This window comes from Polypterus senegalus, chromosome 17, assembly GCF_016835505.1.
Source record: "Polypterus senegalus isolate Bchr_013 chromosome 17, ASM1683550v1, whole genome shotgun sequence".
Taxonomy (NCBI): domain Eukaryota; kingdom Metazoa; phylum Chordata; class Cladistia; order Polypteriformes; family Polypteridae; genus Polypterus; species Polypterus senegalus.
In genome coordinates, this window is record NC_053170.1 from 62135083 (window position 1) to 62279261 (window position 144179).

Sequence of the window (144179 nt, forward strand, 5' to 3'; positions counted from 1 at the left end):
GACTGTGGCCTGCTGTCCATGTCTGGTTCCTGTTTTGCTCCTGATGCTGTCATGAAATGCTTCAAACCCGGGCCCCCTCCTCATCCCCCATTTCTGAATGTACTAAAGCAAGTTCAATAATGGAAAAATTAGGTCAGGAGACCAATAAATAATTTAAAGTGTGTCTCCAGTGAGCCATAAAACAAATTTTCTTTGTTTTTCTCCATTTACAGTACCTGACCAGAACTCCACATGGCCCTGTATTGCACCTGGGCGTTTGTGTCAGTTTCATCCCTGGATTGCTACCAATATCGGCTGGGCAACGTGACTCCATTCAGTCCATTTCTGTTTGATTTTCATCTACTAAATTTATAGTAAAAGAAAAATATTGTAATTGGAGGCACACTGAACCCAAGTCTCTTCTGTCCCATCAAAACAGCAATTTTCAATCAATCCTAAATGTATATAAATGCCTTTAAAGAAATGCCCCATTTTACAACACAAACAAGATTACACCTTTATAATGCACAACACACAAGGAGAATAATTTGAATCTTGTTCTGCTGTCTTTACATCCATTGTTTAGATGAGCTCAAATCACATTTTAGCATGCCCTTCATTTCTGCTCAGCAGACCACTTAGATATGTGTTATGTAATTTGGGAGCTGGAGCCTAGGTTTCTGATACAGACTGATGTTTATTCACTGCTAGACATGACGGCTGCACTATACTGTGACTTTGTTGCACTTGAAGCCTTGAAGACTCCTTGCATCCAAAGCTTTATGTCAGAAAAATATAAGCATTGTGCTGAATTATAGTTCAGTAGCACTGAAGGCTTTCATTAGTATCACCAAATGCCAGCTGAAATCATACAGAAAATGTAAACTGCATCTCACACATTGTCATACCATTGGAGTGTAATTATATTATCCTATGTGGTTTAATAACCCCAATCAAGCAGGTATTGTGCCTCATCCTTTTGTTAGCAGACAATAACAGCAGCCAGAAATGACCTCTCATCTATCCTTTTTCTGAATTTACCTCCAGAAGTTAAAGTCCATCATGAAAGTATTAGAGGGAACAAGAATGAGACCTGGAGCCCCATGCATAACGCCGTGCGTAGAATTCACACTAAAACATGGCGTAAGGACAAAAGCGGAAATGTTCACACGCACAAAAAAATCCAGATGCATAAATCTGTGTGTTCGCCAACTTCCATGTTCTGCTCCATAAATCCATCGGCGAAAAAAGTAACACACGTTCACGCGCCTGCTGCCGCTCCCAACTCCTCCCAGAATTATGCCTCTTTGAATATGCAAATCAATATAAATAGCCCTTAAGCTCAGCGTTCTGTAAAAAGGCAATAGCAAAAGCACTGGGGAAAACAGAAGAATTTCAGCAAATACCAAGTGGAGGCAAGGAAAAACGTACTATTTGTTGGTTTAAACACTGGTATAAACAACAAAAGGAAAATTGATCAAGTGACATAGAGTGTCGGAGAAACTCGAAAGCTCAAGTTCACAAAGTCGCACAGTGCCTGAAATAAAAAAGAAGTTGTCAGATATCAAAGTCGCCGTGAAGAGGCGAGTTGTAGCCCACTGTCTGAGTGTCATATGAAAGCTTATTAGGGTACAGAGAAAAAAAAAGAAAAATAGGGAAACAGTGGGGAAAAAAGCACGAAATGTCAACTTTAATCTCGAAATTTCCACTTTAATCACGTAGTTTACTTTGTCATTAATGTAGAACATCATAAACTTCATCTTAAAATCGTTAACTAGTTTCTCAAATCCCATCACAACTAATGTAGCACGTTAAATGCTTTGTTTTGTATTTGATCTTCTATGTGCTCTGTGTGTGTGAATCACTACGTGCTTCTTAAACGGGTTTTCTCTTCCTCCGACAGGACACAGAATCCATTACATTTGTGATATTACAGCTCTCTAAATAATTTAAATACTGTATGTATTGTGATGTATACTTGATATCATCTCAGTATTCATATCATATTATTTAAAGCATGTATTAAACATGGCAACATGGTGGTGCAGTGATAGTGATGAACTGGCACCCCGTCCAGAGATTGTTCCTGCCTCCTGCAAGATGCTTGCTGCGCCATGCGCGACCTTTGATTAAAAAATTTATTGCAGCAGTACTTTCTGTTTCAAACATACTAACCCCCAATTCCTGTCCTTCCTTTTCTTTCTCCAAATACCCAATCACCACACAATCAGCTCTGTAATAAACGTTAAGCCATCTGTAAGCTCAGAACACGATTCTTCAAAACTTTTAAGGAACATTGAAATATCTTCGTAGTACATGTTTAATTATTCTATCCTTCTATGAATCCAGTGTCGCACCAGCCCCAGCAAGAATATAGCGCGAGACAGGAACAATCTCTGAACAGTGCGTCAGCTCCTTGCTAGCGCTGCGACACCGTGTCCTCACATGTTTAATTATTAACGATATAGATTATTTAAATGATGTTAACATTTTATCTGTATAATGTAATAAACATATTTTGCTGCATTTCATCTTAAAATTATATCGTCATCATATGTAAATACGTGCTAAAGTGGCTCAGGTTGTGCAATATTATAACTGTAGTGGAATATTTACAGTGGGGTGATTATACTATTAAATACAAACAGTTCTACAAGGAGCACTTGATGTACTGATTGAGTGCGTTTAGAGTTCTTGGGATAAAACTGTTTCTGAACAGCGAGGTCAGTACTGGAAAGGCTCTGAAGCGTTTGCCATATGAGAGCAGTTCAATAGGTAGCATGGCTGAGGCAACGTGTGCTTGATTCTGTATACTGATAATTCTCTTTCTGATCAGCTGCTGTAGAGCTGTGATTCCACACTCAGATACAGTGATATAAATACTCCGAGTGGTGCAGTGAGAGTAATATGGAAAAAGATGATCCGCTGTGGCAACTCCTAACGGGAGCAGCTGAAAGAAGAAGAAGGTACAGTGAGAGTAACAACGCTAAAGCAGCAATAGTATTTGGTATAGTTTGGCCATTCTGTGCACCATTATATTGTTACAGGTTAGTTACAATCAGATGCCTTAAACTAATAAACAATATGCGGTTAATTTCAGTCTATATAATAAGGCCGTGTCAGGGATGTGGATCTAAAAAAGAAAAGGAAACCACACTGGAACAAAAGCACTGCTTTGACGCTGGGTGCTGCCAGTTTGCAAAAACGAGTGGAGACTTTGCATACACCAGGGTTTGAGCTACCGTGAAACTGTGTGTGGCTTTACACCATTTAGTTTTTATACATCGTGATGTGAGCGTGGAAACGGGTGTACGCAACATTTTTCTGCATATGCACTGCTTATACATGAGGCCACTGGATAGGAGGACGGGTCACAGCAGGCGATGCTCACTCATGCTAGCCAGTTTTCAAGTAGTCAGTCAACCCAATGTTTCTTGGACATGGTGGAGGGGAAACCCCACACAGACACAAACAAAAGCCAAAATCCTACACAGGTTTCAAAACCTGAGACATACGGTAACAGTGAGCATTGAGTCAACAGCATAACCACAAACTCTCACACAGCATTTGTTTTAGGTTCAATAAAGTTCAATAAAGCCTTGACTCCAGATGGGTACAACACCGGGAAACAGATAGATATGAAAGGTACTATATAGATAGATGAATATATTTTGAATAATCTTTATTTATTCAAATAAACATAGAAAACTTCAATATATTCACTTAAATATAACCAATTTATAAAGAAAAATGCATATATATTATATTTTCTTTCTCTTGTTTTTAAATAAATGTCATAAGCCACACCTCTTACACACATCAAAAAATCTTGGGAAGAGAGACAAGATGTGACTTTTTCAGAGTGACACTTTCATGTCCCGCGAGATGAGTCTTTGTGCCAAGAGATATAACCACACCCAGGGCCAGAAATAAAAGACAGAAAGTAGAAGACAAAGTAGAACGTTGTAAAGAATTAAAAAATGTTGGCGTGATATACATGCAGAACAGGTTAGAGATAATGGAAGTACGAAAATTCAAAAGTCTCAACAAAATGATAGTAAAGATCGCATTAGCGCAAACAAACAGAAATTATTACTTGGTGAAATAACAGAACATCGAAAAGAGATCGAATATACTGTTCAGATTTAAACTTTAAGTCAGAGACTTGTAGATCATCTAATTCGTGTTTCCATCAGGGAAAAATAGTGTTTCTTCCCAATGAAGAGGTAAATCCACGAGAATTAAAAGATTTGTTGTTTGGTGAAAGTGAAATCCCGCAAGAGAAAATTTCAAGCCCCGTGAGACAAGACTTTATGCAAAGAGATTTGGAAAAGTTCTGTCCACATTTAAAATATTTATAACCACACACAGGGTTCAATCATTTCTCATTTGTGTGAATGCTATTGTCAGACACAGTTCATGTTGACAGAAAGAAACGATATTCACTCACGGGCAGTTATACATTGTGTTGTCACGATGCAATTCCAAACACGGAATCAAAATTCAATGCAATATTGATGAAAAGGTAAAAGCCAAAAGAAATCAAATATATGGACATAGGTGATATGACAGAAGTATGTAGATATTGTTTGGCTTTAAACTTTAAGTCGTCTATTTATGTTGCCATCAAGTAGTGTTTCTTTCCAATGAAGAGGCCTATCTGGTAGAATTAAAAATTTTGTTTTTTGGTGAAAGTGAAATCCACATACGCGAGCGGCAGAAACACGAAGTTGCTGGCGCTTAGTGCAGGGGGGTTGGCGAGCAAAGCGAGCAGGGGGCAAAGCCCCCTAGTACTATCAAATTAACAATAGATAAATAGATGAATATGAAATGCACTACATTAGATAGATAGAAAATGCACTGTATTTGGTAAGACTGATGCAGAAGTAGAAAGGACACTAAATGATGGATAGATTTGAAAGGCATTATATCAGATATGTACATACACAGAAATGGCACTAAATAATAGGTAGATAAGAAAGGAATTATATTTGCTTGATAAGAGCAATCAGTCTCAGAGATACAGCAGCCAGAACACAAATACCACACAAAATGTTCCACAACTATGACCCTTGCATGATGAAAGGGCTCGTATGGTACATGCACCTCTGGAGCTTTTGTTATCTGAAGATAATAAATCCAAAAATAGAATTCTCATGAATGCTGTAAATAAATCCAGGTAAGCATCTTCCAGAACAGAGACTCTGGGACCCACAACTTGGTCCAGGCCTGGAGATGATGGTCACTAATGGACATCTGGCTTAGTGCCACACCACCTACAACTCTAATTAAACATTATAAGCACAAAATCAATCTGAAGGTGAAAAGAAACTTGAGTACACTGCTAGATGGTTGGCAGGGAGGAGTTAGGCGCTTCTGGGCATGCTGAACTTTACCAATGAAAAGCATGTCTTGGTCTTAGGATGTGGAATGTCACCTCTTGTTGTGAACTGCAGTGCACAAACAGGCACAAAGAGTGATAAGGCCTCAAACCCACACAGGCCAGACCAGGGCTACACTAATATGTCTCAGAAATAGGCCCCAACCAAGGAAGCCTGACCCCAAACCTGCAGGCTTCAAGGTACAGGTGTGCACATCTCTTGCCATAGTGTCATTACACTCCCAACAAAACTGTGTCCTGTTTCTGTCTGATCCCACTCACTTCTTCTGTCTCCCACAACAGGTTCAATTTTGCTCCCGGTGACATTCCTGCTTTCACCTATAAAACCACTTAAATCAGATACACAGCCTAAGTGGAGTCTTAATACAGGAGAATCTGTAAGAAAAAGAAAAAACTTCACACAGATAAATCTGTGTATGATTTTTTTATTTTTTTGTCATAGTATGATCAGCGTTGATATATTGATACCCTCTTCAAAACATAAAAAATAGACAGTTGAACAGATAAAGGGTGACGTGACATGCTGGTATCAATAAAATGTCTAAATTATCACAACTTATTTCTTGATTATTGCTTAGGCTGTGTAAACAAACAGCATAATTACACACTTTTACTGATCCATGAAAACAGATTATGTTTTGAAAGCACACATCATGTAATTCACGTGTGGCATAGTGTCAGTTTAAAAAAAGCACATGTGGCAGTTTCTCAGGTGACACGAAGGGAGGACGGATTGATCAGAGCCACGTTAATGTTCAGCACTAACTTATATGTGCAAAATGTGACCCCCAAAAAAGTAAGTGCACACCTATAGACAAGTAAAGTAATGATAATTATAGTAAAAATAATAAATTAACATCCATGACTAGGATGTAATTAGTAGGAAGCCGAATGTGTGATCAGTAGAGCTGGCATGTGCTGTCCCATTGAAAAGTACAAAGCTGCTTTTAGCTGTCATGGTCTCCTCTAGCTGGGGTTCAAAGTTGTGTGTTTTGCCTCATTTATTTGTGTCTGTTTATTTGTTTGTTTTGTTTATTATATCTATTACTCTTTGTGTTTATTTAATTACATCCCATGTGTTTTGTGGGTGGCTCCCCAAGGGGTGTCCACCTGCTACTTACTCCCAGGAGCTGCCATCACATTATATATTGCAAGGCCTACCATAGTTTTCTGACAATCAGCACTATTAGGGGAGGCTAGTTGCATTATCTATAAAAAAGGAACAATAAAAATGATCATTTTTAAAACCAATGAGGACTTCTCCTAAATTATAATGCACATAATGTTCGATATATGGTGGCAGTGCACTAAAAACAAATTGTGTTTTTTCTTTTTATTATGAAAGAACAGAAACTCTTTAAGTCCTTAAAAATTAACTAAGCTGTTGAATGTAAACTTAGATGTTTAAAATGATTAAAATGTTTGACTTTAAAAACTGGGAAAGGCCCAGAGTATATGAAGAAGTGTTTAGTTTTAATTATATTCCTGTCCCTAGTCCTCTTCTTTACAAGTCAAACTCTGCTCAACCTAATAGACAGATAGACAGTGTAACAAAGGTGCTATATAGGCGCCTGACCCGACACAGAAAGACATGGAGGCATGTATAAAAAGTACAAATACTTTTATTTTTCTTCAGCTGTGGGACACGTCTTCCCCGTGCCACACAGCCCAAACACAGTCCCAAAGCACCAACACTAAATCACAACACACTCTTCTTCCTCTACCACCACTCCTCCACAAGCGTAGTCGCCGCCGCCGCCGCCGCCGCCGTCGCCGCCGCCGCCGCCGCCGCCGCCGCCGCCGCCGCCGCCGCCGCCGCCGTCGTCGTCGCCGCCGCCGCCGCCGCCGCCGCCGCCGCCGTCGCCCCTCCTCCTCCTCCTCCTCCTCCTCCTCCCTCCTCCCGACCCTGGCTCCTCGAGTGGTGGTGGCTGGCCCTTTTTATAACCCACCCGGAAGTGTTCCAGGTGCTTGACCACCTGGTCCTAATTGCACCTCCGGGTGGGGCTGAAGATTCATCCAGCCAGGCTGCTGAGTGCATGCAGCTCCCCCTAGCGGCCATCCGAGCCCCCAACCAGGCTTTGGAGGACTCCATGTCCCATGGAGCCCTGCGGGTGGTTGGGGAATCACCATCAGCCATGGAGGCTGCCACCAAGCGTCCCGGGAGAGGTACTGGGCTGCCCATGGTGGCTCCCCTGGAACATAAGCAGCAGGGGTGTCGCTGCTGGGCCTGGGACCCGGCTGTACTTCACAACGCATAGATGAGAAAGGCACTGTATGACAGATAGCAGGCAAAAAATGGAGTCCTGTTGGATTTCCATCAGAATGCAGACCACTACTTCAAGGCCAAAATGGGGTTTGTGCTTTTAAAAGTTCAAAATATTTCATATACACAAAAAAATACACATAAAAACCCATCAAAGGAAAGGACAACTGTAAGACCAAAATATTTAAACAACAACAACATTTATTTATATAGCACATTTTCATACAAATAATGTAGCTCAAAGTGCTTCACATGATGAAGAAAAGAGAAAAAAAGACAATGTAAGAATTAAAATAAGACAACACTAATTAACATAGAATAAGAGTAAGGTCCGATGGCCAGGGAGGACAGAAAAAACAAAAAAAACTCCAGACAGCTGGAGAGAAAAAAAAAATAAATAAGAGTCCAAGACCTTATAAAGGTTTGGGGCAGCCACCCGTATATTGTTCTTCCTAGCTGTAAAAGGGTTTTCTTTATCAAACAAACAATGTGCATATCACAGAGTCCAAAACAGAACTGGCTATAGTAACCTAAGATGGAGACTTTAAAGGTCTTGAGAGGAACTGATGTCATCAAAGGGGCCGGAACCAGAAGTAACGTCAAAGGGGACAGCTTTGGAAGTGACATCTTCAGAGTCACTGGTGGGATGTTTTATTACAATTACTCGAGCCCTTTAGCTGCCTCCTACTCGCACGTATGTGACAAGGCCTCCCCCTCAGCCCAGACCCATTGGGTCGGGCGTCCTGCACCGAGAGGTCATGGGCACAAGAGAGTGCATCAGTGTTGGCATGGAGAGAACCCTTACAATGAATAAGCGAAAACTTGTAAGGTTGAAGGTCAAGAAACCACCTAGTGACCTGTGGATTCGACTCCTTGTGAAGGGTCATCCACTGTGAAGGAGCATGATCCGTCACTAGAGTGAACTCCCGGCCCAAGAGGTAGTACCTCAACTGCGTAATCGCCCATTTGATCGCAAGGGCTTCCTTTTCCACCGCTGCATACCTGGGGCTTCATGTATAACGCCGTGCGTAGAACTCGCACTATAACATGGCGTAAGCACAAAAGCTGAAATGTGCTTACGCACAGAAAAATCCAGATGCAGGAATCTGTGCGTACTCCAACTTCGACGTTCTTCCACTACATAAATCCCGATCAGGGTGAAAACTAACGCTCGTGCACGCGCATTATGTAACGCCCCAAATCCTCCCAGAATTACGCCTCTTTGAATATGCAAATCACTATAAATCGCCCTTAAGCACAGCCTTCTGTGAAAAGACAATGGGAAAAGCACGGGGAAAATATACGAATTTCAGCGAATACCAAGTGGAGGCAAAGGAAAAACATACTATTTGTTCAAATAAACCGTGGTATAATCAACAAAATGAAGTTGATCGAGTGACATAGCGTGTTGGAGAAACTTGAAAGCTCACATTCACAAAATCGCACAGTGCCGGAAATAAAAAAGAAGTCACATATCAACGTCGCCGTGAAAAGGCGAGTTGTAGCCCACTGTCTGAGTGTCATATGAAAGTTTATTAGGGTACAGAGAAAAAAGGCACACGGTGGGGAAAAAGCACGAAATGTCAACTTCAATCTCGACATTTCCACTTTAATCACGTAGTTTATTTTGCCATTTAGTAGAACATTATAAACTTCATCTTAAAATCGTTTAATTAACCAGTTTCTCAAATCACATCGTAATTAAAGTAGCACGTTAAATGCTTTGTTTTGTATTTGATCTTCTATGTGCCTGTGTGTGAATCACTACTTGCTTCTTAAACCGGCTCTCTTCCTCCAACTGGACACAGAATTCATTACATTCGTGATATTACAGCTCTCTGAATAACTAAAATACTGAGATGTATACGTGATGTCATTTTCATGATGATAGGAGTTAAAGCACGTTATTAAACATGTGTTTCACTTCGATGAAATAATTTATTGCAGCAGTACTCAGGGGCGGCTCTAGGCTTGTGGTGGCACTGGGCAGAGGAAGAATCGGTGGCTCCTTCGTCGGCCAATGTCAGTAAGGTAGCTTATCACGGTGGATGGCAACGTCCGTTGCGGACACTGCATAGCAGCTTCGTGCTCATGACACAAGCATTTATCTTTTGCCGAAATTTGTCGCTGCATTTTTAGCTGTGTTGTTATTTTCTCTTTCTGTTTTATATTCAATATATATTGGTGTAGCCGTCACTGCAGTCCTTGCTTTTCTTTCCCCAAGTAACCGATCGCCACACAATCAGCTCTGTAATAGACGTTAAGCCATCTGTAAGCTTAGCGCCGATTCTTCAAAACGCTTTAAAGAACATTGAAATATCTTCGTAGTACATGTTTAATTATTCTATCCTTCACGACACTCCCAGTGAAGAATATAGATTATTTAAATGAAGTTAGAGTTTTATGTGTATAATTTAACAAACATATTTTGCTGCATTTCACCTTAAAAATGATATCGTCATCATATGTAAATACACGCTTTATAAAGTGGCTCAGGTTGTGAGATAACTGTAGTGCAAGTTTACAGTGGGGTGATTTTACTTATAAGTACAAACCGTTCTACAAGGAGCAATTGATTGAGTGCATTTAAAGTTCTTGGGATTAAACTGTTTCTGAACTGCGAGGTCTGTACAGGAAAGGCTTTAAAACGTTTTGCAGTGGCTGAGACAGCGTGTCCTTAAAGCTGTATACCGATAATTCTCTTTCCGATCAGCTGCTGCTGTGATTCACACTCAGATACAGTGATATAAATACTCTGAGTCGTGCAGTGAGAGTAATATGGAAAAAGATGATCCGCTGTGGCAACTCCTAACGGGAGGAGCTGAAAGAAGAAGAAGAAGAAGGAGCAGAAGGAGAAGTGAGAAGTAACAACGCTAAAGCAGTTATGGTATTTGGAATACTATGGCTGTTCCCTGGACTTTATTGTTACGAATTATTTACAATCAGATGCATTACACTAATAAACAATATGCGGTTAGTTTCTGTGTATTTATAAAGCCGCGTCATGAAAATAATGAGTAATCACACAAGAACAGTACCATTGCTTTGACGCTGGGTGCCGCCAGTTTGCAAAACCGAGCGGAGAACTTGCGTACGACAAGGCATGAGGTACCGTGGAAAAGTGCGTGGCTTTACGCCAAGTGTAGGTTTTATACATCGCGATTTGAACGTGGAAAAGTTCTTACGCAACATTTCTGTGCGTACGCACCGTTTATACATGAGGCCCCTGGTCTCCTGATCCAACAGTTTCCGGCTCAGGTACATGATGGGGTGTTCAACACCATCGATGCTTTGGCTCAGCACGGCACCCAAGCCTGTGTCCGAAGCATTCATCTGGAAAATAAAAGGAAGAGAAAAATTAGGAGATTTTAATATTGGTGCTGACGTAAGAGTCTGTTTTAAGTCACCAAATGCAGCGTCTGCCTTGTCAGTCCATACCACATGATTAGGAGCCCTCTTCTTTGTAAGATCAGTCAAGGGCACCGCTCTCTCTGAAAACCAAGGTATAAACTGGTAGTAGTACCCGGCTAACCTGAGAAAGGCTTGAACCTGCCTCTTGGTTTTCGGACGGGAGCATTTAACAATGGCATCTATTTTTGAACACTGGTTTCACAGTACCCTGACCCACCAGGTAGCCCAAATATTTAACTTCTTTCAATCCAAAGAAACATTTTTTGGGATTAATATGAAGCCCGGCTTCTCCTAGCGTCCACAATACCGCAGTGACCTGCTGTACGTGTTACTTCCATGTGCTGGAATAGATGACTACGTCATCCAGATAGGCAGCACTATATGCATTATGGGATTGGAGTACTTTGTCCACCAGACGCTGGAAAGTCGCAGGCACCCCGTGTAACCTGAATGGAAGAACACGATACTGCCAGTGTCCGCTAGAAGTGTTGAATGCGGTCTTGACCTTCGCGGAGACCGTTAAAGGAATCTGCCAGTACCCTTTTGTCATGTCAAGTGTGGTCAAAAATTCAGCTTGTCCAAGGCTCTCGAGGAGGTCATCCTCGTGAGGCATGGGATAAGCATCAAAAAGGGAGACCTGGTTAAGCCGACGGAAGTTATTGCAAAACCTCCAACTGCCGTCAGGCTTACTAACCAAGACAATTGGGCTGGACCAGGGATTATAACTTTCCTCAGTCACTCCTAGTTCCAGCATCCGCTTGATTTCCAGCTCCACTTATGCTTTCTTTGCCTCAGGAAGTTTATAGTGGCGCTCTCGGACTATAACCCCTGGTTCAGAGAGGTCCTTTTGGGTTTTTCACTTACCACCTCTGAGATGGACAGGATAGCCGATTCTAGCTCCTGTCTTTGTCTATAGGTTAATTCCTCAACGAAATTAAGGGTGTCTATGTGAGCAAAGAATAAGCGGGGCTGAGCGGAGGAGGGATCTGGTTCCCTCTCCTTCCACGGCTTCAGCAAGTTCACATGGTAAACCCGCTCAGTTGGTCTGCGATTGGGTTGTTTCACCAAATAGTCAACCAATCCTTTTCTCTCCTTAATTTCATAAGGGCCTTGCCAATGGGCGAGTAATTTAGAATGAGAGGTGGGAATTAATACCATGACATGATTCCCTGGCTGGAATTCTCAGAGTGTCGTGCCACGATTGTAATAACGGGCCTGTGCTGCTTGTGCCTCTTCCGTATGACTTGTTAAAATAGGTCTATTTTTCTCAAATCTATCGCGTAACTGTGCGATATATTCCAAAATATTTGTAGAGGGAAGAGCCTCTCCTTCCCAACCTTCTTTCAAAATATCCAATATACCTCGGGGTTGTTGTCCATATAATAATTCAAAAGGAGAGAACCCCATAGAGGCTTGTGGGACTTCCCGATAGGCAAAGAGAACGAGGGGGAGGAGTTGATCCTAATTCCTCCCGTCCCCGCTGACCACCCTGCCAAGCATCTGCTTGATAGTCTGATTAAACCTCTCCACTAGACCGTCGGTTTGAGGATGATACACCGTGGTCTTTAAGTGCTTTATTTTCAGTAACTTGGCCGTTTCCCTGAACGTCTCCGAGGTAAAAGGTGTTCCTTGGTCCGTTAGGACTTCTTTAGGAATACCAACACGCGCAAATACTCCTACTAGTTCCCGTGCGATTGCTTTAGATGTAGCTGAGCGCAAGGGAACAGCTTCTGGATATCGGGTCACATAATCCACGAGTACTGATATATATTTATGTCCTCGGGCTGAGGGTTCCAAGGGTCCTACAATATCGACCCCGATTCGTTCAAAGGCGACATCAATTAAGGGAAGGGGAACGAGAGGAGCACGGCCCTTTCTAGGAATTTGCCGCAATTGACATTCTGGACAAGAAATACAAAAATGGCGAACCTCCTCGTTAATTCCCAGCCAATAAAATCTCAGCTTAATCCACTCTAAAGTTTTTTCGGAGCCTAAATGGCCTCCAAGGAGGTGGGCGTGAGCTAATTCACAAACATGCCGCTCGTAAATTCGTGGAATTAACAACAGTTTCCAAACCTCCGCCCCATGTTTTGCGACCCGATATAATAGATGATTTTCTATTACAAAGTGAGGTCCTTGTGGCATGGGCTGGTGTGTGCGTTGGCCGTTGACAAGGACTGCTGCATTTTTTTCAAATTTTAGGGAGTCATCGTTCCACTGCTCCCTTTTAAAAGAAGCTGGTGTTTGTTTGAACTGAAAGTAAATGTTGGAGAGAGGGTCCGGTCTGACCTCAAGGGGAGGGGATTCCTCCCGGATTGTCGAGGCGCGGGTGGATGACGTATTCGCCTGCGACGGACCAGGAATCTCCCCGTCCTCCTCGTGGGCTTCCGTATCTCTCTCCGCCGGCTGTGTACACGGCGTGGAGACAGCTGGAGACGAGTTATCCCCATCTACAACGAGGCCTAAGTTTTTATCAGGAGTAGTCAATAGTTTACCGCATTTATTTTCTGACCAGTCCCGTCCTAGAATCACTGAGAAGGGAGGATTAGGGTGGATCGCCATGGGATGTTTTTTTAGCGATCCTCCCAGACTCACGAAACACTAGGCGGTGTTGTACATCGGGATGTCTCCGTGAATACATTTAATACTGGTCTTTATTTTAATCCTCTGTCGCAGTAAAACATATCGGCAATCAACAATGGAAACGTTGCTGCTGGAATCAAACAGGGCAAGGAGTTTATAGCCATTAATGACTACAAATCCTGTATTTGAACACAGAGGGGGTTGGCAAGAGTACACAAACTATCTCCCCCCTTCCACCTACATCCCGCCTCTCTCCCAGGTAGGTTGCACGCCCGGGGGCCCGGGAACTCAGAAACAGGCTCCGATGTATGTGTAAGAGACTTATTCAGTAGGACGTGATCTCTAGGAAATCCACTAGAGGGCCGTTCTGCTCTCCCAGATTTTGAGACTGGCTCAGGTGTTTTCAAGAGCTTTATAAGATCTTCCATAGAATGGAATTCACCCCAGTCCGACTGGGCAAAGTTTTTAGGGAGGCCTTTTAAAAAGAGGAGACAGGCTACCTGTTGAACTGTTTGGCACGTAGTTAATTCAAATGGCCTTAGCCACACAGCCACCTGCTCCCAGAGGGCCATAGCCTGCTCCAGGACTGATCTCTCTGGATCAAGAGTCCAGTTTTTTATTATTTTTACCTGCTGGACTGGGGATAGCCCATATTTATCTGGGACCTCAATCCCAATTGGCGGCTCAGTTCTCTCTTCCGAGAGAACATAAGTGCTTTTTTGTTTCATTCCCAGAAACCAGCCTACGCCTGTATGTCCCCTTCATATTCTCCATTTGGTAAGTTATAAACCCGGGATTGTATTTGAGGAGCGAAGCCTGTACTGAGTCCTTCCTGACCCCAAAACGCACTCCCCTTCCCAGAAACTCGGCCCCGGTACTTTCCTACCTGGTTAATTACATATCCAAGTCCCGGTTTCTTCGGGGACTTCATCCTGCTGAATACACCACTGTCATAAAAACGAGTCCAAGACATTATAAAGGTTTGGGGCAGCCACCCGTATATTGTTCTTCCCAGCTGCAAAAAGGTTTTCTTTATCAAACAAACAATGTGCATATCACAGAGTCCAAAACAGAACTGGCTATAGTAGCCTAAGATGGAGACTTTAAAGGTCTTGAGAGGAACTGATGTCATCAAAGGGGCCAGAACCAGAAGTGACGTCATCAAAGGGGCCGGCTTAGGAAGTGACGCCATCAAAGGGGCCGGCTTTGGAAGTGCCATCATCAAAGGGGCCAGCTTCGGAAGTAACGTCTTCAGAGGCGCTGGAACCTTGTAGGATTTCCCGGGAAAGGTCTGTAGGGAACTGAGAAAGACAGTCAGCGCACTCCGCCGCCCCCTGGTGGGATGTTTTATTACAATTACTCGAGCCCTTTAGCTGCCTCCTACTCGCACATGTGTGACAAGGGGTTCCAGACCATGAGACCGCCCAGCCCCCTCTGGGCATTCTACCTAACATAAATGAAAACAGTCCTCTTTGTATTATTGTTTTCATGGAAGGACTTGATGATGATGGTCATGTGGACTTCCGGCTTTTAATCCATCAATGTAGGACATCACAGTGCTTTGATTAGGTGATGGTGGCACAGGTCACCACCACAGAAAACCATGAAAAGAAAAAGAAGAGAGAGTAGGGGTTAGTATGGATTTTAGAACCGCTATAAATAGTTATGATAATAAATTGAATATAAAGAGTTTCAGGATTAAATTAAAATGAAGTTATGAGAAGGCCATGTTAAAGTAATGTATTTTTTAGCAGTTTTTTTAGAGTGCTCCACTGTATTAGCCTGGCGAATTCCTATTGGCAGGCTATTCCAGATTTTAGATGCATAACAACAGAAGGCCGCCTCACCACTTCTTTTAAGTTTAGCTCTTGGAATTCTGAGCAGACAGTCATTTGAGGATCTAAGGTTACGATTTGGAATATGAGGTGTCAGACATTCTGATATATAAGATGGAGCGAGATTATTTAAGGCTTTGTAAACCTTAAGCAGTATTTTAAAGTCAATTCTGAATGACACAGGTAACCAGTGTAAAATGGTAAATGGCCTGTATTTGATATAGCGCCTAACTAGAGTTCAAGAACCCCCCTAGGCGCTTTACAACACAACAGTCATTCACCCATTCACACACACATTCATATATTTTTCATATATTTGATGATAAGCTACTATGTAGCCACAGCTGCCCTGGGGCACACTGACAGAAGTGAGGGTGCCGAACACTGGCGCCACCAATCCTTCCGACCACCACCAGCAGGCAAGGTAGGTTAAGTGTCTTGCCCAAGGACACAACAGCTGCATTCTCATGCCGGGAGCCAGGATCGAACCTGCGACCCTCCGATTGCTGGACCACCCGCTCTACCGACTGAGCTACTGCTGCCCTATGTAGGGACATCAAATCAGTGTAGGGACATCAAAACTGGAGAGATGTGCTTGGATTTTCTTTTCCTAGTTAGGATTCTAGCAGCTGCATTCTGCACTCGTTGCAAACGATTTATGTCTCTTTTGGATAGTCCTGAGAGGAGTGCGTTACAGTAATCTAGTCGACTGAAAAGCACAAATTCATTTCTCAGCATCTTTCAATGATATAAGAGGTCTAACTTTTGCTATGTTTCTTAAGTGAAAAAATTCTGTCCTAGTGGTCTGATGAATATGCGATTTAAAATTCAGGTCAGAGTCAACAGTTACCCCTAAATTCTTTACCTCCGTCTTGACTTTTAATCCTAATGCATCAAGTTTATTTCTAATAACCTCATTATATCTGTTATTGCCAATCACTAAAATTTCTGTTTTCTCTTTATTTAGCTTGAGAAAGTTACTATTCATCCATTTAGAAACACAAGTAAGACATTGTGTTAGTCAAACAGCAGAGTCGGGGTCATCAGCATAGCTGTGGTAGCTCACGTTATGCCCCGAGATAATCTGACCTAATGGAAGCATGTAGATCAAAAAGAAGGGCGGATGCAGGATAGAGCCTTGTGGAACACCATATCAGATATAATGTGGCTTTGAGTTGTAATTACCACAACTAACAAAGAATTTTCTACCTGCCAGGTAGGATTCAATCAATTTAAGACACTGCCAAAGAGGCCCACCCATTGACTAAGGCGATTTCTAAGAATGTTGTGATCAATGGTGTGAAATGCAGCACTCAGATAAAAGAGGATGAGAACAGATAAATGGCCACTGTCTGCATTAACCCGCAAGTCATTTAGTACTCTAATGAGTGCAGTTTCTGTACTGTGATTTTTTCTGAAACCCAACTGAAATTTATCAAGAATAGCATGTTTATTGAGGTGGTCATTTTACTGCATAATGACTGCTTTATCTAGAATAAAGTAATGTATGAAATAATCAAAAATCTAAGATAAATAAACAAGCAAAGCAGAAAAAAGGCAAAAAGAGAAAAAAAATGAGGATAAGCTACATGTCCTGTTAAAGCCAGGTGGGCTACTACTTACTGTCCCATAAGAAAAATCAACAGTCTATTATAATTAGCTCTATTAACTCTACAACAATATATGATAAATATTGGTGTGCTGGCCGTGTTGCTTTGTATGATGCCATGTTGTGAAAAGTTCAGTAGTTGTAATCTTTCCGGACAAGCCGTGCATATTCACATTGAATATAACACCAGCTTTTAATTTTGTTTGTTACGGTTTTCAGCCAATCCTCACTATGGGAGATTTATCAATAGCAGATTTTCACGTACACCATTTTCTGACTGTCTGCTCAATCTCGGTGCAATCAAGTTTTCCATGAGTGTGGGAAGAAGTACTGCCTTCCACCCACAGTCATAAAGGGTTTAATGTTCTGCAGGTACAGGTGAAGAAGATTGGAGAATCAAAAATACCATAATGGTGGAAAGTGTAATTTTTATGCATTCTTTTTAAAGAAGATGTCGTACAAAGGACCTTTGACAACTACTTCTCATGTTTAAAATGTAGGCAAACAAGTTTTTGTGAGATTGTGTGAGGTCCTCTTTTCAGGTTGTTCTTGCGGCTTACACTGAAAGGCAGAAGATGATGATGTGCAGGAGCTGATAAATAAGAAGAGCACCTGCCTATCATTTGACTGAAACCTGCAGACCAAAATGTCAACTGTTTTGTTGGTGTTATGTTGGACAATGCCTTGACTGACCTTGTTAAGTGTTCTCTGGATTAACATAATGATTGTATGGGGTCACCTGCAGATGGACAATTAGAATTACATTTTTTGTTAGGCACTAGAAACCAAATACTGAACCGTAAAGTATGAATTAGAAGGCTAAGTCTAAAAAAGGTGTGCCAGAAACTCAAGGCAATGTGATATGTATAAATTTTAATTAAAGTAAAATATATCTCTGCATGTTGTTTTACAGCTTCCTTTGTTATCTTTATTGTTGTGCTGCAGCAACAACCATGCACCTTCAACCAGGGCATGGAAACAGGTCCTGAAAATCGCTACATCCTCCTTATGGAAAGACCATTTGAACTAAAAGAAAATGGCCTCATTGTAGAGTGAGTGATAAGAAATTTATGACAAGAAAACAATAACAATTTAATTCTTGTATGGTCCAAAATCACACAAAGAACGCCTTAATGGGCTTTAACAGGCCCTGTATTTGACAGACCCTCTGCCATGATTTTCAAAGACAATAAAAAAAACTCCCAGAAAAAACCTTATATGGAAAAAAAATAAGGAAGAAATCGTCAGAAAGGCAATTCACAGAAAGAGAGAGAGACTCCTTTACAGGTAAGTTGTTCACGCAGTAGGTGTCAATAAATGGGGTAAATACAATACATAAAACAGAAAACAAATAATCCTCTTCACACAGCTAGATGTCCAATCTATCATTTTGACATCATAAATACAATATAATCTCTCTATTATACAAGAAAACCCTGCGACGAGACTAGACTTTTTTGAAAAGATTTTTTCAAGTCCCGCGAGACGAGACTTTGGCCATGAGATTTTTCAAGTCACGCCCTCCTCTCAACCATATTCAACCATGCACACAGTACTCTCACCTTTCATTCATGTGAATGCTTTTGACAGACACAGTTCCTGCTCTCGCAGCATATAAATTTTAATGTTTTCCTCACTTTAAGTTCCCAATTAAAGAAGACCTATTATGTCCAAATCTTTTTGAAGAATTTCATCACGAACGGTTATCAACAAAAAAAATAAGTACACGGGCAATTCTAGCACCGAGAAACGATGAAGTCAAATGAATAAACGCCAAAAATGTTGATCGGTTACACAGCAAATTGGTTAAATGCGTATCAATAGACTATCCTGAAACAGTTAATGGTGATCGTGTGGAGCATGAAAACATCAACTTACAATATTCCAAAGAATATCTACAACCGCTAACACCGTCTGGTCTTCCACCGTACGAATTACTGTAGAAAGAAGGATGTATCCAAGAAAGGTAATGTAGTACATCTTCAGCAGATAACATTAGACACCAAAGGAGATCTTGATATGGCATTTGTATTAAAACGTTTACAGTTTCCTGTTAGAATAGCTTTTGCAAAGACAATTAATAAATTACAGAGCCAAACACTTGAAAAAGTCATTTTATTTAATAGAGAGAAAAAAATGAAATTCAATCACTGGCAGTTATACACTGCATTGCATACACAGAATCAAAACTCAATATGATATTGATGAAAATGTAATTCAAAAAATAGTTTTTACTGAAGTTTTACACTAAAAGTGTAAGATTAAAAAGTATTTGCATGTTAACTGCAAAGCCAAACAGAATGAAATTGTATTACTCAACGAATAACTCGTAACGCAACATGAAACTTAATTTACATTCAAATTATTATATTTTAATATTTTTTAATATGGTTAATTACTCGCTGTAATGTAAAATAGTTAGTTCTATTATGCATATGTAACAATTCCCATGAAAATAAAAATCAATTTAAATTGTACATCCACATCCCCATCTGTGAGCGGCAGAACCACAAAGAGCATAGCGCAGGCCCGGGAGTTGGCAAGCGAAGCGAGCAGGGGGCAAAGCCCCCTAGTAGTACAAACTACAAAGCAAAATGCAAGAACAGATTATACCACTCACTAAATACACAACTATCACATATTAGGATAAAGATTTGTTCAAATACATTTAAAAAATCTGCTAATGGTAGAATCACTGCCAGATTGTGCTCATTACATAACACACTTTACATACAGTATGTGACACTTTGGTATTGTGCGCGTCATTCTTTGAGGAGAACAGCTCACCAGAGACAAGTAAGCAGTGGTCTGTTCAGTCAAGGTCATGGCACTAGTGAAATGATTTATTCTTGACACGACTGTAGAATCTTTAAAGACATGACTTCCGAGAGTAGTGATTGTCGTGCCCTCCCATGTCACCTAGCAAAAATCTTTCCGTCATGGTAAACTGAATATGTTTAACAGTCTTATTGAATAAACAGTAAACACAATAACAATGTAATACAACAAAGCTATGTCACACAGTATAATAAGCAAATAATGTGTATATATTAAAAAAACTACCAAATAACACTGAACTCTAGCTGATGTACATGGTGGTATTAGACAATGAATTGGGGGCTTTTTATTTGTTTTGTATAAGCTGCTGCTGGAGTATGTGAATTTCCCCTTGGGATTAATAAAGTATCTATCTATCCTCTAACCGCACACATAACATCCGTTGCTGGGGACACTCTGCTGATTGCCCACTGTTGTGACAGAAAATTAAAGTCATATTACGGACATCAAAGCCAGTATTACTGTCAGAGAAAATGACAGGCATTTTACGGAAATACAAACCAGTATTACTGCAAGAGAAAATTAAAGACACACAATACAGTGATGCATATTACAGCCACATACAAGCCAGTATTACTGTAGGAGAAAATATTACGGACGTATCTACTAACAACATGCCACCCAAAAAAAAAGGACATGTCAAGTAGGACAAAAGACACAGACAATCAAATCCTATATAAGCAACATCTCCTGGAAGAACGGTCAGCTCAGCAAGTAAACATCAACAAAAGAAAGGCTGAAAGACAAACAAAAATACGAGCAAACAGATCAATTGAAGAAAAAGAAAATGAGCGTCAGAAAAATGCTAAAAGAGAAAGACACAGAAGAGCAAACCTCACAAAAAGTTGGCATTTACTTGCCAGAACCAGCATTCAGCCACGGTCAGTTATATGTTGCATTATCAAGAGTTAGAAGTTTTACAGCTGTTGTTGTCAAGGTTGTAGATGGTCCTGAACAAGGCAAACTGTTGCCAAACTCAGACAGAATATTTACAAGAAATGTTGTCTATAATGAAATTTTATAGAAACATTTCATGAGGTAAAAAAATAGAAATTTTTTCCTAAATATCTTCTTCAGATATTGTGTATTACAGATTGTTACAAAGTTTTACACTAAGGCAATATTAATTATACTTACTGGATTGTCATATACATTTCTATTTTATTTTGATTATTATTTTACTTTTGGCTTCTTGCAAAAATATTTTTGACAAAAACAAATTAAGACAACAAACAGAATGAGGTCAAGGTCCCTTGCCATTTAATATAGACTGTTCTTACCAATGTTTATGCACTACTGTTATAGCGCCCGTTATCGTAATGGGCTTAAGGTCTAGTCTGTCTATATTAAGGGTCTTCTTTGAATGAGAGAATATGTCATTATTTTATATTTGGTCCTGCCTTCTTTGTGTTCACCCATTCTTCCAGGTAGGTAGGAGTCGGAACTAAAATGATTTTGCTATAAAAACCAAAAGCTGACAACACTTAAACCAATTATTATTTTCAGTTGCTTTTGTTACTTAGAGATCTTAACACATATAAAAATCCATCCATCCATCCATTATCTAACCCACTATATCCTAACTACAGGGTCACGGGGGTCTGCTGGAGCCAATCCCAGCCAACACAGGGCGCAAGGCAGGAAACAAACCCTGGGCAGGGTGCACACACACAAGGGACAATTTAGAATCGCCAACGCACCTAACCTGCATGTCTTTGGACTGTGGGAGGAAACCGGAGTATCCAGAGCAAACCCATTCAGACACGTGATGAACATGCAAACTCCACACAGAAGGACCCGGGAAGCAAACATGGGTCTCCTAACTGAGAGGCAGCAGCGCTACCCACTGCGCCACCATGCCGCCCCATATAAAAATCAGTTTACATTATACTTCAGAATCATTTTGTAATAATTCCATGCCAAGAGTCTAATACACAATAAATATGATGCCAGATGATCAGTTCTAGTGGCTTCCTAAATATCAGGCACACTTTATGAAGGGAAAAGAAATCTTTGGTTTGATGTGCTACGATCTGAATTCTTGATGGAAAGTATATGTGCGGAATATCTGTTCTGATAATCTGACATAATTGTCCAAATTTGTGGGTATTATATATATATATATATATATATATATATATATATATATATATATATATATATATATATTATATTATTGCCCTGATGTTACACACAAATTTCTAAATTAAAATTAAAAACACTGAAGTACAAGTAGGCACTAACTGGTGTCCAAGATTAAAGTGTAACACAAACCTGTCCTGTAAAGTTCCCCTTCTGCCCTCCTGAGCCCCTGCCAACCAAAACGTCTGTGCACGTCATTTTCTGTGACTTCTAATTCCAAATCAGGGTTAATGGAGAGATGCTGCATCTCCTAGCAGCATTCAGGGGTGAGATGCAGCACTTCCTTATACTTCCACACTCAATCAATTTGGGACTTAACAATATCACACTCACTCACTCACTCACTCACTCACACACACACAGACACACACACACACATAAATAAGTAGCATACGGGGGGATTTCCATGTGGAGAGAATGAGAGGAGGTAAGCTCTGCAGCGACTGCATAAACAATGATCAACATAAACATTCCATAATAATCATAAAAGTTACCTTTTGTTTACTGTCCTTTCTATTGTTACTTTTAAGTCACCTTCAGCTTTTGAGAATATGACATACAATTTACTGAGGATGGAAAAGGTGTGGCAATAGAACAATTGTCTTGGAAATTTGTACTTGGACCCAGTACTTTGCTCTAAGAAGTCACAAGCTAAGTGACATTATATGACTCAAGTGCCCTGTTTTTTGATGTTTCAGGTCTGAGAGTATATCACATAGTAAGAAATGGTACTTAGCTTATCCAATTCAAAATCGATTACTTAAAAACATTATTGCTTATTGATTTACACTAGATGAGTCATTCATGACAACACACCCACTCCATGTGATACCACTGATGAGGAGAAGAGGAAGAACATAAGAAAGACGCATTAAAGGCCAAAGAAACAGTTACTAGAATTAATTAAAAAGCAATATGGACAGCCACAAGAGCTGCTCTACCACTCATATGTGATAAATTAATACTGTATGTCTTCATACTTGCTGAGACTGTTAACATTGGTAGGTAGAACATCCTAGAGTTGTGGGTGCCCTATAGCTAAAGCCTCTGCCTCATACCCGAGTTGTATTAATCTTTGGAATTTTCTTGACGTCTGCATCTGAAGATTGTGATGTATGCCGCGGGGTATAGGCAGTGACATATATGGTAAGGTACGAGGAGGTCACTTCAGATAGGAGAAGGAGAATCTTAAAATTGTGTCTTCAGCCTAATGAAGTGATGTAAGTACTCGAGGTGTATGGCCACACTTCTTACTTCCAATTTTGATCCTCCCTGCATTTTTTTTTTGGATTAGCTGTAGTATAATAATGAATGGTTTGAAAAGCCCAACAACGAAGCATTACAGAGCTTGAGATGAAAAAAATGACCAGTTTTTCAGGATCCTTCGCCTTTTTCAATTGCCTTAATTTTTCTGGAAAAGCAGGTTTTACAAAGTACATAATGTAATAACTGAAGGTTAAATCCTTGTCAAAGACAACTCATATTTCAGGCGGATTTGTCAAAAGTGAAATTTAAGCCTTTTGAGCGAGCAGGATTCACTTTACTCTTTATAGGGATTCCACCCACTAAAAGAACTTTTGTTTTTCAGAATTTCTGAATAATTATTCCACTTGTTAGTTTGGCATGGCTAAAACAATTGGCTACTGATAAAAAGTAATTATTTGTAAAGGATTACTGGTTATACTGTATATACTTCTAACCAGCACCAGTTCTTCTGCAGCACTGTGCCCATGGCTGGAGCCAAGCCTAGGCAGAGCACCAGCCCACCCATCGCAGGCCACACTCACACACTTGCTTGCCCCTGGCTAATTTAGGATAAGCAATTAACCTAACCTGCACATTTTTGGGATATGCGGAGAAAATCAGAGTATCCAAAGGAAAACATAAGCCGACACAGCGAGAACATGAAATCTCTGGGACAACATCCAGACCCAGGTCTCCAAAGCTGTGAGGCAGCAACAATGACCACTGAGGCAACCTGCTGCCGTCTTCATATTACTAATAAAATGCTTTATTATTATAATATATCGTATTAGTAATAAGAACAGAAAAGAGTTGTGTAGTGTCTAACATTGACCACCGGCTTAATGAAAATCTTCTCTTGTACTACTGTATGTAAAATTCCTAGAGCATTTGGCTCCTTCCTTTCCCTTTATTTCCCACTTGCCCCATGCTATACTTATAATCACATTTTCAGTGTTCACTTTAGATCCAGAGGCTTCATTGAATGCCTTTTTATGCCATACCGTTTACTTGATCCCCATTCTACTTAATATTTGGACTGTCAAATTATCCACATAAATAAGGAACTTAGTTTGTGGTCTTTGCTGCCCGGTTATCATCTTCTTATCCCTTCTTATTTTGGTAGCTAGAAGGTCTGAGCAGCATACAAAAAAGGTGATGATGAGCACCTTTGTCTTATACTACATTCTGTTACAATCATCAGGCTTTATTCAATACTTTATTAAATGTTATTTCATATCCTTATCCAGTCTAAAATATCAAATTGCCATTTTGTGATTTCCACAGGTGGAGTATCTTACATCTCTCCTATATTCTGTTAAGGAAATGGATCCCAGCCCACTTACTTTATTTCACATTTCTCACTTACGGTATTGTACCAGCCTGCAGTCATGTGTGTAAAAATAAGCAATCATAGTCAGCAACAACCTCCTGATCTATGTGGCGATGAGCTGCACTCCTTGTGAGATTTGTAAAAAGTACTGATGTGGCATTTCAAAAAGAGAATGGAGTTTGATTTCTCTCAGATTCTCCATATTCAAGATATCAAGGAAATATTACAGGCCTTGCTATAGCCCTATTAGTCTGAAGCATTTTATAATAAATAGTATTTATTGACATTAGCTTGCATTTTTAGGCTTGGAATGAAAGCAAGAATTGTAAAGATGAGTGCCTCATAAACATTAGACTTCTTTAATCAATTATGGCATACTTTTAAACATTGCATTTTTCGTTACAAGTCACTGCGCCAGTTGAAAGCAGGCCACATTGTTTCGAACAAGTAATACTGTGCAATATCTGTCAAAACATATGGACACTCGGACCATATATAAATCATGAACGCGGGGGTTGATTTTTTGTTACTATTTTGTTACTCTCCACTGATAAAGCACCCGATTGAACCTAACACCACCACGTTTGATTACAAATACATCTCTTCTGTGATTGTTACCACAATAAAATGGTATGTAGAATCTTAATTCTTGGAATGGATGGCCGTCTGATTACGTTCACACTCGTGTACTTATACCAGGAATTGTGAAAGACAAGAATTTAATTGAAAAAAAATCCTATATTAAGTTTCCCTCACTCAGCACGCCACTTAAGCGGTAACTTCCTCTGTCTGTGAACTGACAGACAAACCTTGGTTCCCTATCTGTGTTTTTCCTTTTGTCTTGCCAAGGTACGTACCCTTCCCATACATTCTTACTTGCCGTCACCCTCCCTTCCTGATTGTGAGCGCGTTATCTGTCAATTTGCACGCGGCACCACCTTATTTGAATGTGCGCGTCACATCTTCGGGGCCACCTTAATTTCTCTTTAAAGTACTCCAGCTTGAAGAACAGTCAGCATCTCCCCGCTACTACATATGCTTGGTGATGCTCTGCTAAGTCAGGTACTCTATTAAAATAATGAATTGGGATGGAAATATGTAATCTTTCTTAGGCAAAGCAGAAATAGCATTGCTCCAGCAAAATAATCAGTTTGAATACAGAGTCACCAATTTTGATGCACACACACAAATAAAACCAATGTGTAAGTTATATGTACACTGCGTGTTTGCAGTGTAACAGTAAATAGTAAAACTCTACACCAATAATACTTCACATTATGACGCAACGATGACGTACACAGCACGGATTCAGTTCTGTTGTGTTCTCTCAGAAAACTGTTGCAGAGCTGGTGTTTTGCAAAGACACTCTTCACATCTATAAAAGAACACATTTACCTGTAATATGATCAGCCAAAAGTTGTATGTATATAACATGGCCCTTGAGCATTTGATTTCATTGATTAAAACAAAGTGACAACCGGGCAGTTATCTTTTCCGAAATTAACTTTTCGATTACGAAAAGAAGGTGACGAAACATTTCCAAATTAGTAAATACATGAAAAATAGTTAGTGTAGCTTAAATAGTGAAGTTCATTTTTTAGAATTTTAAGAAAGTCATCTTAGACTTTACAGTTTAGCTTCCCCATTTAAAATAGAGGATCGATGATGGGCCCCTCAGTCCATTAAGGGATTAGCCAATTTATGCCCCCTACCTCCTCCTAGCAGTGAGGCTGACGCCTGCCTCATTAAACGAAGATGAGCACATGAGGAGTGTGCATTGCTTCCGTTTCCAAGATTCTTTACAAGAGATGACACACACTACCGTAAATGACTACTCTGAAACACATTACTAGAGTACACATAAAAAGAGGCCATAAATACAATTTGTTCTACACTAAATGGTGCTGAACAGTTCTGTAACACATACTGTAACTACACTCAAATACTTCACACAGTATGGAAATATAATGCCTGCACATATTCCAGGCATTTCCTTTTGAAAGGAACATGATAGGCCTGTTTCATCGTCAACCTGCTCATTCGAAGAATGCCGTCAATTGTGGAAATGCTGGCTGCATCAGTCCCTCTGTTATACAATTAATATAATATAATATATAATATTATATTATATATAATATAATTATACAATTATACAACCCTCTGTTGTATAATTCTCTCGAAAGCAAATCATATTGTTGGCTATAACCATATTGATCATAGCCCCTCTCTTGCTCTTCAGAAAATTAGCATCTTCTGCCTCCATAACGTGGTCATCTCTCAGTTCTGGAAAACATAATACTGCAGGTACTAACTGTAAAAGCATACATTTTACAATAGGAACATACAGTAACTATATGAAGTCAATGCATTTTAGACAGCATACAGTCCAACAGAGCAAACAGCTACAGTACATGTAGGCGTTGTACATAACAGTGTACAGTACAGTACTCCAAGGTTACAGCAGAGAGCAGTTTGTAAATGACCTACCAATTTTCCTCTCTGCAGGTTTGTATTACAGAAGCTACTGTGAAATGGCTCGGGTTTGGTTGCACTACTTCACCAGCTTTTGCCATCGACATCCCATGCATAAAGACAAGGTCAACAAGAATGGCACAAATCTAATTTGAAACCATTTGTCTCCTTGTTCTTGGTCTAATTCTTCCTCACCCTCTTCCACCTCTCCTCCTGTGTCTATGTTCTCTTCCTCTTGCTGTGGTGGATAATCCATTGTTCCAAAACAGGCGAACTGACCCATGGCCTTTTTATCTACAGTATCTACGTAAGGCTATGACTGGTGTATGATCAACTTTGATTTGTAGTGTTTGCACTTGAGGAATTGTGTGCTAAATGTGTTCCAGCTTTGTTGACTTGAGTTAATGATATTGAAGCCTGCTGTAAATAGACCCGGGTTCGCTTCCTGGGTCCGCCCCACGTGGAGTTTGCATGTTCTCCCCATGTCAGAGTGCGTTGGTTAGGTGCATTGGCGATCCTAAATTGTCCCTAGTGTGTGTGTGTTTGCCCTGCGGTGGGCTGGCCCCATGCCCGGGGTTTGTTCCTGCCTTGCGCCCTGTGTTGGCTAGGATCGGCTCCAGCAGACCCCTGTGACCCTGTGTTAGGATATAGCGGGTTGGATAATGGATGGAAGAAGCCAGTGCTTTCTAAACGAGAACACCAGTGGCTTAGCTAGGGGCAGGCGGAGGGGGCACTCGGCCTCGGACGGCACATTTTTGGGGGTGGCATTATTGGCAAAAAGGCTCAGTACAATTCGTGTGTAAGCAGAAGGGTTCAGAAAAATATCACTCATGAATGAAAAAAGTTAAATTCTCTGATTTTTATCCACAAATGCTTCAAAAATCATTATTAGACTGTCCTTCTGTGACGGCATCAGACACAGCAGTTGAAATTTATAAGGCAATAACAAAAATAAACAAACATTACACCGATAATAATTTCTAGGAAGATAAACAACTAATTTACAATTTATAATTTGGTTTCATTATCAATCCGAATACATTCTTGCTCTGCACAGAAAACATCCCCACCTGTCACTTGTACACTACACTGGTTTTGGTTTTCGCAGCATAATTACATTAAACTAATAATCAGAACACAGCTTATCAGTACATCTATACTATGTTCTTGTCTGGTTGATGCTTATAAATAATTACATGTGAAAAATGATTGCTGTTTCTCTATATACAGTATGAATAAATCTATGCAAAATGTATCTTAATTTTTCTCTCTACGTCATTTTAATATTTTATTTGAATAGGGTTAACATATTCAGTTATGTTGGAGGGCAGCGAATTGAAGCACCACCCCGCCCCGAGCAGCACAAACTCGAGCTACACCACTGGAGCACACAGTGAAGCCAATGATACATATAGGGATTTCTGTGTAGAGTTTTGCACAAAAAGTGAAACAAATCTGAATCCTGTGTCAAAATAGGAGAAAAGTGTTTATAATTTCATGTAATAAGTTTGTATTTTGGTAGATGGCGGTATGGTTTGGGATTTTTAGCTAATAAGTTTGGTAAGAGTATGTAAGTAATCAAGAAAAACTGTATAGCAACTTGACCAGAGGGAGTCAGCACATCCAGAGCAGCCATGTTGCGTTGCAGTTTCCACCGGGCTGCACTGGTTCATGACTAGTTCACCAACAACCCCAGATTCTGCAACAACTTTCTGCGTGCATATTCTCCTTTTCTAAAGTTTTTGGAGGTGGAAGGTGTATGACCAAGAACCCAATATTCATGTTTACCTCCTCCACACCATGGAGGAAGCTTGTTTGGACATCACAATTGAGGCTTGCCAGGGATGGACAAGGCCTGCAAGGGTTTTTTTTCCCCCGCTGCTTGGCCGGGGTTCATATTGCACACATATTGGCCTGAACCTGAACAGAGAAAGGATGCTGCGGTTACAGAGAATTTTCTTTACATATTGTGTTGTACATTAAACGTTTTTCGGAAAAAAATCTGCATTTGTTGTTTATATAGTGCCCATTGTGTACAGTTTGAGAGGGCATAAGTAGCATTACTCATTGCAGAAACCAGTTTTTACAGTGGTGTTTTGGATTGATCTCAGCATGGCGCAAGGCTCTGTTGTAGTGTATCTGTTTTTGAGAGTATTTTTTTGATGTCAGAAGTCAAAGTTTGATTTTGATGTGAGATTACATGGATTTGAGTAGACAGTTTGGTTTTTACCTGGAAGTTTGAGTTTGGGGAGTTCAGTGTGCACTTATGGAATTGTGTTCAGAGTTTTGGGGAATGGAGCTTAATTTCAAGAAATGTGTCTAACTAATCGAGAAATATTGTAATCATTACCAATAGTTGCAGAAATAAAAAATATTCAAACGTTCCAAGTTATAAATAGAAGTTGGAATCTCTGTAATCTATCTTTCTTTCTATAGAAAATGCTAAGGATTGTGTGTCTGTCATTCAAAAACGCTTCTACCCCTTGGCTTTGAGCCTTGATCTTGGTCTCAATGCACAGCTTATGCCATGATATGCGTAACTCGACCAATGAATTGAACATGCAAGCCACCTTAGCCATACAAAATGGCTTAAGGTCCTTCTCACGGCAACATGACCCATGAATTAGATGTGTAGTCCAAACTTGAAACTGCATTTTGGGTCCTATTCTTGCTGCATGTGCCTCACAGCAAGCAATGACACAGAAGAATGCAGAGGCTGACAGGACAAGAACAGCCATGCACCCCAATGACAGGAATAGCACAGTTTGGGCCTCAGGTCCTTTACATAGCAGGCAGTAGCATACATGACCGAAGACTTGGAGGTGTGGGCTTGCTACACCAGATTAATGGGCATCAGGTCTATCGTGCGTGTAGCATGTCTGTCAGGAAAAGAAGTGCGGTGACATCAGATGGCAGTGAAGGACATTGCAGCATTGTCAAAATGGTGACCTGGGTGTTTTGGGAGAGGTGCATGCACCACCATTCTTCCAGGAACAGAGGTCCAAGTGTTACTAGTCATCTATAAAAGTGTAATTCTCTCACTCTCTGAAATCTGACGTCATCTGACACTGATGCAGTAACAACAACGTTTCACACATACTAGCGGCAAATTTATTTTTTGCATCCCATTTTTATAGGTGCCAAAATTGGTGTGTACCTGGTAGTAGTTCATTGTTCATCTGTATATCCACATTCTGAGCATGCTTAATCAACCATTTGGGCTACTGGGAGTCAGATCCATTCCTGGTAGCATCAGGGCGCAAGGCTGGAAGGAGTCCTAAATACATAGTCACCTTCGTTTGCGATGCAATTTTCCCAATGTTGCACCAACTTTTTAATGCCCAATTACTACTCCTCCAGCCTTCACCGTTTCCAAAGAAAATATAAAAGTGAGGAAACTTTTTGAACGTCCTTCATACAATTAAGTAATTCCATGTCAAATCTTAACACTTTTGGACCTCATCGTCACAGATTTTAATGAAACCGGCATGCTGATTTGGTCATATGAGTAACCCGCAGCCCTGCATTTGCACATGTCTTGGATCAATATTAATGGAGATTTAAGCCAACAAGGCTTGTTATTATTGTTCAGTTATGATTTTGATTGGCTATATAAGTTGCACAGATTGGTTCTCATATCATTTTAAAGCGCTTTCCCAGATCTATATTTTGCCTAAATACAGTATATAGTTGCATATAAGTCGGATCTTGAAACCTGAAAAATCATTCATACAATCAGACCTGACTTGTACTGTACACCCGTTCAAAAATACAACACTTACATTTTTTTTTTACATCTTCTTGCTTCCTCCAATCTCACACCAGTTTCTCAGACACATAGAATTTTGTTGCAGCGGCACAGTTACCAATTAATTTTCGCTACTTCAATGACTTTTAATTTAAAACCAGCTTCATATTTTCTTCTGATCAAATGCTCCATCGCAGATAAGGGATGGTTACTCTCTCATGTGAGCGTTAGCATATCATAATGTCTTGGACCAATAGCATGTGTTTTCCACATTTGACTTATATGACCAACATTATAAGATACCGGAAATTATACAGTAAAATCAAGCCCTGACTTATCCATGGGAGAACTTAAAACACTAGTATATACGGTACTATGCTATCCTCAAAATGAAAAATTACCATGTTATTAGTGATTATAATATTAAAGACTGGATAGCAAAAAACCTATATTTAAAATTGGTCAATGTTTGATTAAAGCTAGCTTAAAATGTCATGAACTTCTCCACAAAATTTTTTTGTTCTTTGGTTTTTGAATTGTTGCTGAGCTATCATTACTTATGTAATTACACTGCATTTGTTCATCAAAACCACAATTCCTTACAATGCTATTGAACAGCAGTAAGTGATCAGTGAATGGTACAGGGTTATTAGGGTTCATGAATACTAGCAGTGAAAATTTCATTTTAATTGAAATAAAAATAAAAATTACAATTAAAAATGAATAAAGAGGACAATAATGCCAAAGTAACTAAAACAAAATAGAATAACAGAATTAATGGTAAAATCAGAATAGTTTTAGATTTTCTCCTCAGTTTATACTTTGACTTCTTCAGAGACACTGGTCTACTAAAAAGCACCTTGAATTAAGTGAATTATATCTGAGATCACGCACTCTTTCATTGTATGTTTTCAGGAAATATAGATCAAGCCTTTCCTCATAAACCTAAAAAAATAACACAAAAACTAAGCTGAAACTACATAGGCTCTTACACCACTAGAGTGAGGCAAAAAATTCAATTTTGGTGGAACCATGAATAAATTATGTTCAGGCTGTACTGTTTGAACGATAAGATGGGAATGTAAGAACATAAGCAATGACTACACTCTCAATTTATACTCCATCAGAACCTTTAACACAGCATGTGTGTCTTTGCTTAAAACTGCATATGTCTGTCCTGTTGCCGTCACAGGTTAAACTACTAGGAGCACATCCTGATGATCCATGACAAATGTATCAAGACAGTATGGGAATGAGCAGGATAGAGATGGTCCATGAGGATATAAAAAGTTCAAGTCTCATCTCTCCAGTGCTGGAATGGAATGGGCCCTTTTCACAGCAGCCATTTTAACATAAATAGTATGGCAAGTACAGGTGTCGAATAATGACATCAATGAAGCTTCTGTTCAATTTCGGTGTAGCTTAATTGGAACCTTAATTCATGTCATTACTTACAACATTGCTTGCAATAATATTTAATGTCAATATGACTGCTATGAAAAAGGCCCATTAGTGATATGAAACCATTGTATGGATTACTCAGCAACAACTCAAAAATCAAAGATCAAATTTTCTGGAGATCTTCATGACAGCTAGCTTTGGTTGAAATATTGACCAATTTTAAAATACAGGTTTTTTCGCTATTCAATTTTTAATATTACAATCCCTAATAACATGGCAAGTTTTCATTTTGGGGATAGCATAGTATGCAAAAAAAATATAGACCTTGAAAAGAGCTTTAAAATGATATAAGAACCTTTTTTGTGCAACTTATATTTAGGGCAATATAGCCAGTCAAAGTCATAACCCATAACCAATAAATTCAAACCTTCTTAGCTTAAATCTCCCTTAATATTGATTCAAGACGAGTGCAATTTCAGTTCAATGGGTTATTCAGATGACCAAATCATGCCAAGTTTTGCTAAAATATGTGACGATAAGGTCCAAAAGTGTGATGATCTGAAATGGAATTACCCAATTTGGATATAATAGTGGAAATAAAACATAAAATGGCTCCTCCAAGAAAAGTGGCATAAATAAGTTGAAAAATAAGTGTGGCAGTGTGCTAAACAGAGCATGGAAAGTACTTATTTGACAAAATTTGTCACGCAAGAAAAGCAAAACAAACAAAAAAAATGAAGTCATCAAACCCACCTAATCCACGTCAGAGTTACATTTCCTAAGTGTTACCTCACCAACAGCAAGCACAAAGCAGGAAGTAATTCCGGATGAGGCATCAGGTTACGGCAGGGCACACATCCTCACAGGTCAGTTAACCTCACCATTCAGAAGAAACACAGCATTGAGCACTCCGATAAAGAACAACATGGACCCGAGCTCATTCCAGCCAGGCAGAGCTCATCCTGGCATTCAGCCTTAGGACATTATGGCTGTGATGCAGCAGCTCTGACCACTGTGAGAAGGGTTTTCAACTAAGTCAACATTTCACACACAAAGCCTTTACAGTATCTCATGAAACTACAAGATCTAGTAACTATTAGAGAGCTACTCCGTAACATCTTTATATACAATCCAACGTCTGTCTGTCCGCTTTTCACAAGAGAACTACTTAACGGATTTAAATCGGGTTTTTGTCTATAGTTTGCTTGAATATTCCGCTTGATTTTGCGACTTCTTTCATCGCACTAAGCATCATACCGTAGTTCGCTTGCAGGAGCGATTTATTAGCGCTAATCCGAGAAAGCGGTTGAGGGGAGACAAGCGGGGCCCTTTTCACTCATGGGCCAGCCTCCGTTTGATTCGGTTCACCTGCCGCCACGTTTTGGAGTATTCCTTGCCTCCGCTTAGTTACCGATATTTGTTTGTCCTGTTTAACTAGTACGTGGGTGGAGCCGCGGGGAACAGCTAGTCTTTTATAAAATATGTCCCATTATGCTGACTTCGTGTCATAATATGTGCATAAATGCTAATATATTTGTTGCGATTAAAAAAAACGCATACTGTCAGAAAGGCTAAGTCATGCATATTTTTATTCCTCACAAAACTTCCCACAATATCTATCGGCGGCAACTAGGTGGGGAAAAAAAGACCCTCACCACGTGACAATGGCCTGCACGTCGGCCCGCAAGTTAACTTCTGTCGTCAACATATTAGTGACGCACATCCTGTTTGAGGAGGCGTTGTCCCCGGTAGGACTCAGCAGTCGCTGTGCTTCACAGAGTAAGCCGGTTGTCACGTTCTACGGTGACATTGAATCGGAAAGAAGCCGGCTTCGTGGAGCGAGGCTTTAGTTATCCTGTGACGCATTATCTGCCAACCACTTTATGATACATTTTAAACATTAGGCTTGCTCTAATATATTTTGATACATTTACTTTTTTTTCAAATTTACCTGGGCTTTCAAGCACAATGATCAAGAACGGTCACCACACTATCAGTGCTGAGAAAGAAGGGAGAAAGATGGGTCATGGGCTTTGTAGCCCCGAGAAAAGGAAACGTGTTGTCCGTGTTTGGTGTGACGGTTGGTAAGTACACTTCGCCTAGCTTTATACTTTCAGATAGATTGGAAGGAAGGTTTATTGATAACGTACGTTTTTGGGTTTAGCAAAGTAAAGTATAATTATATACTCGATGTGAAGATTCACTATTGATTTTTTTTTTTTACCACAGCCACTGATGCAAAATTAGTTCATTCTAGTCTGCTAATGACGTATGTAAGCCGAGTTAATTGTGTACGAAACCGAAAAGGCAATTGATTTTCTTCTAAGTGGTCGGCACAACGTAATATTCTGCAAAATAAATAAATGGGGTTTTTAATATGTATAAAAAGTGCATACAAAAAGAAGTTGAATAATGCGTCATAAGCAATTTCTTAAAAGTTAAGTTGGTTTTGACAGGAATAATCAGATCTGTGCTATTTGCAAGAGTCGATTTGATCAGCCTGTGTATACTGATTCCTTTCCTGTTGATGAGGGTAAAATTGAGATGAAACGTGATCAGGCTGGAGAGGATTCTCTGTCAGTCTAAGAGCCTCACAGTATGGATAAATGATAAGTGTGGTCAAGGAGTTAAAAACATGAAAGAGCACACTATGACAAAAGGTAGTTATAATACAGTGGACATGACACCACTGCAGATGTCAATATGCATAACTGGAGACAGATAGAACCTTTGTGGAGAACCCTTTGAATGATTTAAAGAAATCAGAAGAAGAATTTAAGTCATTAATCATAGCGTTTCATCTACAGAAAATAAGACAGATTCAAAGATATAAATGGTTAAATGGTAAGGCTGAAAACTTTGGTCATTATGGAACCGACGTCACGTAAGTGATCTGGAAGTGTCTAACAGCTAGAATTTAAAACTGGAAAATCTTGAAATATAGATTCAAGATGAACTTTAAATTTACAATTCCTTAAATAGTAAACCCTTTTGGCCTGAAAACAAAGTTAAAAAGTTTGTCAAAGACAAACAAGAAATGCCACATTCATTAACATTTTTTTTTGCTGTAACATTTAACGTAAAAAGGGAATAATAAGTATAACTGAAATTTAAAACCAGGTTGCAAGAAAAAATAGTTGGCCACTGAACTGATTTATTGCTGAAATGGTTTGCTGGTTAACCATCGTAGCCACTTCACCATTTTTGAGAGAGGAATTCTTTATTTAGTGCAGCAGACTAGGAATGATTTCATTTGAAATATAGTTTTATTATTGCTTTTATTATAAATTTGTTTGTTTTTCTATGTAGTGAATTGCATTGGGATATAACATAGACGATGGTTAAAGAAACAGTTCATGACCGAATATCATTTTAATCATATTTTCCTTTTTTTTCAGTATTTTGGATATCACACGATCAACCTAAGATTTAAGTCTTAGACACACTTTAAAAATAAAGCACAACATGCTTTAATTCCTGCTTCCCCTCTTCCTCTGCATTTCTGTGCGAAATTAAATGCTCTAATGTCAATTCTGTACAAGTTTTGTGATGTTTAATTAATAAACATTTTTAAAAGTTTGAGGAATGAAACAGATGTTAGTTATATCTTTGCACCTTAGAATGTATTTATTAATTCATGCTGTAGCAATTATAACCACTTAAAATAATTATGCTAATTATAAAAGAGACACTGCGGTGGACTGGCACCCTGCCCGGGGTTTGTTTCAGTTTAAGTATATGTACAACTCCTCACAGAGGACTGGTTCAGAATGCTGTGTAGACCACCAAATTTGAAATTGTCCACAGAGAAAACAATTTGGTCAGGATTCAAACCCAGCCTTATGAAGCTTCAGTGAAGCTATACATCGTGACTGTCATTTACCTTGTGCATCCTCTACCATACCTTTTTTAGTTTATTGTGTTGCAATTTATACAATATTACATTTTTTCTACATTTTATTGAATTTATTAAAATCACGAAACATTCCATAAAGTAAGTCAAGTTTTACAAAACTAGGTTCAAAAAACAAATCAACCCCCAATTTTACATTTTATTCTGGGCTAAAATGTCTAGTAAATACAGACTAACATAATCGGTACACTTTTGTACATTATGTCTTTATTCCTCCAATGTCTTTTTTTTTTTTTTTAACAAAAGACATGAGGTGTGACAGAATATACCCACTGAATGTCTTGTGACATTACAAAACACTGCATTCAGCCAGGATTTAAGGCTTGAAGGCGGTGTCTGTAAATAGTAAGGTGTCGTGCATAGTCATTGACATTTATTCTGTATCCAATTTTACTAATAGGAAAGCATACATTCTAACCTAATCATGCAATTAACACGTTTTAGGAAAGTTGACTTGAAAATAGTGACTGAATAAAATGTAGTGCTTTGTGTCACCTAATGCTCTCCAATCTTGGATTACAGTTTGTTGTATGCAAGCAGTCAGTCTGTCATTTTTAAACTCACTTATGGCGCTTTTCCACTGCATAGTACGGCACAGCACGGTTCAGTACAGCTCACCTTGGTTCGGCTCGGTTTGCGTTTCGACAGCAGTTTAGTACCGCTTTAGAGTGGGCGGGATTATTCACGTGTCGTTATAGTTGCGCCGCCTCTACTGCCCTGACATCATCGTAAACGCACCACAAGCGACCTCCTGAAAAACTTTTTCATTCCGCGTCGCTCCATCCAGCTCTCGCTGGATCTGCTCCTCGGCTACCAACGAGAGGAACGTCTGTACTTCCTCAATAGACCACGAAACAGCCATTTTTGGTTAAAACAAAATGGTGCATCTGAACCTTCGCTGGCTGTGCTAAAAATCTAGCGGGTCTGTTGTGTCTCGTGTCGCAAGTTCAGTGACGCAGTAATGACGATTTTCTCCGGCCAATCAGTGACCAGCAGAGTTTACACCTCACGTTTTGGTAACGGTTCGGAGCGCTTGGAACCTCGGCTGAGGTGGTACTAAAAAAAGGACCAGGTACTGTTCCCAGTGGAAAACCCCCCAAAAGTGAGCTGAACTGAACCGTGTCGTGCCGTACTATGCAGTGGAAAAGCGGCATTAGTCCTGAATAGTGTTGTGAGGGTGCTGGAGTCTGTCCCAGCTAGCACAGGGCTCAAGGCAGGAATAAACCCTGGACATGGCACCAGTCCATCACAGGGTGAACAACACACACACCCAACCACACACGAGGGCCAGTTTAGTATCGCCAGTCCACCTAACTTGCATGTCTTTGAACTGAGGGAGGAAACCCATGTAAACACGGGGAGAACATTCTAACTCCATGCAGAGAGAGCCTGGGATGTAAACCCTGACTTTAAGAACGTTTAAATTAATTTAAATTTGTACTAATATAACAATAAAGGTTGCATCTGTCTCTCTCACTCGTGAACCTTATCATTCCACGATCCAACACATGATACAGTGACAGTACAGTATAAAAGAAAAAAATATATTGGGATATTACTGTCCTACAGTGAACAGCCAACATAAAGTATGAGAAAAAAGTAACATGTTTTTTTTTCCCCCCATACAGAATGCAGTGTGTAACAATTAAGCCTCAATAGTCAGTTTTTGGCCTAGACTATATTGGATTCCAGGATTATTCTTTTATTATTGTCACTTGTTTTCTGAATTCCAGTTATTTCCACCCCAGCTCTAAAGCACTTGGAAGCTGTCAAAGAGCTTGAATTTCAGAAGTCAACAGAATGTTCCTTTTATAAGCTGCATAGTTTAATTTGCATTCATTGAATATTCTGCATACTCCATATTTAATGACAATGCTAAATTCCTGTTTTCCATTAGAAAACAAACACATCAACACTTTATGGTAACTGTGCTTTGTCATATGAAGTCTTTTAGATTCTGAGATTGTAAATTGATTCATATTTGTGAGCAGAATGCAGATATGATGCAAGTGTGTTGTTTTTTGATTTAGAAAAAGCACTCTGTGTATTTGTGTCACTGATGAAAGTAAGACTATAATACAGGTCACAGATGTTATACAGACTAGATGTCAGTGCCCTTGTTTGGCAAAAGGAATTTGTTAAGTCTTCTGTCCGACTTCTTGTCTCTTTTATGGCAATCTGTTATTGGTGTCTCATTCTTTTATATTGAAGAAGAAAACATCAGCCTTTGAATAAAAACAATGGAATGTTACAAAATGAGCCAGTCTTTTTGTTAGCTATGTGCATTTTTATTTTCTAGTCCAATTTTCATAGGTTTCACTTTGTTCAGGAGTTGTCTTGAACCATTTTCCAAGCCTATTTTGTTAGTTTGTTGCGGTCTTCTGAAGAGCTCTCATCTCCTTCGTACCTTTTGCAGGCCATGTATGTCATGAGCTTTACTAGCCTCTTTAACAACTTTCAGTGAATGAACACTCTGTTCAAATGACATCTCCACAATCCATTCTGTCCTCTTTAGAATTTCTGAAATTCCTGGCATTGATGTCACTTTGGGACATTGTGTGTCTGTTATGGAGATTGTGAGAAAGGTGACTGAGGTGCTTCAGTAGGGTGTTTGTGAGTCTTCAGTAATGTACAACTTATTTCCCAGAAAAAATGTTTGCACCTGATTTGCTTAGACTTTATAACAAATGTGATCATGTTGCAAATTTGCCTTGTTGGCACATGAACTTTGTCCTCTGTGCTTTATTTTTTAACCTTCGTGTTTACGGTTGAATTTTATTTTGATCCATGTGGCTGTTGAACTCCTTTAGTGCTTTACACTTTCTCTGTTGTTCTTTGTAAACAACAGGACATGCACTATACAAAGTTGACAAAAAAAATCAGAAAAAGGCTAAAAGGAATAATACAGTGTAGTAAAGAAACTGGCACAAAAGAGTAATGAGCAGTGGGCTACCAAATCAGCACATTCACACAGCTACAATGACAGTTTTGTTCCCATAGGATGAAAACGAAATTGTTGTTCAAGTTTTTGTTCTCCTGTCCATAACATGTGAACATGTACTGATTGTCCTCTTTCCAAAACCTATTTGGGCTGGGAAATTTCAAAAGACTTTGCTCGCCAAAATCTGTACAGTGATGGAATCTGTACGTGGATACATTATTACACATGTTTGCCTGTGACAACAATATGACATGAGTAAAATCTGGTGGTGCTAAATTAACTATTTAAGGGTTGATTTTTTTTTTCCTTTTGTCTCAGGGCTGAATATTTTTAGAAGAACCCTTGGTTTATAAAAAGCACACGAAGCAATTGTTTCACGTAACAAGTAACAAAAAAATATTTATTTATGATAAAAGTCACTCTGTTGTATGAGCCTCCATACTATGTGATGTCACATACATATTACATACCTGTTACATGGTATTGCTCAGCATGGCAGTCAAAAAATTGCTCAGTATACCTGTGTGTCTTGTCAGACATTAGCTGAAAAGCAGCTTCAGGAAAGAACATCCTGAAGTAGTCTGGTGGCTGGTAATCCATTGAGTCCACCAGCAAGCTGTGCTGTCTTGTGAAGTTGTGCAGCCAGCTTGCCTCCCATTGATCGATGAATGGGTATTCCTCCTAGGCGAACCTTGTTGGAGGTGTATCAGCTGCACAAACGTGCTCCGCTGGAGGCCAGTCAGCTAGGGAGCAATCCACTGATGCCGGCTCCTCACACTCCTGTTCGATCTCCGGATCACTCGCATCAAAATCAGAGATCAAAAAGTAATAGCATGACTCAGCAAAAACACACAAAACATTGTCCACTGAGTATTTTGCTTTGTGCATTCGCTTTGCTCTCTTGCCAGGTGTAAATGCCATTTTTGCTGTTGTTTGCCCTTTGTTTCTCACATACAAGCAGGGATTACATATCAAGTGAACACGTCTGATGTTCCTCCTACCAAAGAGAGTCTATCTATAAGGTAATGGCGAGTTATGTCAACGTTTACAGCTGATTATTGCTCTTCTACCCCTTTAGTCGATGTCAGCTCTCAGGGCTGCGTGACAACAAATGTCGACATACACCCTAAATGAGTTAAATAGTGGTAACACAGAGAAAATAAACTATATAAAAACTATGTACAATGGCCCTTACGTATATACGGGTGATATGTTCCAAGACCACTTGAAGACCCGGTTCAGCATATCATATTTTTCTTAATCCTTTTTTATTAAGGATTTAAAGATAAAAGTCCTTGGGAAACATTTTCTAGATAAGCGCTGCGCTCATTAAATTTACAGGATTTTCTAAGTAGTTTTTCTATATTACCTTTTACATTTTGTTCTACCCATTTTCAGTTGAGGATGATGAAGATAAACAAAGCATTGTTTTTGTTGAATAATAGGTAGTTAAATGCAGCTGCCAAATGGGCTTGCAGCTGAGCTAGAGCTGGCTATAATGCTTCTGCTATTATGATGTTTGGCTGGACAACGCAGTACGAGTCATATATGACAGAGAATATTGATTCATTCTTGTTTTTCATTTTGGTAAAAGTGCAGCAGGCACTGAAAGTCTTTAAGAAGTATTTAAATAAGATATGCTGTGGAAGACATTGCTTCAAGTATCCAAACCAGAAGTTACAAAGCTTTTTTCATCTGTGTTTCACCGTTGTTTATAAAACTTTCACTTTGGAACATCCTCATTTTTTAATGTGTAAAATTATTTTAATTAGAATTGTAAATGTGAACATATTTTAATAATCTATCAGATACTGTAAAAAGAGTTATTACTTGGCTCCAGAACTGATATTTTTATTACTAGTATATACAGTGCATCCAGAAAGTATTCACAACGCATCACTTTTTCCACCTTTTCTTATGTTACAGCCTTATTCCAAAATGGATTAAATTCATTTTTTCCTCAGAATTCTACGCACAACACCCAATAATGACAACGTGAAAAAAGTTTACTTGAGATTTTTGCAAATTTATTAAAAAAGATAAAATAAAGAGAAAGCACATGTACTGTACATAAGTGGAACAAATCCACCGTTCAACAGCAAGATCAAAAAAGGTACACATTAAAAGGATTTGCATGGGGCTTCATCCATCCAGGCCTTTGGTGATGTCAGATATCTTTAGTTTTCCCTGCTTAGTACTTCAAAATTCAGAATGTCTTCATTGCCCTCGGTAAGCTTGTTTGCTCAGATTTCAGGCATTCATTCAATTTATTAGATTAGGCTTTTTCATTGCATTAAGGAAGAATTTAGTATATTGAGATTATTTAGTCTTGTCCTTCTTTTGGTTATTTCTCTGATATATTTTGTGAGCTTTTGGTTTGTTTTTAAAAGGCAGTACTGTGATTTATTACTTAATTATTCTCAGCTCTTTAGTTATTACATTTCTTCTCATTATTTAATTACATTTTTCAAGTTTAAGTATTTTCTTTCAAGGCTCCCATTTCCAGTCATAACTGGTACAGCATGGACATCAGTTCTAGGAGCTTATAATCAGCTTGATCACAACTCATGAAGGAAAGACACTAGTGCAGGGGTCTGCAAAGTCGGTCCTGGAGGGCAGTAGTGGCTGAAGGTTTTTATTCCAATCCAGTTCTTAAAGAGAAGTCAATTCTAGCTGTGAAAACACTTCTTGCTCAAGCAACATTTTTATGCTTTATTTTAGTTGTGTTGCTTGTTAATATTACCCACCTTTTAATTGCTTATTTTAGCCATAAACAGCTGCATTACCTGTTTTTTAGTGGCTCCTTATTAGCAATAAGACATAAATGACAAATGAAACAGCAGTTCTCCATTTAACTTGTTTCCATTTACACCTATATGTATTCATCATGAACTGTCTGGTTTAATAAAAGATTTGTGAGGAAACTAAAGAGAAAAAAGTAAGAGTCAAGGGTTACTAATTTGCTTCAGGCTACAAATCATTTGGATGAGGTCCTTGGAAAGGAAAAAAAATACAATGTATAGGTCAACCCTCTTTGCCCAGTCTCACCTGTTGGAGACTGTGCCCCCAACACATGATGTACTGTCATTCCACATCAAGAGGGAACACTACCAAGCATCAGTTTGACTACAGGCACACAAGCAACGTCCTATACTAGTTCCACTAGAGACTGTGGGATGGAGAATCAAGAGTGGCACTCTGGTTCCTACATCTTGTTCATTTATCAAGATGATCACCTGCAGTTGTACCACACAGTGCAAAAGAAGCAACTGCAATTGAAAGAAGAAGAAGCTGACATGTACTGCTGCATGTAAATGCAGGACAACTGGAGACGTGAAGAAATACAAATGAACAGTTGCATCCTTCCCTTTACTGAATTAGTATTGAATTCATTGACTTGTTTCAGTATTATGCTATTATTGTATGGAGAATAGTACATCTATAATATATGTAGACTTTTAGATGTTTGGATATATAAATTGAAATTGGACAGAGAAAAATAAGTGATTACGCAGCCAAATAAGAAATTATTGTGTTATCAATAAAGTCATTCCTCAAGATACCTTAAAATACCTTAAACTGCATTGAATGTTTTTGTTATAAAACATACTGCTTAAGTTACATAGAGAAAGCAAGAATTGTGTTGAAACAGCTGTTTTATGTTGGAATTGTTGTAATAGACAGACTACCTACCTACAGGAATAAAACATTTGTTAACTTTGACTCATGTTTGTGACAACTGCAAAACTATGAAGATTTCACAGAAATGGAACAAGTCTCTATAAGGTGGTACTGGTCAGTTTGGATGATAATTTGAAGAGCGCCTGCAGAGTATATCAGAAAATGTTAGGGAATGATGGGAAAATGGATCTCTTAAGTAAAGTTTCAGAAAAGGAGCGGAATTCAGTCATTCATAAAAAAAACAGTCTAGTTCAGTATTTACCAAGCATACCTTAATGTAACTAAAAAGTGTTTATTATTCACATATATCTTGTCTAAAATGTACCTAGGGCAAGATTCAATATGTGAATTACATAATCAAGCTGTTGCATCAGTGAATCAAAGAAATGATTGTGTTTATGTTACTAGGTCTAAAGTGTACATTTTAAACAAAACTCTTAATGATTATGATAATTTGTTAAACTTAATTAGTTGAAATATCAGGTTTCTAATCACTATATATATATATAGTTTGTTATCTTACATTATATGTCATGTTTTGAATTATTGGAAACTAAAGATTTTAATTTTATTTCTGTGAAAATCAAAGCTTTGGTATTATTAGTTGCTGGATATTATTGTACTTTCTGGCTTCAGTGCTCCCTCAATTTCATTGATTAATGGATTCTTGATTTATGGCTTACTGAGTTTGCCTTTTATTGCTAAGTGCATACAGTTGGCTCTTGGACCTCATCTTTATTTCATCAGCCTTCTCCATATGTCACACATTTTTCTGTGTTCTTAGACTTAGTTCATACTAAACACCAGGTAAATTTGAAAACACCATTTTTGTTCTTAAAACTTTTCTGTCTGCACTAGGGTTTTTAGGTCATATTCTAAAAGTTTATCATACACACTGAAACAGCAAAAATGCATAAATCTTTCTTAGTGGGTGTGCGTGACTTATCAGCCAAAAGCACTTTAGTTATGGAGTAAAACCTAAGTACAACAACATTATTTATTTATATAGCACATTTTTGTATAAAGAATGAAGTTCAGATTGTTTTCCAAGTTAATGAAAAAGTCGAAAGAACGAGGGAAAACAAATTGTACTTTTTTGTGACAATAGTCAATGAAGTACAAATGCTTTTAAAAGTTACAAATGAATATAAGGTTACCAAAGCCTTGGAAAATATAGATGGCAGCCCTGCCAAAAACTAATATAGCAAAATACTAAAGTTTTCAAAGCACAAAACTTGTCGGCTAATGCAGAGAAGTTAGGAAAAGAATATCCCCACTGTACAGATGAGATTATAGGGGACAAAAGTGAAGTCAGTACCTCATCACATGGCAGTATATTTAAGCATTTTCTAAAACTGCTATGTGAGACCTGACATTTCCAAATTTACACACTTTGGAGAACGATTTTGAAACAATTAGTTTCAGTCCTTGAAAATGCCATTTCAGTGTGGAAGGAAGCACACTCTCCTGCCACTGCATCTGGCCTGCTTATGAGGGACAGTGTGATGAAACAAAACCATCATTTGTGGACTTGCTGTCCGCTTTCTGTTTCTAACATGTTTACTTATATCTCCTTTTCTATCTTCTAAGTGAGCTGCATTCAGAAATTAGGTAATTTTATAGGCATTTGATGACAGATTCTTTTGAATAGAGTATCTGTGGCTGAATGGTATAGGTATGGTTCAGGGAAATAGAGGGGAAAAAAGCATATACGTGATCGATATGAACAAGTTACACTGGATTTGAAGTATTTTGAATTTCTAACCATTCTGTTTATCAGTCCCTGAATGTCAATGAAAAATACCAATTAGCTGATACTGTTTGTTGTTAAGTAAATCATTTGCCTTGAAATTGGAGCTACATTTGAAATTAAATTGTGTTTATTGGATTTTACTTTGTGTATAGTAATGCTGATGTGTTTGTGTTTCTTGTTTCAGCTATGACATGGTTCATTATGGTCACTCCAACCAGCTCCGGCAGGCACGGGCCATGGGTGACTACCTTATAGTTGGAGTTCACACAGACGGTATTATTTTTTAAATACTTTATAACTGATATGCTACTGCGAAGTATGTGCCATTTGATAATATCACTGCATTCAGAATGTTCATACATTTTATTATTGTCAATACCTTTTTTTTTCACCTGACTGGCTTTGCTCCAAATGTCCACCCTTCTCTGTATAGACAGTAAACTTGGATCTAGCAATGGGTACTGATATTTCCAAGGTTCTCTTTGTTTTTTATTTCCCCCAAAGGGGTTCATATTATGGATCATTTCTTGTCCCATCTCACTAGACTAATTTATTAAGGCTAGTTGTATTTCAGTTTCCTGGTGACGTGTGAGGGTCACTAGGGTAGACATATATGCCAAGGACTGTTGGTTGTGTTGCCACAGTAACATTTGCCAGGCCAAGCGGATGCTGAGTGAGTAAGTTGATTTTTCAGAAGTTGTTTACTTTACAGCATACACTGCAGTGTGTCGTCAGTAGGCATTGTCCTTCTAGTTCACTGGCAAGCAAATAAATAGTAATTCAGCTGACCCTGTTTAGTCTAGTTTATTGTTAGAAGGGTTACATTATTTGTCTTTGACAAATGCTTTTGGTACCAAAATAATCTCTTGATATTAGAACGTTTATTTGGCGCTCAGGGCTTTTAGTTTAGGAATGAGTACAATCAACCTGTGATCCTGTCACTGCTAGAAAATTAGCATTGCAAAATCCCAATTCTCTAAACAAATTTTATAACATTTTTGCAGGACCAGCATTTGTTTAACAGTGAAAATGAATAATGTGCTTCCAGTTTCTGTGAAGCCTGCTTTTTTATGTTGGCAGAAAGACGAGACAGGATGCTACCTACACCTAAAAACAGTTCTGTCCAGCACTTTGCAACATACTATCTCATGTGCCCCAGTCCATTAATTTAGCCTGATTTGTCCTTCACTATATTTATAGCTTGTTGTGTAGTATGCATCAGAAATGAAATGCATTGTCAAGTAATTTTAGCTAGGACTTCCTTTACCAACAACATGGGCATAACACAGTTTGCCTATCTCCTTAATCTCTCAGCAGTTGGATCCATCCATCCATTTTCCAACCCGCTGAATGTTAACTTAATATTGGAAATTGTCCAACAAATAAGAGTTCAGGTTAATTGAAAACCAACAGAAAGGGTGACGTATGGGACTTTTTAATGAAGTCTGTTTTACAGAGAGTACATGAGAGCCTGAATGTGCAATACCAGTACCTACCAGTGTCTTTTTAGAAATGAAAATGACCTCCAAGTTTTAATATCTGATCAGATCTATATATGATACACAAATTTAGGACATTCCTGTTATATATACTGTGTAACTATTTAATATAAATAAATTTGTTGCTGTAGGCACTGCTATATGTACAATACAGTATTCTGATAATATATATAATATAATATAATATATCTAATTTTTTTTTTAATCCCTTAGAGGAAATTTCGAAGCACAAAGGCCCCCCTGTCTTTACACAAGAAGAGAGATACAAGATGGTACGTGCAATTAAATGGGTCAATGAAATAGTAGAAGGTGCACCATATGTTACAACCTTGGAGACCTTGGACAAGTACAGCTGTGATTTCTGCGTTCATGGAGGTAAATGTTTACAGCGGCATAGTTTCCATTGAGTATTTTGTGGAAGAATGGGTGGTGTTTTAATGAGGATCATTTCTAAAGTCCAGCATTTGGGCATTAGTTCACTTCCTTATTTAGGCAACTTGTGTGTAGAGTTGGCATGCTGTCCTGGTGTTCCAGTGAGTTTACTTTCATAAACGAAAGATTTCTGTTAGGTTGACTGGCTTCTCAAATCTGAATGTTAAATACTGGTGTATGTTGTATGTGTGAGTTTAAACAAAGCGGAATATCCACTACCGCAAAAATACGAAAGATATAAATAACTTGCTTACTGGGAAAATTACCAAAATATAAAGTAAGCAGAACCCGAAACATTTATCTATATGTATTTAAAATGTGTAAAAAATAAAACAGAAAAAGTTGTCAACGTATATAATTCCACTCTATATTTTAAATAATGTAAATGCAGTTATAATAGAATAAAGAATTGTGCATTAAACAAAAACTTTTACAAGTAAGCACAATGCAGTCTACAATGGAAAAATAGAATGTTTCCACAAATTAGTTCCACAACCTAAATTAAATATCCCACATTTAATACAACAAAATTTGCAAACACAACAAAAAATAAATAAATTGATGTTCTACACATGCCAATGGGCCATGCAAAAAATACAAAGTGAATGTATTGTAAATACTGTACAACAACAAACAAAAAATACAAATATATATATACACACACATACAGTCATATGAAAAAGTTTGGGAACCCCTCTCAGCCTGCATAATTTACTCTACTTTCAACAAAAGAGATAACAGTGATATGTCTTTCTTTTTCTAGGAACATCTGAGTACTGGGGTGTTTTCCGAAAAAAGATTTTTAGTGAAGCAGTTTTTAAATGTATGAAATTAAATCAAATGTTAACTGGCTGTGCAATAATTTGGGTACCCTTGTAATTTTGCTGATTTGAATGCATGTAACTAACTGCTCAATACTGATTACTTGCAACACCAAATTGTTTGGATTAGCTCATTAAGCCTTGAACTTCATAGACAGGTGTGTCCAATCATGAGAAAAGGTATTTAAGGTGGTCAATTGTATGTTGTGTTTTCCTTTGACTCTCCTCTGAAGAATGACAGCATGGGATCCTCAAAGCAACTCTCAAAAGATCTGAAAACAAAGATTGTTCAGTATCATGGTTTAGGGGAAGGCTACAAAAAACTATCTCAGAGGTTTAAACTGTCAATTTCAACTTTAAGGAATTTAATCAGGAAATGGAAGACCACAGGTACAGTTGCTGTTAAACCAAGCAGGTCTGGCAGGCCAAGAAAAATACAGGAGCTGCATATGCGCAGGATTGTGAGAATGGTTACAGACAACCCACAGATCACCTCCAAAGACCTTCAAGAACATCTTGCTGCAGATGGTGTATCTGCACATCATTGTACAATTCAGCACAGTTTTCACAAAGAACATCTGTATGGCAGGGTGATGAGAAAGAAGCCCTTTCTGCACTCACGCTACAAACAGAGTCTCTTGTTGTATGCAAATACTTCATTTTGAAACAAAGTGCTTTGGACTGATGAGACAAAAATGTAGTTATTTGGTCAGAACAAAAAGCGCTTTGCATGATGGAAGAAGAACATTGCATTCTAAGAAAAACACCTGCTACCTTCTGTCAAATTTGTTGGAGGTTCCAACATGATGTGGGGCTGTGTGGCTAGTTCAGTGACTGGGGCCCTTGTTAATGTTGAGGGTCGGATGAATTCAACCCAATATCAACAAATTCTTCAGGATAATGTTCAAGCATCAGTCACAAAGTTGAAGTTATGCAGGAGTTGGATATTCCAAAAAGAAAATGACCCAAAACACAGTTTTGGGAGAGGGCCAAGTACAATGTTCTGGAATGGCAGTCACAGTCCCCTGACTTGAATATCATTGAAAATCTATGGGATTATTTGAAGCATGCTGTCCATACTCAGCAGCCATCAAATTTAACTGAACTGGAGAGATTTTGTATGGAAGAATGGTCAAAAATACCTTCACCCAGAATCCAGACACTCATCAAAGGCTATAGGAGGTGTATGGAAGCTGTTATATTTGCAAATGGAGGCTCAACTAAGTATTGATGCAATATCTCTGTTGGGGTGCCCAAATTTATGCACCTGTCTAATTTTGTTATATTTTGTTCTGTTAATCCAATAAACTTAATGTCACTGCTGAAATACTACTGTTTCCATAAGGCATGTCATATATTAAAAGGAAGTTGCTACTTTGAAAGCTCAGCCAATGATAAACAAAAATCCAAAGAATTAAGAGGGGTTCCCAAACTTCTTCATTTGACTGTATGGGGTTCCCAAACTTTTTCATATGACAGGATATACAAAAACAGCATAATTATATAGCAAACAATTGTATCACTCACCCATTATATGGGCCTTTTGAGGTGTGTATTCAGCATGGACTTCACCTTAAACATCAGAAAAAATGGGAGAGAATGTTGTAATCTAATTGGTGTGAATTTTTTTTTTTAGATTTACAATTTAAGTTAAGGCAGTATTAGTATTCCTAACTCAAATTTTAATAATGAGGCCAGTGCAATGCAAGTCCTGTTAGATGTTGGACTTTTTAGATGACAGCTTGGACGAACCAGTCTCTATGGCGGTTACCTAGCACCTGGAGCTCAGGGTCGCTTAACAAGAAGTGGAGTTGGCAGGCTTGCATTGTACTGGAGAATTGGTGGAACTTGCCCATTTGTCCTTTAGAGGGATAATGCCCGCGCTTTAGGTGCCATGGGAGGAGATTCCAGACCAGACAGTTAGAAATAGGTGGGTCACGATCACAATCATCACATCATCAACCTCAGAACTGGAAGTGCCAAATCGTTTTTAGGTCCTTGTGGAGCTGGTCTGTGTCTCTGAAGATTCTCTGGTGATAGGCAGGCATGATGAGCCCCATCAGGCCACCTCAAAAGCAGAAAATAAATGTTAGTTGTATTTGCAGTCTCAGTCATTAGGGGGATTGAAGTTCAGGTTTGCTCTAGAGACCGAGAGTCTTGTACGGTGTGTTGCCTTCAGGGTGCAGAGGTGGGAGTTCTTCCTGAACGTTTGGATAGGCTCTTGGCCAGAGCAAGGCTGGATCTACTTGTCATAGTGTTTGCTGGAACAAATGACATACATAAGGGTAATCTGTCAGTTAGGTGCCAGGCAAGTAGTCTTCTCTGATGTTCTGCCTGTGCCATGCTCCAGTCCAGGTAAGACTGAGGAGATTAGAAGAATTAATGCATGGCTCAAATCTTATTGTAGGGAAGAAGGGTATAGGTTTGTGGAGCATCGGGACTCCTTTTGTAACAGATGAGACCTGTTCCACCATGACAGGTTACATCTGAACCGGAGGGGCACTAGTGTTTATTAGGGAGGCATATGTTATATTAGTCAAGGATTTTTAAGGTATAGTTTGTGGTTGCAGGGAGTTTAGGACAGGCCAGGTTTTGAACTGTGCATGGAGGAACAAAGAATAGTGTTAAAATAAAAATGCACAGCATTGTAAATTGTAAGTGCCTTAATGCCAGAAATATCAAGAATAAAACAAGTGAGTTGGTGTTGTGTATAGAGGAACATAATTATGACATTGCAGCAATAATGGAAACCTGGCTTAATAACAAAAATGGGGATGACTATAACACAGAGGGATACACAGTTTTTTAGGAAGGATGGACAGAAGAGAGGAGGAGGTGGGGTTGCTGTTTATGTCAAACAGAATTTAAAGGCAAGTCCTCCTCTTCACTTAGATGATGAGCCCCATCCTAGTGAGGACATGTGGCTTCACATTGAAATATATTGACTGTCCAATGCAAACAGTCATTTTAATACACATCTTTTTAGTAGTATTAAAAAGGCAAGTTTACAGGGGGATATTATAGTCATGTGGAACTTTAATTACTCAAATATTAACTGGGTTAACCTTGCAAATAGCAGAGCACAAGTTTTTAGAAGTAATCAGTGACTGTTTTTTAGCACAGTATGTTTCCTTTTAGGGCTAATTATTTTTTTCCTTTTGTCCCAGAGCTGAATATCTTTCCAAAAAACTCTTTTCTATAAAGCACATAAAGCAATGGTTTCACACATAAATCAACATAAAATACTTATTTATGACAAATGTCAGTCTGTTTTATATTCCATGAGTCTCTACAGTATATAAATTTGCATACTTATTACATACCTGTTTGTCTCATCACTCATAAGCTGAAAGGCATTTTCTGGATAAAAAAACAGCTTGAAGTAGTTGAGTGGCTGGTAATCCATAGTGTCCTCTAGCACACCATGTCATTTGGTGAAGTCCAGTTGCCAGCTTGCCTCCTGTGGATCAAAGTCTGTATAGTCCTCCCAGGACAAACATTGCCAGAGCCGCATCAGCTACATGAGTACGTTCAGCACTACGATCAGTTGGTAACCAATCAACTGATAATAAGTCAGACTCTGATTCAGCAGCAATATGCAAAAAATAAATAATATGCTCTCTCACCCAATGTCGATGCCATTCTAGACATTGTTTATGCTACTCACGCACTTACACGTCAACAAGTCTAATGGTCCTATTAGCAAAGTGGGGCTACCTATAATGTAACGGCAAGTTTTATTGACATTTACAGCTTTTTTCTCTGCCCCTGGATGTCGACAAAAGACACATTCTGACCGTGAAGTATAAACCTGCCCTAAGGAGGATAGACTGGGTTAAGGTTTTAAGTCAAGGATCAGTGGAACAGGTTTTAAATGAAATGCAGGACAGGTGCAGACCTAAATTTAGAATTAGTGGAAAATTAAAAAAAAACTGCAGTGAGTTAACAAAGTTAGAAAAGAATTTGCCAAAGATAAAACAGCTGTATAAGGCGTATAAGACTGATAATTCCAAAGTGAATTGTAGGGTGTATGAGAACGTGCGGGAACCATTAAGAAGGATATCAGAGAAGCTAAGTTAAAGAGGAATATGGCAGGTAAGGCTAAAGATGACCAAAAGTAAGTTTAGCATGCATTACAGGAAAATTAAGGGAAGGAATCATTCAGTATAAGATTGAGCAACACATGGCAAGAACAGGAGTTTTACTGAAAAGTCAGCATGGATTCAGAAGAGGAAGGTCATATTTTACTGACATGCTGGAATTCTATAAGGAAGCAACAAAAGGATATGATCCATGTAGAGTATATGATGTTATTTATCTGGACGTTCAGGAACCATTTGTTAAGGTGCCACATGAGAGGTTGGGCATCAGGCTAAATGAAGTGGGAGTTGAGGGTGTTGTTTGTAGATGCAAAGTTGGCTCAGACATAGTATGCAAAGGGTTATAGTGCGAGGAACCTTATCAGGATTTGCTGATATTAGGAGTAGTGTCCCTCGGGAGCCAGTGCTAGGGTTGCTTCTGTTTTTAATATGTATAAATAATTTGGATAGGAATATAAGTAACAGGCTGGTTAAGTTTGCAGATGATACCAAGATAGGTGGAATTTCAGATAGACTGGAATACATTGAATCATTACAGAGGGACTTGGAAAGCATACAGACATGGGCAGATTTGTGGTAGATAAAATTTAATGTCAGTAAATATAAAGTATTTCACATAGGAATTAAAAGTGTTAGGTCTGAATACTGGTTAAAAATGGAAAGTTCAACTTATGAGAAGGATTTAGGACTATCTACTAAGAACACAAGGTCACAGTTGGAAACAGGTTAAGGGTAACTTTTGCACAAACATTAGGAAGTTTTTCTTTTCAGGGAACTAAAGGCACTTGGAATAAGTTACCAAGTAGTGTGGTAGTACTACTAGTAGGGCTTTAACATTAGAATCCCTGAAGCCTACGAAAACACTCGTAATCCTGGGGCACCTTAAATTCCCTCGCACATCCTCATCATCGTCTTTTGTTTTGCAAATGTGTGAATCAGCACAAGCAGCCTGCTGTTTCATTCCCCTCACCGACACAGCTTTAACATAAACAGACTTGAGCTGGGAGAACTTGGTGTATCTGGGTTTGAGGTGCCTTGAATTGTACAGGGTAAATAACATATTGTTATTTGGAACACATACATTTCATGTGGGTTCCGTGTCTGCAACAATCTGTGTAAATGTTGGATGACAGGAAATACGAGACAAGAAAACATAACTAGAACAGAAACTTTTTTAATGTTCTACTAATAATTGGCCAAATGCTGACATGAAGTGTATAATGTGTGAAGACTGAAGTCCAAATGTCAAATAAACACTTTCACAAAAGACACAGATATAACAAAACAAGTGTGCTCTTTTTCTAGAATTTAACCAAAATAAAAGAAATTAGGATAGGGTACCATGCGCACACGTATACATCTGCTTGGCTGGTGCAGAGTTTAGAACTGCTGTCTCCAAGTCAAGAGGTTGCGGGTTTGATCCCCAGCTCCTTCACGCATTAACTGTTTTGAGTCGTGAGCAACTATTATTATTTCTATTATAGAAAAAAAACATCCATCCATCCACTTTCTAACCCGCTGAATCCAAATACAGGGTCACGGGGGTCTGCTGGAGCCAATCCCAGCCAACACAGGGCACAAGGCAGGGACCAAGGTACCCAGGTCTCCTAACTGCGAGGCAGCAGCGCTACCACTGCGCCACCGTGCCGCCCGAACAAAAACATACATTTGATTTATTTCAGTCTGTAATAGCCAGTGTGAATTTATGGTACTTGTAAAAGTTAGTGCTTTGTTTCATTATTCACTTTTATTCTCTCAGTCACGTTCACGCTCCCCCCGATATGACACTGTTAGTTTTCAAATTAAGACGTGCTATAACCGAGGTGAACTCTGATGAGGATGAGGGTTCTACATTGGGGAAAGGGAACAAAAGCCTTCCCCCGCAAGAAACGTCCACTCACATAAGAACAACACAGCTGCACCAGGCATAAAGGTGAAAGATGGCACCTTTTGGATGTTGCAATAGGTTAGAGGTCATCCTGCCAGTCAATCTGCCACACAGTAACAGAAGAGTGGTTTTTAAGCGTATCTTTCTGGAGTTTGCAGTAACTCCTGCAGTCGCACATTACAATGAAAGAAATCTCTTTTGCAGAAAGTCTGTTATGTCAGAGGTCACAAGCTCACCCCTATACATTTATAATGGAGCTTTGTTTTTTCATGTTTCAGTAATGCATTTACTATTCAAATAATTGCTTACTTAATCAGTATTTGCCCTGTAATTTATTATTTCATTCACACCTTAAAATGAGCATGCTCCTTTACTTTAGTATTTTTAAATATGGTATAATTTCAAGACATTTCTGTTTATTTTGCACCCAATATACTTTTCAAAGGAAATGTGATTTAATTTATGATACATTTTGTAATTATGCTCAGAAAGAAGCTATATTAAACAGACTGGCTGTTTACCTAGTCACTTATACAGCTTTGGGTAGATTAGTTGAAATTGTTGGTGTAATGTATCTGGCACTCAAGAGTTTTGAATTCCAGAGTTTAAGTAAACTCATTTTTAATCTTACCTACAGTGGAGAGAAGTATTGTAATTTTTACATGATGTTCTTCTGTTTACCCTTATTTGTTAGTTGATACCATTGTATGCTATAACAGACAGATGACCTGGGAAGGGTGGTGCCTGCCTTGTTGCCAAGATATGTAGTGGTTTCCTGTGGCCCTGCACTGGATTAAGTTAGTTCAGGAAATGGATAGATGGATGAAGAAATATCCCAGCATCAAGTTTGTATTAGCCTGCGATGTTTAACTAAGAAGCTAGCCTGGACATAGGCTATACCATTAATGTGATAACTCTTTGACTTTATTGCGTTTCAGGCAATCCTAATATGGAGGATAATGTAGATGGCAAGTAGCAGCCATTGGTCCTCAGATTTTTGAAAGCTTTCCTTTTTTGGCTATGGTGTGGCTTTATTTTGTTTTGCATAATTTCTTAATCTTATTTGTAAACCTTCTGCATAGGGTTGCTCTAAAGTCTTTTTATGCCTGAAAATTTTTTTATCTTGTAGCCTCTTGTTTGAGCATTAATGACTAAATTTGTGCATAACACTTATGCAACATAACCACTTTAAATGCTCTCAGACATTATTCAGTTTGAGCTATAAGAAAAGGTAATGTATACATTTATGGTCATCATTATTAAAATATAGTGATGTATACATTCAAACCCTGTCAGCAGGTGAAATGGTGTTTATATACAGTATAACCTGGATCACTTTAAAGAGTTGTTCAAGTCATCGTTGTTGGTAAAAAGGCCTAAATTTCTCCTCTGCCTGAGAAAGTATTTTTTCTTAGTGCATTTTTCAAACAACCAGTTTTTCTTTTTTTTTTTGGTCACAGGAGGCTAACCAGATTCTCTTCTTATGCAAGTCTGTATGGCTCAGAAATACCCCTTGTCATTAAAAAAAATAAATGCCTCTCTGCAAGTTATGGGTCTAGAGTATTATGATTAGTTAATGAGAAAAATGTTTTCCCCCCTTATGGAATTGATCTCAACAGATTGGGATCCAAGCCTAGCTGCATAAGAGAAGATGCATGTCTTTATAAATACAGTAAATACTAGTGCCCATAAGTATAAAAGATGATGTCAGCCTTGTCAAGCTGTCTTGCATGTTAAATAATCTGTAGTTTAAATATGTGGTCTTTGTAGATAATCTTCACGGCTAAGTCAGTCTGACATACTGTTCAGAAAAAAACACATGCACAGATCTTGCCATATCTTATATTAATCTTTGTGTGTTTCTTTAAATACAGTAGATGTTTCAATAGATTGTAGAAGTAAATATGTTGCCTTAGATTAGTAAAAGCTGTCAAGAATTCAGTTTTATCTTAAAAAATGGATAATAAAAATTAACTCAATAAATATTAAACACATTATGATGTAGTTACTCATTTTTTTACTTTTATTCAGTTGGGGTTCTGCCAACATAGAGACAAAGCTTCTGTAACAAAAAATACTAATGATAGTTTGATAAAACTTATAGATTTACTAGCCAAATACCTGCGCTTCGCAGCGGAGAAGTAGTGTGTTAAAGAAGTTATGAAAAAGAAAAGGAAACATTTTAAAAATAACGTAAGATGATTGTTAATGTAATTGTTTTGTCACTGATATGAGTGTTGCTGTCATATATATAGACACAGACACATACACACACATATATATATATACATATACATATATATGCATATATATATATATATATATATATATATATATATATATATATATATATATATATATATATATATATATATACATATATATATATATATATATATATATATATATATATATATATATATATATATATATATATATATATATATATATATATATATATATATATATATATATATATACATATATATATATATATATATATATATATATATATATATATACATATACATATACATATATAGCAAAATACCCGCGCTTTGCAGCGGAGAAGTAGTGTGTTAAAGAAGTAATGAAAAAGAAAAGGAAACATTTTAATAATAACGTAACATGATTGACAATGTAATTGTTTTGTCATTGTCATGAGTGTTGCTGGCATATATACATATACATATACAAACCGGATTCCAAAAAAGTTGGGACATTAAACAAATTTTGAATAAAAACTGAATGCAATGAAGTGGAGATGGCAAATGTCAATATTTTATTTGTAATAGAACGTAGATGACAGATCAAACGCTTAATCCGAGTAAATGTATCATTTTAAAGGAAAAATATGTTGATTCAAAATTTCACGGTGTCAACAAATCCCAAAAAGTTGGGACAAGTAGCAATAAGAGGCTGGAAAAAGTAAATTTGAGCATAACGAAGAGCTGGAAGACCAATAAACACTAATTAGGTCAATTGGCAACATGATTGGGTATAAAAAGAGCTTCTCAGAGTGGCAGTGTCTCTCAGAAGCCAAGATGAGTAGAGGATCACCAATTCCCACAATGTTACGCAGAAAGATAGTGGAGCAATATCAGAAAGGTGTTACCCAGCGAAAAATTGCAAAGACTTTGCATCTATCATCATCAACTGTGCATAACATCATCCAAGATTCAGAGAATCTGGAACAATCTCTGTGCGTAAGGGTCAAGGCCGTAAAACCATACTGGATGCCCGTGATCTCCGGCCCTTAAACGACACTGCACCACAAACAGGAATGCTACTGTAAAGGAAATCACAGAATGGGCTCAGGAATACTTCCAGAAACCATTGTCAGTGAACACAATCCACCGTGCCATCCGCCGCTGCCAGCTGAAACTCTACAGTGCAAAGAAGAAGCCATTTCTAAGCAAGATCCACAAGCTCAGGCGTTGTCACTGGGCCAGGGATCATTTAAAATGGAGTGTGGCAAAATGGAAGACTGTTCTGTGGTCAGACGAGTCACGATTCAAAGTTCTTTTGGAAATCTGGGACGCCATGTCATCCGGACCAAAGAGGACAAGGACAACCCAAGTTGTTATCAACGCTCAGTTCAGAAGCCTGCATCTCTAATGGTATGGGGTTGCATGAGTGCATGTGGCATGGGCAGCTTGCATGTCTGGAAAGGCACCATCAATGCAGAAAAATATATTCAGGTTCTAGAACAACATATGCTCCCATCCAGACGTCATCTCTTTCAGGGAAGACCCTGCATTTTTCAACAAGATAATGCCAGACCACATTCTGCATCAATCACAACATCATGGCTGCTACGGAGAAGGATCCGGTACTGAAATGGCCAGTCTGCAGTCCAGATCTTTCACCTATAGAGAACATTTGGCGCATCATAAAGAGGAAGGTGCGACAAAGAAGGCTCAAGACGATTGAACAGTTAGAGGCCTATATTAGACAAGAATGGGAGAGCATTCCTATTTCTAAACTTGAGAAACTGGTCTCCTCCGTCCCCAGACGTCTGTTGAGTGTTGTAAGAAGGGGAGATGCCACACAGTGGTGAAAATGGCCTTGTCCCAACTTTTTGGGATTTGTTGACACCATGAAATTCTGAATCAACATATTTTTCCCTTAAAATGATACATTTACTCCGTTTAAACTTTTGTTCTGTGATTTATGTTCTATTCTGAATAAAATATAGAAGTTGGCACCTCCACATCATTGCATTCAGTTTTTATTCACGATTTGTATAGTGTACGAACTTTTTTGGAATCCGGTTTGTATATATACAAAGTTAAATATAATCATCATTGCATGCATTTTTCTTCACCATAGACATTTAAAGACTAAATCCAACTGCCTGATGGGCTCATCAGGCAGTACACACTCACTGCACCCACTCTTGCGAATCGAACCTCAGACGTCCGCGCTAAAGGCTAAGCCTCTCATGTTGCGCTAGGGTGTGTGGTTCGTTTATTTGACAGTATGTAGATTGGGGTATATATATTACTTTTGAGAATGCAACGTATAGTTTTGTCCAGGAGGAAAGCAATGTTGCCTCAAATCAATGGCAACCTTTTGTAGGGTGTGTCCTTGAGACTTATTAATTGTCATCGCGAAGCAGAGCCTTACTGGAAATTTGAGGCATTTCAATTGAAATGGGAGATCAGGGGGTATAACGGTGATGCCAGGAATACATTCAGAGTGTGGCGCTCTGCTGTTTTTTGTGTAGTTGCCTTCACACAGCCTCTTCGCTGCTTTATAAACGAACGCCATATAAAGCCATCACATTGTCAATTGTGTAATGCGTTTTTTACCATACCATACCATACCATATTTATTTGTTGAGCGCTTAAAAACACAGCATTACAACTGACCGAAGTGCTGTACAGTTACAACAAGCAGGACTAAAAGCAAAATATTAAAAACAAACATTAAGAGAGAATTAAAACAGATACTAAAAACAGGTCAGGGGACCAAATAAAATAGAGAAAATAGCAAAAGGCAAGTGGAAAATGAAACAGGTTCAGAATTAAAAGCCAATGTGAAGAAGTGCGTTTTTAGGCGAGATTTGAATGTGGCGACTGAAGCGGCTTGCCTAACCACTAAGGGCAGGGAGTTCCAGAGCCTGGGTGCACAGATGGAGAAAGCCCTTTTACCATGAGCTTTAAAATGTGCCTTGGGAACGGTTAGCAGCAGCTGATCTGTGGATCTAAGAACACGAGGGGGATTATGACAATGGAGCAAGACACTCAAATAGGCGGGGGCTAGACCGTTTAATGCCTTATAGTTGAGGAGGAGAATCTTAAAATCGATTCTGAATCTAACCGGCAGCCAGTGTAGTGTTTTTAAAATCGGTGAAATGTGTTGGATTCTGCTACTTCCAGTTAGAAGCCTTGCAGCCGCATTTTGAGCAGGATTGATGCATGGAAGTGATCACTCGTACTGCATTCAGTAAGTTCACGTGAGCTGCTCTCTTGTGTGATGTTGCGATGTCCACGGCTTAATTTAATGTTAAGTAAGACCCGCACTTAAAAGTTTCTGGCTGCACTCCGGTTGTAATATGACGAAGCTGCGCAAGGTCACTTTTGAGAATGCAAGTATAGTTGTCCAGGATAAAAGCAATCTTGCCTGAAATCAATGGCATCGTTTTGTAGGGTCTGTCCCTGAAACTTATTACTTGTCATTGTGCAGCAGAGCCTTACTGGAAATTGGAGGCATCTGAATTGAAATGGTAGATCAGAGGGGATAAAGGGGATGCGAGGAATACATTGAGCATGGAGAAACTCTAGAGACAGGGTGTGTATTAACTTGTGGATTTTTCTATGAGTATTTGGTGGCCGTGTGACGAAGTTCTCACTCAGCTCAGAGCGAAATGAGGTGAATGGGAGGGGAGTTGATGACGTGACTCCCCCACCCGCCTTAACTGTCAATCCCCCACAAACACAGTCTCCCAGAATTTGCATAAGCACAGCCCTTCACCTGCAATTTTAACTTAGTTACAAAGTGATTAAAACTCTCGTTTATATCCTGTGTCCTCTGATTAAACTTGTATCCCATATTACCGTGGGCATGACAGACACCAGCGGCAGCCTGTCTATGAACTTAATTTAAACTTTAAGTTTACACCGTGTTTTGTTTCCAAAGTAGCAGCACTCATGAATATGGTTGTAAATGTCAGTCGCTTGCTTCTTATTGTTTCGCTGCCTTCTCAATTATATAATGCATGTTTTCTTTAGCGCTTTTTGGAGCTCTTCCTGGTTTTCTAGGTACTGCGTTGATAGTCAGTTCACATGATTACATGGGAGGCGTGATGATGTCACACGAAACTCCGCCCCCCACGGCCATCCAGCTCAACTCCATTACAGTAATTGGAGAAAAATAGCTTCCAGTTATGACCATTACGCGTAGAATTTCGAAATGTCCAACTTTTGTAAGTAAGCTGTAAAGAATGAGCCTACCAAATTTCAGCCTTCTACCCACACAGGAACTTGGAGAATTAGTGATGAGTCAGTCAGTCAGTGAGGGCTTTGCCTTTTATTAGTATAGATTTGTGTATGATGTCATGTTTTACTTTATATTTGTTTTGTAAGAGTTGTAGGTAGAGTTTATTTCCTGCTCTGTTGATGCAGTAATATTATTTAAGGTGAAGCAGATTCTGAAGAAAATAATGTCAGCTTTATTTTGCATTATAAGCTACAATTGCAACAAACTGTCTATGTTTGATTTTAGACGACATTACTTTGACTGTTGATGGAAAGGACACATATGAAGAAGTTAAGAAGGCTGGTCGTTACAGGTAATAATTAGGGGTTTTATATTTTTATGCTGCATATTTTGAGTTAGGACATGAAGCACTGAATATTTTCATTCTCTTCAGTAAGTGGAATGCTGTGACCTATGACCTGTTAGTGTTATCACCAGATATAATTTTAAGGGATTTTTACAATTTCTTACAGTATTTTAAATCACAAAAAAACTATTCCTAGCTGCTCCATAAAGTTGCTGTTTTCCTCTCTTTATTGAAAAATGTCCTTATTATCATATGTTGAATGTCACATTGAAAATCAATCCATAAATGCACTATGTGAACACCACTACAGTACAGACAGCTGCTACAGTACAGTACAGTTTAAGTGATCCCTTTCCTAGTCGTCCTAATCTAGAGAATTTAATCTGGATGCATACAGAACAGAGAGATTAGCTAAAGGAAGAGAAGAATGTTGGTATGAATGGTGGCAGTACAGTATTTTCCTATGTGCATTTAATCCAAATTCCAAAACAGTGGTAGAGCTCTGTGCATTTCTTATCACTTGGAGCTCAGAGGGACTTGAAAGTTCATGGTCTTGGCGCTTGTACTATGAAAGTAACTAAAAAACAATGTACTGCTGTTGAAAGAGTGTTTAGCTAGAACTTAATCCAGTAGTATTCCAAATTTAATATGTACTATTTGACAATGTATTGAAGTGTCTTCTTTTTCTTTCAGCTACTCCCGTTAGGGGTTGCCACAGCGGATCATCTTCTTCCATATCTTTCTGTCCTCTGCATCTTGTTCTGTTACACCCATTACCTGTATGTCCTCTCTCACCACATCCGTAAACCTTCTCTTAGGCCTTCCTCTTTTCTTCTTCCCTGACAGCTCTATTCTTAGCATCATTTTCCCAAATACCAAGCATCTCTTCTCTGCCCATGTCCAAACCAACGCAATCCCTCCTCTCTGACTCTCACAACTGTCCAACTTGAGCTGACCCTCTGTTTTTAATCCTGTCTATCCTCATCACACTCAGTGCAAATCTTAGCATCTTTAACTCCGCCACCTCCAGCTCTGCCTCCTGCTTTCTGGTCAGTGCCTCCAACCCATATAACATAGCTGGTCTCACTAACGTCCTTTAGACCTTCTCTTTCACTCTTGCTGATACCCATCTGTCACAGATTACTCCTGACATTCTTCCCATCCATTCCATCCTGCCTGCACGCTCTTTTTCATCTCTTTTCACAATCCCCATTACTCTGTACTGTTAATCCCAAGTATTTAAACTCATCCAACTTTGCCAGCTCTACTCCTTACATCCTCCATGCCACTGACCTCCCTCTCATTTACACACATGTATTCTGTCTTGTTCCTACTGACCTTCATTCCTTTCCTCTCTAGAGCATATCTCCGCCTCTCCAGGGTCTCCTCAACCTGCTCCCTACTCTCGCTACAGATCACAATGTCATCAACAAACATCATAGTCCACGGTGACTCCTGTTTAATCTCGTTTTTTAACCTGTCCATGACCATTGCAAATGAGAAAGGGCTCAGAGCCGATCCTTGATGTAATCCCACCTCCACCTTGAATGCATCCGTCACTCCTACAGCAGGCCTCACCACCGTGACACTTCCCTTGTACATATCCTGTACAACTCTTACGTACTTCTCTGCCATTCCTGACTTTCTCATACAATACCACAGCTCCTCTCGAGGCACCCTGTCATATGCTTTCTCCAGGTTCACAAAGACGCAATGCAACTCCTTCTGGCCTTCTCTATACTTCTCCATCAACATCCTCAGTAGCAAACATTGCATCCGTGGTGCTCTTTTTTGGCATGAAACCAAACTGCTGCTCACTAATCATCACCTCACTTCTTAACCTAGCTTCCACTACTCTTTCCCATAACTTCATGCTGTGGCTCATCAATTTTATCCCCCTGTAGTTATTACAGTCCTACAAATCCCACTTATTCTTCAGTATTGGCACCAGTATACTTCTTCTCCACTCCTCAGGCATCCTCTCACTTTCCAAGATTTCATTAAACAATCTGATTAAAAATTCCACTGCCATCTCTCCTAAAAACCTCCATGCTTCCACAGGTTTGTCATCTGGACCAACTGCTTTTCCATTCTTCCTCCTCTTCATAGCTGTCCTTACTTCCTCCTTGCTAATCCATTGCACTTCCTGATTCACTATCTCCACATGTACTGTATTGAAGTATGGCAATAATAATGTACATCTGTTTATACTAAATGTTAACTTCATGTTTAAAGCGGTTTTGATTTTATAAAGTAATGTATAGACTTTTAATTTAGGTGAACTGCAACACAATAATTTATTGTTTAGCCAGTGTAATTAATAATTTTGATTATAGTTTGTGTTGTGCTGTCTCAAAAACATAAAAAAAATGATTCTACTTGTGTGGATTTTTTTTAAATACATTGTGCACTATGTAAGATAATAGATTGCTTGTAATAACATTAGTATTTCAAGGCATGATACTTCCTTCCACTTTGTAGATTAATAATTTTGTGTTATAGTGTATACCAAATTGTTTTGACTTAGTTTAACTGATTGTTTCTTATACATCCAAATTCTATTTATACGTATAACTCTGAGAAGTTGTCCAGTCAAACTTTATTTTATATAGTGTCTTCCGCAAGGACCATCATTAGTACTGTATATACCAGGGGTCCTCAATCACGGTCCTGAAGGGCCGCAGTGGCTGCAGGTTTTCCTTCCAACTGGTTTCTTAATTAAAACTCAGGCCTTGTTAATAATGAAACTTAGTATTTAACTGTATGCCTTGTTAGTGTTTTCATTCATCCAAGATAAATTGTAATTGCAGTGTAGAGTTTCTTTACCTGAGAGCATTATCCATGTGTTTTCTGGTCTAGAACAGAATTAAACTTAACTCTTCTTCCAATTTCCCTCTCATTTATTTCTAAGCATTTTTTTAACACAGACATTTTAATGGTGCATATGCACATGTTTAAAAGAGGCACTTTGGCTGGAGAGCTGCTGGTTTATTGGTTATCAGCATTTTATTATTAAGTAATGTCTGATTAACCAAACAGGCAACAATTAAAATTTTAAATACTGCTGCTAAAACTAAAATAGATAATTAAGGGTTATGAATTGTAACAGGCAAGATAACTAAAATTAAGCCTGAAAATGGATTGCTTTAGTAGTAAATAAATGGGCTCTAACTAAAAAATTGGTTGAAGTGGAAACCTGCAGCCACTGCGGCCCTCCAGGACTGCACCTTCAATTTCGTTGTTCCTTTGTAAAAGTGAATCTACAGTATCTAATCTAATCTAATCTAATCTAATTGAGGACCTCTGATTTACAATGTAATTAAAAGTGCTAACAAGCTATATAGTTAAACACCAAGTTTCATTATCAGCAAGGTCTGAGGTCTAATTGGCGAAACTGGCTAGAATGAAAAACTCTAGCCTTTTGCGGCCCTCCAGGACTGTGATTGAGGACCCCTGGTATATACCTTAAACTGTGAAGTTGGAGGAAATACTTCCTTTCTTCAATGAAAACCTCATCATATTCCAGAAATGACAGACTTCCTTAGTAAAGTAAAATAATCGATTGCACTGGGCAAAGTCTGTGGTCCTCAGAGTGAAGCTGACAATGATGAATTAGGTGTTTCAAAAGAATACAGTCCGCATATCTGAGGAAAATTGTGTTTAAATGGGCCAGACATATTAATCTGTAAAACATCTTACTTACCACATCATTAAAGTCATTGATTTTTTTTTTGTTTTATTTCACTGTATAGTATTTATTTTGCAGTCAGCTTAAGTTGACTTTCTATCTTTGGAGAAGCTATTGTGTTAGTAAAGTAAATGCCAGCTTAGCCTTATGACTTACTGGCTTTTCTGATGTATCCCATTACTTGCCTGTAAGCATTCCAAAGGTACTAATAATATTTCTGCCTGCTATATTTTGCTGTTTTGGTTTATTGCCATATAAAAAAAAATTAATAAATGATTGGTTTAGAAATAGGTTCAACTAGTAAAAGTAAATTTTACAAATCAAATTTTTTGGTTTAATGTAGGATTCTAAACCCTTTTAATACACAGTGAAGGAAGGAAAGCAATATAAATATTTCAAATATCCCTTTACTTGATCTAGTTCTATTTACTACTATAAAATGTTTTAACATTTTCTTGTTAATCTATACATCTCGGTGTGTAAAAAGGAAGTATCAGTCTTTCAGAGCAATTTGAAAAAGCTGACATAAAATGATTAAAAAAACCTTTAAAGTACTGTTCCATACAAGTGGGGATTTTGTATATCAGTTTTTTTTTATTTGATTTAGCTTCCTCATTCAGGTTGTCTTACAATTTTTTGGTCTTAAGTCTTAAACTGAGTTAATGAAAATGTAAGTACTGCCAATTTGTAGTAATTTGTACTAAGAGGATCCTGTTTCAAAACTGCAGTCTTGTACATAGGGGATAGTATCACATACAGTGCATGTGAATACGACAAATGTGTTTTATTTTTTACTAGCCATGTTACCTGTCAAAGACAGATAATAGAATAATTTTTAAAATATGTGGTATGTCTTCCCCTGTCTACCTTCAGGTCCTTTCCTCTCTTGACTGGCACTCCCTTTCTTAAATGCATTTCCGTAAAGCCTTCTCTCAGATTTTGTAGTTTCGAGGCACCTTGCTCACTTCTTGTCCACTTTTATATCTCCTGTTTTTGAAGGTGACTCTTGGCATGCCTTCTACACCTTTACTCCTACTCATGTGTCTTAAACTTTGTCTTTCGATTGCGTTAAAAAGCAAAACTGATCAATCACAAATAAGCCAAACTGACCAATCCGATTGCTTTGAGGGACCCGATACACAGACCTTAGTGTTATGTAGTAGATGTGAGATTCACAGCTTCTGTATTTGTCTATATTCTTTTCCAGACACTGAATAGAAAAATTGAGAGGCATAGTATTTTTTTTTTTTTTTAAGTATTGCTCTGTATCAAATTTTAGGAATGAAAAAACTTTTTTTTCATATTCTTTGACCATACTCTTTGAGAACACTGATGGTTTGGTGACTGATGCCCACAATTATGTTAGTGTGGACTTCAATCTTCAGGTATACAGTATCATGAACGTCTATTTATCACTCAAATGCTAACAAATTGCCACTTGCAATATTTTTTTCCTTTTCTAAACAGGAAAGACGTATTAGAAATAGAAATAATAATAAGTATCGCCAGAAAGAGACACCTTTTCACTGATATCAAGAATAAGCCAGGCTTTTGTATGTTGGGAAATACATTTGCTGGCACAATACTTTTACGTATACCTTAGCTTTAGGCCATGCATTTACTTGCCAATGTAAGAATACCTGTAATCTAAAACCAAAATTGCAACCAAGAAAATTCCATGCATGAGTGGAAGCAAGGTAAATTCTAAATATCTGAACATTAAATCTACATTTGTGTGCTGCTTTACTTAATAACAGACACTTGCAAAATAACAGTTTATATTTGATAGTTCTCTATTAGGTTTCACAGACTTAGGAAGCACATTGTATATGAATTAAATTAGTTTCAAAAGCATAAAAATAATTAATCAAATTACAGCTTTGGTTTGGTAGCAGCCTCAAGCAGTGATATGATAGGTTATGGTCACTCCTTTAGGCTGTGGGAATAAGTAACACTGAAGTCAAATGTTAAGGCTGTTGTTTCTTAATTACATGATATACAATTATAATTATATTCTTGTAAAATAGGACAAAATTCTAAACTAGATGTATAAGGCAATACCTAAGCAGTTATTTTTTTATTTTCTTTTTAGTTTTTTCCAAGTTTTGTTTTCTGATATTGTTTTGCCCAAATGCTAAAGGTGAACCAGTTTATGTTGAATACTTTGGTGAACCAATTACATTACACAATTAACAATGGTAACACAGCCTTTAAAATAAAGTAGTAGGAGCTCTCAAGAAACATTTACTTAATGTGTTTTTTTTTCAGGGAGTGTAAGCGTACTCAAGGTGTTTCCACCACCGATCTTGTTGGCAGAATGCTTCTGATGACCAAGGCTCACCACAGCAACATTGTACGTAGTGTTATTCCTAATGGTCTATCTAGGTGAGAAGAGGAAAAATATTGTTCCCTTAATTTTTTCCCCTCAAAAAAATGAAGGGAACACTTCAATCACACGTTGGATCTTAATGAACAAAATATTCAGGTGGATAATCTTTACTGAGTAATACTGTGTAATTTGTTGAGAACAAAATGATGTTGCAATGGTCAATTGAAATAAAAATCACTATCCCACTGAGGGGCTGGATTCAGCATTTTAATGAAAATCAGAGTCAAAAATTAAAATCACAGACTGATACAACTAGGATATCTCCTCCCCGATAACGACCCAGAGGTTCTCAGCTGGATTGCAGGCCTGTGGAACATGCTGGCCAGTGAATGGCATCAATTTCTTCAGAATCCAGGAACTGCCTACACACTCTGGCCTTATGAGGCCAGGCATTGTCCTGCACCAGGAGGAACCCAGGGCCCAGTGCCCCAGCGCAAGGTCTGGCAATGGCTCTGAGGATTTCATCCCAGTACCTACCAGCAGTCAGAGTACTGTTGCCTAGCACATGGAGATCTGTGCAACCCCCCAAGGACGTCCCCAGGCCGTCCCTGACCCACCGCCAAACCAGTCATGCTGAATGACGTTGCATGCTGCATAATATTCACCAGCGTGTCTCCAGACTCTTCCATTTTTGACACATTTGCTCAGTGTGAACCTGCTCTCATTTGTGAAGAGAACAGGGCACTAATGGTGGAGCTGCCAAATGTGGTCTCTGCTGAATGGTAATCTAACTGCACAGTGATGGGATGTGGGCATAGGTCCCACTAGAGGATGTCAGGCCCTCATGGAGTCTGTTCCTGACAGTTTGGTCAGAAACATGCACACTTGTAGCTAGCTGAAGGTCATTTTCTGTTGCTCTGACAGTGCTTCTCCTGTTCCTCCTTTCACAAAGGAGGAGGTGCCATGTCCTGCTGCTGGAATGATGCTTTTCTATAGACCTTTCCAGCTCTCCTCGTATCATGGCCCATCTACTGGCATCTCCTGCATGTTCTTGAGACTGTGCTGAAGACAGCAAACCTTCCTGCAATGGCACATATGGATGTGCCATCCTGGAGGAACTGGACGTGCATGTGTAACCTGAATCAGCTTTAGGTACCGCATAATGCTACTAGTAATGACAAGTACACAAGCAAAATTCAAAATTAAAGAAGAATCCATCTGGAAGGATTAGGAGAGAGCAATTGTCTGTGATAACCACCTGCAAAACCATTCTTTTTAGGGGGTTGTCTTGCTGTTGCCTCTCCAGTGTACCTGTTGCCACTTTCATTTGCATCAAAGCAGGTGAAGTTGATTCACAATCACTAATTGGACAGATAATTTTCCTGAAGCTTAATTGACTTTTGTGTTAGACTGTGATAATTAAGTATTCCCTTAATTTTTCGAGCAGTGTACTTGTCTCATGTTATTGTATAGAACATTGTGGAAAATGTTGATTTTTTTCATATTGCATTCTGCATGCCAATACAGTTAAGGGATCAGTGTGAAAAGCATAAATACTGGTATTTCAGTTAAATTTAGCCAAAATAGTATTGTGTTATTCTTTTTTTTTTTTTTTAGGACAATAGTTCAGATTATCAGCAACACACAGATAACTTTGGAAAGGTAACCATTTTAATATTTTATTCATCATTTTCCCCCCATAATTTTGCAGCATTGTAAGTAAGTAAAGTAGTTAAAGCATTTAATGGTGCCCCCAAAATTAAGTATCCATTAACGTGTCTACCGAAAATATTTTCCTAACCTGTGTATTAATATGCAATTGTCAAAATGACCTGCTACACTAACACCCTTCATGCTGACCATTTTTACCTTCTACTTATGTCCAAGACCCAGGAACATTGTCTGATGGAGGTATTTTATTTGTAACTATAGAACTGTCTGTGATAATGCTGAAGTATGATGCAACACCAGTGAACAAGACCTCATGTAATCTCCTAGGTGTCAACCAACACAAATTCCTGGCCATTGGTAACCGCCTGTAAATTGTTAATGGCCTCAGCATTGCTCTGTTGAGCATCATTTTTTACAGCCTATAGGCAGATGATTAAGGGTATGCTCTTGGTAAACTGACAGAAACTTAGCATTCCATTAGATCTGTTGCCTCTTGTAAAGTTACCCTTCTGTCAAAGGGCAAATATATAAAGGGTCCCTTTACATTACCTAGAGGGTTTTGCATATCGCAGTCAGTCAATCTGGAGACTATAATGGTTGACTGACACAGGGGTTGGGGACATAACTGCATGTAGATTAACATATTCAAGTAAGAATTGCACTGTACTCTGTACATGTGAATAAATTAACCTAGACATCTATAATCTTTAAGTGTCAAAATTAAAAAGGAAAGGTTCATGGGCTCCAATTTTTGCTTTGCCATTTTCCATACAGCATGATAGTTCAGAGTACAGTATTTGAAACTGTTAAAAAATGTTTTAATTTTAGAGGATTGGTATACTGGCATAGCTCCAGAGATCCAGATTTCATTTCTGGCTCGGATACTGTGTAGAGTTTGATCTATCTCCTTATAGTGTTTCCAGTTTCCTCCAATTTTCCAAAGATTTGCGTGTTACATTTATTAACACTTTATTTGTGAGTGCATCAGATATCCTATACAGCTTTGGCACCTACGCTATGCATGGGGCTGATGAGATTGACTCTTGTTCCTTGTTAAAAGAAAAAAAAAGTAGGTTTAGAAACCTAATAGATGTTTTGTGGAGTTTTTCTTCAAAATTGGTTGTTTTCTGTATTGTAATTTTTGTCACTGCTAATGACATAAAGTCTGCAGTACTATTTGCTAATATAAGAACTTTGTCTATTCTCCCCTGTACTTAATACTGAAAGTACTGAAATACACAGTCAAATTTACCTTTCTAATTTTACAGGGTCCAAAAGGTCATAGCCCCTGGACTGGAGTCTCCCAATTCTTGCAGACATCTCAGAAAATAATACAGTTTGCTTCGGGAAAGGAGCCTCAGCCTGGAGACACCATTATTTATGTGGCTGGAGCTTTTGATCTGTTCCGTATCCTTTTGTTTTCAATTACTTATTTTTTTAAACTATGCTTTTGGGGAGAATAGATAGAAACACCAAAGCTATTTAATGTATTAAGGTATATTTTTAACAGAAATGGCAAAGTCTTAAACACACTTGAATGATATTTTATTTAGTATATGCAGTATATGGTTGAAGTGCTGTGTGATCATGTGATCAATTTAAATCTATACTTAGTAATGTAATTAGTTCATTTTAGAATTTAGAAGCCGCAGTAAATTTAAAAGAATCCTTCAGTGGATGAGCAAAAAAGTGGTTTATAATTTGTAATGCTCATATAACTGTAACTGTTCGACGTAAAATCGTTTATCACACATTTTTTGAATTTTTTGAGTGATTTCCAAGAAAGGAATCTAGCAGACTACCATTATATAAAAAGGTAACAGGGCTGATTCTAGTAAGTATAGATCAGATAGTTTAACTTCTATTGTGCACAAAATAACAGAAACAGTTGTTAAAGAAAAATAAACTTGCAACACATATTGAATACAGAAATGCCTAAGTAGACAACATAAATTTGGATGTGCAAGAGATTTATGAATAAACAACAAAGTCACGTGATTATGGGGAACATATTATAGTTTTATCTTAATTTTATTTTCCAAAGAGTTTTTAAATTATATAAATGATTTAGAGAGGAATGTTATGAATACTCTAGTTAAGTTTGCAGGTAACACTAAAGTAGGACGAGTTAGTACATGCTCTGCAATCAACAAAATCATGACTGGTGCTTTTGGGCAAAATTCAGAGTTGTGTAGATGTAAAATTTCATGGAAGTAATTCTGTGTTTTTTCTGAAAGAAAGTAAACATTTCAGTTGTAGTGGTCATGTGTGGTATAGCAGGTTCAGTGGCTTAGAAAAAGGGCTGTTTTAATAAATAAGTAAATAATTGGCCAGCTTACTCTTCATGGGTTTGCAAGCTCATGTAGCTGCTGGAGGTTGATGCAGTAAGTGTGCGGTCTGTCTCAGTTGCTTCATCAGCTTATTGCTGTGCATGATTGAGATGCTGCGCCCACAGAAGCATATAAGAAAGAGCCAGCAGAAGCATAAAGGGGAAGAATATGAAATATGGAGAGACAGAGAAACAACTACCAGAAATAAAAAGAAAAAATTTGCAGATGAGAGCGAGAAGGGCAGGAGCATGAGGGAGCCAGTGTGACAGAAAGGAAAAAAGCGTGGCCAGTGCTCAAGAGGGGGCTAAAGGTTGCTCCTGCTGAGCAGCTTGGGAACAGGAACAGCAACAATACTCCAAAGGTCTCCTCCTTGCAAGACCAGTGATGGTAGCGGAAGATGAAAGTGAGAAGGCTTGGCAGCACCCTATGGAATGTTAAGGGATCGGTGGCAGGGAGGCAAGCTGGTCTGAACGATGTCTGCGCCTGTTGATCAATGTCTCTCTGGGCTGCAAGATCCAAATAGGATAAGTTGGAGAGATGTCATTTGTAAAGGGAAGTACTGGGAACTGTGGTTTTTAGAGAGGAGACTCCTGCATGTTTTTTAACTCCGTTTTAAATTATATATTTATGGCTTGTTTGCAACCTCCCCTATCACCAGAACACTTTGTGGATTATTTATTTATTTATCAGCACATTTCGAGCAACTGCGCTTTTGAACACTGTTTGGTTTTGGACTGTTTTAAGTAAAAGCACTGGAGCACTTTTGCACCCGCCCCTTGCTTTGTGTTGTGTCCTCTTCTGCTAGGCTTATCCCTCAGGTACGTTATTATCAGTAGTGGGTGGAGGTGGGTTGAGGTGGGTTCCAGAGACTCCCGAATGCTACGCTGAGGGTGGAGCCAACCAATACCGTTACACACTGCCCACAACCAGAGATATTGTACATAAGAAATTAAGTGAAAGATATTATATTACAAAACATTTTGTTTCAAACACATGACAAAGGAGTCTATTGTTGAATTATAAACGATACTTGTGGGGCTACAGTAGTATATTGTGTGCAGTTTTGGCATCCTTATTACAACAAAGACTTACCAGTGCTAGAGTAAGTCCCAAGATATGAGATACTAGACTGATTCTGATTCAGGCATAAAATAATATAAAATATTTAAAGATTTCTTTAATCTAAAATACTGTACTTTACACCAAGAGGTCACAAGTTGGAAGTGTTGAGAATTGTGAAGGGAATTCATACTGTAAATGCCAGCAGTTAATTTAAAGTAAAGTCTTCATTTCTGAAACATGGTGGTATAGATGGTAGTTGGGTTAGGGTTAATTTCATATTAACATTAAACTGTATTTTTTTTACTTAATATACTTAATAATTTAGAAAATGGATGAAGTTCTTTGTGTTGCTGTATAATTCATTAACATCAGTGGTTATTTATAATGTATTGCTTTCTATTGTCTTTTTAGTTGATAAGGTTTTATTTTGCCAACCTCAACCAGACTAATGTCATCTATCCTTAATTGGCTTGTTAATAGATATTGGTCATGTTGATTTCCTGGAAAATGTTTCTAAGCTTTCTGAAAGACCCTACGTTATTGTTGGCCTTCATTTTGATCAGGTAAATCTTTTTTTTTTTAGAAAAGCTCATGATGTTATAGTATAGCACCCTTCAGTATTTTGTGTAACATAATTGTTTAAATATACAATACACACTTAATATTGAAGTTGGAATGAAGATCTCATCATTGACTAATTCATTATAGCTCTTGAAGTGACTGAATCATTTGTACATTATAAAAATTACATTAAAAATGACTACTACAGTAAAACATTTTTCAGAATTGATTTAAATCTAGAAATTATGTTTCCTAATCACTTCCGTGGCAATCTGTGTGGCTATTCTCTCTAAATCTACATATTTCTGCATAACAGAAAAACACCTTTACCAAGTACACAGTTCACACATATGAAACTGGATTTCAACATAGTTCATAGAAAATAAAATCTTAGTGAATTTATTTCAAAAGGCTGTATTTAATAGGATTTGTTAGCAGTTTATTGACTTCATCTCAGTTATTGGCGCAAATTATACAATTCTAAATGTTCTCTGATATGTTATGCCCCTAATTTTTAACAAAAGCATTCCCTAATGTTTCCCAAACAGGTTTGATAGACACCCTGGTAACCAGCTTGTTATTCCCTTGTAGGAAGTGAATCGTTACAAAGGAAAGAACTATCCTATTATGAATATCCATGAGCGGACACTTAGTGTGCTGGCTTGCAGGGTGAGTGCAGTGTCCACAGTTCACATTTATTTGCTAAATGGCATTAGTTTTATCCATTTTAACTGGTTTCAGTGGCATTCAACAGAAAAAAAAATATGGATTTTGTAAGTGCTGACAGTCATTCTGCTGTACATTAGTGCTGGGAGGTCTACTGGTTCATACTGAAAAATGTTTTTTATTTTTGTTATGATATGGATTTTTCTTATACCGCAACACCGGTTTAAATAGCCTAAATAACGTTTGGAACGAGGCGCAGCGGGAAACTGTTTAAGGAGGGATCTTTTTCACTGCTACACCACTAAGCACGCATGCAACAGAGTACATGCATTAGTGGAGGTATTGAGCGGTGACATTGGACAGAGAACATTCCAAAACTGAAGGAGGAGCAGACGATAAAAGTTGAATATGATGACACAGAAGTACTTTTGCCAAAAAAAGGAGCCGTGTCTGTTGTCTGGAGATACTTTGGTTTTAAAAGGTTGGATGTGGACAAAATAACTATTTACTAAAAATGCTGTCGAGCTAAAGTTTTCACTGGAGGTGGTAACACGAGCAATTTGCTGCACCACCTTAGCTGCAAACATACTTTGGAGTACCATAAATGTATGGAACTAAGATTGGCACTCTCCATTTCCTCAGGTAAAACTGAAAAAGCTAGAGGACACTCGAGTCTGATGTCACTTGTAGACGCTTTTGCTAGAGGTACTGCCTACGACAAAAAAAAGCAAGCAGTGGATCAAGATAACCAACACCGTTAAATCCATATAGCTAACATGTTAGTGGACAGAAATTGTTAACATTAACAGAAAGTGTAGTTGGGTTACAAAAAATATTTACTATTTATTCTTTTTCTAAGACATGTTCAGTACAATACAACTTTTGACAAGCACCTTTGGATATTTTGCTAAGTCTAAATCCCTCTTTGGATGGTTGAAAATATGTTGTCTGAATTATAGTTTAAATTATTTGCAAAATTTGTTCAGTAAAAAGGTTCTATATTTTGACTGCAACTGTCATGCAATGTGATTCCTTCTCTTCATTAGTGCCACCCCTTGAAAACTATCAATTTATGGCACCATGCAAACCTGTATTAATACTTGTGGGCACATAAAAATGTTTTTTTTTGTACAATGTACAATTCTCATGACAGTGGAACAGGTTATTCTTAGCCAGTCTACTGCAGTAATTACAGTGGAAAATGTGGTTAACATCCACTTGTGCATGGGAAAAAATACCGTCAAATACCATGAAACCGGTATAATTTTGAAAAATACCTTGATATTAAATTTTGGTCATACTGCCCAGCACTACTGTACATCACCTCTCTCTTCTTTGTAATTCGTGTCTTGGTCTATTTTGCAATTGATGAAACAGTGAACAATTAAATGCCATATTAGTTTTATGGCACCTTCATTGCAGCATGCAGAATTGCATATTGACAGATCAACTGCATTCTTCATTCCCTTACCTATCTCTGATTGTTTATACTGCAAGGAGTATAATAATCCCTTAAAATAGTGAAAATCCCCAAAAAGCTTCAAGTATTCTCTTCTGGTCTGAAAAAGAACATCCAGTGTACAATCTTAACTTGACATCCCCCTGAGTGTGAATAAAATGTTTCATGTGTTAGGATTAAGGCGTAGAGGGCAAAACACATTATTGGAAAAAATTGTACAGTTGTGCTTAATATGATAGGTACCAAGACTGATTCAATGTTTAACTAAACTGCATATAACAGTTTATTCTTTTTCATTGTAGTATGTATCTGAAGTTGTCATTGGAGCACCTTATGCAGTTACTTCTGATCTACTTGACCACTTTAAGGTAAACCCCAAAGCTAAGATTCATGTAAGAAGCAGGAACTGCTTTGTTAATACTGCTTTTATAATTTATAATTTAAACTTTATGCAGTCCATTTGGCTTCCCAACACATGTATAATAGTATTATATTCATTTTTTGGAGCACTTGTAGACACTATTGCATATGTACTTTATTAGAAGATTATCTATTTATGTTTTTAAAAATTCATAGAATTCAACAATATTTAGTACTGTAGTGTTGCTTTAGTCATAATAATGCTTCAATAGTCTGCAGACTTGTATTTCTATTAATCTAAACCAGCCTTCTTTAGTCTAATTATGTCACTTTGTAACTCATATATGTTGAGTTTAGTTAAATGGGAGGTAACCTGTCCATCTTATGGAATTGCAGTTGTTTATTGATATGCTGTTGCTCTGAAAGTATTTATAATAGTATGTGTGATTTCATCTATCTATCTGCTTTCTAAACCTGCTTATCCAGGGCAGGGCAGGGCTGTGGGAAAACTTGAGTTTATCACAGCAAGCATTGGGCACAAAGAAGGAACAATCCCTGGATAAGGAACAATCCCTGGATAAGGAATGAGCCCAACACAGGTTAAACACACAGAACAGGGGCCAGATTACCATCAGCAGTCCACCTAACACTCATGATTTTAGTCTCTGACAGAAAACTGGAGCACCTGGAAGTCTCTCGGTATGGGTAAAACGTGCACATTCCACTTGGGTATCATTTGGGCTTTGAGTCCTGGTATCCTTATTGTGAAACGGCAGAAAAGATAAATGGGTTTTTAATTTACTGAAAATTGAGTTGATCAACAATACATGCAAACCCAGCTAACGGCTAGTTTTGACTATACTTCAAACGGACTGCAAACTTGGCAGGAATAGCAAAGAAGACCCAAATGTACTTAATGCCTGCAACACCAGAAAAAATAAGTCCTAAACATATGCTGTGATCGTGAAGGCCTAAGAAGCTCAGTTTCACTGTACCGCAAGAGTTGTTTGTCCAAAGGAAGGAGGAGGCGACATGCTGGTGCAAGAGTAAAAGCAAAGTGAAAACATTTTAGAACTGTTCTGTTGAACATTGTAGTGGGCAATGTTCAATTGATGTCAAATAAGGTAGATGAACTGTAGCTCTTAACAATGAAGAATGAATGTGTTAAGAACACATTGCATTAGTGTTTAGGAAAGCAAGGGTTATTGTCACCTTCAAAAATGAAATACGATGTACGTACAGTGCAGCCAATAATTATTTGCACACTGTGGTCAAAAGTGAAAATGAAATTGAGGATATTTAGGAACCTGCGGCGGTCTGGCGCCCTGCCCGGGGTTTGTTTCCTGCCTTGTGCCCTGTGTTGGCTAGTATTGGCTCCAGCAGACCCTCGTGACCCTGTAGTTCGGATATAGCAGGGTGGATAATGAATGGATGGATGGATATTTAGGAACAAAATGTAAAAACTATCTAAAATGTTGCAATTACTTTTATGTTATGTAAAGAAACAAGAACAACTTCTATCTGGAAGTTTATTGCATTCAAACGTTTATTTGTACACCTGGCCACTGGAGTTTTCTCAAAGTCCTGCTCAGTATTTTGTAGGCTCTTCTTTGCCAGCAATAATAGCATGCAGCCTCCTGGGCATGCTTTTAACAAGGGTGTTGCAAATGGCTGGGTCAAGGCTCTCCCATGTCCCCAGCAGCATGTCTTTCAAATTCATTTGTTTGTTCTTTATACTAATACATGGCTTCTTACAAAAGACCCTTCCATGCAGCCCATGTTAGTTGAGCCTTTCACTTATTGTTTGTGTGCAAACCTGAATTCCTGTATCCTCCTTGACTTGCTTTACAATTTGTGGAGCGGACAACTTTTGGTTTTTCATGGCAAACTCTTTGATGCACTTCTCTGTTCTGGTACTGGTCTTTCTTTTTTCCTTATTTCCTCCAGACTAACAATTTCACTGGACTTCTTGAATTTCTGAATTATGTAGTGCATGGTAGTGTGTCTCATATCAGGTCTGGAAGCAATTTTCTTGAACAGAAAGACTCTATTGTGTAATTTTATGACTCCCTTAATTAATTGGATAATTCAGCAGTTTTAGCCATGTTGGGAAAATCAACTAAGCCTGTAAATGCATTTATGGAGAATGATCACCAAGGCTACTTGTAGATACTAAGGACATCCAACTACCTGCCTATGTGGAACATCTGTTGTTATGTATTGTGTTAAACTATCTCCGTTATCACTGGGAACTCCTCCCATTGTGACATATATGCTCAACTCTATGAATGGCCAGATGTACAAATAATGGTTTGAAGGCAATAAATTACATAATTTGAAAACACTTCCAGATTATGTTTTGAATAACAGTTTTTCTTGTTTCTTTACATAACACACAACTAATTGTAACATTTTAGAACAAGATTGTTCTTCAGTATCCTCAATTTCATTTCCATTGTTGACCATTTTTTTCACAATGTACAAATATTTTTTTCTGCACTGTATCTGTACCCCTTAATTATTTAGTACTGTAGTTCTGTCCAGTTTATTTAATTGTTAAGCCTTTAAACCATACAGTATATGGACCAGAGGGAACATTTAACAGGGAGACAGAAACATTTTTTTGTTTAATATGTGAGTAAGGTATAGGGTAAACTTCATATGCCTATCACATCAAAAAGTGTTTCATACATAACAGAAACACTGATTCTGAATGAAGTAAAAACCTGGGTATTACCACATTTATCTTAGTAAATAAGAAATATGCAGTATGACCAACTTTTTACATGTTATTTCTACCTGTTACTTTCTCCTGTACAAACTGCAGCTTAGAGGTGACTTGTATTTAATCTCTGACTTTAAGTCACTTTTAGTGTAGGAAGGAAGTGGAAGTTGTAAAGTGGCTCGTAACAGTATATTTATATGGATCGATAGATATACAGTTTATAATAGAAGGATGATTAAAATATTTAAAGCCCGGCCAATTAAAAGAAACATCAGTAGAGACGAGATTTATTTTTAAAATACAAGCCACATGAACAGTATTTTCTTTAAAATTTCTCCAAGTCTGAATTCATTAGTTTAAAATCCTCCTTGGAAAATAGAACGCAGTGATGCTTCATTTCAGGAAGCAAAATTCTGATCATCCAACATGGACAGACCTTCCTCAAGTTTAATAGATTCAACTTGCCTTTTACTAATACTGCTTGTCTGCTATCTTATGCACCATCACCATTTGATTCTCAGTTATGATTTGCTCTACAGTTGTCAATGTCATAGGCTGGCCAGATTTTGGGCCCTGTTCGGTAAATGTCCTACCATGATGAAATCCTGCAGCATATGAATATGAGATATAAGGTGTACTTGTTGTGATGCACAGTATTAAGGAGATAATTAATCTCAGAAGGTGTATCTGTTCTCTAGTATTTAGAGCTATCTTACACACTTTAAATGGTTGATTCTCATTATATTTTTTTCTGAGCTACAGCAAAATGTACAGTAATCCCTCCTTGATCGCGGGGATTGCGTTCCAGAACCCCCCATGATAGGTGAAAATCCGCGAAGTAGAAACCATATGTTTGTATGGTTATTTTTATATATTTTAAGTCTTTAGAAACTCTCACACACTATTTATAAATATTCTCAGCACAGTTATACAGTAAACCCTTGTTTATCGCGGTTAATCCGCTCCAGACAGATAAATGAATTTCCACGAAGTAGTATTCTTTATTTATAAATCTAATATTTTCACAGTTGGAGCATAGAAAACCTGTTTCCGACCTTCTAAATACGTTTTTTAACATTATTGGAGCCCTCTAGACATGAAATAACACCCTTTAATCAAAAGTTTAAACTGTGCTCCATGACAAGACAGACATTCACAATTAAAAGAATGCAAACATATCTTCCTCTTCAAAGGAGTGCCGTCAGGAGCAGAGAATGTCAGAGAGAGAGAGAAATGTAAACAATCAAAAATCAATAGGTCTGTTGGGCTTTTAAGAATACGAAGCACCCGCGATAAAGCGGCCACAATGAAGGGATCAATGTGAAGGTAGTCTTTCAGCATTTTTTTACAGGAGCATCCGTATCTTCTAAGCAAACAGCCTTAATGCAAACAGCCCCTCTGCTCACACCCCCTCCGTCAGGAGCAGAGAATGTCAGAGAGAGTGAGAGAGACAAAAGTAAACAATCAAAAATCAATACGAGCTGTTAGAGCTTTGAAGTGTGCGAAGCACCACGCGGGAAGCATATCGTATATCATTGAGGAGTTTTATTTAATACGTAATACGTGCTCTGATAGGGTAGCTTCTCAGCCATCTGCCAATAGCGTCCCTTGTATGAAATCAACTGGGCAAACAAACTGAGGAAGCGTGTACCATAAATTAAAAGACCCTTTGTCTGCAGAAATCCACGAACCAGCGAAAAATCCGAGATATATATTTAGATATGCTTACATTTAAAATTTGTGATGGAGTGAAGCCGCGAAAGTCGAAGCGCGATATAGCGTGGGATCACTGTACTTTGAAACGCATGCTCGCCTTCACAAGTGCACACCATATACATGCTTACCACATGGGTAAACATGGTAATTGATTTGTTTCCACCCATTTTTAATTTTTTGTTAGTTTTTCAGTATGCAATTTTAATTTCAGTTTAGTTTTGTTTTTCACGTTGCTTATAGTTTTATTTTTATTTTATTTAATAATAAAAACACCCTCTTCTACACGGTGGTGTGCTGGGGAGACAGCATAAAGAAGAAAGATGTCTCACGCCTGGACAAACTTGTTAAGAAGGCAGGCTCTATTGTAGGAATAAAGTTGGACAGTTTAACATCTGTAGCAGAGCGACGGGCACTAAGTAAACTCCTGTCAATCATGAAGAATCCACTGCATCCACTGAACAGTGTCATCTCCAGACAGAGGAGTAGCTTCAGTGACATACGTTTGTCACTGTCTTGCTCCACTGACAGACTGAGGAGATCGTTCCTCCCCCACACTATGCGACTCTTCAGTTCCACCCGGGGGAGTAAATGCTAACATTATTCAATGTTATTGTCTGTTTTTACATGGATTTTTATTAATCCTTAATTTAATATTGTTTTTTTGTATCAGTATACTGCTGCTGGATTATGTGAATTTCCCCTTGGGATTAATAAAGTATCTATCTATCTATCTATCTAATCTATCTATCTAAAATACTAAATTCAATACTAAAAGAAGGCTCTCATATAAGAAAAATGTTTTTGTTTAATGTAGCCTTACAAACTTATGACAAGACAAATATTGTGCCTGGGCGGTATAAAGGAAATGCAGTTTCACACAATATAATTGGTGAAATGCATATTAGTTTTGAAGTTTTAAGCCTGAACACTATTTGAAGAAGAGAAGTTTAGGCATGAAAATATTCAGTCCAGCATAGGCTGTCAATTCCTATTCACCTAACTTTTGTAAATTATATTTTAGGTTGCCCAAGTACTGCTATCAGTTGTGCTGTCTCAATAGGCGTGTGCGATATACATCGTTTATGATTATATCTTAATTGCTGTTTTAACGGTGTGCGAGATTAAATTATCAAGTATGTAACACGCTTTGCAATAAAAAAAGAAACACAGAGTGCATTAACTAATGAAACAGTATTGACCACTGTGCGTGCGTAAAAGCGAGTTGCTTAGGCGTGCACGTCCAGCAAGCCGCAAGTTAGCGTCGCTCCGTACCTCAAAATGAGTGAACAAACAGAGTCAGAGTCAGAATTAATTGCCAGATGTGGTTCATTCTAATCGCATTGCAGTGGTTTGGTTTTGAAAAGACTGATGTTGCTCAAAAGACGGCAATCTTCAAACTATGTGGTAAATCGGTTGTTGTTAAAGACCGTTCGACAACTAACTTGTTTCACCATTTGTTAACTAACCACCACAAAGAATACGAAAAGCTTAAGGAGTCAACTGTCCAGCACGAGTCTAAAGTAACCAAGGTACAAGCACAAAAACACACTCAGCAAACTTTAGCGGACTCATTCTGCAAAAAAAGTGCCTTACGACAAGAAAAGCAACAGATGGCATTACATAACAAATGTCGTCATCAATTACATTGCAAAAGATATGGTGCCAATTCAAGTGGTTGAGAGAGATATTTTTAAACAACTTTTGAATACTTTAGACGCAAGGTACACACTGCCTTGCCGAAAATATTTCAGTCAAACAGCTCTGCATAAGTTGTATGATTCGTGTCACCAAACTCTGACGCATAAACTGCAAACGGTTTCCCATTTTACCACAACAACGGATTTATGGTCAAGCTGAACATCCGAGCCATACCTCTCCCTGACGGTGCATTTCATTGACGAAAACTGGCAACTGCAAAGCTTCTGTTTGCAAACATCCTACTTCCCACAAGATCACATCATTGCACAAGGTCTGAAAGATGCGCTGGCATCTTGGTCACTGCGATAAGACCGCATGGTCTGCATGACAACAGGCAGCAGGGCTAACGTTGTCAGTGCACTACGGATTAATAACTGGAAAAGGCTACCTTGTTTTGGGCATAGGCTTCATATTGCGATTGGTGAGTAATTTGGGGTTCCACTATAAAATGCAGTTTAGGTTAAATTGATCTTATTTATTATGACGTTTAAAAATACAAAAAGACCTGATAAGTAAAGCTATAGATGACAAAAATATAATTCAATATAATTTCAAATAATACATTACATTATCTTGGAATTATCGTTATCGTCAAAGTCTCAGAAAATTTCGAGATATTTTTTTTTTTTCCAATATCGCACACCCCTATGTCTCAAGCATATTGCATATATCTGTAGTTCTCTATGTGAAGACATAGTTTTATGGTTAATGTGAAGTTTACCTTTAATCTGCTTCCATCAGTGTTTTGTAAGAGATGGGCTCCTATTACAGTAGCAGTTGGCATACACTGTTCTAATTTTCTTCATGATTTAAAATTTGACTGCACTGTTGTGGTTTGCATGGTTTCTTTAATAATATTTAGATAGCATGATTTGCCTATTTTTTGCTATGTAGTATTACAATATGGGCATTACCTTCTCCTTCAGATTGACCTAGTTTGCCATGGAAGAACTGAAGTTATTCCCGATAAAGATAATTCAGATCCATATGAGGTAATTTGTTTTAAGATATATGCATATTCATTGTTCACTTTCAGCATGTCAAATGTGAAGTACAGAATCTTTGTAATGTGAAAATGAACACTGAGTTTAAAATACATGTCTTATTAAACATTTTCTGTTTTAATATGTTAATTACAGTATGTAAATGCGACTGCATTACAAATAAAGCTCCTTCCACTCATGTTTTACTTGTTCTTTTGCTTTATATGCAGGAGCCAAAAAAAAGGGGTATCTTCCGAAATGTGAACAGCGGAAACAGCTTAACAACAGATGATATTGTGCAGAGAATAATCAAAAACAGGTACAAGGTTTCTTTAGGGACATCACACACACTCTGACCAAGCATCAGATAAAGTGTTTGCTTTATTATTTTGTGTCAGTATTGAATTATACAGTTTCTTAATAATATTGTTTACTTTTACCATGATAAAAGTACATGACAGGCCAAGAAGAATCTCATATTTTACAGGTTCAGGAGAAAAACATAGTTAGATATGAAGAAAAGGGTCAGAACCAAGAAGTCAGAAATGTCCAGCACCAAAAAAAACGCTATCAAGAGTTGGAAGTCAACACTGCACCAAATATAAGCAGCCGACAAAAGTTGCTTTCCCAGTATCCACAATCTTGGATCTTGCAGTCAGTTTTAGGTTGGCTTTTATACCATCAAATGGATGATGCATGTTGCATGAGATCTGAGACCATACCCCTAGTAACTGCCTGTTGAGTCTAGACAATTAACCTGCAAAATGGCAGCCCCAAAATAAAAACAAAATACTCTCTAGATAACCACAAAAACTAAATGAAAATAAAAAATTACATAGTCATGTCATGTCATTTTCTAACCAACTTAATCCAGACCATGATCATGGAGAGTGTTAGAGATTATCCTAACTAGCACTGGATGCAAGTCAGGAACAATCCTTGGACATGGCGCCATTTCATCACAGGGTGAACACACACTTGGACCAATTTAGCAATTTAGCCAATTCACCATAACCTCTATGGGAGGAGCACCAAGAGGAAACACATGCAGACAAAGGAAAACATCCAAACTCCAGGTTGCGAACCCTGGTCTCTTTACTATGAGGCAGCAGTGCTACCATTGCACCTCCATGCTGCCCATTATGACATACTGAATCTAGAAACCAGAAAAATATAATTCGCTTCTCCATGTAACAGTACCCCCAAAATCACTTTTAAAAACGAAGAAAAATGTATGCACATACAAAGGCTCGTAATGTGCATACACAACTTACCATGCAAACATCAAGATTTATAAATAAAAACTGGATGGGAGAAGAGGTGTATATTTACGACAACTCTGACCCCTGCATTCACAAAATTTCAGAGAAACTGGGAAATGACAGACCCTTCAAGTAGTGAAATGCAGTCAAACCTGGTAAACCTAACTCGCATACATGGTAATGCATATCACTGACTCATTATTAGAATGTGTGGTAACTTGACAGACATCATATTAAAGCTAAAATGTAATGAGCTTTATATGTATGCGACTGCATATCAACGAGGTTAACTAGCATAGTTCATTCATGGTTGTTTCGGAGTGGAACCGGGTGTGGTTAGAGCTGCGTTCACAAATGCACATTTACAAGATGATTGTGTGATTTATAAATGGTAAATTACATAGAAAAATTCTCATACCATGTTTTATAAATCTGAATTTATTTATTTATTTATTTTTTTTTTACTCTACACATTTTCCTGTTTTTTGGCGTTCGGATATTTTCAAGGTTGAAATCATACAGTTTTATAAATTAGGTTGAATCCTCGTCCAGGCACTCTCTGTATGAAGTTTCCATATTTTCCTCATATCTGCATTGGTTGTTCTTTCTCTCCAAAAGACATGAATGTCAGGTAATTTGGCTGCTGTACTACTATTGGTCCAGTATACAATGAACTTGGGCCTCATCAGTACTTGCTTTACACCTTGCACCCAGTGCTACTAGGATAAGCAAAAACTCACAACCACTATGTACTAGATAAGTGGATTAGACATGAATGGATAGATGGATGGATGGATAAATGTTAATATTAAATATGTACTGTAAAGATAATATTTAAATTTTATGATTCAGACCTCTAAATTATAGTACAGTATAATAATCGTGATGTAAAAAAAATCAACACACATCTTTGGGTGATGTTATGGTAAGTAGATTTTAGTTTGTTAAAGAAATGTGTCTTAAATGAATTTCATTTTTTTCCTCAGTTTTCTATAATATATATATCTACAGTCAGTAATGACAAGTCCATCCGTCCATCCATTTTCCAACCCGCTGAATCCGAACACAGGGTCACGGGGGTCTGCTGGAGCCAATCCCAGCCAACACAGGGCACAAGGCAGGAACCAATCCTGGGCAGGGTGCCAACCCACCGCAGGACACACACAAACACTCCCACACACCAAGCACACACTAGGGCCAATTCAGAATCGCCAATCCACCTAACCTGCATGTCTTTGGACTGTGGGAGGAAACCGGAGCACCCGGAGGAAACCCACGCAGACACGGGGAGAACATGCAAACTCCACGCAGGGAGGACTCAGGAAGCAAACCCAGGTCTCCTAACTGCGAGGCAGCAGCGCTACCACTGCGCCACCGTGCCGCCCGTAATGACAAGTCCATTTTCAAATTCAATACTGTCTTACACTTGTTAGCCTTGATTGATTGGCTGTTCACCTTTCAAAATATTTAGCTTTGGTTATGTAGAGATTCCTATAATATAGTGCAAAAAGTGTTAAGATTTTCCTGAAAAGCTAGAAGGTTACTGAAGTTCAGTTTTGCAGTTCTCTCTTTAGCCACAAGCTATATTATATCAGTTAAACAATCTGTATACCATTTATTCAGATATGTACATTTTTTTTTAAATTAATTTTCATTATTATTTTCCAGGTTGCAGTTTGAAGCTCGAAACCAAAAGAAGGAAGCTAAAGAAATGGCTGTGATTCAGGCCATGAAAAAATATGAAGAGAAAGAGTTGAAGCTGCAAGACAGGAGAAATGTGGTGAATGAAGAACAAGAAAATTAAATAAGCTTAAAACTGAACAAATACTGAAAGCAGGCTGTTCCCTGCAAATATTTTGGTTTCTTCTTTTTACCTATGTGGCATTTTACAACTTTTCATCCTGGTTAAACCGAAAATCTTGCACTTGTTTGCATAAACTTATTGTTGAAAGCACATTCTCTCCTCAAGAAGGATTGATTTAAAGCCATGTGTTTGAAAATTCAGCACATATGTGTTGACCTTGTATCACTCCAGAACTAGGCTTCTTAAATTTTCCAGGGATACTTGTGTCAAGTGGCTTTCATTCCATCCCATTTCATAAGAGGAGACAAATTTCTGCCTGTAGTGGTACTTCATTTTAAATCAGTCAGTTGTTTGCTACTCTCTTTCTGGAGAGTCGTTATGGAAATAACATTTAAAATGAAAATGACAAAGGTGTTGTTTTCTATCCAATAGTACAGGAACCAAATTCATTTTCTATTGAATGATTATTTCCTTTTTTGGTATTTGCTTCCTAATTATTAAGTAGTTTCCTCTAAAAGTCACAAGTAATTTTTTCCAAAGGAAACACTAGGCATCGTGTGCTGTTAAATTACATTTAAACAAATGAGATCGTAATCCTTGATAAATGAGTTCTACAAAGCAGTTTTATTTTTGTTATGTACACCATGAAAACATTTTAGAAGTTCCTTTGTAATTTGAAAGAAACCCCACTGAAGATTGATACAAAAATGGCAATTCAAAAAAATAATACTGTGTATAATTTAACAAGGACTTTAATTAAGGCAGAATGGCATCTCTTTGTGTAAGGATCTGCACCATTACTGCCAGTAGGGATCCTACTCTTTTGGACCCTTGAGCCAGGCCCTTAACCTGAAAATTGCGCCAAGGGCACTATACAATGGTTGACCCTGCACTCTGACTCCCAAAGGTCATGCAAAATAAAATTTCCCCTTGGGGATTAACGAAGTATATCACAAAGTAGGTACTGTGTTCACGTGGGTGTCCCCTGGTACTAAGTTTGAAACGACTTATTTCCTTTGCATTGTAAGGGCCAGAATATACTTGATGTTACGCAGCTTGAACACTTGTGGACACTGCTTCCACGCAAGCAGTGTACTGACAAAACTTGTGCACGTGCATTATGTAATTCTGGAAGATTCCACCTGGTGGCAGAGTGAGAAATTATCGCTGTGAGAAAACAACATCTGGTTTCACTGTGTTGTGAGTTGAGAGACCACAGATGTTGAAGATAAAAATTTTTTGCATTCTGATGCTGTTGCAAAGGTGCAAAAAAAGATAGCAACAGTGACACAGAAGATGGTATTTGAAACCTTTAAATATATTGTGCCATTACGATGGGGAATTTGAAAAGCTTGGATTACCTATGTGAGAAATGGATGAAGAAACATACCATGAGTACTTCTCTATGTCAGCATTTAAGTTTGATGATTTGCTTCAACACATGAAACTGTTCAAACATTGAAGCACGCACATTGAGTCATGTTGATGGTGAGCAACGATGCTGATGTCATGTACCAAAACTTAAAAACACTGCCACACAAATTTTAATTGGAACTGCAAGTTGCACACAAGTCGCGTTAATTTCTGACGATGTGCTCAGAGAACACTTCAAAAAAGTGTTACAAACGCGTGGCAGCCATGATGCGTCTGTGGAAGCTTTCCGAGTGTCAAGTATATCCCAGGTAAAAACATGTTTTATAGAAACTGCTGCTTTCTTTAGCACAATTGCACAGTGACTAGCTCTGTAGTCTCGGAGCTTCAATGGTTTTAAATTCTTGCTCGGTCACACTGTTTCATTCCAGCTACTCAGTTTTTCCACTAACATCCCAACCACATGCAGGTTAGGGTTAATTGATTACTCTAAACTGGCCTGGTTTGAGTGAGGGCAGATGTATGCAAGAGTAAGATGAGCATCCTGTGCAGACTTCGCATTCTTTGTTGTCAATGTAGTCCTTGGAGTAACCCTGAATTTAGGTAAAATGGATCCAGAACATTGATGGGTTGAATTGATACTTGTGATATAATTCACACTCACTGCTGGACCTGCTTTTTGTCCAGTGTAGTGACTGAATCTGTAATCAAGCCCAAGAATCTTAACACTGTACGGGCACCAACTCCTGCTGTTATGCCTTCCTGCATCTGTAAGTAACATCAATTAGAAAGGAGTAAGGTACTAAGTGCAACTTGTTGTATGATTATATACAGCAGTGGTCTTTACCTGATTGGTATTATAAAAAGATTTGCTTTGCCCTCAGGCCTCTGAATGTTTGATAATGCTATAAAACACTACAGTGATTGTGAGAAGTTCATACATTTGTAGCTTTGGTTGATGGTAGATTCTACTTAATATTGAAGTGTTTAAGCCTGTATCTATAAAACCATAAAGATTCTGCATTTCTGCATTTAATTTTGGTTTGCTTTTTAAATCAAAGGTTATTTGCTAATCCATTCTAGATTTTACTTATTTATAAGACCTTATTTTTTTTACATTAAGTTATAACGTTCTATGTAAATGTGTAGTAATTTTAATGGTATTTTCCTGAGGAGATACTTCTGTAGTCTGTGGCAAATGCCCAAAGGTTGCTGAGTCATTGTGTGAAGCCTGGAATATTTTGGAATGTTCTGCTGATCAACATGATATAAGTTTTGAAATTTAAGATTTGTTCAGAATTATTCATTATATAGAAAGAAAAATGCTGTAATGTTAACAATGCAAAATTAAGAAAGAATGTCTTAATGGTGTTATATTTGGGCAGGCTGTTCTCAGGCTGCAGCATGTATAATCCAAATTTCACAAAATATAATGCAATTTATAATAGATTGTTTAACCCTACAGATGTCAGGAAAGCTGCGTTAACATCAATTTATGTTACTGCACCCCAGCACGTCCTTGTGTCCTCTTGGACTGCAGGTAACCTCTTTGTGAACGTAGTCACTTACAAATGTTTGCATTGGTAGCTAATGGAATGTTAAGTACTTATCAAACACTATTAGTCATCAGTTTAATTTCCTTGGATATCATCAAAATATGCACCATAGTACCCTTATGTTTTTTAAAGAGCCTGAAATTTTAACTTATTTATTTTTGTTTTGTAAATTGTAACTGTTTAATTTTTAAATAATAAGTGAATTGCTAGGAACTATCTAAGTATATGTACATTTCTGGCACTTTTTTCTGAATAAAACATCTTTATGTCATAACAAAATGCATAATTTAAAGCTTTTAAAGTATACAGTTGAATGTACAGTATATAAAATATATTTGAATAAAATCTAAAAACTATTATACAGTAATTTCTGCTTATTATTTTTGGAGTTATTTAACATTTGGCTGTGAGGCTTGTTCCTGATCAGCTTAACTGTCTCTTGGTCTTAATATCATAGCAAATACATGACCAACTGAGAGGTGAAACACTATTTGTAAAGAATTAAGACTGTCCCTAAAATAAATAGGACAGAATAAAATATGTTAACTTTTGTAGCATTTTTATTATGTATTAAATATTGTTTACTTTTGAAATGTGCGATAACAACTGACTATTTGTTGGAAATTTCTGCATGAAAGTATTTCTGCATTAGTGTGCAGCTTGTGGGTTCTAATGTGCTGCACTGAAGTAAAACCCAAAAGTCACAACGCATTTCGAAAAATGTGAGACCCCCAATTTATGGAACTTAATTTATTATTGCCTAGTATTTAGCATAGGCCAGCTTTGGGTGGTTATAGTTTGGTAGAATTAGCCCAGTTGATATATGTACAGTGTGTATGTCAAACTTAAGTTAAATGTAAAGGTGTGGCTCACTAGCTGGTCTTGTCGCATTAGAGAGTTTAGCTGTTATGCCCGAAATACATTGAAAATAACTCGGAAGCTGGCAAAACCAGAGAGCCTGCATTTTTGGTTTATTCAGATAACAAGTAGAGACAAATGCCACTTGTTTTACTTTCAGTTAGTGTTGCTGCACCTGCCCCCTTGGACAGGAAATGTTCTTAGCAGCCATTGCAACGGACGGTATAGCAGTTTGTATTCCTGAATGCTTGCTAACACCATGATTCTTTTGTTGATGTGTGTTTGGGACCATGTATTTCTAAAGGGGGTGAGGGGGCAAGAAAACTCATTAATTCCTAGATCTGCACTATCTGTTGTACATCTGCTTTGCTGGTAAGATATGATGTGAGCACAGACATACTGTCTCATTTTTATTGAACATGCTTATTGTGGGTTTGGTTCTGTCTAGTTTTCTGAATTTGACAATACTGTACATAAAAGTTAAATATGACTAACAAATTGTTGGTCATGTTCTTGTTATGTCATAACCTGACTTGATAAAACAAAAATAAAAAAAATGTGATTGGCCTGTTAATCTTTGCATTCTTGTCTTGTGGTTCATTTGTGTTTTTTTAATACTTTTAATAACAAATGGCTGTTTTGTGCTTTTCTGTGTGTTCTGTTTGCACCTAATTTGTAGTTCTGCCTTATGATGCTGGATGTTTCCAGAACATACATCAACTGTTGTCCCACTGATCTTGGAGTGAAGCAAACTGGCCAGCCACACATGCAGGAAGTTGTAACTAGTGAGGTGGTGTGTTTCTATGAAATGTTGAAGTGTTATAAATTGGTAAAGTGTACAACAAGGCTTCAGCTGGACTTGGAAGAGAGTTAGTTGTGTCTTGTCTTTTAATATCCTGGTACAGGTTGTAATTTGATGTCTATATTGTCTAAGGACATTCCACAAGTTGCTGAAAGAAGCACCTTGTACACAAAAAACAGGAGGGAATAACCTTTAAATGAAGTTTGGAGTAGACCCCAACAATACCCCATTCTGTGCTGAGCAAATTCATCATCTAGAATCAAGTGTGCCCTTTAGCTGGAAACATTCTCGGAGCGAAACCTGCATACAGCATATATTCTGTATGTAAACCAAATCCCTAGGGTACTGTAGGCAGTTCAAGACCTCCAACATGTCTGAGGATCAAAAAAGCAATCCCAGTGCTGGAATAGTTTGATAAATTGGCATGGCATACCATATAAAGTTATGATAAAGTGCGTACTTAGAAAGAAAAACTTTTGAAAATTTTCTTGTTCAAAAAAAACAAAAAAAACAAACTTGTTCTTACCACATATACAGTAAGGTCAGACAGATTGTGTTAACCATTAGCAAATCTTCAGGGGGCTCTGAAGATTTTCATTTAGTGCTCTCCCCTCATTACAACCTCATTTCTCCTTGGGACTTTTGAAAGGTACATTAATGTGTCAATTTTAAGTTGTACAAGCAGTATTATAGATGACAGTATCTTGAAGTTTTAGAATACAGTAATTCATTTTTTGCACACCCACCAACTCTGATTACAACAAAAATACCCAATGAAATTATTTAAAACACAATGTAGCCTGGATTTTAATTTGGCCCAACAGTACCCAATTTTGCCATCTTCAAACTAAGAGGCGATTGTCATTGTTTTTATTCATTTATTTTTTGAGCCCACTTTTCCATTATTGATTGATATTCAAAGAGGTGTAATTCTGGGAGGAGTCAGGGAGGGCGGCAGGCGCTTGCACGTGCGTTACATTTCATGTTGACCGGGATTTATATAGCGGAAGAGCATGGAAGTTGGAGTACAGATTTATGCATCTGGATTTTTTTGTGAGTGTGAGCATTTCTGTTTTTGTCCATATGCCACATTTTAGTGTGAATTCTACACACAGTGTTATGGATGAAGCCCCAGGACAGAGCACAGTATGGCGCACTCCGCGCTACTGCTTACCACACCAAGGAAAGATGTACTGTAAATGCAGAAGAATTAAAATGTTTGTAGATTGTTCATGTTCAAAAGGACTCACTGCCACAGTGCGAGAGCAGAGTGGGCCAACCTACATTGTATTCAGAAAGTGTCTGGACCCCTTCACTTGTTATATTGTAGATTTGTGCTGAAATCATTTATACTCATTTTTACCTTGTCAAGCAACACTTAACAGTTTCAGAATGACCAAGCCATAACAGGATTTTAGACATTTTTGCAAATGTAATAATAATAAAAAACTGAAATATCTCTTTGACACAAGTATTTAGAACCTTTACTCAGGACTTAGCTGACGGACCTTTGGCAACCATCACAGCCTGGAGTCCTCTTGAGTTTGATGTGACAAGCGGAGCAGACCTGAATTTGGGAATTTTCGACTTTTCTTTTCTGCAGATTCGTCAGGTTGGATGGAGACCTTGGGTGGAGAGTTATTTTCAGGTCTCCCCAGATATGTTCAACTGGGTTTAAGTCTGGGCTTTGGCTGGGCAACTCAAAGACATTCACAGAGTTGTCCCCAAGCCGCTCCTGTGTTATCTTTGCTTTGCACTTGGGGTCACTGTTGGTCTAATCTAGTGCTTCTCAATTATTTTCTGTCATGCCCCCCCCTAGGAAGAAGAAAACATCTCGCGCCCCCCGCGCGACTATTAATAGTATCATTTGTCTATAAAATTGTTATAAGTACAAGTATAAAAAAGCATGTTCCCCTAGGTCAAACGCGCCCCCCACTATTTGAGAAGCACTGGTCTAATCTGAGGTCCAGAGTGCTCGAAAGCAGATTTTCATTAAGGATATTTCTGTACTTTGTGCTATTCACCTTTCCCTCATCCCTGTCTAGTCTCCCAGCCCCTGGCATTGAAAAGCAACTCCACAGTATATTTCTGTCACCACCATGTTTCACCACTGGAATGGCACTGCACAGGTGATGAGCGGTGTCTGGTTTCCTCCAGCTTAGAATTGAGGCAGGACAGTTCATTCTTAGTTTCATCAAAGCAGAGAACCTTATTTCTCACTGTCAAAGTATTTTAGTTGTGTCTTTTACAGTGGGGAGGCTTTTGTCTGGCTAGTCTGACAGAAAGCCCAGCACAGCAGAGTGTTGCAGTGAGGGTTGTCCTTCTGGAAGTTCCTCCCATCCACACAAAGGTCCTGTGGAACTCGGGCAGAGTTATCATTGTGTACATGGTCACCTCTCCCACCAATTGCACAGTTTGGCCCAGTGGCCAGTTAGAGAATGAGTCATGGTTGTTCCAAATTTAATTTATGAGTTATGGGGGCCACCATGCTTCTTGGGAATATTCAGTGCTGATGTAGCCTCCTCCACATCTGTGCATGAACAAAATCCCATTTCTATGCTCAGCAGGTAATTATTTTGACCTCTTGGCTTTGTTTTAAGTCTGATAACAGGGCATTGGGGAAAGTATTCATTCCCCTTGGTGTTTGTCTTGTTTTGGGGGGTTAGCGCCATTTGGGTTACACAACATGTCTACCAAGGTGCAGAATATTTTTTATTGTGACACAAACAATAATTAAGACAGAAAAAAACAGAAATCTGAAGTGTGCATAGGTATTCACCCCAAGTCAATGCTTTGTAGAGTCACCTTTTGCTGCAATTACAGTTGCAAGTCTCTTGGTAATGTCTCTGTTAGCTTTTTAGCACATCTAGTCACTGGGATTGTCTCCCATTCTTCAAGGAAAAACTGTTCCAACTCCTGTACTTTAGTTGGTTTGCATTGGTGTACAGTAATTGTCAAGTCATGCCACAGATTGTCAATTGGATTGAAGCCTGGGCTTTGACTAAGCCATTCCAACACATTTAAATGGTTCCCTTTAAATCACTCCATTGTAGCTTTAGCAATATGTTTTGTCCTGCTGGAAGGTGAACCTTTGTCTCAGTCTGAAATCTCTGGCGGACTGAAACAAGTTTTCCTCAAGAATTGCTCCGTATTTAGTGCCATCCTTCTTTTCTTCAGTCCTGACCAGTTTTCCTGACACTACCAATGGAAAAACCATCCCACAGCATGATGCTGCCACCAACATGCTTCACTGTTGGAAATGGTGTTCTCAAGGTGATGGGAGATGTTTGGTTTGCAATACACATGGTGTTTCCTATGATGGCCAAAAAGTTCAGTTTTAATCCCAGAGAACTTTCTTCCATGTGTTTAAGGATTCCACCACATGCTATTTGACAAACTCCAAACATGTTTTCTTATTTTTTACTTTAAGCAATGGCTTCTCTCTGCCCACTCTTCCATTAATTCCCACTCTATGGAGTGTACAGCTTAAAATGGTCTTATGCATAGATTATCCCATCTCCGCTGTGGATCTTGGCAGCTCCTTCAGTGTTATCCTTGGTGTCTTTGTTGCATCTCTGATTAATGCCCTCTTTTCCTGGTCTGTGAATTTTTGGTAGGCAGCCATCTCTTGTCAAGTTTGTAGTGGTGCCATGTTCTTCCCATTTTGTCATAATGAATTTATTGATACTCCATGGAATATTATTTTTATAACCCAACCCTGATCTGTACTTCTCCACAACTTTGTCTTTGACTTGTTTGGAGTGCTCCTTGTTCTTTATGTTGCTTGCTTAGTGCTGAGACCCTGGTGTTTCAGGGTCAGAGGTCTTCCAGAATAGGGGCCTCATGTACAGTCATGGCCAAAATTATCGGCACCCCTGGAATTTTCCCAGAAAATGCACAATTTCTCCCAGAAAATTGTCGCAATTACAAATGTTTTATTATACGCATGTTTATTTCCTTTATGTGCATTGGAGCAACACAAAAAACAGAGAAAAAAAGCCAAATCTGACATCATTTCACACAAAACTCAAAAACTGGGCTGGACAAAAATATTGGCACCCTCAACTTAAGATTTGGTTGCACGCCCTTTGGAAAAAATAACTGAAATCAAGCGCTTCCTATAACCATCAACAAGCTTGTGACGCCTCTCAACTGGAATTTCCGACCACTCTTTTTTTGCAAACTGCTCAAGATCTCTCAGATTTGAAGGGCGCCTTCTCCCAGAAGCAATTTTGAGATCTCTCCATAAGTGTTGATTGGGGCTGTTTATCCACCATTCGGACTATCCTTTGTTGCAGTCTTTTATCAATTTTTCTCTTCCGTCCACGTCCAGGGAGATTAGCTACAGTGCCATATGTTGTGAACTTCTTGATTATGTTGCGCACAGTGGACAAAGGAACATGAAGATCTCTGGAGATGGACTTGTAGCCTTGAGGTTGTCGATATTTTTCCACAATTTTTGTTCTCAAGTCCTCAGACAATTCTCTGCTCTTCTTTCTGTTCTCCATGCTTAGTGTGGCACACTCAGACACACAATAGGAAGGTTGAGTCAACTTTTCTCCATTTTAACTGGCTTCAGGTGTGATTGCTATATTACCAGCACCTGTTTCTTGCCACAGGTGAGTTCAAACGAGCATCACATGCTTGAAATAAAACGATTTACCCACAATTTTGAAACAGTGCCAATAATTTTGTCTGTCCCATTTTTGGAGTTTTGTGTGAAATTATGTCAGATTTGGTTTTTTTTTTCTCTGTTTTTCGTGTTGTTCCAATGCACATAAAGGGAATAAACGTGTATACCAAAACATTTGTAGCTGCAACAATTTTCTGAGAGAAATGGTGCATTTTCTGGGAAAATTCCAGGGGTGCCGATAATTTCAGCCATGACTGTAAGTGAGTAGAATTCACACTAAAACATGGCGTAAGCACAAAAGCGAAAATGTGCTTCCGCAGAAAAAATTCCAGATGCATAAATCTGTGTGTTCGCCCACTTCCATGTTCTTCCGCTACATAAATCCTGGTCTGCGTGAAAAGTAACTCTCGTGCACGCGCCTGCTGTCCCGCCCCAACTCCTCCAAGAATTACGCCTCTTTGAATATGCAAATCAATATAAATAGCTCTTAAGCTCAGTGTTCTATGAAAAGGCAATGGCAAAAGCACAGGGAGAAATAGAAGTTCAGCGAATACCAAGTGAAGGCAAGGAAAAACGTACTATTTGTTGGTTTAAACAGTGGTATAATCAACAAAAGGAAGTTGATCAAGTGACATAGCATGTCGGAGAAACTCAAAAGCTCAAGTTCACAAAGTCGCACAGTGCCCGAAATAAAAAAGAAGTTCTCAGATATCAAAGCCCATTGTCTGAGTGTCATATGACAAAAATATGCACACAGTGGGAAAAAAAGCACGAAATGTCAACTTTAATCTCGAAATTTCCACTTTAACCACGTAGTTTATTCTGTCATTAAAGTAGAACATCATAAACTTCATCTTAAAATCGTTTAATTTACTAGTTTCTCAAATCCCATCGTAACTAAAGTAGCATCTTACATGCTTTGTTTTGTATTTGATCTTCTATGTGCTCTATGTGTGTGAGATCACTACGTGCTTCCGGGTTTTCTCTTACTCTGACAGGACACAGAATCCATTACATTCGTGATATTACAGCTCTCTGAATAATTAAAATACTGAGATTTATACGTGATATCATTTTCATGATGATAGGAATTAAAGCATGTTATTAAACATGGGAACACGGTGGCGCAATGATTGTGTGCTACCTTCGATGAAATTTGCAGCAGTACTGTATCTCTCAAACGTACTAACCTTCAATTCCTGTCCTTACTTTTCTTTCTGCAAATACCCAATCGCCACACAATCAGCTCTATAATAGACGTTAAGCCATCTGTAAGCTTAGAACGCCGATTCTTCAAAACTTTTAAGGAACATTAAAATATCTTCATAGTACGTGTTTAATTATTCTATCCATCTATCCTTCCAGTGTCGCGCCAGCCTCAGCAAATATACAGCGCGAGACAGGAACAATCCGTGAATGGAGCACCAGCGCCTCGCTAGCGCTGCTGGCACCATGTCCTCACATGTTTAATCATTAACAATATAGATTATTTAAATGGAGTTAAAGTTTTATCTGTATAATATAATAAACATATTTTGCTGCATTTCATCTTAAAAATGATATTGTCATCATATGTAAATACGCGCTTTATAAAGTGGCCCAGGTTGTGAGATATTATAACTGTAGTGCAAGTTTACAGTGAGGTGATTGTACTTATAAGTACAAACAGTTCTACAAGGAGCACTTGATTGAGTACGTTTATAGTTCTTGGGATGAAACTGTTTCTGAACCGCGAGGTCCGTACAGGAAAGGCTCTGAAGCGTTTGCCATATAAGAGCAGTTCAATAGACAGCATAGGCACAAAGTCTCGTCTCGCAGGAAGTGAGTGCTTGATATTTTTTAGTTTATAATTTAAAAACGGAATAAGAATCTGAAAATCTAGGAACATCACATTAAAGTTCAATAAATTCTGAAAAAGAATGATACCAAATATATATATATGTAAGTTTTAAAATGAGCCCAATTTAAAGCATTACAAAAAACATGACATAAAAAGTCACATAAAATCGTTACACAAAATCGTTGCACTTCTAGGCTTAGGATTTTGTATATATACAATATATATATTTTGTCGCACACATGTGCATGGGAGGCAGCTAAAGGGCTTGAGTGAGGGCAATTCCAAATCTGACCAGGATGTGGCAGAGTGCACTGACTCTTTTTCTCGCTTTCCTGCAGACCATTAACGAGAAGTTCTACCTGACCTGTTGACGTCACTTCCGGATCCGGACCTATAAAGGAAGGTCTTACTGGCTCTGGCCCCCTTGATGTCACGTCTGGCTCGAGCCTATGGCTGAAGACCCTTCTGATCCCAGCCCCTTTGACGTCACTTCATACCCTGACCTTTAAAAGCTGTTTAGGACTCCAGTTTGTGCTGTAATTTATTGCAATTTGCAGCCAGGATAACAATATACGGGTGGCCGCCCCAAACCTTGCTATGGCTCTTGGCAGAGTTTGTGACTATATATATGTAAAATATATATATTGTATATACCGTATTTACTCGTGTACCAAGTGCCCTCGTGTAAGATGCGCACCCTAATTTTTACAAAGAAAATCATGAAAAAAGTTTTGCCCCATGTACGATGCGTGTTGCGATTGTACAGTATAGGAAGCGTTTAGAGAGAGAGAGAGAGTGAGCGAGTGAGCCCAAGCAGAAGAAGTAAACATTACAGAATTACATTTCCTTGTGTATGACACACACCTGATCTTCTAATGGTAATTTTCGGGAAAAAATGTGTGCGTGGTACATGCATAAATATGGTATATATTTTTGTTCTTTATTTCACCTTATATAATTTCTTGTTTTAGGAATTTGTTTATTTTCGCATACCCCTTGGGGTCGGAGCGCAGGGTCAACCATTGAACAGGACCCCTGGAGCAATTACAGGTTAAGGGTCTTGCTCAAGGGCCCAGCGGAGTAGGATCTCTCTTTTGGCAGTTATGGGGATTTGAACTGGCAACCTTCTGGATACCAGCATAGATCCTTAGCCTCAGAGCCACCACTCCGCCCTGTAATGTGTGTGTGTGTGTGTACTGTGGGCTCCAGCTCCCCAACAACCGACCCAACAGACACAGGCACAAGTCCAGTAACACACGTAAGACTTTATTTACAGGTGGGAAGTGCTTTCCCTTCATTCCCCTCCACCCATGCACAGTACACAGCACAGTAGTAAGCACAAGTCCAACACAATAAAGCATTTTGCCTTCTCTCTTTCTCTTCCTCTCTCTTTAGCTTCATCCTCTTCTGGCTCTCCAAAGTGAGAAAGGCATGTCCTTTTATTTTAGCCACCCTGGAAGTGCTTCTGAACATCCGCCCATGTGGTCTCTCAGCACTTCTGGGTGAGGCGGAAACCCCACAATGTAGGGCTCTTCAGTCCTTGCAGCACCCCTCGGCAGCACCCGTGTCACCCAAAAGGGCTGAGTTAAAAAACTCCATGTCCCATGATGCCCTGCAGGAATCCAGGTTCACTGTTGCAATCCAGACGGACTGCCATTTCGCATTCGAGGGGTGGCAGCACCCTAATGAAGCTGCCTTCCCTCATCCTTCCATTTCCTGGGCATCCCAACTGGGTAAGAACATCTGCCATCTGTCACAATATACATGCAAAGCATTTTATTTTCACTCCACTTGAACAGTTTGGAGTTTATTGTTGAGTGCATTACATAAAATCCAACTGAAAATCCATTTGAATTCCAGATTCAAGGGAAAAAGTATCAACAACAGTCTGCAATTGTGTGCCCTAATGGACCAGCGAATGTGGTCTTTTTTTAAAAATGTTTTGATAGTACTTTACTCTGAAATGTCTGTTAGAAATAAGTGGACTGCTTAAAAGCTTCCACCAAACATTTATAAAGATACTTAAGAAGTAAATGGTAGGAGATGAGCAGAATTTAGAACAAGTCCTCCCGTATATTCTGTTTGCGTTTAGGGAGGTACTGCAAGCTTCTGTAGGCTTTGGCTGCTCGCGTTTGTGATGCTCCCATGACAGCTTTGGGAGAGGCAAAGGCAGGGTGTTGTTTGTCATCTTTTCTTGTTCAAAGAGTAGTCATGTGTGGAATAAGTTTTTTACATGAATAAAAACAAATAAAAGAAAATCGGTGCACACAATCAAGTTGTGAGTAGTTAAATAAGCAAAGATGCAAAAGACACTACCAGACAAGAACCTGAGCAACTGTCAGCTCTGAACATATCACACTTGTTATCGCATTCTGACTTTGAAAACTACTATGAATTATACAATAAAACAGAAAATGCTAAAAAGGTTTTTTGGAATTTGTGTAACCCAATGAACATTGTCTTATTAACAATATAGAATAGACAGGAACATGAAGAAAGAACAGAGCAAAGATAAGACTATAAATGGTAGAAGAAAACACAAAAGATTTATATTACCAAAAGAACGCAAGCAATGTTCTTAGTAGGTGTATACTTATAATACAGTGAAAGAAACAATCTAATGAATACAAATATTAATAAACATTTAGATAATGTACATTGCAAAACATCAATTTAAGAGAAAAGAGATTAATACCATAAACAACAAAGAAATGTATACAAAAAAATAATAGATGAATTCTTAATAAAATATGATGTGAGTCAAATAGTAATACAATTAGTATGCAATAAAGATATAGTATCATGTACTTCAAATAAATTAATAAGGAGAAAACTTATATTAAGGTATCCAAATAATTTCTAAAAATAATAAAAGAGAAAATGAAAAACAAAAATAAAGAAATACAAATACTGTATTACATATACCTTAAGTCAGTCTATTCACAATCACATAAAAATGGAGGAAAACAAAACAAAAAGCTCGTAATCTATACTAATAAAAGGCAAAGCCCTCCCTTCACTCACTAATTCTCCAACTTCCCGTGTAGGTAGAAGGCTGAAATTTGGCAGGCTCATTCCTTACAGCTTACTTACAAAAGTTGGGCAGGTTTCATTTCGAAATTCCGTGTAATGGTCATAACTGGAAGGTATTTTTCTCCATTTACTGTAATGGAGTTGAGTTCGAAAGCCGTGGGGGGCGGAGTTTCATGTGACATCATCACGCCTCTCACGTAATCACGTTAACTGACTGTCAACGCAGTGCGTAGAAAATCAGGAAGACCTCCAAAAAGCGCTTAAGAAAACATGCATTATATAATTGAGAAGGCAGCGAAACAATAAGAAGCGAGCGAGTGGCATATACTACCATATTCATGACTGCTGCTACTTCGGAAACAAAGCAAGGTGTAAACCTAAACTTTAAATTAAGTTCATAGACAGGCTACCGCTGGCGTTTCACATGCCCACAGGTAATGCGGGATACAAGTTTAATGAGAGGACGCAGGATATAAACGAGAGTTTTGATCACTTTTTAACTAAGTTAAAATTGTAGGTGAAGGGGTGTGCTTATGCAAATTCCGAGAGACTGTGTTTGTGGGGGATTGACAGTTAAGGAGGGTTGGGGAGTCACGTCATCAACTCCCCTCCCATTCACCTCATTTCGCTCTGAGCTGAGTGAGAACTTCGTCACACGGCCACCAAATACTCACAGAAAAATCCACAAGTTAATACACACGCTCTCTCTACAGTTTCTCCACACTGAATCCTCCAGGCACTACTTACAAAAGGTTACATTGACAATCGTGTTCCTTTTCTTAGAACAAGCACAGCTAGGGTTACCACTTTTAATACAAAAAAATAAGGGACGCATACTGCAGCGGGGGCCACATCCCTTGGGGGCCAAGCGCAATTTCATTCTCAAATATGGGACGATTCCGTATTTTAAAGGATGGGTGGCAACCCTAAGCACAGCTGAGAAGCTTCGATGCATGTGCTCCATAACGCGTTAAAAATAATGCATTTAATCACACTTTGCATTACAAGCAAAGGGGAACTTTTGTCAATGCATGATTTCCTGGTACACCGATTACATTGATCAGCGCACCCGATTCATTTTACCCTCGCACCACCTTAGTTTGAGAAGAAGTATGAAAAAATATGAGGTTAACACAGAAAAACATCACCAATTCAAGCTTTATGAATAATCGATTCGCCATCAATAATTGTTTTGGTAAAGCCATACTCAGTGTAATCCTCCTTCCATTTTATAATTTTTCCGCCACTAGCCATGATTAAATGAGCGGTAAAAAGTAAGAGCGAAGCGAGGGAGACTTATTTAGGCAGGAATATATATGACAGCAACACTCATGACAATGTCAATCATGTTACGTTATTATTAAAATGTTTCCTTTTCTTTTTCATTACTTCGTTAACACACTACTTCTCCGCTGCGAGACGCGGGTATTTTGCTATATATATAATATATGAATGACCTCCAAAGAGCTGAGCCTTTTGATATCATGACCGTGTCTGCAAAACTGTGGTCTCCTGCCCAGCAAAAGTCGAGCAGCCAGCGCAGCGCATAGCTGTGCCGGCCTTTGAGACGCTGACTGCGCTTCTGCCTTAAGTCAAAGTGAGCACTTTTAATTTTTTTCTTCCTCCCCCTGAGCTATAGCCCAGACAAGTGCAAACACGGGACCCCTTTTCTACACCGTGGCAAAGTAATATTAAGGCGATTCGCACTTTCTATTTTGCACGCATATGATTATGAGGTCCTCAGCTCGGATTATGAAGACACGCATACGAGTGGAGGACTGACAGTGTCATCACAGCCGATTAAAAGACAGAGCTATGTAGAAATATTATTTTATCTCCATAACAATTCTGAATTTGAATAACACTCTGTTTGGTGTTTACCACTATCGCCTGCAGGGGGAGCTTCAGCTGCCCAAACCCGACACGGATACTCACAGGACATGTTTTTATTTTTTTCCCTTGTTTCCCACCTCCACAACACAGTCCCAAACACAATGCAGCACAAAAACACGCTTTGTTTCTTTTTTCTTCTTTTCTCTTTCTCTCTCTCTCAGTCCACCTCCACTCCTCCTGGCAAACTGCAGCAAACTCCAACCCCCAGCATGCCCTGCGGGAATCCGTGGAGTCACAGCGGCCTGTGGGGGCTGCCCTCTAGCATCCCACACTGCGTGTCAGATCTTCTTGACTGTTACACAGCACTACATTGCTGGTGTTGAGGTCCCCAGAAGTCACACAACACTGTTTTGCAGTGTCCAAGATTGCAGATTTTTTGCAGATACATTTGTGTGTATAACCTGTAGTATTCTCAGTATTTTGAACTCCTACTTATGTGTTTTAAATAGAATTTTGTTTCCCGATTTGATTATGACATTTGGTTTTGTTTGTTTTCCAGGTAATGAATCTTGTTAGTCGTTAGGTTCACTCTCACTTTCTGGCTCTCATACTCGCCCTTGTCGTTTGCAGCTGTAATTTTCTTTTAGGGCAGTACAGGAAACAACATATAGTTGATGTTAAAAAAGAGGCTTAAAGAGTGCGTATGACGTCACTGGCAAAACTGAAAAACACAAACAAAAAAATCAATTTACAAACAAAATGTATTTAAGTCCGGACTGAGCTGTGGCTCTGGGACAGCTTGCACCCTGTCTGTGTTAAGGATAAACAAACAAGTGTCTACATGAGCCTACATACTCAAATACTTTAACTTTCTAGTGACAGATTTGAAACTTTCTGCCATCCCCAGTGAAGGAGCACCTAGAATCTGCACAGCAGTCAAGCTCGGCATTGTGATGGGGGAGACTCCCTAAATTCCACCCAGCAGGAATGGTACTCATTCTAACATCTCGAGCTGAAGAGTCAGCTATGAAAACTTTGAACACCTGCCTTTCCTGTTGAATGATACACAGGCACAGACCCTGGTGTACTGGTTAATGAGAAACCATATCACCTACCCAAGTGCCATAAAACACGGCTGCACCTGGTGTTCCCTGGCAATTTTGTAAATGTTTTCAGAAGCTCAACCTAATCTTAAAATGACAACCTAATTGAACAATTCAGTGATGCCCATTTTGATATCGCAAAATATTTCGTCAAATTCCACTCACAGAGGTAACAAAGAAGAAACGCACATTTAGTACCCCTAGTGTCCGACCTGTTGGTTGAAAGAAGGCAACACCAATTTTTCAAAGACTGATGGACAGAATGCTGACTCCCATAAAGCCAATAACAAAACTGCCAAGAGAAAATCATTACACCCTCACATATGTGGGAGAAATCTCTGCACCACTTTCTGGGCACCATACATAACAGGCCTATCCATGATTCCAAAAATATGTTCTCTTGCCTATCAGATACCAAATATATATTGTTTGTACTGGCAGGGAACAAATAAAGCTGCGAAAGTCCAAAGTACTGGTCACTGCAGACTGGACATGTCTGGGGCAACTTGGGTCATAAACCATTATTCAAAATGAACTGTACTCCTCACTAATCTTGGAAGAGCATGGCTTTAGCATTTGAGGTGGGTGAGTTAGTTTTAAATGCCTACTTCACTCTAAATTGCCACAAATGTTTTCCATCATTTTCTTCTCCAGGGGCCTCATTTATAAATGGTGCGTAGGAAGAAAAATGTTTCATATGTCCGTGTCCACACACATTTTAAGATGTATTAAAACTAAACACATTTTCACGGTAGCCCCCCCAACTTGCATATGAAAACTTGGTTTTGCAAACTGGCAGCATCCAGCATCAAAACAGTGAAATTGCATATTGAATCTCATTGTACCATACAATGACAATAAAGGAATTCAATTCAATTCGATAGAAGAGAGTGCGTATTTACAGATGATGATGACTGGCTTCTAAGTCGATTTCGATTTCCAGGAGCTATACTCTTGGAGCTGTGTGTGCTGTTAGAATACTAGGAAGTATACTTGATGTCATTTTTATGATGAAATTCATGCAAGTATGTATATTACATTTTACAGATAAATTGTTAACATCATTTAAATAATGTATACTGTTAATAACTAAACATGTGGGGCCGCAGTGGGGCAGCGGTAATGATGAGCTGGCACCCCGTTCAGGGATTGTTCCTGCCTTCGCGCTGTATTCTTGTGGGGACTGGCGCGACCCTGGATGGATAGATGGATGGAGTAATTAAACAGGTATTACAAAGATTTTTCAATTTTCCTTAAAAACTTTGAAGAATCTGCATTCTAAGTTTACAGCTGGTTTTACATTTATTACAGAGCCCATTGTGTGCCGATTGGTTAAGTGGAGAAGGAAAATGGAAGGACAGGAATTGGGGGTTGGTACTTTTGACAGAGACAGTATCGGTGCAATAACTTATTTCATCAAGGGGCTCATGCATCCCAGCAAACATCTTGAGGGAAGCAGGGACAATCCTTGTACAAGGGAGGTAAGAATAATTCCTGGACGGGGGCCCCAGCTAATTGCTACCATTGCAGCATAATTAATTTCATCATGAAAATGATATCAAGTATACATCATATTATTCTAAAATGTTCAGAGAGCTGTAATATCATGAATGTAATGTATTCTGTGTGGTAATCAGTGCCTGCACACTCCTGTCTGTGAAGAAGAAAGCCTGTTTAAAAAGCACGTGTGATTCACACACATAGAACACGTAGAATATGAAACATTTAATGTGTTACTTTAGTTAAGATGGGATTCGAGCAACTTTAGTAAATTAAACATTGATTTTAAAATAAAGTTTTAATGACAAAATAAACTACGAGATTAAAGTGGAAATTTCAATATTAAAGTTGATATGACACACTTCCATATGACACTCAGACGGTGGGCTACAACTCACATTTTCACATCAACTTTGACATCTGACCGCTGCCACTGTGAGACTCTGAACTTGAACTTCTGACTGTCATTCCTTCAAGTTCCTTTTGTTGCTCGTGCCACTGCCTAAGCCACCAAAAAGTATGTTTTCCTTGCCTCTGCTTCACTAAGTAGGACCTCCACTTCACATTTGGTGAAATTCTTCTTTTTATATTTGCTTTTGCAATTGTCTTTTAACAAAACACTGAACTGAAAGGGCTAGTTATATTGATTTACATATTCAAATATGCAAAATTCTGGGAGGAGTCGGAGTGACTAAAAAAATAAACCACAACAGTACCTTATTCACATTGCAGCTGATATTTATTGTTATTTGAATAAGATAAACATCTGCCCTGCACACCCCTGAATTATTAAAACATAGCTCCATTCTGTTCAGGGTATGTGTAGTTTTCTTTCCTTAAAAAGACAAAAAGTTTTATATAAAAGCTCTGCCATCTTGCACAGGCATTTTTCTGCCTCCTTTGTTCTAGTGAAAGGTACTGGACTGTTGGCACTCACTTCACTAGACTCAAAACACATTTTTTTCCATCACTCATAAAGTTACTCAATATAGCAGTGTAAATCAGGAGCTCATAGTGTTCGTCCAGGGGTGGGATGGGGGTCTGCTGACAATGGAAATTTAGGCACAGTGCTGTTAAAGTTGAAGGACATCATTGGCCTAATAAATACATGAAGTCGTTTTACTTGTGCATTCGGACACACAGATAACGATTTCACTTGGATATCATGTTGTTCTGCTGCTCACCTTCTCTCCCATCTCGTCTGATGCATTTTCATTCCATTGTCAGGGTCCAGTTCCTTTTATCTCTTAACCTCCACATTACACCTGTTCCACCAGACATTTTTTTTTCACTACACCGACCTGATGATTTATTTTGATTTGTGCGGTTTCTAGTTCTGCTGTACTTTTTTCTTTTTCTCATCAACCAGTCAACAAAACAGATAGGTGGAATGTTAGTTAGGTCAGTTTTACACAGTAGAAATAAAATCTGTATAATACACTTTGCTCATTTAAACATACAGTATTCAAAATTCAAAACCAAGAATATTTCATGTACATTTTGAGGTGCTACATTTTTTAAAAATTGAGGTGCCAGAATGGTTCTTCAGAGTGATGCCTTAGGTGAACCATTTTTGCTTCCAAAAGGACCCATCTGCATAAAGGGTCCAGAAAGGACCTTCATTCACGAGACGTATTTAGATCTGTAGCAGATACCATGCAGTAAACAACCATGAATAGTTATGAAATACAATGGCTTCTGATTTTAAAAGGACCCTCGCTGTACACAATAACACAAGCTAAGTTCAGGTTTTCCTAATCTGTTCATTTCCTGCTGGATAGCCTACCGTACATTAAGGATTTCATTTTTTTTTTCTACACTGTAAAGGTTAACCCCGACACAGACAGATGCTGGAGGCACAAGTACAAAAAGCACATACGATTTATTTACAGTTAAGTGTCCTCAACAGCCCAAACACACGCTTTCTTTCCTCTTTTCTTCTTTCTATGTCTCTCACTCTCTTTTCTCCCAGTCCTTCTTTCTCTCTTTCTCCTCCACTCCTCCTCAGGAAACTTCATCCTCCTCCTCCCGACTCTGGCTCCTTTTATAAGGCACCCAGAAGTGCTGGATGTCTCATTTCCAGCTGCACTTCCGTGTGTGGCAGAAGAATGGCCAACAAGGGCTAAGCAGCTCCTGCTGCAGCACCTCCTGGAGGCGCCTGCGGATCCTAACAGGGCTGCACCAAACTCCCATGAAGCCCTGCGGGAATCCAAGGCACCGCTGCAATCCAGGGGGGTTGCCATCTACCGTCCCAGGGGAGGTAACGGTCTGCCCATGCTTGCTCCTCCGGTCCTCCCAGCCAGGCAAGGGCCCCGTCGGCACACCACAACACATTAGAACATTTTTCAAAGTACAAAGAGCCAATTTCATAAGCAAATGAATGAAATGATGCTTTGTCCATTAATAGTTCTACAAGGAATCACGCACACCAGGAAAGAACAATAAATTGCCATTCTTCTTTTTCTTCTTTGAGCTGCTTCTGTTAGGGGTCACCACAGCGGGTCATCTTCTTCAATATTTTTCTATTCTCTGTATCTTGTTCTGTTACACCCATCACCTGCATGTCCTCTCTCACCACATCCGTAAACCTTCTCTTAGGCCTTCCTCTTCACTGGCAGCTCTATCCTTAGCACCCTTCTCCTAATATACTCAGCATCTGTCCTCTGCACATGTCCAAACCAATGCAATCTCGCCTCTCTGACTTTGTCTCCCAACCGTCCAACTTGAGCTGACCCTCTGATGTACTCATTTCTAATCCTGTCCATTCTCGTCACACCCAAAGAAAATCTTGGCATCATTAACTCTGCCAACTCCAGTTCTGTCTCCGATCTTAAAAAACTGTTATTTTAAAGAGTGTTGGATGCTCGCGGCAGTCCCAGAGAGCACATGTGGTGGTTTTGGAGTATAGAGGGCTCAATATCAGAGGTATCAGAGTGGAGCTGCAGTCCAGATGAGCCCACGCGTACTGACAACTGCCTGATTGTTTATTGTGTTAACAGAGGGGGCTTTTGTGCCTCAATGATTCTGAAAACTACTGTTATGTTGCCAAAAGATATGTAATACCACATAAGACTAAGAACAATAGGAATGCAAACTGGCTCTTGGGATTTAGAATGTAACGTCTGTGATGGAGAAGGAGCTGGGACTCATGTGGGAGGCTGGAAATTCCTACTATGTTATGCCACTCGATGGTGTGTGGTGTTTCTAAGGAGATGAGACATATTTCAGAGAACTGCCAAATTAGGGTTATCAACCATCCTAATCACCTAACCAATATGCTAAGCAGTAAGTCACAAACAAAAGAGAAATTCAAAACCTTCAAAACACTGAACAAAAATGATTTGTGTTACTAGAAGTTTTGTCCACAATCTTCCTGCAGACACATAGTGCAGGGCATTGCTCAGGTTGTTCATAGCAAGGTTCAAAAAAACTTGTCTTGGACTAAGTGGTATCATTGAGGGGTGGAGGAACTCCTAGATGCTGTTAGGAACAGACTAATGGAGAGCCAGAACAGAAGTACTGTCCTGAAGATTTTGATCAGGAAAGAAAAGAGTCTTCCTAGTTAAAGGGAGAAAGAAAGCTTGTGATCAATGAGAGAATTGAGGGGTTGGGAGCATAGCACATTGCCACACCCACCACACAACGAACCCCCTAGACTGGTACCCGAGTGCAGCGGGTGTCTCCTCAGCACCACACTGGAACAGAGTGTTTTTTAGTTTTTTATGGTGGCTGGAGTGCCAGTTCTGCCACCAACCCCCAGGTTTTCCCTGTAAGTTGGAGGACCTGCATGCAGGTCTGGGTGCAGATTAACGTCATACCCAGGATGAAGCAATTGCAGGTTAAGGGCCTTGCTCAAGGGCCCAACAAAGTAGAAGCATTCTAGTGTTTATGGGATTTAAACTGATTAACTGATTAAACAGATCCCAAGGCTCAGAGCCACCACTCTGCCCAGAGTGGAGAAGAGTAATTCAAAAACAAGGACACAAAGCAAAAGTCAAAAAGTCAAAGTAGAAATTGTTTGAGCTCTAACCAAAAAATAAAGACAAGCACACACAAGTTTTGAAGTTAACCAAAAGCTAAGATTCTCTGCCTATTCTACCACCATCTTAACTAGCCCATACACAGTGACACCACGCATTGTGTTGTTGTCAGTCATGTGGTAGCAACCATCCACACTACGGTGTGCTGGTAAGAATTCTCACATCGATTCTCGTGACGAAATTGTGTTCCGAAATGGTAATGCGCTTGGATCACCATCACAATATCTAACATAAAGAAATATGAAATTATAATTGAGAAATTTTGTTTTGAAAATGTTGAAAAAATCCCAAAAATACAATTCAAGGCCAACTAAGGGCACCAAAGGAGGCATTGTGAGAAAGATTGGTTGTTTTTTCGATCTATGGCTGTGGTAGAGATCAGCATGGTGACCATGTGGTGGAGAAGATCTGACCAGGAATACTAAAAGCTCTGGATTCTGTGGAAGTGTTTTGGCTAATGCGCTTCTTCTGTATTACATGAACAACAGGAGCACCACCTCATGAATGGCAGACTGAGGTTCTTGTCCACATTTTTAAAAGAAAGGGCAAGTGGGTGTGTTACATTTACTAAGAGATCACACTCCTCAGCTTTCTTAGGAAAGCCTGCATTGGAATACTGGAATCGAGATACCATCTGTGTGATTCAAATTCAGGAAGTTGCTCCCTCTTCTCATTTTTGGGAGCCTCTTGAACCTGACACTGTCGATAGTCGTGACTGCGATGAGCTGGACAAATGAAGACACAACAAGAACCAAGGGGAAAGTGCAAAAGTGATCAGTGCTTTTATTACCGTATATACTCGCAGATAAGTTCTCCCCGCAGATAAGTCAGGACTTGATTTTACCGTATAATTCCTGGTATTTTATAATGTTGGTCGTATAAGTCGAATGTGGAAAACTCACGCTATTGGTTCAAGACATTATGATATGCTAACACCCACCACACGGAGCACACGTCCTTTTTTTTCTGTATGGGTGCAGCAATGTGCTGTATCAGCGTGTGCTCCTAACCTCTCCCTCTCTCTCTCTGTTGTGCCTACGTGACCACACCAATAGCAATAAAATCCTGCAGTACTTCTTTATATTCCTTGCTTTGCACCCCAATAAATACAAGTTACCGCCAATATGCTAACAACCCAGTTGTGCTTCACTCAGTCAGAATATGGAACTAATGTAGGAAGCATTTTAAGATAGAGAAGCTTTTATCTGCGGTACCTCTGCACAAGAACCACCATTTTCCACCCTCTCAAACGTATGCAGTTTTTAATGTCTGGAAAATATTCAGGATTAAATCACTTAGAGACTTGTACATAGACAACGTCTTTGCAACTTACGAACACTCCAGATTGAACTTTCCAGCAACACATTTCTTTCACTACCTTCAAATTAGAAACTTTTTTAAACAGAACCTGCCCAATTTTCCTCACCTCCCACCTAGCTCTATGCCGGAAAAAATATTGATCAGTCTTTTTTTCCCCCTTTTTTTCCTTTTTATTAATTTTATTGCAATCCATACAAAGCAATCAAGTTTTTACAAAAGAAAAATTAAGTTAAGAACAGGTCGATCCCCACCCCTGAGAGAGAGAGCAAGCCAAACGGCGTGAAATTTAAGGCTTGTAAGCATACCTAAATTAATAAATTCTCTGTGCTTTATGAGCTTATTTTAAAATATTACTGATTAGATCCTGCCATGTTCTGAAAAAAGTCTGCACGGATCCTCTAACTGAGTATTTGATTTTTTCCAATTTCAAATAGTATAACACATCGGTTTCCCACCGACTTAAAAGAGGAGAGTTTGGGTTCTTCCAGTTTATCAGAATAAGTCTGCGTGCCAAAAGTGATCAGTCTTAAGGACTCAACAGCATCTCCGTAATATAGGTAAAATATTGTTACAACGAACTGTCAGGGACCTAAAAAATATTTTGTTGTAAAGATATTCGTTGTAATGGAATTTTACCTGTATATTAATCCATTTCAGAGTCCCTTGCTTTCAAAGATCCAAGAGTACAGTGGGAAAAGGATCTCTCACTCAACATCTCAGAAAGGGAGTGGAAAGTAGCAATGCACAGAATTCACTCGAGCTCCATATACGCAAAGGATAGAATTATTCAACTTATCCAGCACATCTGTCTTGTTTAAAATTGTCCAAAATGTTTCCAGGGCAAGATCCAACCTACGAACGTTGCAATCAAGTTCCGGCCTCACTGGGCCACATGTTTTGGACCTGCACCAAATTAACATTATTCTGGACCAAAATCTTTAAATGCCTTTCAGACAGCCTTGATGTCACAATCCCTCCTAACCCATTAACAAATACTGTTGGAATGCAATGTGTGACAATTTCATTCCTGGAATGGCTATGGAGAGTTGCTCAGGCCTCAGATCTTGACAGATGAACAGAAATAACTTGAGGTTTCGACTGATCTTTCCACAAATTAACACCTTTAATAGAGTTATTACAAGTGAAGAAACATGGTGTTTCAAGTGCAACTCATGAAACAAAATAGCAAAGCATTCAATGGAAAACACACAGCTCGCCACAGCAGATAAAAACACACAAACATGGTCTTGAACTACAATCATGATGTGAGTAAAAACAATTTGGTTTATTCCTACGCTCAGATTCTCTGTTACGTAGACCCATATCTTTGTCTTCCACAGTGCTGGATTAACCATATAAGCAAAGTAAGCACATGCTCAGGGCATCAAGGGTAAAGGGGGCACCACAAAAATGTTTCATGGCAGAATTTATCACATAAATTATTAAATTGATTAAATTTATAGCCATTTTTAAAATTTAATGAAAAATTAATAATGCCTCCCTGTACCTCCCTATGCCGTCACTGTTTGTAGATGGCGCCTTACACAGTGCGTTCTGCATACTGGTGCAATCTACGATGGGGAATTCCCATAGAACATATCAGAAAGAAGCTACCCAATGATGGAGGTACACCAGAAGTATATCTGAATGCCAGAGATAAATTTCATATCAGCACCTTTTGCATAATTGTTGACAAACTTGAAACTGAGATGAAAAGGAGAGGAGAGAATATATATACACAGAAATAACTGAGAGATTTTCTTTTCTAAGTGATCTGCCATATGTCACTTCATCATCTACTAACATTGAAAGATATTCTAAGTACTGTGAAAAGCTGATTGATGCTTACCCAGAGGACTTCAACAGTAATTTCTCAGCTGAACTTCAGCAGTTTCATTTATATGTGCGCCATAAGTTCAGTGCAACAGAAAATGTAAAAACAAGATTCAGTCATGCAGAACTTTATAAAATAATTTTAGAAAAAAAGTATGAAAATAAAATGAAGCATACAAAAATAAATATTCTTTTCCTTCTTACTATAAGTATGTTTTGTTTAATTTTGAATTTTCTATAATAAAATACAATTTTATTTTCTAGTTTGTTATTGTTTTAATATTTAGAATTACTAGTGTAAGGGGGCACCAAAATTACTTAGTGCTTAGGGCATCTAAGGGTCTTAATCCGGCCCTGGTCTTCCACCTCAACACTTGTCCTCTTATCATTGCAATCACCTGTCTGGAAAGGAGACAGAGCCAACAGCTGCAATGCGCTTGCATCTGATACTAAATGTTAGATATCACCCAGGACTAACTGTAACTGCAACTCCCCTTCCCCTTTAGAAGGTGCCCACCCTGATGGCAACATCAATGAATTCACCGAATTTGTCACAGGATATATCAGCATTGACCGATGTGTTATACTATTTGAAATTGGAAAAAATCAAATACTCATTTAGAGGATCTGTACATATTTTTTTCAAAACATGGCAGGATCTAATCAGTAATATTTTAAAATAAGCTCATAAAGCACAGAGAATTTATTAATTTAGGTATGCTTACAGGTCTTAAATTTCATGGCGTTTGGCTTGCTCTCTCTCTCAGGGGTGAGGATCGATTTGTTCTTAACTCAATTTTTCTTTTTGTAAAAACTTGATTAATTTGTATGGATTGCAATAAAATTAATAAAAAGGAAAAAAAAAAAAAATAAGTCAGTGTTCAGCCCACTGCATCTTCTGCAGACGAGCTCAACACCTTCTATGCTTGTTTTGATGCAGCCAACAAAGAACAGGTGTTATATCCTCAAGGGGGCAGTGAGTCTGTCACTCTGATCCTTGAAATGTCTGACATGAGAAGGTCCTTCAAAAAGGTCAATCCTCGACAAAGCTCTGGGACCAGATGGCATCCCAGGCCATGCCCTCAGGGCGTGTGCTGACCATCTAGTAGGTGTGTTCACCAACATCTTCAATCTCTCCCTGAGGCAGTCGGTGGTCCCCACTTCCTTCAAGGCAGCCACCATCATTCCTGTCCCAAAGAAACCAGTGGTCCCCTGTCTGAAAGACTATCGCCCGGTTGCACTGACATCGGTCATTATGAAGTGCTTCGAGCAATTGGTCAAAGGTTACATCTGCTCCTCCCTCCCCGACATGCTGGATCCTCTCCAATTTGCTTACGGAGCAAACAGATCTACAAAGGATGCCATTGCACTAACAATAAACACTGCCCTCACCCACCTGGAAAGAGGAAATACATATGTAAGAATGCTGTTCATAGATTACAGCTCGGCATTCAACACTATCATCCCCTAAAAACTCGTCTTGAAGCTTGACGACCTTGGGTAGGGGACGACCATCTGCAGAAGGATTTTCTCTTTCCTCACAAACAGGCCCCAGGTGGTGAGAGTTGGCAAACACACATCCTCATCACTCATTTTAAACACAGGAGCGCCACAGGGCTGTGTGCTTAGCCCCCTCTTGTATTCCTTGTTCACCCACAACTGTGTTGCAAAACACGGCACAAACACTATCATCAAGTTTGCAGACGACACAGCCATCATAGGCCTTATCACTGACAACGATGAGATGGCCTACAGAGAGGAGGTGCTGGCACTGAGTAATTGGTGCTGGGATAACAACTTGTCTCTTAACGTCAGCAAAACCAAGGAGATGATTGTGGACTATCGGAAACAGCAAGGTGGAGAACAACAGGCCTTCTACATCAGCGGCATAGAAGTTGAAAGAGTTAACAGCTTCAAGTTCCTCTGAGTAAACATCACCGAGGATCTCTCGTGGACCCTTCACATAGACACTGCGATTAAAAAAAAGCTCGCCAGCGGCTCTAATTCCTGAGGAGGCTGAGGAAGTTTGGCATGAATGCCAACATCACCTCAAACTTTTACAGGAGTGTGGTTGAGAGTCTGCAGATGGGCTGCATCACCGTCTGGTATGGGAGCTGCTCTGCCAGCAGCCGAAAATCACTACAGAGAGTGGTGAAGGCAGCAGAGCAAATCACGGGCAAGAGTCTCCCTGCCATTGAAGACATTTACCTCCATTGGTGCTTGCGTAAGACAAGCAGCATTATAAAGGACCACAGCCATCCAGCACACCAGCTGTCCTCCTTGTTACCATCTGGCAGACGATACAGGAGTCTGGCTGCTCGGACTACAAGACTTAAGAACAGTTTTTACCACCGGGCCATTCGACTCCTCAACAGCAACACCTGAACACTTACATATACCTACATTACACCTACATTGCATTACTCACACAGAAACTGTACCTGCATACACTCTGAATGCTGACTGGAACATGCATCTGCACTTTAATGAAATATGCATCTGTACTTATAAAACATTATCTGTGCAATAACTGTCATTTGTACTTGCTGCTCATTCAACTCATATTGCTCTATAACTTCTTTTAAAATGTACACATTTTATTTTATATAGCTAGTCTATTTTTAACTTGTAATTTTTTTTTATTATTTTTAATTATTTTTTAGCTTTATTGGATCTAGGCTGAGTGGCTTGTTTTTCTCGTCATACACATTTCATTGTATGTTGACCCTGTGTTAACCTATATACAGTATGACAAATACACCTAAACCAAACCAAACCGGCCCATTTCTCTAAACTCCTGACAACAATATAGAGCAACAAGGCAGCAGGGGAGCAGGTTTAAACAGTTTTTCTCTTATTACTGTCTTAACATTGCTTAATATGCCAGAAGCAGAAGCAAAGCAAATGAGTGTAACAATCACACCACACAGTCTGTATGTTTAGCAGCCGTCACAGATGCTGCTCAGTGAAGCACCCGATGTATTATCTCAAAGGACAGAGTGAGAAATTTGAATGCAGAGACCAGAAGAATAATATGGTAGAAAAACAAAATGGGATCAAAGCCAGACATCAAGAATTGATCATCAAAACCCATAAAACAAAACCAAAGTTCAAAGTCTTATTTCAAGTAGGGATCAAATACCAAAAAAAAGACAGAATAATTGCCAGTCATTTTTTCCAATCTTGGATAGTTTATGGCTTATGAGAAGTTTATACCGTTGCACCAACTCACAGTGCATGATGGGAGTTTTAATGATGCAAGAGACAACAGAAAGCTCTCAAAAAGGTAGCACCCATTACCAAAACAAGGTTGTGTTGAACATTATGTTGTCAAATTAACTATTAAATAAAGGCCCCACAAAAAACATATTATCTAAGAAAGCAAAAACTCTGAATAGTTGTAAAAATCATTTTTTGAAATTAAGGATTCTTCATAATGCTACCACAGTAAATAAACCATATTTCTCAGCTGCAAGAACGCTAGGGGTTGTTGTCGCCCTGTTAAACCCAACAGACAGATGCAGACACAGGTTAAAAGCACTCAGAAGTATTTTTTATTTTTCTTCTTTCTATGCAGTGCCTCCAAAGCACCCCATCCACAGTAAACAGGCAATACAATATAATAAATAAACATAATAATTCTCTCCTCCACCTTTCAGCAGGCTCTGTCACACTCTTCCCAACTCTGGCTTACTTGCTGGGTCTCCACCAGTCCTTTATATAGTCCTTGACCCGGAGGTATTGCTGTCTTTCTGTCCATGTGACTCGTCAGCACTTCTGGGTCAGATTGAGAATTATATTTTTTCTTCTGCCAAGAAATACTTCTGTGCTTCTGTCCCTGTGACTTTGAAGTACTTCCGAGCTATGTAACCAGTAGGGAATCCACAGCCTTCCTCTAGCGTCTTCTGGCGGCACCCACGGTACCTAGCAGGGCTGTGTTGCCAAACTCCAAGTCCCATAATGCCCTGTGGGCATCCTGGGTACTACCACAGTCCAGGGAAGCTGCCATCTATCGTCTTGGGGGAGGCAGTGTCCTTGATCTGTTGCCTTCCCCCATCTTTCCATCTCAGGGGTGCCCCGGCCAGGTTGAACTGCCGGGCATCTCCCACACAGCACAGAATGAAGCCAGCAGCCCTGTGCGGGAACATCATTCCAGCTGCTTGCTTTCACATTCTCATTCTTAAAATAGTTGGATTACGACTATATGTAAGTGAGGGTGAAAATGAATACTAACCAGAAAATCAAAAGCTTTCTCTGAAGACTCAGATTCAGCTTTACCTACTGTACATGGCCAGTTCAACATCTCCAGAAATAGGTATCACCACACCAGTTCTTTAGAAACTCTCACAGTCAATTCTTTCTTCACTCATCATTTATACTTGAATGTCTGTGTTTGAATCAGCTGCTATCCCCTTGCCTTCATCACACAAGACTCTCTATTCTGTGAAATGAACATGACCTCAGATTTGGAAGTGCTGGTTCTAATCTCAACACTCACTCAGCCATGAAGTGTTCCATTATGGAGTCAACAATCTGGTTAAGCCAAGAAGACAATACCATCTGTATCTTCTGCAAACAGCAGAAATGCAATTCTTTGGCTCCCAAAACTGATATGTTTCAAATTATGGTGGTCTGAATCTTCATTTTTCTATGCTGTAGGAACTGATTAATTGCTTTTCTGAATGGTAATAAAGCATTTTTAGACTATTTATTTATTTTATCATTATTAAAATGGCATTATAATTATTTTGTGACTTATTTGCATGGGCGTTGTTTACTGCTGCTTTGTACTTTGCCAGTCTAATAATTTTAAGGTCACACGTCGTATTAAATCATCATTACCAGCCTATTTAAAATGTTAACATGCCGGTCTTGACATCCAAGTGTTGGCCAAATTTATAAAACAAAAAGAAAACAACACATCTTTCAAGTGTTGTTTAGGGGCATTGATAAATTCAAGATGGGGCCAGGACTTTGCAGTGTCTGTTTTTTGACTTAGCTAAGGGATTGTAATTTTTGTGCTCAAATTTGACTTTTTTTTTACTTTTGACTCAGAACTTTACCTGTATTTGGGTGGTGCAGTAGAAGCACCGCTGCCTTGCAGTAAAGAGACCAGGGTTCACATCCTAGGTTCTCCTGGTGTAGAGTTTGCATGTTGTCTGTGTGGGTGTTCCCTGGTTTCCTTTCCTTGTCCAAAGACATGCAAAATAGGTGAATTAGTGACTCTAAATTGGTGTGTTTGCTGTGCAATAGACCTGCACCCGGCCCAAAGTTAGAAAATTACTTCTCTTTACTTGTATTTCACTATGATTTGGTCTTAAACCTTTTTGATATTTTCCATCTCTTGGTTTATCCTACTCCAATATTTTAAAACCACAATGAGCACCAACTTCTATCGAGGTGTTCATAATATATGGTTGCACTTTAATATCTTTTTCATAAGTAAAATGATAAATGGAGGACTTCTTCGTATGACAGTTGTCATTTTCATAGTGATGGCAGTATGGTGTCTCAATGGTTGCTACTAGTTCTTGTACTCTTCAGACACCTGACTTTGAGTCACAGGCTGGTCATTGATGTTGTTCTCCTCCCATTTGCTTTGGTTTCCTCCAAATACTCCCATTTTCTCCCATATCCTTATGTATTGAATTAACTGGAGACTCTAAGTTGACCCAGTGTGAGTTACTGTGTGTATGTGAGGGATTCCAGATTAACTTTCTCCCCTGTGCTGCTCCTCAGCTGGTTCTGCATATGATGTTAAACTGCATCCAGTTTGCAAGCCGTCCTCCAGACTTACAGGGAAATCATGGGGTTTGGTGGCAGGATTGGCATTCCAACCACCGTAAAAAAAAACTTTACACAGCTCTGAGATGACAGACAGGACTAGGATAGGATGACTGCTCACATTATGAAGGGGATAGGGGAAAGCACCAGGGAACCTCATCCCTGGAAAAGTCAAAACCATTGGCAAACCAATGGGGCCAGGCCTGTTGGAGATCAGAACTGGTGTGGTGTTGAGGCGTCGCCCACTGCATGGTAGCACTTGGGCCCCGATTTGAGACGGCCCATCCTGGTAAGCATGTAGAACATCTTGTCTCTCTGGCATGATGCTCTCTGCTGTCGGAGGAGCTTTGTAAACTCCACATTTCAGTGGCCCCACTCTCTGAGGTGCGCAGATCTGGCCAGATCTCTGTAGGTGGGAGTAGCTGTTGCTGTGGTAGATCAGCTCCTTCTGATGATGTCCGAAGTCACTCCTTTCAACAAAGCATATTATGAGACTCATATTAAGGCACTCTCTGGGTCCCTTGTCTGTTGTCTCAGTGTATGCTCCGACTGCAATGAGTGATGTTTTGGTGAGGGAGATATTTTATTCACAACTTCACTCTGTGGTTGATCAGTGTCTGCAAGGTGACACTTCTCTGGTCATGGGTGACTTCAATACAACCATTGGCACTGACAGGGCTGACTATGAGGATTGAGTCGGTCATCATGTGTCTGGTGACTGTGGTGAAAGTGGTTCCATGTTTCTTGACTTTGCAAAAGGTCAGGGGCTATGGATTGCTGGATCCTGGTTGTTGGACTTGGTACTCCAATACTGGTGGTGCATTGAAGGAGACCAATCACATACTTGTGGGCAGATGCTGGACGCTTTTACAAAACTGCAGGGACTACAGAAGTACCCAGTTTGTAAGTTCTGACCACAGACTTGTTGTTGCTATTCTGAAGATCTAGCTTAAGTCCAGTAGGCTACCACCTAGTAGAAACATTTGGCTGGACTTGGGCAGACTCTGAGACCAGGCTGTTTCTAATGAGTTTGCATGCGTGAGGAACTTACCGACTTAGGTGTGACTGCTGATCCTAAAGTGATGTGGGAGACCTTTAGTGACAAGACCTTGAAGGTTGCTGAAGGTTGTGTCGGTGTTATCAGTGTTCCCAGAAAGAGGTGTTTCATCGCACAGGGTACCCTGGATAGCATCGAGTGGAGTCACAATGCATGGCTTGATGGCAACTTTGCTCTGTACAGGGAATTGAGAAGGATGGCTGCGAGGGCTCTGAGGTTCTAGCATTGTGCTTACAGAGGAATCAAAGCATTACACACATATGAATCTGTTCCTCAGAGAGTCACAGTCAGGGCAGCTGATGGAATGGTCTTAACGGATGACACTGCAGTTGTGACCTGCTGGGCTGGCTACTTTGAGCAGCTGCTTAAAGCTGATCCACTGCCTAGGGTCTTGGATATCTACAGGTCCATGATTCTTGAGGCTGATCCTCCAATTAGCTGTGAACTACCCAATTTCACTGAGATAGCATAGGTGTTGAACCAGCTGAGGGTAGGAAAGGCTGCAGGGATCTGTGGTATGTGGGGTGAACTTCTCCAGGCTGGTGGTAAGGCTATCCCCCTGGTATTGCAAGCAATCTTTACTTCGATTTTGGAGATAGGCATCATCCCAACTAACTGGAAAATGGGACTTGTCATCCCTATCTGGAATGGGAATGGTGATTGCCTGGGGAATAGCACTGCTCTCAATGCCGAGTAAGGTCCTTGCTTGTTTCATCTTCAATAGGATCTGTGATCACTTGCTCATCTACCAGCAACTGTAGCAATCTGGTTTTACACCTAAGAAGTCTACCGCATCCTGGCACTGTGGGTTCTCATGGAGCAAAAACATGAATATCGGCAGAGTTTCTTTGCCACCTTTGTCGATTTTGATAAAATGTTCCACGCAGTTGATCGAGCTGCCCTGTGGAACATCCTGAGACTCTGCCGGATCCCCTGTGAGTGCTGTGCAGAGTGGAGGCAGAACCTCTGTGTTTTTCCCAGTTGATTCTGGGGTTCGTCAGGGGTGTGTTCCTGCTCCTACTCTGTTCATTGCTTGAATGGACTGGGTGTTGGGCAGGGTTGTGGGGTCTGGCAGTTGTGGGGCAACTGTTGGTGAAGAGAGACTCACTGATCTTGACTTTGCCAATGATTCTGTGATGTTCATGGAGTCAATGGAGGCTCTGATCGGGGCTCTCAAAAGATTGACCGAGGAGTCTGAGTGCCTGGGTTTGTGAGTGTCCTGGATAAAAAACAAGATCCAGGCCTTTAATGACATCTTGGGCACAGCCATCAGCAATGTGTATGCCTGCGGGGAGAGTGTCAACCTTGTCGAGAGGTTTACTTACCTCTCTACGGCTCGGGAGTGCATGGGGGGTTAAGAGGTCACCGGAAAGGGTGGCGTGGCACTCCCGATATCTTTACAAAAGGATGAAGGTCCAAGTCTTTAGAGTCCTGGTGCTCCCAGTTTTGCTATATGGTTGCAAGACATGGACACCATCCAGTGACCTAAGACAAAGACTGAACTCCTTTAGTACTGTGACTCTTCAAAGAATCCTAATTTGACTTTGTGTCAAATGAGCGGTTGCTCATTGAGTCCTGAATGAGGCACATTACTTGCATTGTAAGGGAGTGTCAGTTAGTTATGGCCATGTGGCGCGATTCCCAAAGAGTGATCTGGTTCGCATTGTTTAGGACCTGAGCAGCTGGACCAGGCCAAAGGGATGCCCACGTAACACCTAGCTGAGTGTCTGCCTGGGGGATTGCCAACCAGGATCTCGAATTGTTTCATTGTGTGATGGGTGCGGCAATGTGCTGTACCAGTACATGCTCCCCAACCTGACCTAACCTGTGCTGCTGGGATAACATCTAACCGTCCGTTTTCCTGGAATGCAAGGACTACATTTAGGGAATAGATTTAGAGTGTTATTGGAAAATATCCTCTATCTAAACAATATTTCTTGTTTTAGGTATAAGTACAGACTATTTTTCATGTTATATGTGTATCTTGTCTCTCCAACACAAAACTAGTGTAAGAATTCCATGAACAACAAGAAAAAATCACTAAAAGAGTCTTGCTAGATGTCTGCATATTATGAAAATGGTTTGTTAAGTGTGACACACATTATGTAAGATCAGTTTTTACCAGTTTGGCATGATTCTCAACATGGAGGTTGGTGATCTGCCAAAATTTAACAAACACAATATTATAATCTCTGATATTTATATATTTTCTAGATTATCTAGAATTGTCATATATCTATATGGCATTTTGAAGTACAGAAAATCTGAATTTGACAAAGCTGAATCTTTGTTTATATTTTACCATGACTCCATTTTGTTTTCACCACATGCATTGTGTTGATCTTTGCCAAGGTAAATTATCTCTGAATTCCTGGGACACACTCATTGGTAACATCAAACAAGTGATTGTATAAAATCCTGCCCCATTAATTGCATAGTATCTGAGCGTGATGAATAATAACCCTTTGCTTAATAAACAACTATAACTCTTCTTTTGAAATTGTGGTCTCAGATCTCTACTCATTTTTTGACTCTGTATTTTGATTGAGTTTTGGTCTACAATTTATTTTTGCGACCAATTGTTTGCTTCGTTTTGGGCTCTAATGAAAGTTTCTCTCTGATTCCTAGGTTTATCCTTTGCCCATATTTTGGTTAGGCAGAAAACACAGCAGAGAATTGTAGAGTTCATGAGGGAACAGCTAAACATTTGCACCACTTCATGCTAAATTACTTTCAGTGCTATGATGAGGGTGATAGCGAAGCTAAAGTTATTCACAGGAAGATTTATATGGATGGCAGTATTCTAAGCAATGTTATGGTACAAAAATCACTACACCTGAGTAATATGTTTTAAGTTTCTTTAATATAATTTTTATTAAATAAAGTTTCACCCAATGACTGCAGACCAGAGACCCTAACGTTTCACATCATGAAGACCTTTAAGAGGCCAGTCCTGGGGCCTCATGTATAAACGGTGCATAAGCACAGAAATGATGCGTAAGAACGTTTCCACGTTCAAATCGCGATGTATAAAACCTAAACTTGGTGTAAAGCCACGCACATTTCAACGGTACCTCATACCCTGTCGTACGCAAGTTCTCTGCTCAGTTTTGCAGACTGGCGGCACCCAGTGTCAAATCAGTGCTACTGTTCCTGTGTGATTGTCCTTTCTTTTCCTGATGTGGCTTTATATATACACTGAAATTAACGGCATATTGTTTATTAGTTTAATGCATCTGATTAGAATTAACCTGTAACCATTTAATGGTCCACGGAATGGTCAAACTATTCCAAATACCATAGCTGCTTCAATGCTTACAGATGGCTGAACATCCATTACTTAGCTGATTGTGTGGCGATCGGTTACTTGGAGAAAGAAAAGTTCGGACATGAATTGGAGGTTAGTGCGTTTGAAAGAGACAGTACTGCAGGGGCGGCCTTAGGTATGTACAAACTGTGCACCTGCACAGGGCCACCAAATCCCAGGGGCCACCACACTAATATGTATTGAATATAAAACAGAAAGAGAAAATAACAACACAGCTAAAAATGCAGGGACAAATTTCAGCAAAAGTTAAACGCTTGTGTCATGAGCACGAGGCAGCTGTGCAGTGTCCGGAACGGATGTGACCATCCGCCATGCATAAGATACCATATTGACATTGACGGGCAAAGGAGCCCAGGACTGCCACGAACCTCGAGCCACCCCTGAGTACTGCTGCAATAAATTATTTCATTGAAGGTTGCGAACAATCACTGAGCCACCGTGTTCACAAGTTTAATAACATGTTTTAACTCCTATCATCATGAAAATTATATCATGTATACATCTCAGTATTTTAGTTATTCAGAGAGCTGTAATATCATGAATGTAATGGATTCTGTGTCCTGTCAGAGGAAGAGAAAGCCGGTTTAAGAAGCAAGTACTGATTCACACACATAGAGCACATAGAACACATACAAAAAAAAGCATTTAACGTGCTACTTTACTTATGATGTGATTTGAGAAACTAGTTAATTAAACGATTTTAAGATAAAGTTCATGATGTTCTACTTTAATGAGAAAGTGAACTACGTGATTAAAGTGGACATTTTGAGATTGAAGTTGACATTTCGTGCTTTTTACCCACTGTGTGCCTTTTTTTTTCTCTGTACCCTAATAAGCTTTCATATGAAACTCAGATGGTGGGCTACAACTCGCCTTTTCACAGTGACTTTGATATGTGACAACTTCTTTTTTATTTAGGGCACTGTGCGATTTTGTGAACTTGAGCTTTCGAGTTTCTCCGACACACTATGTCAGTCGATCAACTTCCTTTTGTTGTTTATTCCAATGTTTAAACCAACAAGTAGTACATTTTTCCTTGCCTCCACTTGGTATTCGCTGAAATTCTTCCATTTTCCCTCTTGCTTTTGTCATTGTCTTTTCACAGAAGGCTGAGCTTAAGGGCTATTTATATTTGTTTGCATATTCAAAGAGGTGTTATGCATGAGGCTCCTGGAGAGCATATAGGCTTGGGTAGATTTGTGGCAGATAAAATTTAATACAGTGGTATCTTGGTATGCATCCGCTTTGGAATAAGTCCAACTTGGTATACGTCCTGTTTCGACATGAAAAATTTTGCTTGGTATACGACCTTTGTTTGGAATACAACTCGCATGCTAGAACACCGTGTGATACCCTTGTTTACCTCCTTCGAGACAAAGCCACGACTGCCCACGAGTGTCAGTACGCCAGTTGCTAGCATTAAGTGAACAACCCGTGCTATAACTGTGAATTTTCACGTGATTTTGTGTTTTTTCGCGTAAATTTGAATTGATTGTTGAAAAGTAGGTGAAGGTGGCATGCGTGTCCGGGACATGGCTACTGCATACCGTATGCCGAGAACGACAGTATCTATGATTGTGAAAAACAAAGACATTATTAAAAAGTAAAGTGAGGTTAAATTTTCATTTTCATTAATTGCTTTTGTATTTACTGCGGTGGGTTGGCACCCTGCCCAGGATTGGTTCCTGCCTTGTGCCCTGTGTTGGCTGGGATTGGCTCCAGCAGACCCCCGTGACCCTGTATTCGGATTCAGCGGGTTAGAAAATGGATGGATGGATGCTTTTGTATTTATGTATTTTAGTATTAAGCAGTGTTTAAATTATTTTATACAACCCCATCAATATATAATATGCCAATAACAATAGGATTTTTTTTCATGGGAAGGGATTAATCATTTTCCCTTTATTTCTTATGGGAATAATTAGCTTGGTATATGTCTCGTTTGATATAAGTCAAAGGATCTGGAACGGATTAAGAATGTATACTGAGGTACCACTGTACAGTATAAGAAAATATAAAGTATTACATGTAGGAAGTCAAAATGTTAGGTTTGAGTATACAATGAGAGGTCTGATGATCGAAGTTACACCTCATGAGAAGGATTTAGAAGTCGTAGCGGACTTGACACTATCAGCTTCCAAGACAGTGTTCAGAAGCCATTAGGAAGGCTAACAGAATGTTAGGTTATATAGCACGATGTGTGGAGTACATGTTGAAGGAGGTTATGCTCAAGATTTATAATGCATTTGTCAGGCCTCATCTGTAGTACTGTGTGCTGTTTTAGTCTCCAGGCTACAAAAATGACATATCAGCACTAGAAAAGGTCCAGTGAAGATCAACTAGGCTGATTCCAGGGCTAAAGGGGATGAATTATGAAGAAAGATGAAAAAAGCTGAGCCTTTTCAGTTTATGCAAAAGAAGATTAAGAGGTTACATGATTGAAGTGTTTAAAATTATGAAGGGAATTAGTACTGTGGATCAAGACTGTTATATAAAAATGAATTCATCAAGAACACGGGGACACAGTTGGAAACTTGTTAAGGGTAAATTTCACATAAACATTAGGAAGTTTCTATTTACACAGATAACTATAGACACGTGGAGCAAGCTACTAAGTAGTGTTGTAGACAGTAGGACTTTAGTGACTTTCAAAACTAGACTTTATGTGATTTTAGAAGAATCAAGGAGATAGATAGGACTGGCAAGCTTTGTTGCCTGAATGGCCTGTTCTTATAAAATGTAATACTAGAGAAAGGAAAACCGAGTAGGGTAGTTTATTTGTTCACAGACCATAAAAATGAACTAAATGTCTGTACTATCGTGCTGTAGAAAAGAACCCCCAATATTCTGTACATTTGCTAATTTTACACAATGAATTACCTCAGACCTTCACACAAAATGCCTTATTGAAGAAAGTAAACTGAAATGAAATCAAAATACAGCTTTCTATTTTTTTTTTCTATTCATGGAACAAAATTATACAATGCCCCTATCAGAAAGGTAATTGTCTATATATTTTCAATACTTTAGTTGCAGTAACTTTAGCAGCAATAACTATATCTAAACACTTCAAGCAATTTGATATCATAACAGGCAGTGTGGTACAGTGGTTTAAGGCTTCAGTCCCAGAGGTTATGGGTTTAAATCCCACCACTGATACTGTATGACCCTGAGCAAGTCACTTCCCTTGGCTGTGCTCCAATTGCAAAAACACAAGAAAAGTAACCAGTTGTATCTCAAATGTTGTAAGTCAGTTTGGATAAAAGTGTTAGCTGAATAAGTGAATGTATTATTTTTACATCACTGTTGATGAATTTAAGCTCACTCTTAAACTGAAAAGAACTGCTTTAATTCATTTGGCAGGTTTTCAAGTGAGACACTCATGTCAGGAACTGCCATAGCATCTCTACTGGGTTCAAGTCTGGACTACATCTAGGCCACTTTAACAGTTTAATTCTATTTCTGTTGAGCCATTAAGTTGTATACTTACATGTTTGTGTCAGTGTGCTGACATCATTGTTATAATGATAAAAGTATGTACAGTGAACCCTTGCTATATCGCGCTTCGACTTTCACGACTTGACTCCATAGCGGTTTTTAAATGTAAGCATATCTAAATATATATCACGGATTTTTCGCTGGTTCGCGGATTTCTGCGGACAATGGGTCTTTTAATTTATGATACATGCTTCCTCAGTTTGTTTGCCCAGTTGATTTCATACAAGGGATGCTATTGGCGGATGGCTTAGAAGCTACCCAATCAGAGCACGTATTAAGTATTAAATAAAACTCCTCAATGAGATACGATATGCTTCCCGAGCGGTGCTTGATTGTTTGCTTTTCTCAGTCTCTCTCACTCTCTCTGACATTCTCTGCGCCTGATGGAGGGGGTGTGAGCAGAGGGGCTGTTTGCATAGAGGCTGTTTGCCTAGAGCAGGGGTGGGCAATTATTTTTCCAAAGGGGCCACATGAGAAATTGGAATGGTTTTAGAGGGCTGGAATATATATAATATACCTAATATATACTTAATACCTATAATATTCTTAATTAATTTTCAATGTATATGATATCCCACTATAAGAAACAGTAAATGAAACATTACAATGAGAAAATGTAGAAGATAGAATTTTATATATATATATATACTAGCAAAATACCCGCGCTTCGCAGCGGAGAAGTAGTGTGTTAAAGAAGCAATGAAAAGAAAAGGAAACATTTTGAAAATAACGTAACCTGATTGTCAATGTAATTGTTTTGTCACTGTTGTGAGTGATGAGTGTTGTTGTCATATACATATATACACATATATACATACACATATATATATCTACATATATACACATACATATGCATACACACATACATACATACACACACATATATACACACAAATACATATATATACATATACATACATATCTACATATATACACACACAGCTATTTCGTATCAGTGCAATACGCTGCTTGTTAAAACGGATGACTCCCGCTCTTACGTGCAAGTCTGCGTGGATATTATGAACTATTGTATTTGTTCAAGTTCTATTTAAATTTTAAATAGAAGGAATTTTTATTTAGTCGACAGAAATATCTTTGGTAGGAATGGTAAAAACAGACAGGAATATTATTCCTGAATAAATCAACTCAAAACTTATAATATTTTGCTCTCCATAAAAATATATCCTGTCTAAATTATACAAGTTAGAAATAAAGTAAACGTTAAAAGAACAAACATTCAAATTTCTTTACTCTTATGTAATTTAATATAAAAAATAAACTTAGATTTTAAATATCCCAAAAGATTTTGCTCTCCATAAAAATATATCCTGTCAAAATTATACAAATTCAAATATGAACATGCTGCATAACAAAACCTGGAAATATAAATAAAATGTGTTCCTTTCAGCAATAACAAATCAAATCATTAAGTTGTCTTTGCTCATATGTCATTTTAGAGCTGGACGCCTGGCATCTTTTTTTGGCCACAAATTTGTTTCTGTTTGGTGTGAGGTTCTGTGTTGTGGAGATTCTCAGGATGGATTGCAGGTGCTCATTAGTGAGGCGACTCCTGTGTGCTGTTTTGTTAGTCTTTATCACTGAGAAGAGCTTCTCACACAGATATGTGCTACCAAACATGCACAAGGTTCGAGCCGCATGTAGACGGACTTTTTTTGTTCTTCAAAGTCACCAAAGCGCCGTGCAAACTCAGTGCGCAGTGCGCTCAGTTTATCAGCAAAGTGCGTATTTGGGAACACCGTAGTGAAGACTTGGTTTAACATTACTTGGCAACAGGGTTGCACTGGTGCATTTGTGTCTCCCATAAAAGCAGCTTCACTTGAAATCACTTTGTGATTGTGCACGGGTAAAAAAGTCCGCTGAAGGGTCAGATTCTTATTTAATTCTTCCGCTTTCTGTATCTTCTGCATTGCATTCAGGTCTTTCAGGTTACCCTGATGTTTTGTTTTATAGTGCCGTCTTAGATTAAATTCTGTAATTACAGCCACATTAGCTCCACAAATGAGACACACGGGTTCAGTAAACATATACTCAGCCTCCCATCGGTTTTAAAGGCTCTATTTTCAGAATCAACTTTTCTCTTCAGCATCGTGTGAGCTAGCTTCGCAATAACTTGCAGCATCTTAAGGTAGACTTGATTAACGCGGTAACTGTTCGGCAAGGCAGCTGAAGCGCTGCATTATGGATCTGTAGTTTATTGTGTTACCAGCGCTTCATATACCCGGGCTATTAATAACAATAATACAGTATATAAAATGATCTCGGGCGGATATAATTACACACGGGCGGATGTGGCCCTGGCCCTTGAGTTTGACACATATGGACTAAATAGAACTTGAAAAGATATATTTTTCAAATGTGATCGCGCAATTCAGATAGAGTTGACGCACTACAGCCTGCATGCCTCAATAAGTCATCCTCCCTCGCTCTTACTTTTTTACCGTTCATCTAATGAATACACTGAGTATGGCTTTACCAAAACAATCACTGATGGCGAATAAAGTATCCATTATTCGAGTATGTAGATCGGGTTATATATATATACATATATATATATATATATATATATATATATATATATATATATATACCCGTATCGCAGCGAGAAGTAGTGTGTTAAAAAGGTAGAAAAGAAAAGGGAACATTTTAAAAATAGCGTAACATGACTGTCAATATACAGTATTTGTTTTGTGAGTGTTACTGAGTGTTGCTGTCATCAAGGATTTGATTATCATTATTTCTTTCAATCAGGTTCGTATTTGTAGGATGTGTTGTGTTCAAGTTACATTCCGTGTTTGTCAATCGTTGTAAAGATGACAGGTTTCATTCATCGATTCGTTTCTTACTGCATCAATAAACAGCTCGTCTTCTTCTTTATCTGAGACCTGACACACTGCATGCACGGGTTTTTACACTGTCTTCCTTTAGCGAGACATTGACTTTTCCAACGTGTGCTTTGTTTCCGCAGTAGTTGGATTTATGAATATGCTTGTATGTATGAGACGCTTCATATTTTTTACTGCCTTTTCAATTGTGTAATTCGGTTTTTGTTCAGCGCTCTTTGGAACTGTTGCCTTTTATCTGTGCACTGCGTCAGTTCACGTGAGCCACTCGGTGTACTTGCATCGAAGGTTCCCAGCTGTGCTGGTGCCATCTGGTGCTATGTCCGTGACTGTATTTAATGTTACCTTAGTCCTGGCACTTAAAACTTTCTCTCGCAGTTTCGCTGAGTTTGTGCCAAACACCACGCTGACCATCTCATCTTCCTCTCCATAAGCACAGTCCTTAACCCGTGAATATTTAGTGGCAGTTTGCTATTGGATTGCCGCTGACGGACGGCCTTATATGGGCAGGCACTAAATTACAAGCGCCAGCGGCAGCCTGTCTATGAACTTAATTTAAAGTGTAGGTTTACACCGTACTTTGTTTCAGTAGCAGAACTCATCAATATGGTTGTATATGTCACTCGCTTCCTTCTTATTGTTTAAGCTGCCTTCTCAATTATATAATGCATGTTTTCTTCAGCTTTTTTTTTTTTTTTTTATTTATTTAATTTTATTACAATCAATACATAGCAATCAAGTTTTACAAAAAAAAGAATTATGCTAAGAACAGATCGATCCCCACCCTTGAGAGAGAGAGCAAGCCAAATGGTGTAAAATTTAAGGCTTTTAAAAATACCTAAATCAACAAATTCTCTGTGCTTTATAAACTCATTTCAAAATATTACTGATTAGATCCTGCCATGTTTTGAAAAAGTCTGCACAGATCCTCTAACTGAGTATTTGATTTTTCCAATTTTAAATAATATAACACATCAGTTTCCCACTGACTTAAAGAGGAGAGTTTGGGTTCTTCCAGTTTATCAGAATAAGTCTGCGTGCCAACAGTGTAGTGAATGCAATCACAATTTGTTTGTCTTTCTCCACTTTAAGACCCTCTGGAAGAACCCCAAACACAGCTGTTAATGGGTTAGGAGGGATTGTGAGTCCAAGACTGTCTGAGAGGTAATTAAAAATTTTTGTCCAGAATAATGTTAATTTGGTGCAGGCCCAGAACATGTGACCTAGTGAGGCTGGGGCTTGGTTGCAACGTTCGCAGGTTGGATCATGCCCTGGAAACATTTTGGAGAGTTTTAGTCGAGACAGATGTGCTCGATATATAATTTTGAGTTGTATAATTGTATGCTTTGCATATGGAGCTTGAGTGAATTCTCTGCATTGCTACTTTCCACTCCTTTTCTGATATATTAATTGAGAGGTCATTTTCCCAGTGTCCTCTTGGATCTTTGAAAGGAAGGGATTGTAAAAGGATTTTATATATTGTAGAGATGGAGTCTAACTCCTTGAAATTGAGCAATAATTTTTCCAGCGTGGATGAGGGTGCAAGATGAGGAAAATCTGGAAGGTTCTGTTTAACAAAGTTCCTGATTTGAAGATAGTGAAAGAAATTTGTAGCTGGAATGTTAAATTTGGAATGTAATTGTTCATAGGATGCAAAGGCGTTGTCTATATAAAGATCTCTAAGCAAGTTAATTCCAAATTTTTCCAGATATTAAAACTGCATATGTTTGTGAGGGTTGAAAGAGGTGGTTCTTTTGCAGGGGTGCCACAGAAAGAAGCTTCTCCGTCTTAAAATGCTTTCTACATTGGTTCCAGATTCTAAGTGAGTGGAGCACAATTGGGTTATTAGTGTATTGCCGATAACGTGTGTTTATTGGAGCACAAAGCAAGGAATACAAAGAAGTACTGCAGGATTTTACTTCTATTGCGGTCCATGCCTGTGTATGTTCTTCTATTTGTGTCCAGGTTCTTATCGACTGTATATTTGCGCCCAGTAATAAAACTGGAAGTTAGGTAGAGCCATGCCGCCTTCTGCCTTTTGTCTTTGTAGGGTCGCTCTTTTGATGCGTGGATGTTTAGAATTCCAAATAAATGAGGTTATTGTTGAATCTAATTGCTTAAAGAACGATTTATTAATGTATATTGGTATGTTTTGAAATAAAAAGGAGCTTAGGAAGAATATTCATCTTAACAGTGTTAATTCTTCCAGCTAGTGTGAGATGAAGGGTTGACCATCTATGCAAGTCTTGTTTAATTTTTTCCATGCAGGCGAAAATTTTGTTGATAAAGAGCTTTATGTTTACTTGTGATGTTTACCCGAGGTATTTAAACTGTTCTGCAATGATAAAAGGAAGGGTGTCTAATCTAATATTATATGCTTGCGAATTCACGGAAAGAGTACACTTTTATTCAGATTAATTCTGAGACCAGAGAGCTTTTGAAATTCTGTGAGTGCTGCTAAGACTGCAGGCACAGAATTTTCTGGGTCCGATATATACAGTACCATGTCATCTGCATATAATGAGATTTTCTGTTCCAGTCCTTCTCTGCTAATCCCCTTTATCTGATCAGTATTTCGACAATGTATTGCCAGTGGTTCAATGGCAATTGCAAACAGCAGTGGTGACAAAGGGCATCCTTGTCTTGTGCCACGTTCTAGTTTAAAGTAGTCTGAGCAAATGTTATTGATGCAAACTGAAGCTTCTGGGTTAGTATACAGTAATTTAATCCATGCACAAATGTTGGGCCAAACCCAAACTTCTCCAAAATAGTAAAAGGTATTTCCATTCAATCATGTCGAATGCTTTTCTGCATCCAATGATAATAATATTTCTGGGGTGTTTGATTTAGTTGGTGAGTATATTACATTAAACAGGCGTCGAAGATTTGAAGATAAGTGTCGGCCCCTAATAAATCCAGTTTGGTCTTGTGATATTACTGAGGGAGCACTTTCTCCATCCTTCTAGCTATGATTTTAGAGAGTATTTTAACGTCGTTATTCAGAAGTGAAATTGGTCTGTATGATGCACATTGTAATAAGTCCTTATTTTGTTTTGGAAAGACAGTGATTAGTGCTTGGCGAAAGGTTTGTGGAAGAGATTGGTTATCTCTGGCTTCTGTAAATGTTGCTAATAGGAGGGAGCTAGCTGAGCGGAGAATTTCTTGTAAAACTCTGCAGGGTAGCCGTCAGGGCCTGCTGCTTTTCCACCTTGGAGTGACTTTATAGCATCCAGTAATTCTGATAATGACAGAGGTTTATCGAGTCCTCCACACTAAAAGCGTCAATTTGTGGTATCTGTAATTTATCCAGAAATGCATTAGATTGTATATTGTCTTCTTTAAACTCAGTAGTATATAGGGATTTATAGTAGTCTCTAAAAGTGTACATTATATTTTTGTGTTCGATGATTTTATCTCCATTCGTGTTAGTAATTACGAGATTGCGTTGCGTACATCTTGCTTGTGAATTTGTTGCTAAAAGCTTATTAGCTTTCTCTCCATGTTCATAATAATGATGTCTGGATTTGTAAATTAGTTGTTCGGTTTCTTTAGTTGTCAAGAGGTTTAATTCTGAATGTAGAGCCTGCCTCCTCTTATGTAGAGTCTCGCTTGGTAGTCTGGCATGTTCTTCATCTATTTTAGTAATTTACTTTTTATCTCTGCTACTTTCTTGCTCGGATTTATTTCTGTGGGAAAGATATGAGATAATCTGTCCTCTTAAGAAGGCCTTAAGAGTTTCCCAGAGTATTCCTGCAGAGATCTCAGGGGATGTATTTGTCTCTAGAAAGAATTCAATTTGTTTGGATATAAATTCAGTACAATTCTCGTCAGCTAATAGAAGCGGATTGAGGCCATCTGCGGGGTGAGTGTATGGGGCTTAGTAATTTCAGCTCCAAGATCATCGGAGCATGGTCTGAAATAACAATAGCATCGTATTTACAAGATTTAATCTTAGGCAAGAAGTTATTATCTATAAAGAAGTAATCAATCCTTGAGTAGCAATGATGTACTGGTGAGTAGAAAGAATATGTTCTTGAATTTGGGTTTAAAACCTCCAGGGATCTGATAAGTTGTGATCAGTTATAAACTTTGTAATTATCTTTGCGGTGTTAGTTGCGTTCCCCTGTGGAGGAAGTCTTATCTAAAAGTGGATTTAGAACACAATTAAAGTCCCCAGCCATTATAAGTTTATGAGTGTTCAGATTGGGAATGGATGCAAATAAATTTTGTATAAATTCCTTATCATCAACATTAGGTGCATAAACATTTATCAAAATCATTTTACAGTTAGATAAGTCTCCCATGACCATCACATATCTCCCTTCAGGATCCAATACTACATCTGATGCTACAAATGGTACTGTTCTATGTATGAGAATTCCCACCCCTCTAGTTTTCTTTGTAAAACTAGAATGGAACATTTGGCCAGTCCAGTCTTTTGCAGCGGAACTGATCCTTACTTAGTAAGTGGGTTTCCTGTAAAAATACTATTTTAGCATTTAGACCTGTTAGGTGAGAAAGTACTTTCTTTCTCTTTAATTCGTGATTCAGGCCTTTAACATTCCAGCTTACGAAGTTAACTGTCCCATCATGGAGACACTGATTCTGAGTTTTTGGTGTCATATTATAGTCTTAACTGGAAGTGAAATAGTTTAGGTCTTAATTTCCTATTCCCCCAAGAGTTGTTGCCATGCAGCTTATTATTACGTTGATAGTTATAATTATAAAGATTGAGATGATAGATTAGATATAGATCAAGCCTGCTCTCTTTCTCTTCCCCTTAACCCCCACCCTCCCTTTTTGCCTCCCCAGGTGAGGCTAAAACCCACTTCATGCAGTCCCAGTCCTCTGACATACCCAGAGACAGAGCACGTCCAAAGCACATCAAGCCCCCATGCAGTGGCTTTAAGGTTAAAAGATAGAGATATCTGTTACCAATATAGTCTTTAAAAGAGGAAAAAGAAAAAAAGAAAAGAATTTTGCACTTAATATATACATATATATATATATATATATATACATATATATATATACATATACATACATACATACATACACATACATATAATCTTCATCAATTTTAGTGCATTAAGATGATATCCCCAGATAATAAACCCAGGTGATGGTGTTAAAGATGTGTCCAAAACAAGCATAACAAGTCTTAATGCAGTAATAGCAATAACAGCAAACCAAGGGTATGATATTGAACAGTCTCATTTAGGGTACACATGAAATAATTAGAAAAGAAAAAAGAGGAGGAAAACGTAATTAAGCACAATAAAACATAAACATTTAGCCCTAGTAATACTAAGTAATGATAAGTAATAAGTAAGTAATAATAATAATAAGTAATAATATAAGAATATGAGAATATATGCTGATAAAAACCCGTATTTTAAAACAAATAGATCAGACAGTAGATTATTAATCCTAGCTTTATCATTTACCGCCATGACTCACAATTATGTATCAGAATAGTCCGGGATCAGCTTTCTTAACTCATTTTCTGCCTCCTCCTTGCTAGCGAAAACATAGAAATGACCCTGCCATTCCACTTTCAGTTTTGCGGATACAGGAGGCCGTATTTGACATTGGCTTGCCGTAGCGCTGTTTAATATTATAGAAGGCGCGTTTAATAGCTGTTGCTGGAGAGAAGTCAGGGAAGACGAATGTGGCAATCTTCATATATAATATCTTCCTTTTTTCCTGAGGAGTTCCATCACCTCTAACTTAAATGATAATCGTTCAAAGCGAACTATAAAAGATCTTGGTCGGGTCTGACGGTGTTTGATCAGCGTGCAGCGTAAGCCGCTGCTATCTCAGATTCTGCTTTAAAGTCGCCCCCGATTATTTTAGAAAAAAGTTCAGTTGCGAATTTCACCGGGTTTAAACTTTCTCGATTCTCCGGCAGGCCTTCAATTCTGACATTATACCTTCTATTCCCATCTTCTAAAGCAGCCAGTCTGTCTCCAAGTTTTTCTCCGAGTTTTTACATTCGAACTGACATTTACTGCTCTTTCCTCGGCACTGGCAGCTAGATGTTCGGCTATTTCGATCCGATTCGTGAATGTCTCACTAAGATGCTCCAATCGATCAGCAAGCGTGCTCAGTTTAGCTGAGTTTTTCTCAATGCGCTCTTCAATTTTACCCAGCACCTGTCGAAGTTCAAGTTGTACCTCTTGACGCAGCCTTTCATTTGCCTGTTGGAATTCCTGTCGCAGCCTTTCATTTGCCTGTTGGATTTCCTGTCGCAGACATTCATTGGCCTGTTTCATCTCCTGTTTTAATTCCTGTTTCAGTCTCTCAAGTGCCTTTGCCGTTGCTTTCTCATTAGCCTTCTCGCTTTCCTTTATATCTTGCGTGAGCTCAGCGAGCAACACTTTCAGTTCAGATAGCTCAAATGTGCCTTCTTGTGCGTAGATGAAGCAGCAGACTCTGCTGAAGCGGTGTCCCGCTGCTCCAGTCCCGCGTAATTGCGTAACTGAAGCCGCGGACCTCCCGGCCTTTTCCAGTTTCAGGTAATCCTCTCCAATCGGCGAGCTATCCACATCTGCACTCACGATCGCACCTTCGCTCCCCTTTTCGCTCTCAGCCGGCGACGATGTAGCGGACCGTGGTCCCGAGGAGTCTGTACTTTCGCCCATCTGATCCAGGTCTGTCTCTGACAGGCTGTATCTCGAGCTAGGGCTTGCTGATCGCAGCTTGGATGTAGCTTTAGTCTTCGATTCTTTCGTTCCCTTCTTGTTGGCCATGTTTATATGTGTTTACATATACTGTAGCGGTCCCTCTCGGGTTGAATAAATACAGGATATCTCAGAATAATGAGCAAATAATATGAAAAATAGCACCACTGCTAGCGGAGCTCCACTTCAGACGTCCATCTCCCGCATCGGACGAGACCAACACCCTTCAGCGCTTTTTGAGGTCTTCCTGGTTTTCTATGTACTGCGTGATTACGTGGGAGGCGTGATGATGTCACACGAAACTCCGCCCCACGGCGTTGAAGCTCATCTCCATTACAGTAAATGGGGAAAAACTGCTTCCAGTTATGACCATTACGCGTAGAATTTCGATATAAAACCTGCCCAACTTTTGTAAGGAAGCTGTAAGGAATGAACCTGCCAAATTTCAGCCTTCCACCCACACGGGAAGTTGGAGAATTAGTGATGAGTCAGTGAGTGAGTGAGTCAGTGAGTGAGTGAGTGAGTGAGTGAGTGAGTGAGGGCTTTGCCTTTTATTAGTATAGATATAGTTTAGAAATTTTCAACTTTTGCAATGTTTAAAAGAAACTAGCATCATAACAACATAAAATAGCAGCATCAACTTACAGTAAACCAAACATGTCAAACAGTCAATCAAACAAGTGTGGAGCACAAAATTGTTGAAGTATTTAAGGAACATTTATAAAAACAATTTTGAAAATGTGTATTTTTTTGCAGCATTTAAAAAACAGCATCATAACTTTATTAACTAGTTTTCACATTAATTTGCCTCAGTTCATTTGGTGTTCAGTGAGAGAAATCTAGCCTGTTTTGGGCTTGAACAAGTACACTGAAGACAGGTTGAATATCTGAGGTGGATATGAGAAGGACAGCACACAAGTGATCATCACTGAGAGAGGATCTATATCTGGATTTGTTAAACTTCATTCATAGATGTTGCTACACTTTTAATAAGAACTCACGTGGGCCGGTCAAAGGTAGTCAGCGGGCCGGATGTGGCCCTCGGGCCATAAAATGCCGAGGTCTGGCCTAGAGGATATGGACGCTCCTCTAAAAAATGCTGCTTTATCGCGGTGCTTTGGCATTCTTAAAAGCCCAAAAGCACGTATTGATTTTTTGATTGTTTGCTTTTCTCTCGCGCTCTCTCTCTCTCTCTGACATTCTCTGCTCCTGACACGCATTCCTTTGAAGAGAAGATATGTTTGCATTCTTTTAATTGTGAGAAAGAACTGTCATCTCTGTCTTGTCATGGAGCACAGTTTAAACTTTTGACTAAAGGGTGTTATTTCATGTCTAGAGGGCTCTAATAATGTTAACAGTGTGGGAGAGTTTATAAGGGCTTAAAATATATAAAAATAACCATACAAACATATGGTTTCTACTTTGCAGATTTTCATCTATCTTGCGTTCCAGAACCCCCCGCGGTCGAGGAGGGATTACTGTATACTAACTCCATAATTATAAATATAAATTCTATAAGTTTCCAAATTCATATTCATAGCACAACGAAAGGAGGCATTATGTGATGTGAAGAATATGTGAATCATTATGTGATTCTTTTTTCCTGTGGTTAGTATCTATGGAACGTTTATCAGTATTTGAGAACTCAACGGTTTTTAATATATTTTGCTTTTATAAAAATGTAGTAATTTATTGAGTAGACAGTGTGGAGCCGTTGCCCTGCTGGGACACCCTCAACACAGAAGGACATGGGAAGACAACATATACGGGACATTGTTCCCCCCGAACTGCTAGATGGCAGTCCCCTTTGGTTGCAGCAGTGCCGCAATTTCCAACAGGGCATCATGGAAAATGGAGTTCTTGAACTCAGCCCTGTTGGGTTCAGCGGGCATCACCAGGGGATGCTGTGAGGACTAATGAGCCCAACCTTGTCGGGCTCCAGCCTAGCCGTGAAGTACTTCTAGACCATAATTATTGGACACCAGAAGTATTCCTGGATTTCACATGGAGCTGCCTGCCACTGCTTGAGGAGCAAGAGCTATGAGAAAGGAGGATGAAGCTTGCTGGGAGGAGTAGAAGAGGCAGTGACAGAAAGAGAAGGAAGAAGACAAAAGGCAGAGTGCAGTGTGCTTTTTATCCTGCGCTTGTACTATGATTGTGGTGGGAAATGCTTGCCAGGAAAGAGTTTCCCACAATAAAAGCCTCTTTTTGTTGCACTTGTGTCCAGAGCCTGTTTGTGTCATGTGTTTGGGGAGCTGGAGTGCCCCCTGGTGGCCACAACAGCTAATTATTGTGCTACTGTACGTGTATCTTATTGTAATGTATATACACTCACAGATCTAATTTTTAGGAACACCTATATACCTGGTTGTCCATGCAATTATCTAATTAGCCAATCACATGTGAAAAGTCATAGAGAGACAGGAGCTTTAGTTAATGTTCACATCAAACACTATGATAGGTAAAAAATGTCATCGCAGTGACTTCAACCACAGCATGATTGTTAGTGCCAGACAGGCTGGTTTGCGTATTCCTGTAGTTGCTTATCTCCTGGGATTTTCACACACAACAGTCTCTGGGGTTTGCACAGAATTGAGAAAAAAAAAATCCAGTGAGCAGCAGTTCTGCAGGCAGAAACACCTTGTTGATGACAGAGGAGAATGGCCAAACAGGTTCAAACTGATTGAAAGGCCACAGTAATTCAGATTATCGCTCGCTACAACTGTGGTAAGCAGAACTGCATCTCAGAATACACAACACTTCAGGTGGATGGGCTACAACAGCAGAAGGCCATGTTGGATTCCACCATTGTCAGCCAAGAGCATAAAACAGACTGCAGTAGTCAGTCTCACCAAAACTGGACAGTTAAAAACTGGAAAAAAATGTCCATATCTGTTGAATCTCAATTTCTACTGAGACACACAGATAGTAGAGTCAGAATATGGCACCAACAACATGAATCCATGTACACAACCTTCCTTGTGTTGACAGTCCAGGCTGGTGGTGATGTTTAGCACACTTTTTTAACAGCAATCAATCCTAGCTTGAATGAAATGGCTTATTTGAGTATTGTTGCTGACCACGTGCACCTTTTCTTCTGATCGCTGATTCTAGCACGATAATGCAGCATGTCACAAAACAAAACTGGTTTCACATAAATGACAATGAGTTCAGTGTTTTTCAGTGGCTTTTCTAGTTCCCTGGATCTTCATTCAGTATAGCAGCTTTGGGGATGTGGTAGAATGGGAGAGTTGCAGCATGAATGTGCAGCTAATAAATCTGCAGTAACTGCATGATGCAATCATGTCAGCATGGACCAGAATTTCAAAGGAATGTTTCCAACATCATGTGGAACACATGCCATAAAGACAGGCCCTTACCAATATCAATATAGTGTTCCAATTAATTTCTTCAATGAGTGTATAGGCATAATTATGAATGCAATTTTTTATGATCAAGTATTTATTTAAACTTGAATAATAATAATAATAATATACAAAATATAACATTGAAAATGTTTTGTGAAAAATTAGTCATAAATTTATAACAAGTAACAGTAAGAATAACCTTTCCTAATGCCCCACCCACAAAATGAGTCCTGTTGGAAGAAAAGAAACAGATAATGTCCAAGCAAAACTTACAAGGAAGGATGAGAGGCTCTGTACACATAAAAAAATGAAAGTAGAGAGAAACAGAGATGGCTATCAAACCTGCTAAGATCTGCAGATAAACTAGGTGGAAAAATGAAGTTTGCCAAGATGTAAAAGGAAAGGATCCATACCAAATTCCCTGTTAGAGGCTAGATACACCTTTGCAGCTACTGTACTGCAAAACAGCTTCTGCTGAATCAATGATTGAAAGAGGGGCAAGAAGTACATAAAAGAAAAAAATCTGTGAAGGAAAGGAATATCAGTGTTAAAGTTAGTAGGTGCAAAAAAGTTGCAGTGGGGTCACATAGGGGGTTTTACTTGTATGTAAGTATGTCCTGTTGAGTAATTGGTAAATGTGAATAACAACACTGGTTGCACCGACTCCTGTTTGTAAATTGGGGCTGTTGTCTTTAAATAGATTTGCACTGATACAGAGGGACTTGAGGGATTTGTAGTTTGTATGCATTGTACTGATAAAACCGGAACAGAAGGATGTGGCAGGACATTTTGATTGTGCCATTTTCCAATCAACATCTTCTGCAGCAGCTCCTAAACCTTTCAGTTACTGGACATTCGTAGCAGAAAAGGATGGTGCTCGGCCACTGGATTTAAGGACAGTGGTGGGCTATTTTTCCTCCTAATCCAGTCCTTCGATGTTCTTGGAGAAGAGTCGCGCCTCCGAAGACTATTCTTCTGCACTCCGGTGGTTGGATAGTATTTCACTATCCATGTTCTAGATTGAATAGTTCTGAATAGGAGCGTTCTGCACTTCTTTCCATCATTTAACCATAGTTTTCATTTCCAGATATCATCTCCATCACTTACAGTAAGGACTTATTTCAGGATTGTAAATATTGTTGTGTGGGGGTTTGTTCATGGGGGTTGTTTAGTGCTTTTTGTGTTTGTAAGTAGTTATTCTAGCAAATAAGGAGCATTTTATATATTTGTGTGTTTGGTGTGTTTAATTCTTATGGGCATTTTCCTGGGTGTTGTTAATATTCGGGTGGCAGGGTGGAAATACAGTAGAGCTTTGGTGTTGGCCTAATTTTATTCTTTTTATTTTATTCATAATTTTTTTCCCTCATTTTAAAAGGGTAGCATCTTCCTTGCTACGTAAATCTGGTGGCAACCTCGGCACACGCTAGAAGCGTGGGGCTGTGCTATAAAGTACCGGATATGTTCAATTGGTAGAACCAACAATAAGCAGCAATTGTCAAATGCATGGAAAATGTTTTCAGAGAATAAGATAAGTGAGGTTAACAATCCTAAATTGAATATTTTGGTGATTGTCATTTCTAGAAGAATGTGAAAATTAGTGAAAATGCATTTCCAGACAGAGTGGGCTGTTGAGGGAAGTTCCCTTTGGCAGACTGAGGTCATTGAAGGTGATAAAAATCCTTGTACAGATGAAGTTGTGAAGCAGATGTGTGGAAGGAACTGAAGTTAAAAAGGTATCGCAAGCCTTAAGAATGGGTATTAGTATAGAAAAGTTAGACTAACAGGTTGAGGATCAGAGGGATCCAATATCAACCCTTGAGTTTCTCTTCACAGCGTGCCAGGCAAAAAAAAATATAATCATAGAACAAACCCTCTAAGATAATAATTCAACAACAATAATAACAGTAATATTAATGTTAATCCTAAAACTGTCATATTATAGGAGACACAAAGCCAAAAAATAATTAACTCATCTATACAGCAATAGGAGTGTAGCTTTTGGTTTTGAATGCATTGATAAATGCAGATTTAATTAAAATGTAAGCATTTCTCAAATGGGCTTACATTGAACCTTAAGTGAAAACTATGCAAATATCATTCTCCATTGTTCATTACCTTATAACTTGATTGATTATACTCTTCAAATTTGTTCTGGCATATTAAAAATAGTCTCATTATTGATCTGTCTGTACTGCTTGGACTGTGTGCCCTGAGGTGGGCTGGTGCCCTGCCCGGGGTTTGTTTCCTGCCTTGCGCCCTGTGTTGGCTGGGATTGGCTCCAGCAGACCCCCATGACCCTGTAGTTTGGATATAGTAGGTTGGATAATGGATGAATGAATGTTTATAATTCATTGGTGCTGCATGGTACAGTTATGGTTGTGCTGTTACCATTGCCGTAGGTTTGATCTTTTCAGAGAAATGAGAAATACAGAAAAAAAAAATCTTGGCAGTACAGCCACATTTCTACATGTTTCTGTAATGTCACACCTCAAGTGCATATTTTTCCAAGATCTGTCTTGTAGACAGACGTTACCATAAGAAATCAAATGTCCACGTTGACTTTTTGAAATTGTCAAACTACTATTTTGCATGAAACTATTCCAAACATTTTGTTCTTATCATCGCATCTCTCTCATGTCTATAGGTTTTTTTATGTACAGATCTGGTAGTGATGATTTTACTCAAAATATCTTTAAGGACCTGATGAAGTTGAAATCAGCACATCAGCAGTCAGTATGTAGCTGGTATTGTTTGTCTATTAGGTTGCATCTGTCTGATGAATTAATTTTGCAGATTCATGATAGATTTCATATATATTTCAGTTATTTAAGACCTGAATCAATTGCAAAATTAATTTCAACAGTCAAATGCAAAAAATAAAATCAGATATGAGCCAACAATCTGAAATGAGTCACTTTTAACTGCAGTCTGAATATAACCTCAGTGGCCTGTAGCAATATTCAGACTCAAATGAAGACCTCAATTCATTTTTACCAACACAACTGCATTGATTTGGTGCTCTGCCCCCTGTATAAGCTGCATATGAATATCAAAAAGTTAAGCATTGACATTATAATTGACATCCCTTTTATAAACATACAGGATTATTCATAAAAGGACTAAACCATCACAAGGCAAATATTTTGTACCAATTGTGGATGATTTGGAAGGACACTTGTAACATCTAGAAAGGGTTGGGGTGCCGGCAGGGTCACCCCTTTTAATCCAACACAATAACTTTAAACAAAAACAACATTTGATGGTGTTAAATTGGTCAGAAATAAAAGGGTCTCTTTCAATCTCAATCAAGCTTTTAATATTCAAGTGAAGGAAGTCAAATGGGTTATTAACAGGAACTTAAGGTTGATGGTAACACAGCTCTCCAATCTGAGACAACATTCTCCTGTGCGTCTATTCTTTCATAACCTGCCAGTCCTTAGGGCAGGGGGTAATTACCATCGGTGAGTGTCTTTTTATTGCTGAGAATGACAAAAGAGACGAATATGTTAGCGGCAGTTTCCCCTCTCGGGTGCAAACCAGAAAAGAGAAAGAGTATATGGAAAGAGAAGAGTATAGAGAAGAGAGGAAACGGCTCATGATACAATAAATGGCATGATTCTGCATGGCTGTGAGAAGAAGCCAGTCACTAGTTTTTATTGATGATATGACTGCTGGCAGAAATAGCAGGACGAATTCTGAAGTTTACAGGACTATAATATCTGCTCAGATTCAGTCAAATGCTGCAAAACTGATAGGATGATGCTTCACAGTACAGATGGATAATGAACCAAAACATACTGCAAAAGCAAACCAAATGCTTTTCAAAGCAAAGAAATGGAATATTCTTGAATGGTCAAGTCAATCAACTGACCTCAACTCAATTGGACATGTATTTCACTTGCTGAAGACAAAACTGATAGCAGAAAGTCCAACGAAGTCAGCTGCAGTAAAGTCCTGGAAAAGTTGCACTAGGGTGGAAAACCCAGCACTTGGAATTTGCCATGGATTCCGACTGCAGGCAGTCATTGACTGTAAAGGATTTTCAACCAAATATTGAAAATGATTATTAAATTTATGATTATGTTAGTTTGTCCAAATACTTTTGAGCCTCTGGAAATCTATGCAGAAAAATGGCTGTTATATCTAAATGACTCATATGATAATTTTGGTAAAACCCTTAAATTAAAGATGAAGGTCTATGCTTCAATCACATAATGATTGTTTTATTTCAAATCTATTCTGGTGGCACACAAAGGCACAATTATGAAAATTGTTTAATTGTCCAAAAATGTACGGACATGACTGTCTTTCTTGTATAGGCCAAAAGCATACAAGGAATGCCTCAATGGGTTTTAACAAGCTCTGTTTTTTATAGTCCCCTGGCCTTGACTCACTAAGAAGACAAGTACAAACTTCAAAAAAACCTTGTGCAGAAAACATGCAAGTAATCTTGGGAAGGATAATTCAGAGAGAGACTCCTTCAAAATATTGTGGGTGTCAAAAAATGGGGTAAATACAATGCACAAAACAGAACACAAGTAATCCCCTTCACAGAGCTAGATAACCAATCTATTATTGCCTCCTCAGAAATACAGTACAATAGTAGAGACTACATTGTTCTTGCACAGCGCTTGTAACAAAGTGCAGGCACAGAGCACCATAACAACTCTCAAGGGAAAATGCAAGAACAGATTCTATAACTCACTAAATACAGAACTATCACATATAAAGATACAAATTGTAGCCAGATTGTAGAAAAGGAGTCAGACAAGCCAGGCACAGAGTCCTGGAGACCTCGGCCAACTAGTCACCTCCCCTCTATTCTACTGTACAGCTGAGTTAGGGCTAGGCCACCCAATCTGATGAAAGGACCTTTCTACCCAATGATTCCAGTGCTCCTTTATTTACAATGACTTTTCCATAAGCAGGCAAACAACTTAGTAATACAGCAGTGGCACCAAGTGCCACATGTTATTTTGCTAATCCTTGGAATCATGAGCAACCTGGCATCTTGAGATCTTTATGTGTGCTCAGGTTTGTAAGTAAAAATAAGTTCAGATAAGTAAATGAGGATATTTTGTAATATATTACAGTTTAATCCATTTTTCAAATATAAAAGGATTCAACTATAATATATCATAAGCTCACATCAAAATAATATATTGCTAGTCATAAAATAATCACAGTTTTATTGTAATAATATCATTGCATTGTGGCGTAAGTTTCACAATAATATTATATCCTGGGATCCTTGACAATTTCCACCCCAGATGTAAATTATCCATTTTCTAACCTGCTTATCCAGTTTGTCACTGTAGGCAGAACCACCCAAAAGTACTAATCAGTAATTCATATTTAGTTACATGCACAACAGTTCTACAGCTGTAAATTTAATAAATCAAATTTAAATCAAATCAAAATAAATGTGATCAAAAATAATCATTAATGAATAAATCATTATGATCTGTACTTTAAATAACATTTGTATAAATACAGATTTATGTATATATATTTCTTATTTTTAATGTATAGCTAATGATATACAAAGATTTCTTAGCTTATTATTGAAATAATCATGATAGCAGATGTTAAATAGGAAAAACATAATTTTACCTGCAACAGCAACATTAAAGTAAGAGAGAAGAAGAAGGATGGTTATAAAGGTGTCCTTCAACTACAACGTTTCAAAAAAACAGAACAAACATTAAAGAAGGAAGTAAATGCAAATTTCATGAAGACAGTCTCTTTCTTTTTGTGTCCAATGAGAATGTCAATTGAGATATGCAAACATTTTTAATTTGGATTAACACTTTCGAAAGAAAGTATTGAACAAAGTTGCACGATAACCCCATAAACCTTGAGACATTGACAGTCAACACTCACTGCCCTCTTCAGTACACCTTCAGAACTGTTCTAGTCTGCAGTCCGGTGTAGGCAACTGCTCCCCTCATTAAAAACTGACCAGAGACTCTTGTTACGAGTGATTAGTGTTTCCTGTGTCTTCTGCAGACATTTGTTTTCTAAAAAATGTACAGTATTAAACATAACAAGCGGCTTTCAAAGAACAAACAATAGCTAAGGAAACACTTTTTTTCTCAACATCATAGTCCAAGCTTCATCCCCAACTGTACTGTCCCAGCCCACCTCTTTCCAATTTCTACACATTGAGGCACACCTGGTTCCTGGGTTTTCAAAATCCTGTAACAGAACATGAACATCATGGGCGGAGTTTAAAGGGAGACTGCGGTGGCCCATTGGATGCTCCATTATAAAAATCAGGTTACTTTTTCCTAAATTTTTTCAAGGCCACAGTAAATGTAAACATGTTAATAATAAATGAATACACCACACAGAGACATAGTTGTAATGCTGCTGCCTCGTTGAAATCCGGAATCCGGAGGTTGCACCCTGGGCGCTCCTGGCATTGAGTATGTACGTGGGTCTGCATGTCTTTGCTCCAGTTTGCTCCCACTGTCCAAAGACATGCAGGTTTGGTGAAATGCTGATGATAAATTGTCCCATGATGTGTGTGTTTGTTCATCAATCGATATCCCTAGATTCATCCCTAGATGCTCTGTCTAGGGGTTGTTCCTGCCTATACCCTTTGCTTGCTGGGATAGGCTCCAGCTACAACCTGCTCTGGATAAGTGGGTTTAGAGGATGGATATCCTGCCCAAACTCTCTCTTTAATGTCACCTATCCTTAAAACAGATACAGAAATATCAGTACAATTTCATTTACTGATTAGTTAATTGTTTTATATTAAGCTTGAGAGAGGTCACTTCATCTTGAGCATTTTTTCTACAGTATTTTCCTCTTTTACTCATTTGATACCTGCCCCTTGATCGATTCAGCACAATCAATCGACAAGATAGTGCATGTGCCTGACACTGACTGTATGCCTGCCTGTACAAACAGTAAGGTGGCCGTCTGAGCAAATCTCCATCATACATCAAGTATACCGCAGTGACATAATATTTAAAAAATGAAAATGTGATTTCTGTCTCTTTGATGAAGAAAATAAATAACAGAAAACACTCCCACTTTCAGTTCAGATAACTAAGTCATACCCAACTGTAATGTTTTGTGTACATTTTCTAACTTGATAAAAAAGTGCTTATTTTGTCAGAACTATTATATTATTAGAACAATATTATTGTTTTATTTTATAAATTACAGTTGACAGGTGTTTATCTTTCTGTATAATACATCACAATACCAGAATATATCTTCTTTTTTCTCTCTCTCTTCCCCACTCCTCTCTAGACACTGAGTTCCTTGTACTTTAGCTTGTACTTTATCCAGGACCTGAGAGCACTTCTGGGTTAGCTGGAAGTTCCACCTGAAGGCACCATTAATCCCTTCAGCAGCACCCATGGAACTCAACAGGACTACTCCATGGGACTACAGTTCCCAACATGCTCTGTGGGTATCCATAGAGGTACTGTAACCCAGGAACACTGCCGTCTAGTGTTTTGGAGGAGTAAAT

General features: G+C 38.7%; 1 protein-coding gene across 1 annotated transcript; it reads left to right on the forward strand.

Annotated features, from left to right (window-relative positions):
* Positions 1 to 33981: 33981 nt before the first annotated feature.
* Positions 33982 to 88754, forward strand: pcyt2 (phosphate cytidylyltransferase 2, ethanolamine). Its single transcript, XM_039739147.1, has 13 exons — positions 33982 to 34341; positions 44730 to 44818; positions 46258 to 46419; positions 60015 to 60081; positions 66032 to 66116; positions 67710 to 67754; positions 69032 to 69170; positions 71636 to 71718; positions 72308 to 72385; positions 74144 to 74209; positions 81267 to 81332; positions 81554 to 81642; positions 84254 to 88754. Exons 1-13 carry the CDS (start codon positions 34226 to 34228, stop codon positions 84387 to 84389), a joined length of 1221 nt encoding a protein of 406 aa, XP_039595081.1. The 5' UTR covers positions 33982 to 34225; the 3' UTR covers positions 84390 to 88754.
* The last annotated feature ends 55425 nt before the right edge of the window (positions 88755 to 144179 follow it).

Bases quoted from the DNA above. Each gene is read 5' to 3' on its own strand.
- pcyt2 (XM_039739147.1), top strand. From the start codon at position 34,226: ATGATCAAGAACGGTCACCACACTATCAGTGCTGAGAAAGAAGGGAGA. The intron at 60,082-66,031 runs GTAATAATTAGG...TTTTTTTTTCAG, and splicing joins AAGAAGGCTGGTCGTTACAG to GGAGTGTAAGCGTACTCAAG. The intron at 74,210-81,266 runs GTAAACCCCAAA...CTTCTCCTTCAG, and splicing joins ATCTACTTGACCACTTTAAG to ATTGACCTAGTTTGCCATGG.